At 39.8% G+C, this 143,616-nt stretch overlaps 5 protein-coding genes across 10 annotated transcripts; 2 read left to right on the forward strand and 3 right to left on the reverse strand.

The window, feature by feature from the left end:
* Positions 1–23,984: 23,984 nt before the first annotated feature.
* On the reverse strand, positions 23,985–32,858 carry CLEC12B (C-type lectin domain family 12 member B). The gene is made up of 6 exons (XM_015061795.3): positions 32,679–32,858; positions 30,736–30,834; positions 28,470–28,688; positions 27,806–27,960; positions 27,514–27,629; positions 23,985–24,437 (listed from the first exon to the last, which is right to left on the reverse strand). The coding sequence occupies exons 1-6, from the start codon at positions 32,767–32,769 to the stop codon at positions 24,287–24,289; spliced, it is 831 nt and encodes a 276-aa protein (XP_014917281.1). The 5' UTR covers positions 32,770–32,858; the 3' UTR covers positions 23,985–24,286.
* Positions 32,859–43,782: 10,924 nt separating this feature from the next.
* Positions 43,783–52,720, forward strand: CLEC1B (C-type lectin domain family 1 member B). The gene is made up of 6 exons (XM_015061699.3): positions 43,783–44,155; positions 44,761–44,859; positions 46,135–46,254; positions 46,416–46,567; positions 49,494–49,600; positions 51,645–52,720. Exons 1-6 carry the CDS (start codon positions 43,969–43,971, stop codon positions 51,787–51,789), a joined length of 810 nt encoding a protein of 269 aa, XP_014917185.1. The 5' UTR covers positions 43,783–43,968; the 3' UTR covers positions 51,790–52,720.
* Positions 52,721–55,741: 3,021 nt separating this feature from the next.
* Positions 55,742–69,306, forward strand: CLEC9A (C-type lectin domain containing 9A). The gene is made up of 6 exons (XM_027052760.2): positions 55,742–55,909; positions 57,852–57,932; positions 64,374–64,520; positions 66,830–66,981; positions 68,384–68,505; positions 69,167–69,306. Exons 1-6 carry the CDS (start codon positions 55,819–55,821, stop codon positions 69,285–69,287), a joined length of 714 nt encoding a protein of 237 aa, XP_026908561.2. The 5' UTR covers positions 55,742–55,818; the 3' UTR covers positions 69,288–69,306.
* A 335-nt stretch (positions 69,307–69,641) lies between these two features.
* Positions 69,642–97,622, reverse strand: CLEC1A (C-type lectin domain family 1 member A). 3 transcript variants are annotated; one of them, XR_001428657.3, is made up of 7 exons: positions 97,260–97,622; positions 85,885–85,983; positions 84,375–84,551; positions 79,900–80,051; positions 77,574–77,692; positions 75,836–76,517; positions 69,642–71,365 (listed from the first exon to the last, which is right to left on the reverse strand). XR_001428657.3 is itself a non-coding variant. In XM_027052740.2 (7 exons), the coding sequence occupies exons 3-7, from the start codon at positions 85,267–85,269 to the stop codon at positions 76,367–76,369; spliced, it is 630 nt and encodes a 209-aa protein (XP_026908541.1). In that variant the 5' UTR covers positions 85,270–85,433; positions 85,885–85,983; positions 86,286–86,423; the 3' UTR covers positions 75,836–76,366. The 3 variants fall into 3 exon arrangements, 2 of the variants coding, with proteins under 2 accessions (XP_014917184.1, XP_026908541.1); XM_027052740.2 differs by lacking the exons at positions 69,642–71,365; positions 97,260–97,622 and adding exons at positions 85,231–85,433; positions 86,286–86,423 and having other exon boundaries at positions 84,375–84,543; XM_015061698.3 differs by lacking the exon at positions 69,642–71,365 and having other exon boundaries at positions 74,554–76,517.
* Positions 97,623–108,653: 11,031 nt separating this feature from the next.
* Positions 108,654–120,111, reverse strand: CLEC7A (C-type lectin domain containing 7A). Of its 4 annotated transcripts, XM_015061796.3 has the most exons (6): positions 119,916–120,099; positions 118,011–118,109; positions 117,031–117,168; positions 115,309–115,460; positions 113,165–113,283; positions 108,654–109,543 (listed from the first exon to the last, which is right to left on the reverse strand). In XM_015061796.3, the coding sequence occupies exons 1-6, from the start codon at positions 120,016–120,018 to the stop codon at positions 109,408–109,410; spliced, it is 747 nt and encodes a 248-aa protein (XP_014917282.1). In that variant the 5' UTR covers positions 120,019–120,099; the 3' UTR covers positions 108,654–109,407. The 4 variants fall into 4 exon arrangements, with proteins under 4 accessions (XP_014917282.1, XP_014917285.1, XP_014917284.1 ...); XM_015061799.3 differs by lacking the exon at positions 113,165–113,283 and having other exon boundaries at positions 119,916–120,103; XM_015061798.3 differs by lacking the exon at positions 117,031–117,168 and having other exon boundaries at positions 119,916–120,101.
* Positions 120,112–143,616: the final 23,505 nt, after the last annotated feature.

Here is a 143,616-nt window from a genome sequence, read left to right on the forward strand (position 1 = left end):
AATTATAGGGGCACCTGGGTGGCTCAGTCGGTTGAATGTTCAACTTTAGCTCGGGTCACCATCTCAAGATCTGTGGGTTCGAACCCCGCATTAGGCTCTGTGTTGATAGCTGGGAGCCTAGAGCCTGCTTCAGATTCTGTATCTCCTTCTCTCTCTCTCTCTCTCTCTCTCCCCTTCTCCCACTCACGCTCTGTCTCTGTCTCTCAAAAATGAATATATGGAGAACAAACTGAAGGTTACGGGAGGGTTGTGGGAAGGGGGATGGGCTAAATGGGTAAGGGGCACTAAGGAATCTACTCCTGAAATCATTGTTGCACTATATGCTAATTTGGATGTAAATTAAAAAAAAAATAAAAAATTAAATTGAAAAAATGAATAAACATTAAAAAATTGTTTTTTGAAATTTTTTTTAACGTTTATTTATTTTTGAGACAGAGAGAGACAGAGCATGAACGGGGGAGGGTCAGAGAGAGGGAGACACAGAATCCGAAACAGGCTCCAGGCTCTGAGCTGTCAGCACAGAGCCCAACGCGGGGCTCCAGCTCACAGACCGCGAGATCATGATCTGAGCCGAAGTCGGCCGCTTAACCGACTGAACCACCCAGGTGCTCCAAAAAAATTGCTTTTTAATAAAAAAATTTTTTTAGGGTAAACCACAACTAATGAAGGAAGGGGATAGGAGAAATAATAAAAGCTAGATTTGCATGATAGTTTTGGTTTTTTTTAGACCTACAGATATTTTATATAAGCAATAAAAAGGCAATTCCTGTGTGCCTGCGTGGCTCAGGCGGTTAAGCATCTGACTCTTGATTTCAGCCCAGGTCATGATTTCACAGTTCGTGAGTTCGAGCCCCACATCAGGCTCTGCACTGACAGCAGGAGCCTGTTTGGGATTCTGTCTCTCTCTGTCTCTTTGCCCCTCTCCCACTTGCTCTCTATGTCTCTCTCAAAATAAATAAAAATAAACAAAAAATAAATAAATAAAAAACAATTCCTAAAGAAAAAAAAGCACCAACTAAAGTAAATAATCTTAAATATATACCAATTTTGCAGCATAAACACCAAGATAAGAATTGTTTTAAGTGATATTAAAATATAGTATTTGACTATACCTGCCTGGTGAGATATGTCATAAGGAAAAAATGAGAGAATTGTGAATTTACTGAATATATGCCAGTGAGAGGTAAGATACTGACAACAGGCCAGATATAATCTGATTTGTCTGGCAAATTGGCATAGTTGAATTTTCTGGGTATTTTAGGGGAATAAGGACTTGAAAGGTAGGTTAAATTATAGATAAATGAAAGATGTATTTTCACACATACACATTTGATTTTTGTCCCAGTGAAAATTTGATTCTGCTGCATTTGCAAATGCAACCCTTCAGAATCATAGGAGACTAAGATATTATCACACGTGCTTTATTCTAGTCATGCTAGGACAATTTATTAGAAAATATATTCATAGAAATGATTCTACTACAAGACCTGTGATGGAACAAAACACTTTTCTTATCTTCAGGACTACTGAAGTGTCCTTCACAATAGTAATAATAATTAACCACAAAAATATAACATACTTATTACGATTTTGCTCACCAATTACAATGTGGTGGAATTTTTTTTCCCCATATCACCAAGCAATTGGACACCAGCTGGGTGTCCTACAGTTCAACTCAATTCTTTTCTTTTGTTTCTTTTCTTTTCTTTTTTTTTTTTTTAACTCAATTCTGACACTGCCCTGAAGTATCATCAGATCCCACAGGTTAGGGGCTCAGTCCCACAAGACTGCCTCTACTCCAGATGCTAATTGCAAGCCTGGACTGTTACCTGTGGTTCTGATTGATTTGCTATAAATCAAAGGGTGCCTCAATCCCCTTATTGGCTTCCAATAAACTTGTTGGAGGGGTTCACAGAACTCAGGATATCAGTTTATTTGCTAGATTACTGGTGTATTACAAAGAATATTAAAGAATACAAATCAACAGCCAGATGGAGACATGCACACGGCCAGGTCCCGACCAAATGAGCTTCTGTTCCTGTGGCATTTGGGGTTGGGGCCAGGCATAATGGCAGGTAGAAACTTTCTGATTTACCAACCCAGAAGCTCTCAAACTCCTTCCTTTTGGGTTTTTACAGAGACTTCACTGCATTGGCAGGCTTAATTAAATCATTGGCCATTGGTAGATTCAATCTCTTCTGCGGAAGTCCAGGGGTGGGGCTGAAAGTTCCAACCCTCATTTCGTGGTTGGTTTCCCTGGCAACCACCCCCTCCCCCCCAGGCCTGGGGATTTCCTCAAGACAACTCATTAACATAAACTCTCTCAAGCCTTCCTGGTTGAACGGAACTTGTTACAAATACCAAAATACCCCTTTTACCTTTAGGGCTCTGAAGTGGCTTGATTTCAGGAATTGAGGACCAGAGACCAAATGTTATAATAAAAGATGTGCCCATTGTATTTATCACTTAGGAAATTCCAAGGAGTTTAGGAGCTGTAAGCCAGAAACTGTAGATGGAAGACCAAAATACATATTTATTATAAACCACAGTATCACACTTAAAAATAATATTCATGAAAAATGTGCATTAACAAACTGAAGGTCTCTAAAGACACTTTCAGTTTTTAGTAATGACAGGCTATGTTAGCATAAAAATCTGAAAAATACTAAAAGCTAACTAAAAATTGTAAAATTCTTAAAAGTAACAGTAAAGGGACTTCAGTCACACTTAAGGTCACCATTGATCATAAACTGCCAATTAACTGGGCAATTTATAGTCCTGGAGCATTTTACAGTATAGATATCTAATGCCTCTTGGAAATGCTCTCATCTTTAACCTCCCCCATTGTGGTCATATTGCTTCTTGACTAGTTTTCTATCTCTTTGGACTCTCTCTCTCTCTCTTTCTTTCTCTCTCTCTCTCTGTCTCCAATGTTTTTCTTTGAAGTTCTATGTTAGACCTTCTTCTTTTTACATATGCCCTTTTCTTCATATGCCAAATATATTAACATTTATTTAAATGTGGATGAAGGCCACATCATTATCTCAAGTAGACCTCACTCCTAACCTCTAGAGCAAGCTTTTTATCTACCCAATTGAATAGTTTTCTCTGATTAATCAAAAAAAAAAAAAAAACAACAGACAAAATAAAGATAAATGTGTTATACAAACTCTTATATATCAGTGTAGAAATACGAGAAGCATTGTGCTTCCTACCTCAATACCCCCTCCTCTAGTAAAACCAAATAATTTCTATTTTAGGAACTTTATTCTATTCTAACTCTACTCTATTCTATTCTCCATGTTAGCTCATTCTAGGTCCTAATCCTCTTACCACCAATAATGCGGTTTTCCATATCTCTGCCATCCTAACTCCTATTTATTAGATTAATCTTTCTATAGAACATGAGAAAATTTCAAATCCCTAGTCAATGAGCTTTTTATTATGTTTTATAAGGACTTTAATTATATACCATGACATCAATACATAGAACTATGCCTAAGCATATTAAGTTATATAAATGTCCACGATCTGGACACATGACCCTCTTACTCTTTAATGTCTTTATACTATTTGCATAGCAAACCATTTGTCTGAGATAACTCACACCTCCTTAATTTTTTCAGTTATTCCCTATTTTCCCATGTACACTTCTCATGTAAAATGGTTTTGATGTTGAGGCATCTGACTGGCGCAGTTGGAAGAACATGTGACTCTAGGTCTTGGTGTTGTGAGTTTGAACCCTATGTTAGGTGTAGAGATTACTAAAAAAAATAAACTTAAAAATGTTAGTGTTTATGTCTTCCATCCCTTTGTCTCCTCTCCCAGAATATTCTGCATATCTTGCATATAAAGCCCTCAATCATATGGGAAAGAAACAAATCCCCAATGCTATTATGTACCACATGGCTTCATAATGTAACTTCCTATCATGCTTGTTTTTCTAAAACCCACCAAATAGATATCTTACCTCCAAGCCTTTGTCTGTGTTGCTCCTTGCAACATATTATATTTAATATTATATTGATATTTTCCTGATTAATTCCTAATCATCCTTCCACACCTAGCGAAGGTGATTTAATGTTATTGGAACATCTCGAAATCCTGTAGCCAATCAAAATAAACTTAAGTCACATTGTTACTGCTTAAGAGAAGAAACAGAGTGATGACCTTTGCAACAGCAACAGAAAGAAAAAAAAAAATGCTATATTTCACTTTTGGTTTCTAAATAAAAAAGATTTTTATATATTTTAATTTTACATATCTATCTTCCCTCTCTCCACTTCAGGCAAGCTGCTTGCTGATTATAAACAAATACCTAGATACAATTTTGGTTGCTAATACTTGAACTCTTAAGAAAGAGAAACATAGAACATGCATTTAAGTTCAGTCCAGGAAATGTCTGGTATATGTTTGCCTCACTCAGTCTAGCAGAATCCTTTAGAAATACTTGTGGTTTCTCAAAGGATGGTTAAGACACTTACTCAAGCTAGTATGAAATTTGGGGGGATTAGCACAGAGGACGCCTTTGATGACTCAGTCGTTTTCTCATAACAACTATCTTAATTTTGTCTATATATAGTTTAGAATAAGTAGAGAGGAGAACAAATACTTAAGGCTAGATTAAAAGGGATATGTACAGAATTTTTGGAAATGAATTTGTATTGCTTTCAAATACAGTAAGTGAACAAAATAATTTTCTTTGGGGTATTAAAACTACAAAGTTTTAATATAAGAGATTGGAAAGAACAATTTCTTTTCTTTTCTTTTTTTTTCTTTACTTTATTTTCTTTTTTACAGATTAGAAATGTTTATACTTAATGATGTAATGTGATTAATGTAATGGATCGGTGTGATATCTGTGGAAAGGAAAGGTAATCATTGTTTCTGCACATTAAATTATGACATGGACCTTGAGAGTTGATATGCCCCTGAGGTAGAACAGTGAAAGTGTATTACTGGCTTTGCCAACTGAAATCAGACTGCTTGTGATTGGTCTTATTGACAGGAAGAGCGAAAATGGCATTTGCCAGGTCAGTAGCTGCATTCCAAACACCAGGGGTGTATTGAATTCGCTGAAGCAATGAAACCACATCGGGTACAGCAACTGCAATTGGAATAATCATCCCCAGATGGTTACAAAACCCTCTGGTCATTCTCTAAGATCCATCTATCTTCTTCACGGGCCAAATAGGAAAAATGAGATGGGCATTACCACCCCTGCATTTTTTAAGTCCCTCATGGTGGGTAGTACTAATCTGTGCAATTCTTCCAGGAATGTCGTATTACTTTTGGTTTACTATTTCCTAGGTGCAGGCAGTTCTAGTAGCTTCCACCATAATAGCCCTCATTCCACAAGTCCGGGAACCTATCTATGTGAGGAGTTTGCCAGCTGCTGAGTATATCTATTCCAATTGTACATTCCAGAAAAAGAAAATAACCACAGGATGGGTTTGGAGACCCACCCAGTCCCCTGTGAGTGGGATCTGAGCTAAAACTCCATTGATCATCTGATCTGCATAAGCCCCTACTCTGACTGGTGGGTTACAGTGAGGTCTTGGGTCTCCTGGAATTAGTTCCGAGCCAGTGTCCAACAGACAGTCTTTGTAAGTTCTGATTATTTCCTTTTGCGCAGTGCAGTTACCCTAGTAAAAGGCTGTAGGTCTCATTGAGGAAGGTTGGGGAAAAGATTAACAGTATAAATTTTAGGCAATATACCGAAACCCTTCCTCATGGGGACCGGTCCTCCTCTTCATTCTGGGTCTGTAAACTGGCCTAAGTCTGGAAATCGATTGAAGAACCATGACTCTATATTTTAATGATCCAGGTAGACTTTGGTTCACTTGACCTAGAACTTTTCTGCTTACACTGATCGAGTGACGACTTAGTAGCCTTCCCATCTGTTTCACTTCTAGGAACACCTTAGTTAATTGTGCAAGGCCACAGGTCTATGTGAGTCAGAGTATTCTGATGGCTGCTTTGGCTGTGCTGCCCATCATGGTAACCACACTCAGCTTTCCTTTGCAGTTGAATGTTGCCATTCGGCCACTGCCACTTTGGATCCAATTAGCCTCCTTGCTTTTATTCCCAATTCAGTGACTGCAATTCCTACAGTAAGTCTAGTTTACAGAGAAGAGCGATCTCAGCATTCTTCAAGGATGCTAGGGACTCCCCTCACAAATTTATATCTCATGGTGAAGGGTATGTATGTCTTCCAGACACTCCCAGTGTGGGTGAGTAGATTTTAAATAACAAATCCACTCTAACATTCCAACCTCCTTCAGCTTTTCCTACATTAAACTAAAACAGCTCTAGTATTTCCAATGTTCTCACGACAGGCCACCTTTTGGTCCATATTTTAGTCAACCAACTAAACAAATTGTTAGAGTCTTTTCTAACTCTCCAAACTGCAATATTAAATGCAGAATCTCTGCTTAGTGACCTCATATTAACAAATTTGACCCAATCCAACTTCATGTTCCTTTCATCTAATGGGAAAATCCCACAGTCTTAGTATTCATTCCCACACATGCTTCCCAGATTTTCATCTGCATAAATTAGAAAACTCCAGTTGTTCTTTTGAAGTAGAGCTCACCTTCTCATGGATCATACTTTGTACCGTTAGGCACCTTCTGGGACTTGAGTCCTGTTATAAGTTTAGAAGTAAGGAAGAGTGAAAGGGAGGTCCTGAGGATATTCAGAATTGTTGTGCTGAGCAGCTGTCTCAGGGAGTCTGTACAGTTTCCTCAGCATCGTAGGGTTAATCCTCTCAGAAGGGGATAGAGAGGCTACTCCCACTGGGGGTGAAAGGTTGCTCCCTCTGGGGATGGGGAGATCTCTTCCAGTGGTAAATAAGATCCATCAGAATTTAGAGGCTCAATATCCCCAGCTTCACCAGGATATTCCCACATGTCCCCATTCCAACTTTCAGGACTCCATTCATCCTCACTCAACGCTCTCTCTTTAACAGTAGATACTCTTTGAAGCTGGGACTTCAATCTCTGTAGTAATTCAATAATCATAGGATGAGATTCTAGGTTGGATTTTCAACAATCTCGACCCTGTGTCTGGAGAATATAAGGGTGTCCTGCACGGCATACATTAAGTTTTGAGATCATTGATGCACCAGTTGAGTTGGAAGTTCAAATCCCTGAGCTCATCCTTTTCTTTCTCAACTTTGTCCAGTACAAACAACCAACCAGTTTTGTTACATTTGTTAGTTTGATTAGAAAACAAAACAAAACAAAACAAAACAAAACATGAAAGTCTCATAGTCACCCAGCTTCCTCTTTTTTTTTTTTAAGTGGTTGATGATGAGTATCCAGTGGTGATGTTTTTGTATATCCATTGCCACATCACACCGTGGACTATCAATGCCCCCTTTACAACTGGAAATAGTCATTAGTGTCTTTAAATCTAATCAAATCAAGAGCCAATTTCAGAAACTCCAGAACTAATTCAGAAACTTTCTCCTCAACATTCTGTTTCTCTTAACCAGTTTTAGTACCAAGACCTATATTATTCAGGGTTCTCTAGAAGAACAGAACCAATAGGATATAGGTACAAGAAATTGATTCATATGACTATGGAGGCTAAAAAATTGTCAAGATATGCAGTTGGCAAGCTAGAGACCCAGGACAGCCAATGTTGTAAGTTTCGGTCCAAAGGTAGAAAATGGCTGGTGTTCCAGCTCGGCAATCAAGCAGGAGAAGTTCCCTTTTACTCAGTCTTTACAAAAAAAAAAAAAAATTCTAGTCTTCAACTGATTGGATGAGGTCCACTCACTTTAGGGCAGGCGATCTATTTTACTCAGGCTACCAATTAAATTATTAACCTTATCCAGAAACACCCTCACAGACACACCCAGAATAATGTTTAACTAAATGTCTGGGTGCCCCCATGGTCCTCAAGTTAACACATAAAATTAGCTATCACAACTCAGTATGGAAAATATCATTATTGCTGTTACAATTGTTAATGTGGGTTATTTACTTAGAAGGTCACCTCCTTTCTCAAAAGTTTTAGAGTCTTTAAAGACTCATGAGTCACATGAAGAATATTGGATTAACAGAAAACACTCTCAATCAACAATTATCACATGTTTCTATGTCTCAGTAGGTAGAATCCACAGATCTGGGAACCAATGGTGGAAATAGGATTGACCCTGTTTACCACTGCTACCATCGGTTTGGGGAATTTGTGTTTGCATAATCTCAACTTTAAGATATGCAGGTCTGAAAGCACTGGTTTCCGCAGCGGGAGTATTTTCATCAGGCAAACTATCAGAATCTCATTAAAGCATAAACTATGGCTGCTAGTCTGGGGTTTTTATGCCAAGAGCCCAGCAGGAAAAGCAATGAGTCACAATCCTGACAAAGTTAATTAAGTCTGATTACCAGGAGAATGTAGGGCTGTTGTTGCATAAGAGGGAAGGTGAAGCATATGTTTGTCATCAAGGTGACCCACTAGGATATCTCTTGCAAGTTCCCTGCTAAACTTTGACAGTTAATAGGTAAGTTCAGTAGAAGTGATCTGAGAAGAACTTGGCAGCCAGAGTCTTAGATACCTTAGCAATGAGTATCATGGTCACCCCACTAGGTAAAACACCTAGACTAGTTGAGAGCACGGTCAAGGGTGAGCGGCGTCTAGAATGGGTAGTGAGGTAAGAAGGTAGTAAATGTTAGTTGCAATGACAGGGTGAAGAGTTTGTCTCACTAGTAAGTTTCACCAAGAAAAGAGACTGACTAGAATGCTGGAGGAGCTAGTCATGGAACACTTTTATACTAGCCAAGCAGATCCAAACAGTGCAAGAGTAGGTTGCAGTAGATGTTCTAGTGTGTTGCCCGAATACCCCCTTCAGGACTGAGGTATTTACTCCCCAAGCTCCTGGGAGTGTTGGCAAATGAATTCTCTCAATTGAGTCTCTTACTGGGAATTGCTCTCTGCCAAAGAAAGTTACCGTCTCAGGACAGCCCAAATCAAATGACTGGTTAAGCTGGGGGAGGGGGGGTATGCAGACCCAGCCCTTTTATTTCAAGAAGTGCAACTCGGAACGACCAGCCAAGTCCCAGAATTCCCCCATGGGATCAGCTGGGACCTCTGTTGCAACTACATTGTGTGGATGCACAATTTCTTCCTTTACCCAGCGTGGTTCCCCTTACCCTCAGTGTTCTCATTCTCAAAAGCACTTAGCATTAAAGCTTCTACCCAGAAATCTCAGAATTTCAGAGTCTATTTCCTAACGAATCCTACTTATTAAAAAAAACAAACAAACGAACTAAAGTGATTGTTTTGTTGATCCATTGAATGCTGTTTTTAGGGGAATAAAAACATTCTGTCACGTCATGACTCTAGCTGTTTCCACTTTACTTAATTCTTACTATACTCACTCTTTTTTTTATTTTTTATTTAAAAAAATTTTTTTTATTTTTATTTTTTTTATTTAAAAAAAATTTTTTTTTCAACGTTTATTTATTTTTGGGACAGAGAGAGACAGAGCATGAACGGGGGAGGGGCAGAGAGAGAGGGAGACACAGAATCCGAAACAGGCTCCAGGCTCCGAGCCGTCAGCACAGAGCCCGACGCGGGGCTGGAACTCACGGACCACGAGATCGTGACCTGGCTGAAGTCGGACGCTTAACCGACTGCGCCACCCAGGCGCCCCTAAAAAAAATTTTTTTTAACGTTTATTTATTTTTGAGACAGAGAGAGACAGAGCATGAACGGGGGAGGTTCAGAGAGAGGGAGACACAGAATCCGAAACAGGCTCCAGGCTCCGAGCCGTCAGCACAGAGCCTGACTCGGGGCTCAAACTCACGGACCGTGAAATTGTGACCTGAGCCAAAGTCGGCCGCTCAACCGACTGAGCCACCCAGGCGCCCCATCACTCTTTTAGTTATTCAGTGTCCATCCATTCAATAAATGAGCCTGTTCTAACTGCAGAAATGATTATGCCTGAGATTACACAATTAGCAATGGACTTCTGGGTGTTGGTCTGGCAAATATGGAGCTTAGAAATGATCACTGCCATCCACACAACAAGAAAAAAAGCCAAATAAATTAAAAATTAACAGCTCTTCTTTAATCCATGAGGGAACTGAGGTCACAGGTCACTACACAGTACATTGAAGAGATAGAAAAATGGATACAGAGAATCTAAGCTTCCGGGAGCACAGGCCCAGGAATGGAAAATCCACGAGAACTGGTCCAGGGTAGGAAACCCCAAATGTAATCGACAAATTTCTGGGAAGAGGATTAAAGGAAGGCTCCTCAAAGAGAATGACAGTTCATCTGAACAACATCAGGGAATTGAGTAGCTTCCACCAATCAAACATTTCTCAAAAAGCAGTTTCTCCGTTAGGTAGTTCCTTCACCAAATGCACGATGTTTAAAAACATTTCCCATCCCTTCTAAATTCTTTGCCAGGCAGTTTGGATGTCTCTATTTCTTTAGGGGTGATTACCGGTATTTTACCAGGTGGAGGGGGTCTCTCTTATACTGCACTTCCTGGGCACAGGGAAGGCTGATGTGTACAAAGTGAGGCTGTCCTCCTTACTTCCATCAATGCATCTTTTCTTATTTCCATGCTCCTTCCTATAATCTCTCACCCCGGAATCTACAGCACTCGTGAAGACGTTTTTATGTGCGGATGGTCATCAAATTGGTGTTGCTGTTAAGGGACAAAGAGCCTCCTATTCTGCCATCCTGCTGATGTCTCTTCATCAGTTAAATTATTTTTTTTGTTTATTTATTTTTGAGACAGAGAGAGACAGAGCATGAATGGGGGAGGGTCAGAGAGAGAGCTCTGGAGACACAATCTGAAACAGGCTCCAGGCTCTGAGCTGTCAGCACAGAGCCTGACGCGGGCTCGAACTCACGGACCGTGAGCTCATGACCTGAGCTGAAGTCGGATGCTCAACTGACTGAGCCACCCAGGCGCCCCCATCAGTTAAATTATTAAGGAAAGATTTTTTCCTAAAATAATTTAAGTTCACAGGTCTTGTGGTTTAAGCACCAGTCATAGATTAACCAGAACTGACGTGAAGCTGAAACTAAACATTACTTGCTGTTTTGTTTCTCTTTCTTTGGTTCCTTATCTCAAAAGCAATATGTTTTGGTTATGTGTTATGTCTGCTAAGTGCCAAAGGGGTTTAAAATGAAATATCCATGAGTTCTGAGACTATCTTCTTTTTTTTTTTTTCTTTTTTTAAAAATACAAGTATATGGGGCACCTGGGTGGCTCAGTCGGTTAAGCGTCCGACTTCGGCTCAGGTCATGATCTCACGGTCTGTGAGTTCGAGCCCCGCGTCGGGCTCTGTGCTGACCGCTCAGAGCCTGGAGCCTGTTTCAAATTCTGTGTCTCCCTCTCTCTCTACCCTCCCCCGTTCATGCTCTGTCTCTCTCTGTCTCAAAAATAAATAAACGTTAAAAAAAATTTAAAAAAAAAATAAATAAATAAATAAAAATACAAGTATATAATGAAATTAGTGATTGAATCACAAACTATCGCGGTGCTATTTTATAAATGTACTAGTAGCTCTGGTGAGGGATACATTTTTGAAGGCTCACTTTTCAGCTGGTGAACATTGATCCTATTCCCTAAATAGGATCTAAATGCTAACCCTTCCTCTGGCTGAATCAGGATATAATGAAAACATACATGATGATATTTTTGTAGCTTTTGGATACTTCCGAGTTTTCATAGGTCTGAGGGTTTGTTCAGGAGGCCTTCATGGCCATTTCTTGCTCCCCTGTTCATTTCCTGTCACCTCTGCAATGTCCCCCACCTTGCAGTGTGTGACTGCCCTTCTCTGCTAATTCTGCCCAGTGCTTCTCACTGGCTCGAGTGCTCCGTGGGTCCCAGAGAAGTGTGAGACACCATTTAGGGCAGGATCAACCTCTACAGCTAAAACTTCCCTAAGAAATAAAGTGTTGCGATTTATTTTTAAAGTTTATTATTGCTGGCTGCTAATACACCTGGCCCGAGAAGACTGAAGACGGGAGATGTATCTTGTGTTTTGAAAAGCAGATTTCCAACAATCGGAAGTTTACCCAGGAGACAAATTTTGCCCCCAACCTCAATCAACTCTTCAGTGCACGCCCAAGAACTCATGCCAGCAGCTAGAAATGAGTAGATACATTCATCAGAATTGGAAATTTAATATAAAGGAAACCCCAGCCAGGACCCCAGCCAGGCAGTCCAGCATTCTCCAGCACTGCCTTCCTGGGGAATAGGCACACTTTTTGTAGCGTAGGGCTTGGAATTAAGTAGATGCCTTCTTCCCAAGCCTCTTGTGACCAGGCTTCTCCTGACCCTTGCCCTGTTACAGGCTAAGCCGAACTGTGCTGCAATTGCATGTGCATTAGGCACCCCTTTAGTAGCCCTGGGGCAGCCTAGACCTCTTAGACTGTGGAGCTAAGGCCCACCCCCAAACAACTAGATAGCTTCCGGCGTGCTTGAGGCCCCTCCCACTCACCCCACCTCGATATCGCTCCAGGCAGCTACTACAAATTGGTGACAGTCCCAATTTGGACTTGCTGCCTGATGGAGTTTCTGGGCTTCTCCAGCAACTAGGGCTCCCAGATCTCTCTCTCTCTCTCTCTCTCTCTCTCTCTCTCTCTCTCTGTGCGTGTGTGTGTGTGTGTGTAAGATGAAATAAAATGGAGTCACTTATGTCAAGGGGTTTTGAAACTGACCTGGGAGGCCATTAAGGATGTGGGCTTCATGCACGTCCTCCCTGTTCTCCTCAAGTGGAACCACGAACTTCTGAACTGGGCCAAACCGCAAATATTCCAAGGACTCTGCACAACAATCTGCCACTTGCTACAACTTTTGCTTGGCGAAAGCCCTAGCCACCTTTTAGTCAAGATTAGTTTTCTGCTGCCAGAGTCCATCAAAATTCTTTGTGACCAAAATTCTTTGTGAACAGCGGCGCCTGGACTGCTCAGTCAGTGAAGCAACAGACTCTTGATTTTGGCTCAGTTCATGAAGTCACAGTTGTGAGATCAAGCCCCATGTCGGGCTCTGAACTGGGCATGGAACCTGCTTAAGATACTATCTCTTGCTCTCCCTCTGCCTCGCCCCCACTCACACTCTTGGGCATGCTCTCTCTCTCTCTCTCTCTCTCTCTCTCTTTTTAATAACTTTTTTAATGTTTATGTATTTTTGAGAAGGAGAGAGCATGAGCAGGGGAGGGGCAGAGAGAGAGGGAGACACAGAATTCGAAGCAGGCACAAGACTCCAAGCTGTCAGCACAGAGCCTGACATGGGGTTCAAATTTACCAACTGCGAGATCATGACCTGAGCCGAAGTCACACATTTAACTGACTGAGCCTCCCAGGTGCCCCTCTTTCTCTCTCTCTCTCAAAAAAAAAAAAAAAAAAAGAATTATTTGAGCAATGTATATAAGCATTCTTGTTTTGTATTTAAACATCTTTGGCTTTTGGGGCGCCTGGGTGGCTCAGTCAGTTGAGCATCCAACTTCAGCTCAGGTCAATGATCTCACAGTTCCTGGGTTCGAGCCCCACATCGGGCTCTGTGCTGACAGCTCAGAGCCTGGAGCCTGTTTCGGATTCTGTGTCTCCCTCTGTCTCTGCCTCTTCCCCACTCACACTCTATCTCCCTGTCTCAAAAATAAATAAACATTAAAAAAAATATAAACATCTTTGACTTTCACCCCCTAGTAGACACTATGTGGGTTGCTACCCAAACTCATGTACCCTGAATTGCAGCTTATGATCCCAGATAAACACTTTTGCTTAATTATTGCCTTTCTGACCATTTTAGGTTGACAGGTGATTATACCAGCCACTCCACCTGGCCCTTCTTGGGCAAAAGAGTTGGGTAAAGTGGAACTCTGTCTTCAGGGGGAACATTCTCCATTGGGTAGATTGGGGCTTGGAGTAGGTATGCACCTCATCCCCCAAGAGCCTTCTGTGACCCAGTCTCTCCTGACCATTGTCTTATTCCAGGTCCCTGGCCACACTGAACTGCACGGCAGAGTAGGCATAGGGGAGAAATGGCACCCCTTCAGTAGGCCTTGGGAAGCAAGGGCCCCTCTAGACCTATGGAGGTAGAGCCCAATCACAACCACCTGCATAGCCTCTGGGGTGGAGGGGACCTACCCCCTGAAAGTCATTCTCAGCTGGCAGCTGCAAAGTGGCAATAGTTTGTCCCTATCTGAACTTGCTGCCTGATAGGCTCTTGCGATTCTCTAGCAAGCAGGGCTTTCGGGAGTTCTTTACTGGAGAATACCGCAGCCAACCCCCAACCTCTACTCCAGCAGGCAGTCCGACTTCCTCCAGCTCTGCCTTCAGTGGTGCATGCCCAGCTGTGCATGTAGGACAGGGCTTGGAATAAGGCAGATGCCTTGTTCTCTCAAGATCATGCCTCTCCTGCTCCTTGCCCTCCCCAGCGTCCCTGGCGAAAGAAAAGGAGGCGGAGGAGAGGAAGCACAAAGAGAGAGAGCTAGAGAGAGAAATCAGGCCCTTCTAAAACAGAAATATTTTAAAGGGACATAGGCTTCTTGGGAACTTCCAGCCTCACAAAACATTCTTCTTTAGGGGACAAAAAAACTTATACACAGAACTGGGCAGGGCGGAGGGGGGGGGGAAGCAAATTACACAAATTCTATTTTCAACTATTTGTGGGTGTGCATGTGTGAATGGTATTTTCTGAGTCAATTGTGTCATATGTATGTGCCATATATATATATATATTCTAATTGTGTATGTTCGTGTATGAATATTATATATATATGTATGTGTGTGTGTATATATATACATATATACATATACACATATACATACATATGCATATACATATATACATATATATGTATATATGTATATATACATATACATATGTATACGTATATATGTATATATGTATATATACATATACATATGTATACATATGTATACATACATATGTATACATATGTATATGTATATATACATATGTATATGTGTATACACACACACACACACACACACACACAATTAGAATTTAAAATACCTCCTAAAAAGTAGAATTCTTCTAGATTGGTAGACTGGGTAGAAAATACACTGTTCATGAAACTGTTTTGTCAAAGTAGTACAAATGTATACTCTTGATGCTTTCAAGTATAAACCTTATAAAGATCTATCATACATTTTTGAAGCATTTATCTACAGGCCACACTGTGATACAATTTTACTTCATAAAAAACATACAACTGCATTTCAAGAACACTCTATTTCAGGGTGCCTGGGTGACTGTCCGGTAAGCATCTGGTCATAACAGCTCAGGTAGTGAACTCAAGGTCATGAGATCAAGTCCCCCTTCGGGCTCCACACTGAGCATGGAGCCTGATTGGGACTTTCTCTCTCTCTGTCTCTCTCTCGTGCTCTCTCTCTGTCTCTCTCTCTTCCCGCCACTCATGCTTTCTCCTTCTCTGTCTCTCAAAATAAATAAATAAACATTAAGAACAGGATATCCTATTCCGTGCTGCTGGGTGAAAATCCGCAATGTTTAAAATATTTTTGGAGCACCTGGGTGGCTCAGTCAGCTAAGCCTCTGTCTCTTGATCTCGGCTCAGGTCATGATCTCATGAGCCCTGAGCCCCATGAGACAGAGCCCCGAGCCCGGCTCCGCGCTGACAGAGAGGTGCCTGCTTGGGATTTTCTCTCTCCTTCTCTCTACCCCTCTGCAGCTCGCTCTCTCTCTCTCAAATAAAGAGACAGTTTTAAGAAATCTTTTGACAGCTGTTTTAGACAAATAGTGAAAAAATGCCAGAGTTTACATTGATTAGGAAACCCAACTTCATTCATTCAGCAAACTTCTATTTTGTCCAGAATGTCCGGCAACAGTCATAGTACAAATAGTGCCTGGTGTTTGCTGGACGATTTTCTCAAAGCTTAATATTAACTTAATTAATCTTAACAACAAGCTTGTAAAAGAAAAAAAAAACTACTATCATGTCTATTTTGAGTATGAAAACAAATTAGCAAACAGATGTTAAGTAACTTCCCCAAGATCACAGGGCTAGTAAGCTGCTGAGCTGTGATTTGAACTGATGTCTGTTCTCTCAACCACTATGGTTTGTTGTCGTAAAATAGATTTACTATTTAGTCCTCTGAATAAGTAGAAGGTTCTGTGTACAGATTATATTTTATGAAAATAAGGGGAACACTAAGATTATTTTGGCCATGATGATAATCATTGGTACGACACTAGTTTACCTCTCTTCTTACAAAGTGCCTGAGACTGAGTTTCTAAAGTTCTGGTCCATTCGATTTCAAATTCTGGGAAAATGCAGAATGTGAAGTGTGCTTTCCTGGGAACATTTTTGGAGGTGAGGTTGGGGCTGTTAGAATACCTACAATCGAGACATCTACACATACCTCAGAAGACATTTTCTGTGATCTTTTTCGTTCATCTCATGATTAAGCATGTAACGTCTTGGCTATTCTGATGTGTAATTGTCTCCTAAGGCCTGCTTTCTCTTCTGGCACAGAAAACCAGAAGAAAAGCTATATTCATACTTTACTTGCCGTCAGAATTTCTAAAGTTAGAGCACAGATGTAAGATTCACAGTATGCTGGAATCTGCCAAATGAATTACAACCCCACTGGCATCTAAACGGGAATAGAAGACAGAAAGCTACGTATATGTTAACACTGTAATATAACTGTGTAATATAACCAAAAGGCTATAGAATGTAGTAAAATACTTGATATTGGTAATAATCCCTACATACCTTTGAAGGATGAGGTAGATTTGGACTAAATGTTGCTCCAATAGAATTTAGGAAAGAGTTTTGTTATTAGAGTTTTGTTATTATTTGTTATTTGTATGTTATTATTTGTTATTTGTATTAGTCAGGGGGCACCTGGGTTTCTCAGTCGGTTAAGCATCCGACTTTGGCTCAGGTCATGATCTCACAGTTCTTGAGTTCGAGCCCTGAATCAGACTTTCTGCTGTCAGCACAGAGCCCATTTTAGATCCTCTTGTCCCCCTCTACCTGACTCTCCCCCACTTGCACAGGCACTCTCTCTCTCTCGCTGTCTCTCAAAAAGAAACACTAAAAAAAATTGTTTATTGGTCAGGTCTCTTTAGTTATGGTTAATAGAAAGTTGAGTCCATTTAAATAACCTAGACAAACGAAGGCATCTGTTATCTCACAGAGGGGAAGGTGATTAGGGTGGTACAGAAAACTGAAGAAAGCTATCGATTTCAGGTCTCCGCAGATGAAATTGCACTGTGCTATTCTCTGCTTCTGTTTGAATCTGAGTTCTGCTCGCTTACTGTAGTTAACCTTCTCCAGGGAGGATTGTTACGGCAACAAGTAGCAAACCCAACTAAAAACCCCAACTTAAAAAAAAAATCTAGGGGTGCCTGGGTGGCTTGGTCGGTTGAGTGTCTGACTTCGGCTCAGGTCATGATCTCACAGTCCATGAGTTCGAGCCCCGCGTCGGGCTCTGTGCTGACAGCTCAGAGCCTGGAGCCTGTTTCAGATTCTGTGTCTCCCTCTCTCTGTGACCTTCCCCCGTTCATGCTCTGTCTCTCTCTGTCTCAAAAATAAATAAAAATGTTTAAAAATAAATAAATAAAAAATCTATTTCTCAACTTCCATTTATCAACTCATGAACTCAGAGTTTTTTTTTCGATATATGAAATTTATTGTCAAATTGGTTTCCATACAACACCCAGTGCTCATCCCAAAAGGTGCCCTCCTCAATACCCATCAATGAACTCAGATTTATCTCGCTTGGCTCACATGTCCACAACTTGGACCAACCACTTTTTGCCAAGAGATAAAGTTCAGATCTGGATCCGTAGAATAAAATCAATACTTGTCTGTTAGGTTGAATCTCTATTCAAACACATACGCTAAACTAAAAGATGAATTAATAATGCAGTAAACCACATTTATATGTAAATTTTAGGGTTTTTTTTTAAGGCTGAGGTAATATCCATATTTAAACAGCCAAAATTCTAAGGCACAGATATTAAAATTTGTCTATCACAATTCTTCCTTCAATAAAAAGAATTTTTAAAAATTTCTCTTATTTCTAAAAAAAATCTTTTATCTCACAGGCTGCGGTTGTTGCTACAGTTATTAGTTAGAAATGAACAAAATAAAACACTATGACATCTGCAAGTTATCAACCAAGTTTTTAAATTGTGTTCATGAATTGAAATATTTTTAAGTTCTATTCTCTGAATTAAAATCACAAAATATCATGGAAGAATTGAGTCAAAGATATGTGCTTATGTCTTCAAAGGAATTATTGGCCTCCTCTAAGTACCCACATGTTTTGTATTTATGGAGAATTATCTGATTTTGTGAGGGTAGATTATTTTGATTATTCCGCTATGAATTACTTGATTGAATGATGGAGCAAAGCACTTAAGGAATATTACTCCTGTAATGAAAACAATTATAAAAGACTTGAGAATCAAGGAGATAGACCAGAAATTCATAACTTGTCATCATTACCAAACGAATCCAATAAGAATTCAAATGCTCTTTCTATCATGCCAATTATAATTTGCCTTTGCCCAGTACTGTGAGTTTGAGGGCTCGGATTAAAAACAGCGCATAGTGTCTGTAAGTTTCCCCCTTGGCTGTTAGTTTAATAGTCCGGAGATGGCTGTTTTTGTTATAATCTTGGTTTATGCTGAAAGAAAATCCCACAACCCCTTCCTCTCTCCGATTATGAGAATCCCTTAAAAGTAGAAGAAACATCCGGAATGTCAGACAACAAAAAATTCAAATTCCTTAGCTGGTGCGTATCTGTCCCTCTCACTGATAGTCTGCTGCCTCCTGCTGGTGCAGCCTAGAAGCCTCTTCTGGTCTTTCATGACTTGAATTTCTCCACCTAAAAAAAAAAAAAAAAATATATATATATATATATATTTCAAATATATAAAAAATATTTAAAATATATAAATATATATTAAAAATATAAAAACATATATGTTTTTATATTTCAAATATATAAAAATATTTAAAATATATAAAAAATATATAATATATATAAATATTTTTAAAAATATATGTTTTTATATTTAAAATATATATATTTAAAATATATATAACATATATATAAAAACATACATATATATGTTTTTTAAAGTTTATTTAAGACAGCGAAAGAGAGCACAAGCAGGGGAGGGGTAGAGAGAGGGAGAGAGAGAAAATCCCAAGCAGCCTCCACACTGTCAGTGCAGAGCCTGACATGGGGCTCGAACCCACAAAAACTGCGAGATCATGACCTGAGCTGAAACCAAGAGTCGGGCGCTTAATTGAGCCGCCAGGTGTGCCTTTTTAAAAACAGATGTTTGGCCTCCCAGAAACTACTTATTTTGGCCCTTAAAATGGAGATTTACCTTGTCAGCTCACAGTGCTATTCAGGGACACTTTCCAGGTCCCAGGGGCCAGGCAGAGAGACTGCAAGATTACGTCCACCTGTGCCGTGGACTATTCTACCAACCAACCCTGTGCCCAAACCAGGACGTTAAACTTAATCCTCCCGTCCTCTCTCAGAATGGGTCCCCTGATTTCACAGATGGCCTTTTCCTCAGAGGATTTGAATATTTTTTATCGTTGTTATAATTAATTATTATCGTCGTCATCACAATTGGTTTCAGAGGCACCTACACGATTCTTTTAGGAATTTTAAGAAATTTTTGTCAGTCTAAACAGATCGGGGAAGCATGAAGATCAGCTACAGCGTATTTTATTATTTACACAGATTTGACTTCTGTCCATAAATAAAATTACAATTGAGTATACAAGTAGAACATGCATCCTAACCCAAAGAAGGTAATTAGAACATGAAGAAAACACAGAGTAGCTTTTGGGTAAATAGACCCAAAGCGACGTTACCACTCCTTCTTCAGTATTTCCACATATAGCACTCATTCGCTATTTCTAGTATTACACCTCTTGCCGTGTCTTACAGCTGGCTGAGCAACTGAGAGGACACACAGCACTCTCACCTCTAACTGTGAACCTGAACGTGAAGAGAAGTTTCTCTACCTCCATACTCTAGGCAGAGAATGGACGAAAATCACCTACAGAAACATCACATTTTTCTGGTCCTCAAGATAGCCAAAAATATCCGTTCATGTCAAATATTTTCCAGAATCGCTGGGGAGCTACATAATAGGCATCGAGGTAGAGGTGTTGCTTCAAGGCCGTTAGACCCCATGACTACGAAAACGGGAAGACGAACGTAGATTTTTCATACGGAACATTAGAAATGATCTGCGAGACCACTGAAAATGGCTTATTGGGGGTGCCTGGGTTGCACAGTCAGTTAAGCATCTGAAACTTTGATTCCAGTTCAGGTTTGTGGGCTGGAGCCCTGTGACAGGCTCTGTGCTGACGGTGCAGAGCCTGCTTGAGATTCTCTCTCTCCCTCTCTCTCCGCCCCTCCCCCACTCAGGTGCACGTGCACACACTCTCTCTCTTTCAAAAATAAATAAACTTAAAAAAAAATGGCTTAATGGGTGAACCAGTACGTTTCAAGCCCAGTATGCTCTACTTTTAATCTTAGTCTTTGTTGATTATTGAAAAACATGCTAAGATATATTTAGAGAAAACTGAGGGGAGATGCACTTTATTATCTTGATAATATTATATACCTTGAAGGAGAGGGGGAAAAAACATGTCAGCTCTTCAAGTTACTTGTTTGGCAAGACTAACATACCTGAGGAACAGAATTCCATTTGCTTCAGGATTGTCTTGTTAAATTTGACCACCTCTTCAGTCTCTGCTTCACAATGAATTCTCAGTTTTAAAAGTTAATTCTAGGGGCGCCTGGGTGGCGCAGTCGGTTAAGCGTCCGACTTCAGCCAGGTCACGATCTCGCGGTCTGTGAGTTCGAGCCCCACGTCGGGCTCTGGGCTGATGGCTCAGAGCCTGGAGCCTGTTTCCGATTCTGTGTCTCCCTCTCTCTCTGCCCCTCCCCCGTTCATGCTCTGTCTCTCTCTGTCCCAAAAATAAATAAACGTTGAAAAAAAAATTAAAAAAAAAAAGTTAATTCTATCCTCTTCCTGTCCAGTTTTACTACTATCATACCTGCCCTGAGGAAAAGAGTGTTAATAATGTGCTCTTTCATCTTTCTCCACACATAAGCAAACATAACAAGCATGATTCACTTAGGGTAATCAGTATACAGCCTCGAATATACCAACAACCCTAGCTTCCGATCACAGTCACCATGCCCACTGTCCCAAGGCCATGGACTCCTCACCAATGGGACTAGCTCACCTTCTCTCTTCATATATAATGGACGTCTGGCTATTTTACCAATATGGTAGCCCTACGCCAACAAAATGGTCGCTAGAATGATCTCAGTCCAGTGGTTTTCAACCCTAGCTGAAAATTAGAATCCTAAGAGTAGCTTAAATTCTTTTTTCCATAATCTAATCACACCCCCGATCAACTATATCAGAGTCCTAAGAGGTGGAATAATCTCAGGCATCAGTGTTTCTTCAAAGCTTCTCAGTATAATTTCAGTGCACAGCTAAACTGAGTATGTCCACCATGCCAGATAAAGCAAATGGCATATTACCTGTCTATCCTGACCACCCCAACCAGTCTTCTTATTAAAGAGTTGTGGGACGAGCTCACAAAAATGAAATAGCTGAGGTTTGTACTTACTTCTGTCCCAATTTTGACCTGTCCTGACCCAATTCGCCCTGCACGAACCAAACTAATTTTGCTAACACTGCAGAAAGAGCCATCCACTGAGGTGATGAATGTGTTAGCTGAACCTACTGTGGGGGGCCTGGGTGGCTCAGTTGGTTAAGTGTCCACCTTTGGCTTATGGTTCGTGAGTTTGAGTCCCACATTGGGTTCTCTGCTATCTGCCTTAGATCCTCTGTCGGTCTCTCTCTCTCTGCCTCTCCCTGGATCGCGCGCCCTCTCTCTCTCTCTCAAAAGTAAATACACATTAAAAATAATGTTCCAGCTTCTTGTGGAAATCATTTCACAATACATATATCAAATCGTTGTCTTATCCACCTGAAACTTTTACAATGTTATATGTCAATTATATCACAGTAAAGCTGGCAAAATGAAATTAAAAATAAATAAATAAGCAAAATGTTTTTAAAGACAGAAAAGAAAGAGTTTTCGCTTTGAGGATGGTTCCGCCACCTTTGCCTTTGAATATGCTTGCTCAGGGAAGCTAGTATTGAGGCCATTTATTCAAACATTGGCGAATATCCAGGCCGAGTTATAAGTATCTCCAGTGGCGTTTGTGAAACTTGCAGATTCCGCAGTCCTGCCCTCCAGTCATTCTAAGTCTTTAGACCTGAGGTGCAGCCCAGGAATCTGTCCTTTTAAGGGGACTGCCTGTATAAATCTTACACGAAGACAGCTTTGGAAACTACATAACTCTTCAATGAGGGAAGGACAGTTATCCAAAATAAATACAAACCATGGCCTTTCCCCAGGACTTTTGACAGTACGTGTGTGTGTGTGTGTGTGTGTGTGTGTGTGTGTGTGTGTTGTGTGATATCTCCCAGAAATTTTCAATAGTGGGGAGAGAGAGAGATTGACTCCTGGCATATGGCATGTCTCATAACATAAGCCAAGGTATCAGAAAGCAGCAAGGAATAAATTATTCCGACATAAGGGGTTGGAGGATCTTCCAGCAGACCTTTGGGTTTACTCATCCACTGCAAAGGCTGCCAGGGACGACATCATGATGGCAGGGAAGCGGGGAGATGTCTATGAGCAATACGATCTGGTGAAATTCCAGAGCCACTGTGAGGTCAGAAACAGAAACGTCCTCTTTCAGTGAGGGTGAAAGTCAGAGTGCACAGGAGATAAGAGTTAAAAGGTACAAGACACCAGGGAAGAAACTTGTAACCTCCTGATAGGAACAAAGTAACCAACAAAGATATTTTAACACTAATAGTAGATCTTTCGATGGTTAGAAATAGAGGAATAAAAGAAGAAATGATCTTTCCCAGGGGAATAAAGAAAAACTCAAATGTGTGGGAGTCAGGTGCAGAGGCGTTGACCTTTGAGGAATAATTTTGTCTTTGTGCAAATGACAGTGACTGAAAGCTACTAAAGAAATAAAAGAGTAAAGTTGCTTTTTTTAATCTGTGTTAGACTTGTGTTTCAGTCCTGTATGATAATTAGTAAAGCCTGCTCACTTGAACTATGATGAAATAATTATGTTTCCAAATTTGTGCTTACGTATATTTTGCTCATAATTTTCACTACATTTTCACATTAGACTTTGATTCCTTTGTTCTAGAGTTTCTGTTAGTGCCTATGTAAAATTTCAATCAGCTCTCAATTTTAAATCTTTAGAGATTAAAAGGCTACTGGATGTAGCGTGATGTTCTTTCAAAGGATTGTCAAAGTAGTCTGAAATGCACCTAGCTCAGAACTCTGATCATGTCAGTTTTTCCAGTGAATTCTAGATCTCTGGTTTGGCCAGATCAGTATTGTGGGTTAGTTTACCATTCTATCGAGCCTCTACGCAGCTGCACAATTATATGAGGAGCAAGTAAAAACCATCTCCTTCACCGAATAAGCAATTTTGTCCCAGAAAAACGTTCAAGCTAGATTTACGATGTTCGGCGACTACCGTGCAGGGACGCTGACCAGCTATGCCGCAGGAAAGTTCTGAAAAATAGAACACAATGGTTCTACTATCTTCACACAATTCTAATACCCAGATTACCCAAGCAATAACCTCAACATTACTGATCTAAAAAAATGATAGTATAAATACTAAATGATGTGCTACTCCACCTATATGACAAAGCTCGTACTAAGGGTACGAGCAAACAATTTGCCAAGATACTAAAATATTTTCAAATCAGTTGGTATAATGCTGCTGCCCTAGCCGCCAGCACCCCTATCCCAGAATCCCCCAGATCTCTGTCACAACGGGGCCTCCTGAATGTTGTTCCAGGGCTGCTGGCTGCTAAATATTCAAACGTCACCCCTGTGCACTTGTGCATGTGTGATGACAGAGCAGGAAAAGAGCCTTTTATTTGAGGGAGGAAATTCAGTGAAATGATGCTGAGATAGAATAACAGGGCCATACAGTGGTTATTCTCCCGAGGTCCCCAGCAGTCACCAGAACATCAGATCAGAAGCCATCAGACGATGAAGCAGAGGATGTTCCGTGAAGTTTATTTGCCTGATAGTTTATGTACACAGTCATCTTTTCATGTTTTTGGCTGTGGTCGGGTAGCCTTCTCTTTCTTCACATGAACGTAATCACAAGTCCCTTACGTCTTGGTGAGTTCGGAAGATGCGTATTAATCCAGATCTTCGATCTTCACTAATGTAGCTGTCTTCTCACAAATCCAAGAAATTTCAGCGCTGCAGCGGGAAAGATAAATCTTTCCTTTCTGAAAATAGGCACATCCTCTGGATCCATTGATCTGGGTGTATTCTCTAGGGCTGAATCTGGAAAGTCATCCATTTAAAATTAAAGACAAATTTCATATTTGAAATTTGATCACAATTCAGTGTTCTCAGTTACCGAAAGCCATCTATCTGAACTTTGAGAGACTTCTGGTTCCACAACATCTCAAAGTTCTTTTTTTTTTATTTAATTTTTGTTAATGTTAATTTATTTTTTTGGAGAGAGAAAGACAGAGTGTGAGTGGGGGAGGAGCAGAGAGAGAGGGAGACACAGAATCCGAAGCAGGCTCCAGACTCTGAGCTGTCAGCACAGAGCCCGATGCGGGGCTCGAACTCACAAACCGTGAGATCATGACCTGAGCCGAAGTCGGACGCTCAACCGACTGAGCCACCCGGGCGCCCCCACAACGTATCAAAGTTCTTCAAGCTGGCATATCTGAGTTTTTCATTTCAAGTTAATCATAATCCCAGGTAGAATTATTTAAGCAAGATACTTAAGTTCTGGGTTGAGAATTTGTAACCTCTCCATTAACGTGGTAGAAACTACCCAGCACATATGATATTAGAAGTACTAGGATTTCTTTACTTTGGAACTTTATGAAGGAAAACAGACAAGTGAAATCACGTTCTGGGTGGACATTTATTGCATTTTGTTATGCACAAATATAATTTTGTGTATATATAATTTTGTGTTATGTATATATGTATACACCCACGTGTGGAGGAGGAAGAAAGAACACGATAAGGGTTAAGGGAGAACATAAGTGACTACATAGATGTGGTTCTGATACCTGTCCCTATTTCCTCCGTAAGGAATTGGTGGTAACCCTTGAATAACGTCATTACAAATCATGCTCAGCCGGTCTCAACCTCCTGTGTGCCTTTTTACTCGCATGATCTGCATAAACTGCAGTGTTCTTTTCTGGCTTCAGGGCCGGGCTTACTAAATCTTCTTTTTGGCTTCTGCGCTTGCTGAGATTAGCCTCACTCAGGAGGAAACGGCTGTGTGATTCAGAAGCTCAGTCCCAGCACCTTACGTGATAACAGCCACAGTCTCAGGGCATCAGTGACGTCAGACTCTCCACCTTGCTGCAGGGACCATCTCCTCCATATTTTAACCGGGAGTGAGCGGAGGGGCCTGGGATAATGAAAAGTCCTTTGGGAGAAGGGACTCATCTTCGTAAAGCCCAAAATGGAAACAATGGCACTTCCCAGGGTACGGTGGCATGTTCTATAAACCCTCAGTCTAGCAGCAACACTCCGGATTAGTGTGTAATCATCTCATGCCCAATATGGCTCCATTTGCAAAGAAGTGACTCTCATCTTTGTGTTTTTATTACTTTGCACATGCTCGTCGCCGTGAGTATTTGGGTGAAACCAGACTAGTTGATTTAATATGACTGGTAGTGGTCATTAGTGAGCGCAAAATTGTCATGGTGTGTCCCACCCTGACAAAATGGTGGGAAATGGACAAAGATGACATATATCTGGGGACAAAAGTGCAGACCTGTCATTGTTTGTTATTCAGGGAATGTGGGGAGCCACCGCTGAAGCACAGTACCCTTGGTGGAAAATGAGTGATTATAACTCAGTTTAAGGAAACCTGGACGGGACGCCTGGGTGGCTCAGTCGGCTGAGCGTTGGTTGACTTCAGCTCAGGTCATGATCTCACGGTTCGTGGGTTCGAGCCCCGCATCAGTCTCTGTGCTGACCGCTTAGAGCCTGGAGCCTGTTTTGGATTCTGTGTCTGCCTCTCCCTCTGTCCCTCCCATGCCCATTCTCTGTCTCTCTCTGTCTCTCAAAAATAAATAAACATTAAAACTTTTTTTTAAAAAAGGAAATTTGGACAACATGCATTAAGGAGTGAAACGGGAGTGAGGTGAATGGGTGAATAACTTGATGGGAAGGGAGGTGGAGAAAAAACCCACCACACCCAGAAATGTGCCAAATGACCTTACATTTCACGTAATGTACAAATACCACATATTATATTAAAAGTACAGGGGCGCCTGGGCGGCTCAGTGGGGCGCCTGGGTGGCTCAGTGGGTTAAGCAGCTGACTTCGGCTCAGGTCATGATCTCGTGGTCCGTGAGTTCAAGCCCCGCGTCGGGCTCTGTGCTGACAGCTTAGAGCCTGGAGCCTGTTTCAGATTCTGTGTCTCCCTCTCTCTGACCCTCCCCCATTCATGCTCTGTCTCTCTCTGTCTCAAAAATAAACAAACGTTAAAAAAATTTTTTTAAAAAAGTACAAATACAACTGTATCGTCTTGATATAGTTGTGATGAGCTGTATTCCTCAAAATATTTGATTTGTAATCACTAAGAGAATTTTGTAAGACTGTGTTCCTTGACATATTTTTGACATCTATTTTTTCACAACTTTAAATAGTTGCAAAAACTGTAATTTTCAAAGTATCATGTATTCTATAGGTACACTAAATATTTCCTCAAAACCTTGAAGGTGAGGATTCAGCTCATTTTAAGTCATGAAAAACATTTGCCATATAATCTAATTGGTAAATTCCATCAAAAAAACTAATTATTAAACTGATTCGCCAATTTAGACATACTTGCTGTTAGAAAGTGGTTGACAATTGGAATTTAAATAAATGTGTTAATGTATGTCCATGATAAACACCACCCTCTGGACTGTAAGTGTTGGGCAGCCAGGGTAGCAGAGAGCCCAAGGTCATGATCACAACAGCACTCGGTCCTGATTTTGCCACTTAGGAGCTCAGTGACCTCAGGCAAGTTATTTAATCTCTCTATGGCAATTGTTTCATCCCTAAATAGGACTATAACAGTGCTTTTATCAGGGCTAATATTTATAAACTGCTTCAAACAAAGTGTATTATTTGTTTTTTAAATTAAAAAGAAGAAATTTCAACTAATAGAAAAGCTTCCGTGTTTTGCCATGAGTTTGTCACATACATGAAATTAGGTAGTCTTGCTCTCAATAGTTTTTCCTGAAGCTCTCTTTTCTTCGTACATTGTACTCTTTTTTTTTGTATCTAGATTTATAATTCTTACAGTTAACATTGATTTTCTTAGTGTTCCATTTCTTAGTATTCTTCGCTTGCTTTCCCCCCGCCCCCCATCACCCCGACAGTTGAAACTTACAAGGATGGAGACGGAATGGAGCCATCCTCCCATAGCCAGCTCTTTCCAGATGGATCCCATGATAAGCCCAACCAGAAGAAAGAAAACTTGGGTAATGGCTGTGACTTCAGAAAATCCTGAGAGAGACAACGGGGAAAATATCATGGGAGAGCCACATTCTGGTTTGCAGACGTTAAGATATTCATTCTCATTCAAAATGCCCGAATTCCCACTGTGTGAGTCAGAAATTCCATGTATTTACTTTCCATCATATGAATAATGTCTATAACCAGGGAAAGAAATTCAGCCAGACCTTTTCCTCCAAGCTATCTATCTTCACCAAGGTGGAATTCTGGTCCAGGCAGTTATTTCTACTGTTAATCCAGGTATTTTCCTCATTTGTTGCAAAATAATAGCAGCTGTTTTGGTACCATTGCCACATTTTAGGGCAAGGATTGCATTTGTGGTCTGAAAAAGAAATTACACCCATTAGCACAAATTAAATAATCCTGGCGTGACTGGGAAAGGATTTGGGAACTAAGTAATTGAACTTGACGATAGGGTCTGAGACCCAGCATTCTGAAAACATACCGCTTTAGGAGCCTGTGAAAATGAAATCACCCCCAATTATGGGCTGGGGCAACAGTGATCGAAATTCTCCTTCCAGGGCTCAGTCTTCTGGCCTCAGAGTTACCAGCTACACTTTTAACTTCTTATAACATCAGCATCACCTAAAAATGGTTCACACATTAAGAGGCTGAAGAATCCAGGTTGGGATCATTGCAAGATGCTCCCCAAATTCACCTCTGTGTTTTCAGAAATGTTAAATAAATTCCTATCTTCCCTTGTCCCCTGGAAATGTAGGGCGACATCATTAGGAGTCTTTGGATAACATAACTTGCTCATACTGCAAGGTGGCTCATGTGATCAGTGCCCACTGGGGCAACAGATTTGACCTGACGGTAGGTCCTGATTACCTGAAGTGCGAATGATCAGCTCTTGGCAGAGCTTGATGGCCATCTGTTCCTGCCGCTTCAATAGACTGGAGATCTGGGATTTGAGATGCTCCTCCTCGGTGGGAAAATTCCTGTAGTCGCTCAGCTGCTGGGAGAAGTTATCTTGCTGTTGGTGGATGGTTTTTTGCAGTTGACTTAATCTCTCTGAATCTGAGTTAATTTCATGAGATGTCTGCAAAACTCCAAGACATAATAGGATACATGTTCACATATCCTCTTATTCTCAGCCAGAGGTAATTCTTTTAACACAGCCATATTTCTTACATCATGTCGTATGTATTAGTGGCTCCCAATAATTGAAGCATCATGGACGAAGCACACACGATTGCCTTGCTATTCCAAATTGTTTGGAACTCATCCTTTATAATTGTATTGAGATTTTGCATCTGATTATACTTGTATTAAATGAATGAATTAATGATTATATATCTTTGTTATTTCATCTAGGGCAATGCCGTTTTGCCATTCGTCTAGTGTGTTTTTTTTTTTTCCTATTTGGAGTTGGTTCATGTAATTGGTGTTTTCATGGGAACAGAATCCTTTAAGGCAATAGGTATGGTGTGAAGACCACTTTTATCAGAATCATCCATATATTTGTTTTTTTTTTTTAAAAAAAGCAGATTTTAGAAGCACCTGGGTAGCTCAGTCAGCTGAGTGTCCAACTCTGGATTTCAGCTCAGATCATGATCTCATGGTTCCCGAGATCGGGCCCTGTGCAGGGCTCTGCAGTAAGAGTGTGGAGCCTGGGAGGCTGCTTGGGATTCTCTCTCTCCCTCTATCTCTGCCCCTCCCCTACTCTCTCTCTTGAAATAAGTAAATAAACATTTTCTTTTAATCTTTAACGTTTATTTTTGAGACAGAGAGAGACACAGAGCATGAACAGGGGAGGGGCAGAGAGAGAGGGAGACACAGAATCCGAAACAGGCTCCAGGCTCTGAGCTGTCAGCACAGAGCCCGATGCAGGGCTCGAACTCACGGACCGTGAGATCATGACCTGAGCCGAAGTCGGACCCTTAACCGACCAAGCCACCCAGGCGCCCCAGTAAATAAACATTTTTAATGCAGATTTTAATGCCACACTAGACTATTTCTGGCCCTGGATCCATAAAAAATCGGCCTCTTTAATTAGCACCTCAGGTGATTCATCGTCACGATAAATTTAAGAGACACTGCCCTTCAGGAAAAAAAAAACCCTTCACCCGTCTATAGTGAACCAATGAATATGCATCAGTGCATCTTCATTTTTAAAATATACATCATTGTAGAAGATCAACTGCTAATCCCTAATGACTGGCTACTGAATAGTTGTTACTGCTGCTAGAACATCATGTTTCTTTCTAAAAGAAAGAAGGCTAAAAAGAAAAAAGGCTAAAGCCACGTCATTAGCTCCTGGTTAAATGTTCAAGCCAGTATGTCTAAATTCTAATTACCCATGAAATCTTCCACATGCAAAAATGAAAGAAAGTAGCATGGAAGGTGCTAGCATCCTCCAGAAAACAAACTTTCTTGCCTGCAAGTCCCCTGAAAGGGAATACTGCTCTGTCCATCATATACTTAACGACACCCTACACAGCGTGTATTCTCGGGATGTTCTTCCACTTAATGTTAGTCCACAACTCCCTATCCTGTCCGACCCTGACGGTTCAAGGATGGGTCAGAACCAAGGGAATACTCTTTTTTGGGGGGCTATTGTGATTGGGACTGGAGCTTCCATTGTTACACAGAGGTGGTTCAACTTTCTATATACAGGGTAAGGTCCCCCAGGTAACTTCTCCTCTTTGTTTTTATCTCTTTTTCATTTCCAGCAGGCAGGCTGTTTCTACACTAGCAAGGTCTTGAGTGAGCAGATTAAGCCAGTCTTGTACTAAGTCTTTGGGGTGAATGAAACGGCACGCTTTTCCTTGAGTCCACCTCCGTTGGCTCTCTAGTGGTCACCACTGGGATAATAGGTAGATGTGCATCTATGCAGGAAAGAAGCTCCCCATCCCAACAAATAAAGAGAAAAACAAAAGCCGTGCTCATAATCCAGTCTAGTTTATTAAGAGGAAATGGATCAAATCCATTTCCCAAATCCTCATAATCATAAAGTCTGTCCTTCGGTTGTTGAGCTTAGAGACTTCGAAGAACGAAAGAGATGTGATCATATAATATTGTCAAACCTGAGTCTGCATAGTTTACAAATGTGTTTCCTAATCACCTTTCTTGGGTTCGATGAAAATATACTTACGCATAATCCCCAAGGTCACCAGCCCAATCAGCAGCATCAGACAAAGAGTTAACAGACTCAGGGCAGCCTGGCGCCAGATGGGGGAAGGAGCTGGACACCCTGAAGAAAGCCAACAGAGAAATTGTAGTTGCACATGAGTTTTTATTTCTCCCACTTAGGAAGCTTCCCCAGCTTCCTAAAATCTCCCTCTTATTTCTGTCTTTACTTTCTCAAAAATACCTAAAATGATGTGCAGTAAGATCTCTACCATCAGTGCTCCCCCACTTCTCTTCCCACCATTCTCTTTCCCTTTAAGAGTGTCTCCGAATTTTTAGGTTTGTGTTTTAGATCATTGAACACCCTTCTTTAAGATTACCAAATGCAGGGGCACCTGGGTGGCTCAGTCGGTTAAGCGTCCGACTTCGGCTCAGGTCACGATCTCACGGTCTGTGAGTTCCAGCCCCGCGTCGCACTCTGGGCTGACAGCTCAGAGCCTGGAGCCCGCTTCGGATTCTGTGTCTCCCTCTCTCTCTGCCCCTCCCCCGTTCATGCTCTGTCTCTCTCTGTCTCAAAAATAAATAAACATTAAAAAAAAAAAAAAGGTTACCAAATGCATGTATGAGATGTGGTGAAAAATGCTTCTCTGGATGATCTGGACAATAGGGGAGACTTCAAGTTTTTGAGGTCACAAAACCTCCCCAAGGCTAGGATTATTATGGACTTTATTTTTATCAATTACATTCTATTTAGCATCTGGTAGGTAATGAATGAACACTGAATGAAAGGCAAAATTAACATGTAGTCTAATCTATGATATTTCTTTATTCAGAATCTAACGGCATCTAGCCCAACATTTTCAGACCGATTAATGCAAATTTCCAGGTGCACTGTCACATACAGCACAACCACAACTCCTTTATCTCAAGGATTACAGCTATAACTTAAACAAACAAATAAACGAAAATGTATAACCAGTTTTATTAGACCCCATGACAAACCTATTCCCGTCCTCTTTGCATATCGCCCTAATACCACGCACAGGCACGCGTGCACACACACACACACACACACACACACACACTCACACACACTTAAAAACAAATCCAAAGAGGAGAAAGTAGTTCCTATATATCAGATGATTTGGGCAACAACCTGAACTGTCAACAGATTATTGAAAATTAAGAATATAGTCTGATATACTAACCTGGATTCCTGACCACAGAGATTTATATTTCTTCCAACAAGGGATAAGGGAATGAGCTGAAGACTAGAACTGAGTTTGGACTCCACATACTAGTTGTAGGAACTTGGCTAAACCATTTAGTTTTTTTCAGCCTCAGCTTTGCTAATATTATTCCATTTACTTCACAATTATATTTTGAGAAAAATATGATATAATGCATATAAAATACTATACAGATACTGTTATTATTGATTCAATTGTACGAATTATACTGGGAATTTCCACCTTCTAAAAACAGTTTTTTTAAACTTCTAAAACAGAAATGATCTCCTGTCTGTTTCTGACTCACTCATCTTCCCATTCCTCTCTTCAGTTATTTGTACTTTTGAAAAGAGAAATTTCCCCCACTTTCTCTATTTTAGAAGCCTCCCATCTGACTTCTAAAAGAATATTTGCCTGGCATCTCTCACAAGGTATCAATATCACGACTTCACTTTAAAAAAGAAATCCATTAATCCCCAGATTCGATTTCTCTCGTATCCAATATGTTTCACTATGGCACAGAGCCTCAAGAAATATAGTGATACCACACGTTTAAAGAGATCTTGGAAGGTACATGTTTTCTCCCCCAAATTGGGAACATCCATTCCACTTAACGCATCCCACAACTTTGTCTCCGTTTCGGAGATTCTGCAGCACACCTCTCCTTAGCATCAACCTCAAAGCATTTAACACCTGTGCATCCCCCAAGGTCAACATCTTGCTGTCTCTGAACTCCTACCTCTTTTCCTTAGGTTATTTCTGTCCCGGTTATTTCTTGCTCCAACAGAATCCTGAAATGTGAGTGTCGCGTAAGTCACTTCTTCAGACATTGTAGAAGAAAGCGCTACTATAAATTACTCAATTAATGTTGCAATGTCTTCAGGCTCAGGAACAGGGTGTTCTTCTCAAGGCTGGGAGCTTTTATAAACACACTCTACTGACCCAAGACACACCCCACCGCCGCTCTGTAAGGACAGAATGACAATCAGTTTTTTGTTTTTTGTTTTCGTTTTTGTTTGGTGTGTGTGTGTGTGTGTGTGTGTGTGTGTGTGTGTAGAAAGAGAAGTCAAGTACCTTTCTCTTTAGAAACCAGAATAAAAAAGATCTCAATCCATCTGTTCTTTCTGCACTGCTTCTTGTGAAGCAATAGGGGTACTTGGAAGCAGAGCCCGGATGGCGGTTTCCTGGGGGAATTCCCATGATCCTCAGGTAGAGGATCTGAATGTTTCAGTAAAGGGTCCGACTGTCGTGTTTACATGTGTCAAAGACCAGCTAAGCCTGTATGAAGACATTGGATCTGGTTTATACTCACTCATATCAGATAGACCCGTGCAAGACAGAAAAAGCTGTGTACGTAAAGACCAACCACATTTAGCTGCTGTTTTAAGAAATACGTGTGTGTGTGTGTGTGTGTGTGTGTGACAGAGAAAGACAGATTGTGGAAAGGGGAGAGTGGCAGTACTAGCAATGGAACATAAAGAAGAAATTGATAGCTGTTAAAACTGCGTACCCATGACAGGTCCCTCTGGTATGGCTAAATTCCAAACAGAATAATCCCTCTGGAGATAACAACTAATACGCAGGACAAGATTTAAAAAGCAACTACCAGAAGTTCCGGGATAGTGAAAGAAAGCAGGCAGATTCTGGGGACAAAAGGGCTGGCTCATGGTGTGGTGCTTTTGGTTTTGTTTTTAATTTGTTTATTCAGTCGGTTTTTAACCTGCGGGCAGCCAACAGTCGTTGTTGTGGGGCAGCTAAAACTCCTAGAGAATAGATGCCATCTTTCAGGTCTGAAAATTTTGAAGACTGGAGTTTGGGGCAACTGGAAGAACAAACAGTGCTGGGTAGTCACGGGGACCACTGCAAATGGGGAATCTCTAGAGAATCTTTACGCCTTGAAGCCTCTTTGAGCTACAAGTTATATACATCTCATCTTAAAAATAACTTGATAAAATAACCAAGCTCTATGTTCTCTTTCTTAGGACTCAAAATGCCCTGAAAAGGTGTTTCCAGTAAAACCGAAGTCAACCCACTGCACAAAGATTTCACTGTGATACTTTGTTTCAACAACATCCTATGAGCAAGAAAGTGGACGATTTTTTTAAATCTATTTATTTATTTTGAGATTGAGAGTGGGGGAGGGGCGGAGAGAGAGAGAATCCCAAGCAGACTCCGTGCTGTCAGCCCAGAGACCAACATGGGGTTCCATCTCACCAACTGTGAGATCATGACCTGAGCCAAAGTCAAGAATCAGACGCTTAACCAACCGAGCCACCCAGGGGCCCCAAAGCAGACAATTGATATAGCAAGTGTTCTGGCTATTATCTGGAAGAACATGAGAAAAAAAACAGCACCTCTCACCTACGGTTGGTCATTTAGTTCATCGGCATCAGACTCCAGGCACGACATTTACTTCTAATCCCATCATCGCTTCTTATAAAAATTCATTAATTTATATTTGAAAAAATAATTGTTGTGGAGAACCTGTGGAAGGCAGAATGACAGCCCTCCCCCAAAGATGTGCACCTTCCCCTCCCCAGAACCTCTGAATAGAGTAGTTAGCATGGCAACAGGGATCGCAGATGTGACCAAGGTGACAGAGTTTGAGATGAGGAAGTTATCCTGCGTTACCTGCCGGGCCCAATTTAAGCTCACGAGCCCTTCAAAGTGGAGAACCTTTCCTAGATTTGGGCAGAGAGAGACAACATTGCTAGCTGAAGGTGGAGGAGGAGGGCCAGGAACCAAGGAAGAGGCAAAGGAAAGGAAACGGGTGCTCCCACAGAGCACTCAGAAAGGAACACAGCCCCGCTGACAGCCTTGATTTACCCCCGTGAGATCCACGTCAGATAAATAACCCACCGAACTGAGAGACCTTAAAGTTGCGTTGTTTAAGCTGCTTTATTTGTAGAATTTGCTAAAGCAGCAAGAGAGAACTCACACAGGACCCCAAAAAAAGTTTTTTGGGGGTCTATATATGAGCAAGGGAACTAAGAAATCTCTTCTAAAATTTCCTTTGGGGTAAGAAGGAAAAGATTACATAACAGTACTGGTGGGGGGTGTTTTGGTGTAGGTTTTTGTTTTCAAATGGCTGAAGGACTTGATCCAGAACCTTCAAGGTCCACCTCTGTGTGAAGATTATCTTTGTCAAAGTTCTCCAGAATAAACTGCCCGTATTTCATGGGTGTGAATGAATATCCGATAGGTTGCAGAAAGACAATGTGAAGCTAATGATTCTTCAAAAACTTTTATGTCTGATCTCTAAACACACGAATGCACATATATTTCTTGTTCCCGTTCTTTGGTTTGTTGTTGTTGTTTTTTCAAAATGATGCAATGCTCAATCAAAAAAACAATTATCTCGAGGTTCTGAGTCATAATCAGTTAAACTCCCCTGTCAAAAATGTAGAAGTAAATAACAAATTTACGTTTCTGTTTACTATTCTATGTAACAGGCAAAGGCAGAGGCCATCGATACGAAGAAAAGTTAAATTAAACAGGTGATTACAAAAACGAAAACTCAGGATGTTTTTCTCTCTCTCCTTTGGTCTTTCTCTTTCACCACATTCTGCAAAGGCTGAATATTCATTTTCATTGCCCTGATTCTTTCATACCCTCAAGTTCCCTAAGAAAGCATTTAACCTCTTACAGTATTATATGAAATTATACTTGGGTTTTAAAACCGTGATGTGGAATCCCACTTGGTGGCTAATAATTTCTATAAGAAAAATGATCCGTGTGCCTGGGTGGCTCCGTTGGTTAAGCATCTGATTCGGTTTTGGCTCTGTCATGATCTCACAGTTCTTGAGATCCAGCCCCCTGTCAGGCTCCCTGGTGACAGCATAAACCCTGCTTGGGATTCTCTCTTTCCCTCTCTCTCTCTCTGCGCCTCCCCCTCCCCCCGCCTCCATTCTCTCTCTCTTTCTCAAAACAAATAAATAAACTTAAAAAAAAAAAAAAGAAAAAGGATTGGTTACACGTCTTACACATTTTCTGCTATTATGATGCTAAAAGGCTTTATTATCTATTATTACTTTATAATTGTATTAGTTTAGAAACCACTGTTTATACTTATCTCCCTCAAAACTTCCAGCATCTCTCTAGCTCATTTTGACAGATTACGCTATTATATACCACACCTTACTATAGTCATATGCAAAATTTCTCCTCATTTCCTTACCATTTTTTCAATAGTCTTGAATCTCTTAAATCTCGACTCTTGTCATGATTAGCACTGATTCCAATATCTATGTAGATGATAATTCCAATATACTGGACTCTCAGTTCCCGGAATAACCTCGGTAATCGACTACACCACCTGGCATCCCCCCACCGTGATCATACTTGAAAACTATGCTCTCCAATATTGTATTTACTAGTCTCACGTGACTATTTAAATTTAAATTAATGAAAGCAAAAACTCAGGGGGGCAGCTCGGTGGCTCAGTCAGTCGAGCATCTGACTTCGGCTTGGCTCATGATCTCATGGTTTGTGGGTTCGAGCCCCACATCAGGCTTTGCACTGACAGTGCGGAGCCTGCTGTGGATTACCTTACTCCCTCTCTCTCTCTGCCTTTCTCCTGCTCTCCTTCTCACTCTCTGAAAAATAAACATGAAGAAAAAAATTTTTAATGAAAACTCGTTTCCTCAGTCATACTCCTTACACATCAGCAAATATACAACACTTCCATTATGACAGAAAATCCTACTGGGCAGCACTCGGCTACTCTTGACAATTTCATTGCCAATATAAGCACCTCCTCTAATTCTTCTGTTGTAGAAATTCTCTTCTCTAACCTCCACCTCTTATCTTTCCAGCCCTCTCTCTGTGGCGATTCTATAGCCTTCAGTGCTTTGATGCCCACGAGGATATCAAGTTTGGTGACCATACCACCTCTTTTTTGTCATGAATCGCTCATGTCTCTTTTCCCATTTTCTGACTTGGGCCATTTGTGAGGGTCAATTATAATAATCATTTCCTCACGTACAACTACAAATTCATTGCTTATTCCTTCATTGATCACACACATCTGGAAGATGCAGCCTGGTCAAATTCAACTCTACCTACTCTCCCCCTTGCATACAAAGCTGACTGTGACGGTATCAACTGGGTTTATTTTATATTTTTAAATTATAACTTCTTAGCGTGGTTGCTAACCAATCTATTCTGTGAATTTCCTAGAAGATTATTCCCAGTTCCTCATTTCTCAGTTCTCAAATTTCTTCTCTCTTTCTTCAAATTCAATTGATGACCTATTTCTTTTTATCCTGAGAAAATATAAACATCAAAAGTACATTTCCTCTGTTCCACTGACCAAATATACTGAAAGAAGAAAGAAAGACAGAAGGAAAGAAAGAAGAAAGAGAAAGAGAGAGGAAGGAAGGAAGGAAGGAAGGAAGGAAGGAAGGAAGGAAGGAAAGAAGGAAAGAAGGAAGGAAAGAAAGTCGTATCTGTATGTCAAACAATATCATTTTCAACCACTATCCATTTGTACAACCATTTGTACAAATTGTACAAACTCTTATCCATGGTCAATCTCCATCTATACATACTTGAATCCATTCCATCTTAGTATTCAAAGATTTTTAACTTGTTTCATCTCTCCTGGTTCACTCACCTTAATTTACACGTAGGATATACTATCCCCCATTTTAAAAATAAGCAAAAAAGGTTTCATTCACCCTTCCACACACAAATATACACACAATAACCCCCTTTCTCGAATTCTTTTAACAACAAAGGAGTTCAAAAAGCTCTGTATACCTTCTATCTCTTCCTACTTTTCCTGAATCCACTTTAATCAGGCTTTTCCCCTCACTTTATCTGCAAAAGCATTCCTAAATCACCATCAACCTCCACATTAACCCATCTAGTGACTCTTTCCCCAGTTTCATTTTGCTCGGCCTATCAGCAGTGTTTGATATAATTGGTTGTTCCCTTTAACTTAAAATTCTTCTCCAAAATACTCTGTTCTAGGGGCGCCTGGGTGGCTCAGTTGGTTAAGCGTTCGACTTCAGCTCAGGTCACGATCTCGCGGTCTGTGAGTTCGAGCCCCGCGTCGGGCTCTGGGCTGATGGCTCAGAGCCTGGAGCCTGCTTCCGATTCTGTGTTTCCCTCTCTCTCTGCCCCTCCCCCGTTCATGCTCTGTCTCTCTCTGTCTCAAAAATAAATAAGCGTTAAAAAAAAATTCAAAATACTCTGTTCTACAGGACACCATTATCTTGTTTTTCTTTCTACTTCACTACCTAATACTCCCTCAGATTTGCTGGTTCCTCCTTATCTGACTTCAAAATACTGCTGTGGCCCAAAGTTCAGTTCCTGGCCCTCTGTCCTGTTTGTGCTCATCCGGGGATATTGACAGCCATACATAGGTGATCTCCAAACCTATGTCTTCAGGCCAGGGTTTGATCACCAGGTCCGTACAAGTCCAGACACCAGGTCCGACTTGGAATATTTATTTAGATATGCTATAGGAGTTTCAAACTTAACACCTCAAAAAAATAAACAGTGCTTTCCCAGCTGTGTCACTGTATGCTTCTCCATTTCAGTAAATGAAAACTTCACTTAGCCCAAAACTCAGAATCAACTTTGACTTCTCGTGTTGCTGTCACATGAATTAAATCCCCCAGACTGTACTGTTCATTGTGGGAAATAAGGGGAGGCACGTATTAAATATGGAAGTATTGTTGATTTGGGATACATTAAAAGAAATAGAGTTTACACAATCAGATACTCTAACTCCACTCTTCAATGATCATTCCATTCCCACATATTATGTGCCCATTTCAGAGAACACTTTTAAAGAGGGGTCTTAATTGGATAGTATTTAGAGAATGGGCAAAATGGAAATTCATTCAACACTATTTACAAAAAGGGAAAGAGAAAAGTCAAGATTAAATCCGCAGGCATCAAAGACCTAAAGATAAAAGCAGAGAGAAAAAGAAAATGGCCACTAGGAGGAGCTGGAGGATAAATACATGATAGAATTTATTTTGAAATGTATATTCAACCAATCCGGATAATCAAATATCCTGCTTCCAATAAAGGGCTATGCTGACAGATTGATTGCCTTAACTCTCAGAGCAGCATTTACTTGTCCAGTGAAATGAACACAAGGGCCTGTCCCAAGCTCCGCCCCTAAAGATCTATTACACTATTTTTTACATTGCACCTACGATCTGAAATTATCTTGCTTTTTTCTTTCTTTTGCCTCTTTGCTATTTGTGTTCATCGCCCTCCACTAGATTATAAGATCCATAAGAGCACAACTGTTGTATGTTTTGCTCACCACGTTATCCCGGAAAATAGAATACTATACACATACAGAGATCAATAAATATATATTTAAATAATTTATTAGTTACCCCTTCAAGATACGTTTAGTAGTGATTTTAATAGGATACCTTGGGGCGCCTGGGTGGCGCAGTCGGTTAAGCGTCCGACTTCAGCCAGGTCACGATCTCGCGGTCCGGGAGTTCGAGCCCCGCGTCTGGCTCTGGGCTGATGGCTCAGAGCCTGGAGCCTGTTTCCGATTCTGTGTCTCCCTCTCTCTCTGCCCCTCCCCCGTTCATGCTCTGTCTCTCTCTGTCCCCCAAAAAATAAATAAACGTTGAAAAAAAATTTAAAAAAAAGGATACCTTATATCCCAATATATTGTGACACGAACCCTCAGTTCGAATATGCTTGATCACTTTGCTTTCTTGGATCACGCCATACTCACTCATACTTCCATAGCTTTTAGATGTTTGCCCTGCCCGACAAAAGTATTCCTTTCCTTTCTCTTTGCCTTTGCTTCAAATCTTAACTCAAGAGGCTTACGGATTCCATTTGATTCTTATTTACCTTTACAGATACTTTGTGGGCATGTGCGTGATAAACTTCTCAGTGTGATGGTTGATATTTGACACGTTTCCCTTTATTTTCTCTACTGTCTAACAAAAGGCTTTGCCACAGCTGTTGTCTGATAGCTATGCACTGTGTAGTTCATTAATTTTTAATAAAGCACTGCACTTTTCAGTCCACATATTTAAGCTTGCTGAAAATGAAAGAAAATATTAATAATTTTTTTTTCATGACAGGAAATCCTAGCCTTTTCCAAAGATAAACAGTATTTGGTGTATTTGTAGAAAGCTAGTAAGTCAGAGGTGAACCAACAATCTTCATGCGGAAGACTTAAAGGGAACAGGATATCACCAATAAATGTACTAGGGGTTAGTGAAAAGGTGACGTGCCTTAAGAAGTCTGTAAAAAAGATACCACCAGCTGCAAAATTTTCCCTTCCTTTATTTGTTTTCAGTTTAAAGACATCATTATTGCATTCATAATAGTCAACGTGATTTTCCTTTGGTCTTCCTCTCATACGTATCCACTAGCCCTCATTATATATTAAACAATTTTATCCACAATGTGATGAATTGGACTGATTTCCTATCGAATCTATACCTTGTCATTGTGATTCTAGTGTCTTTTACTCATTCTTCAGCTATAAACTGAAATAGAGTCTGGACAATACTTAAATGTGGAAGACTTTATAACTTGGGAAAGAACTTGGGAACCAGGAAAAGATACTTGGGAACCAGGAAACGATACTGCTTTTTACAAGAAGTGTGAACACAGAAAATTCCCCACGTTCCTTAACTTTCTCTTTCTACACATGCAATATCAGGATGAAAATACCCTTTCATTCACTTACCAAATACCTATTGGATGGTAACTCTATGTCAGTCACTATTTTAGAGCCAAAGAATACATTCTTTGGGGATACATGACAAAAATGCCTCCCTGTGTGTGTGAGTGTGTGTGGGGGGGGTGGGGGGTGGTCAGAGAATGATAAGTGTAATGGAAAAAAAGTGAAACAAGAAAGAGGGAAAGGAATGTGGGCTGGTGTATATTGGAGTTAGGAAAGTTGTTCTACATACTAATGAACAAAGGTTAGATAGCTAAAACCTAAGACTGCTCCACAAAGACTAGGACAATGACTTTCCCCGTGGATATTCACTGCCAATTTCAGTGTCCAAGACAGTTTAGAAATTTGCTTTAAAATAAAAAAAGGTAACCTATGGAAAAGTGCCTCTTAATCTCCAAAATAGTAAACAAATAAAAAAAATGTATTCGTAATTCAAACTTATCCCAACATTCGCAGTAGAGGACTTTTTTAGTTTTACTCTACTAAGACAAGAAAAGAGGGACAATAAAATATAAAAACAGAAATAACGTGTCAATGACAGGTCTTGTAGGGTGATGAGCAAAGGGGCACCTGGCTGCATCAGTGGGTAGAGCATGCAACTTTTAATCTCAGGGTCCTGAGTTTGAGCCTCACGTTGGGGATAAAGTTTACTCAAAAATGAGAGCGCGCACGCACGATCTTGCAAAGTCTTTGGATTTTGGAAAAAGAAAAAGAAAAGTGTGTTATCTCTATCTCTTTTTCCTGCAGTTCTCTGTTTAATTTGCTGAGTAACTCAGCTTGTATTTATAGGCTATGTAGAGGAAGAAAATAGAATTAAGACTAATGTTATCAAGGGCTCCTTTGACCCTGAGAAACTCTGTACTTACCCAGCATGTTTACACCCTCCAAGCCACGTTAGGGTAATACAAATAAAGGCAAATATATTTTTATGCAACATAGATCTGGACCTAAGACCCTCAGCTTTTGGCTAGCATTATCAACGATCAAAAAAAGAAAAAAAGTTGTATTACAATCATTAAAAGGAAAACAAAAACCAAAGAAAGTCCAGAGGCTGAGCTATAGGAAAGGAATGTCACCTGAGGTTTACATTTCAGCTTTCCTATTTCTGGTGTTAAATGTACAGTTTTAAGCATTCGTGAATCAGGAAGTAAGCCCAACATATTCTTGGCAATTTCCAAGAAGAATAAACGCGATATTTTTATATCTCAACCAATTACGAAAGACCTAGAGAATGTAGAAACCACAAAAAAACAAGCTGATTGTAATGTTTCATATTTCCTGAAAATTTCTGCTAATTGAACAAGAAAACGTTTACAATAATTACAAAGGCTTTCGAATGCCTACGAACCTTACATTTACATATTTGATTTAATTTAACTGTAAATTTTCAGAAGTTACTTATTGGGCTACTAAGACCAGAGCAAAGATTTGCAAAAAAAGTGTCATTTGAACTCACTCTCCTCCGTTCTTTTCTCTCTGTCACTATGTCACAATTATTTTTCAGCGTCTCTGTATATTTTGGGGGGGGTGGAGAAAGCTGATGTAAGGCAGTGACAGAAACAACACAGAACAGAGGAGTGAAGGTGGAGGGAAAGCCTCAGGAATGGTGTGTGAATAAAGGCAGCCGAAGAAGAGAAGGAGGGTCTGAGTAATTCCTGGGCAATGCCTCCCATGTTGTTTTGTTTATTCTTTACCTCACTTTTAAAATTAGGTGAGGTGTGTAAGGAAAGAAATTTTAAAATGAAAGATTATTTTAAGTGAATTTGACAAAGAATTCAGAGGGAAGGAGATAACAGAAAGGGAAAAAGAAATAGGTACAAGATGTCCCCAAGGGAAAATTAGTAAACAAAATACCTGCCATGAGATCTTATGTAATTACTGTATTGAAAAGTAAAGTCTGACACTCAGCTAACTAGAGAAAAAATAAAAATAAGATTATTTATAAGATTAATGCCTAGAAGTTACTTAGAAGAAGGGAAGTTTTTCTGGCCATGAAGTTTTAACTGTACATGTATTATTATTATATATATAAATAATTATTATTTATATTATATTTGTATATAATTATTTATATTATATTTAGATATAAGTATTATTTATATTATATTTATATATAAGTATTATTTATATTATATGTATGTTTATATAGTATATTTATATTATTATTATTTATATATATACTTATATATGTCTGCTATAAAACTATATAAAAGCTACCCTAGGGGCACCTGGATGGCACAGTCGGTTAAGCGTCCGACTTCAGCCAGGTCACGATCTCGCGGTCCGTGAGTTCGATCCCCGCGTCAGGCTCTGGGCTGACGGCTCAGAGCCTGGAGCCTGTTTCCGATTCTGTGTCTCCCTCTCTCTCTGCCCCTCCCCTGTTCATGCTCTGTCTCTCTCTGTCCCAAAATAAATTAAATAAAAAAAAAAAAAAAAAGCTACCCTAATGACAAAATAGCGTCCTCACTAATATTCTTACATTAGCACAGCAACTAGCTCTCTCTGGCTGTTCTTACAACTCCTTTCAGTGTGAGCCACAATAACAACCTGAAAACCCATTTTATACAGTTAAATGCGTGGAAACACATATCATACTCCAATGTGCAGGGCACTAGGAACCTGTCCCTTCCACAAACAGCTCTTCATCGAAGCACCACCATACCTGTAATTACACAATTTCGCTTCATGATGATTTGCCCCTTGCTGGAAATTCATTTTAAAGTGAAAACCTTTGAAAGACAGTGCCTACATCCCCGACTCGGCTTTATTTCACTTTATTTGGTGGGTTTTCTCTGATGCCTAAACCCAAGCAGTATGAAGCCTGCTTCCTGCAGAGTCCTCAAAGTTTTGAAAAATATAATTTGTGGAAGATGCACGCATTTGGATGAAGTGTAGGCTATAGTTAGAAATGCTGCCCTCTAACACAAGACCCTGAAACGTCTCATAGAGCTCATATTAGATCAAGTTGTGTTAGACTTTCTCCTCACCGTGGAAGAGACTATGTATCTGCTCGTGTTTTGCCCAGGAAATTTTCATCAGAAAACGGTTCATTTCAACAACATGATTTAGGCTCCACTAAGGCGAAGATGAGGCATGAACTTTTGTTCTTTGAAAGGATACACGTAAGGAGATGTTCCTTCATTCAGGGCTGAAGATAAAGAAAACAGGAAGCAAATGCCATATCTCCTCCTTCATGGCAAGTTATTATTTGTATGTTTTTACGTTCAAGGTCCTTGTATCTCTGAACAGCTAGGAAAGGGCTTCCTGGAAGAAAAAATATCCAAAAAAAAAAAAAAACCCAAACCCAAACCCAACCAAAACAAAACAACCATGTCCCCCAACTCCTATGGCTCCTCCTTACCAGAGAGAGGAGGATCATCGACTCGCCAACACTGAAATCGTTAAGAGTGGACATTACAAGTTTGCAAAGTCATTGGACCCTAAGCTCACTCGTAGTCCAAGGGAAACCATGCAGGATGAAGACGGATATGTCACTTTAAATATTAAAGGTCGAAAACCGGCTCTCACCTCAGGTAAGAGTGCCCGGAGCCAGCAACTAGGAAATTAATTGTTGAAATCGGTCAGTCGGAGTTTCCCTTCACTGCTAGGGGTAGCACGTATAGTTTCATTTTCCTGATGACCTTCCTTCTCTTCAGAATTTGACTAATACCTACATAGGCTCAGACAGACTTATTTAGAATATCAGCTATAGAGGATAAAAGCAGGGAACGTTACCCTAAGGTTTATACAGTTTCTTGCTGGGAGGAATCAAAATCAAGCGGATAAGGGGAAAGAATGTTTTCTAACCTTCATTTTCGAAGATGTCAGCCAATGGGTATGATTCTCCAGCTGTGGCTTATAAAAGCCATCATTTAGGGGGGGTGGGTACAAAACACAACGAAGACCAAGAAACAAAACCCTTAATCGTCGTTTTTGACTCAGAATCGAAATCCATTGGAAAAAGATGGATGTGTGGCATGGGGAGTGGGTTATGCTCGCTATTGATGATCACCAAAAGAACACTAGCAAGATTTGGCAATGAATCTATTTATATCACTCAGATAACCTTGAGAGAGCAAGGGCAGAGGTGACACTGCCACATAGCCCGCCCCCTAACATCTTTATTGTGTGCCCACAGTTGACTCTGCTTTGTCACCTTTGTGGCGTGTGATGGCTTTGATTCTGCTGACCTTGTGCGTGGGGTTAGTTATTGGGCTGGTGGCTTTGTGGATGATGTGTAAGTATTGACTCATTGGGAAAGAGTTGACCGGGCGAAAGCAACACCTGAGGGTCCGGGTGGATGCCCCTGAACCAAGTTGTCACTGTGGGTCTACTTGTTACTGTTGCAGTCATCTTCTACTGGCTGCCAAGAAATTCTCAATGAAGGAGACCTCCGACTTTTTCCTTCTGTTTACGATCACTTTGCTGATTTATTAATTACAATCCTTTTCAAGAATTTTAAACTGGTCTTGGAGATCCTGCTCGGTTTAGATCCCCACGATCTTTTCAAGTTTTTTTTCTCCCTGTCTCGCATATCCCACGCCCCGACCAACATGGGGCTTTCTCAGTTTCCTCGCCTGAGAGTTTGCTCCCTCTAGTCCCTCTTCCTAAAAGCCCTCCTTCCCATTGTGTTTAATGAATGTGTTTATTTTCAGTCAGAAACAATTTGTGTCCCACACACAAAAAATTATCATTTTTTTCTTTTTATAAGTCTAAAAGCCCTTCTTTTTATAAATCTAAAAGCCCATGATGTAGCTGTTGCTGGTTTGTGTACCTGTTTATTTTTCATAAGATATTGTAGAATCTTTCATTTGTCATCTTTTTTTTTTTTTTGGAAAATGTGAGTAGTAGTGTTAAAAATATTTTGAAATGTTTTATTTATTTTTGAGAAAGAGAGACAATGCGTGGGGGAGGAGCAGAGAGAGAGGGGGACAGAGGATCTGAAGCAAGCTCTCTACTGACAGCAGAGTCCCACGCAAGGGGCTCGAACTCACAGACCATGAGATCATGACCGGAGCCAAAGCCTGAAGCTCAACCCATGGAGCCCCTCAGGCGCCCCTCCTGTGCCATCTTTTATTCACCCGAATATCACAATATTTTGAGCACAACCAGAAATCAATAATGTATTTTTTAAATCAAAAGAGATTTTGGTATGACGTGAAAAACAAAGTAACGTGCCATCCACCTTTGAAATCTGCTTAGCAACCTGCATTCAAGGAAATCTCAAAACATGCACCTCATTTGATCAGGGCATTTTCTTACTTTGCGATGGTCTCCTTCATATAACTCAACTTCTTTTGGATGACCACCAGGTGTCAGTTTTGCGCAGTTCTTAATTTGTTCTGGGTCCCCTTCCCCCCCTTGTCCCCAGAGCCTTTGCAGTCCTCGCTTATTCATGTGTATCCAGTAACCACTCAGTTTGACAATTCTACTGAAAGTAGAGTTCATTGAAAGGTCTCTGCACCACTGTTATTATCCTGATGACAAATTATTACCCCATGTTTACCTCCAGCTGCCACAGAGCGAAACTACCTACAAGTGGAGAACAAAAATTTCTCAGGCACTCTGCACCGGTTGGCACAGCAGTTCTGCCAGTATTTAATAAAACAATCCGAACAAAAGAGCGGCGCCAGTAAGTATGGTTTTGTAACCTCTTCCTCTCCCCCCGCCCCGCCCCCCGGAGTATTTCTGTGATGTTATACGTAGAGAATCTGGAGATCTGCAAGAAACATTGAATATAGGGAAAAAGGAAAAGTAGAAAGTAAAGATTCCTATGCTGGGTTTCTCCTTAAGGCCATAAATGCAGCCCATGTGACCGAAACTGGAGATACTACGGCGATAGTTGCTATGGATTTTTCAGGCACAACTTGACGTGGGAAGAGAGTAAGCAGTACTGTGTTAACGTGAACGCCGCTTTGCTGAAGATCACCAGCCAGAAAGTCCTGGTAAGGAGATTCTTCTGTCAAATATTTTGGAGCCATGCGGAGCAAAATTGTAAGTGAAGCATTTGATTTTATGCACACAACGCGCGCACGCACACACACACACACACACACACACGTTTCTCAAGTCTTACAGTTTGTACTAATCTGAGAACTTTATCAAGCCCAGTGGAAATGACCACAGCTGAGAGTAAAAAGTGTGCAAATGAACTAATGAGACTTCGAATTCTGGTCTTACTCCTGAGACAAGTCATTTAAGCTTTCTCAGCTTTCTTAACTCCATTGACTAACTCACAAAAGAATCTGAAAGTATAAAGAAACTCAGCAGCTCAAATCACTGTAAAATATAAATAACAATGTTGTCTCAGTACTACATGGCTCCCCGGGTCCTGCTAAGTTGTTGAACAGTTGAACTTGAACAAACCATGATACAAACTCCACCTTTCCATAGGCTCTTCGGTAGGGTGGGGAACAATCTCATTTGCGAAACACACAGGATTTCAGTTGAAATTTTTCTGCAAAACGCGTTGCCTCTTCCACATTTTCCTCTTTGACAGCTTCTAACAAAGGCTCTATTTTTTTTTTAATGGTTATTTATTTTTGACAGAGAGAGACAGGGCATGAGTGGGGGAGGGGCAGAGAGAAGGAGACACAGAATCCGAAGCAGGCTCCAGGCTCTGAGCTGTCAGCACAGAGCCCGACGCGGGGCTGGAACTCACAGACTGCGAGATCATGACCTGAGCCGAAGTTGGACGCTCAACCGATTGAGCCACCCAGACGCCCCAAAGGCTCTATTTTCAAGCGAACTATGTTCACATCCACTCATGCACTCTCTCTTTATTATTTAGTGTAGCTTTTCTCTTCTTCGTGAATCCTGGAAGCAAACCAGAACCATGCCTTAGAGTCTCCCTTCCACCAAATAATAGGTTTTTTTTTAATTTTTTAAAGTAATACGTTTATTAAAACATTTTTTAATTTTTTAAAAATATTTTGAGAGAGATAGAGAGATTGAAAGAGAGAGAGCTAGCAGGGGAGGGGCAGTGAGAGACGGAGAGAGAGCATCACAAGCAGGCTCCGCTGTCAGTGCAGAGCCTGATGCGGGGCTCGAACACATGATCATGACCTGAGTTAAAACCAACAATCAGGCGCTTCACTGGCTGAGTCACCCAGGCGCCCCTGAAACGTTTTTTTAAAGGCATAAAGTATTTATGGTATTCATCCTACACCTTCTATTATGGTAACTATCATATTCTGTATATTAACCATGAACGCAAGTATAAGTTCGAATACAAGATCAGGATTTGGGTTGTGTGCAGAGATCAAACCAAATGCAAGTGCTCAAGCCAGTCATAGTCTACAAAACTGCTATAGTCGATCAGTAAAACTGACTTCTTTCCTGCGCTGGAGTCCACAGAAGTGGACCAGACATGAGGAGAACATTCCACTGACACGCATGCTCCTTTGTGTGTGCTGCTTCATCTACTAACTCGTGTTGTGGACTGAAACTCAGAGACGGCATTCGGATAAATACATTAATTTTCTTTCCAATCTGGCAAAAGAAGAGAGTGCCCGAAAACCTCGACTTCAACAGCCAGAGATTAATGGGAGACATGGAAACATGTCTTGAATCTTGCTACCCTAAGCTGATGCCAGATTGGAGACTTACGAATGAAAGAGGAAGCAATGTCATTTTTGAGAAACAAAGAATAGTTGAACGGCAGGTGGACTATACTTTGTACAGTGAAGTATACAATGTGGGTGTATTTTAACGAAAAGAACAGGGGGTTAACAGAAAGGTGAGTTATGGCTGAAGCTTTAAAAAATAAGCGGTTACAGGTGACTTTCAGACACTGTCTCTTATGGAATGCCAGTCTGTGTCTCACATCTGTCAAGAAGCTCAAGTCACTTTTTATTTATCAAGAATGCATTCTCACCTGTTTTTTCTGAGAGGTATGAGCGTATGCGAACATTTGACTCCTTTTAATTTTGTTACCCATAGATTGATTGATTGATTGATCCATCAATTCCACAAATATGCACTGAAACTAGTCCAGAATCTGAACCTACGCAGTTAACAAAACTTCCAGAAGTCCTAACCTTGGGGAGCTTATATTCTAATTGGGGCAATAGGCAATGACCCATAACGTATAGTGGGTAGTGTTCATTCCTAGGCAGAGAAAGGTAAATTAGAGGGCGCCTGGATGGATCAGTTGGTTAAACATCTGGTTTCGGCTCAGTTCATGGGTTCGAGCCCCGTGTTAGGTTCTGCACTGACAGCTCGAAGCCTGCTTCAGATTCTCTGTCTCCCTCTCTCTGCCCCTCCCTTGCTTGTGAGCTCTCTCAAAATAAATAAATAAATAAATATTAAAAAAAAAAGAAAAAGGCAAATTAGATAAAGCAGATGCTGTTTGTAATCCCTTTGAGAAAGACCTCATATAACTCAATCAACTGAAACAAATTAATACTTCCATATGTAAATTTTGTAGGCTACTACAAAAGTAAGCTAAGCGATGAAACCAAAGCCAAGTAGAGGTTAAACCTAGGGAATAATAGTTTCGCCAGCAATATATTTCTTTTTTATGTTTCTTCTCCAGTTGTTTGCCATTATCTTATTTAAGAGCCATATTTGGTACTCTATTTGAAGTGGTAATAATAGACTCTAGTCTTCTGTCAGTGAAAGATAAACACAGAGGAGGTTAGAATATCTGCTTTTTGTGAACATTTTTTCCCTGTATTCTACAAGCAATTTTTCATTCTGGAACAAGCGAACTTGGCACAATTCTAAACACCAAATATAATTAATATTCATATTGACGTGTAATCTAATTTATTGTTGTTGTTCAGGGTCTTATCGAGAAGCTTTGTCTTTACGTCATTACAAGACCTGTGAAAGCGTGCTGACCGTTCTATTTATTTGTGTTTGCAATAGGAATACATGAAGTCTAGGACTGGATTCATTCGTTGGGTTGGACTGTCCCGCAAGAACACTAATGAGGTCTGGAGGTGGGAAGATGGTTCGGTGCCCTCCAAAGATGTGTAAGTCACTGGACTTTTGGAATACAACTAGCAAATTTTATTCCTGAGAACCTTTACTCTCTTGATGGCAAGTTACTTAAAAGTTGGGAGGTGGCTTGGGGCGCCTGGGTGGCTCAATCGCTTGAGCGTCGGACTTGGGCTCAGGTCACGATCTCGCGGTCTGCGAGTTCGAGCCCCGCATCGGGCTCTGTGCTGACAGCTCAGAGCCTGGAGCCTGCTTCGGATTCCGTGACTCTGTCTCTCTCTTCCCCTGCCCCACTTGTGCTCTCTCTCTGTCTCTCTCTTTCAAAAATAAACAAACATTAAAAAAATGAAAAAAGAAAGTTGGGAGGTGGCTCTGTACCCTTCTGTGTGCTACATAAGCAGTAGCTGAGTCACTGACACCTGAGTCCTAATAAGTGACCACGGGTAATAAGACAGTTCTACCTTCCTTACTCTCCCATGCCTCTGCTCTTTATCTGTGTCACAACCAACCTCTACTTCCAATATTTTTCCCCATTCATTTCTACCCTCAAATTTACCGTTGTGATATTTGCATGTGTGTGTGTGCACGTGTGAATGTATTTAACGTGATCTGATTCTCTTCACATATTTTTCGAACAAAATTATCATTCTTGTTGTTTTGTGGTTGGAAGTGATTACTTTGAGGATTCTTTGGACTTTTCAGCATCATTTTACCTACTCTTTCACGCCAGGGTTCTCCAAGAATCAGGCACATCGTTTACAAGGTGGTTCCAATGTTCATATCATAAGGCTCCATCCTTCTACAGATGAGCCAGGCAAAGGAGCCAATTGCATTAATAGTTAACATGGCTTTCCAGTTTCCAGCCTCAAGATTTTTGCTCATTTTGTATGTCAAAACTCTGTCTTTCCGGTTAAAATGTAAACCATATAACTAAAACTTGTACAATCTGATTGTTACTAAAATTTGCAATTAATTGATTCAACAGATCCTAAGTATTTACTATGGGGATGAACAAAGGATACTGCAGGTACAAGCAAATTTCTTCATAGGTCTTGAGCTTTAGCTCCTGTCATTTTCTGCCTCATTCCCAATACTCTAGGCAAACGGGTGAACCCTCTGTTCTTTCAACAAGCTCAACTTGTTTTGTTATCTCAGGGCTTTTGGATTTACTGTTTTCTTCTGGAGTGTTCCACCTCCGGAACTCCATGGTGGACTCCCCCTTGTGACTCACATGTCTGTTTAAGCCTCACTTCCTCAATGAGGTCAACTTCAATTACTGAAACTAAACTAGCCCCACATCCACTCGAGTCCGTTATCACATCGTTTCATTTCTTCGTAACTCTTACCACTCTCTGAAATGTTTTATTTGTTGGCTTCTTACCAATATCCTCTTATATTTAATGTAAGTTCCCTGATAGAAAGGACCATGTCCTTGTTGACTCTATCATCGGCACATAAAACAGCTTTGGCCCATGGTAGGTATCTTACAAAGGTTTGGCAAACCAATTAGATGTATACATTCTTTGTTCTCTTGTCATGAGCAGTGTGGCAGGGAATAAAGACAAGGTAAGGCAATCACGGTAGAATGTGCTTAGCCTGATATCTGCTAGCTTGTAACACAAATCCTCATTTAAAAAAATGTCTGATCAACTTACTTTTCCTTGAGCTCCTTCCCATTTTGTGCAGCTACTTGTCCTATGGGGTTCTTCTAACTCCTCTCTGTTTATCTAAATCCTATCCTCCCTTCAAGACAGAGCTAAAGCGTGCTCTTCTATGAAAAGATGAAAAGATAAAGCCTTCTCCATAGTTTTAGATCCCATCCATATCCGTCTCTTTCTCTGGACTCTAATGGTGCCTACTGCTCACTTACTACTTAATCGATGCTGTTTGAAATTGCTATGGAGCTCCTCAGCTGTGCATACTTTATACTCCCGAGCAGAGTGAAAATTTCTCAATGATCTGAATGTGTGTTTCCTTTTTTTTTCCACTTTGTGCCACAAAATACTTGCACGCAGGGTTTGATCGTTGATTGTTGACATCGTTTTTCACAGGAACTCATTCTCCCTTTTCCATTCACAGGTTTGAGCTTTCTGGAAATGGAGGAGACAATATGAATTGTGCCTATTTTTATAATGGGAAAATTTACCCCACCTTCTGTAATGACAAACATTACTTAATGTGTGAGAGGAAGGCAGGCATGACAAAGGTGGACACACTCCTGTAATGCAAAGAGATGGGAAGGATGTCACAGACAGGTGCTTGATTGTACAGTGACAGATCTGGATGAACGACTTCCTGGACATAAAATTGTTTATTTTTTCCCTTCATCCCCCTTGGAGTCATCTTTACATTATCTTTTCTACCAACCCCGCTTCATTCCTCCTTTATCTATGCCTTCATACTAAGGGATAACTTAATCCCTTCTTTATACATCCGGAAGCCAGTCTGTGAGTTGATCATTTGTTCTCAGTTGTTCTGTTTCCATGGGTTTTCTTTCTTCTTGTCTTCTCCTCATAATTATGTCAACACAGTATGATTCACTGCATCTTCAGACGCAAACAAAAAAACACTTTAAATTGGAATGAGAACGGCTAGGCTTTCATCAACCGAAGCTGTGCAAAATATCTACGTTTGAAAGACAACATAAGGTAGTGGAAAGAAAACTGAACTTGGACTCCATAGAACAATGTAGATGATGACTTAACTAAAGTACAACCATGGACCAAATAGTAGTGTGGCCCCTTTAACGTTCATTTTCTGATACTTCAAATAGAATAGCACCCATTATCTCACGCTCGCACAACCTAAGAAAAGGTCAGGGTACTAACTATATCGATAACTCCATGAAGGCAAACACCATGACTTTCCTATACGCCCAGCATTAAACACGGCTCCTTGTGGCTCACGGGAAGCAAAAAAACAGTCACTTGTCATCGCGTGAAAAGCACCACAATCTGTAAAACATCACAGAATTACAATTTGGATTCTGAGTCTGCTTTGGTCAGACTCAACCTCTGTAATTTTCTGTGCAAGGAAAATAAAAGTTTCTGGGCAAGAAGCCTGATGGGGTTTAAAAATAAGAAAATGCTTCCTTAACAAGGCCCATAGGCAAGTAGACAAAATGGCAAGTAAAAATGTTTTATCTCTTCCTGACAGTTCTATGCTTGGTTTTTGCCGAATAACTCCTGAAGTATTTATAGATACGTGGGGAGGCACCATTTCACGGGATAACAGGCAAACATTGCATTTCTTCCCCACAGCTTCCTTGAAGCCACTCTTTCTTCTCACATTGGTGGTAATAAAATTTGTGAATGGGATTCTCAAACATCTCAACTGAGAGGTTTGGTAAACCATGCAGATGTGCAAACACAAATACTCAAGGTTCTCAGTTGGAAGGCTGAGAAGACGCTGAGTCCTGTGCTTTTAAGAAGCACTCCGGCTCGATTCTGCTACAAGTAGTTTTTAATACATTGTGAGAAAAACTACATTAGAACTCCCTCCCTGTGTGGCTTTTGGTAAGTTACTCTCAGTTTCCTCATATGTGAAATGGTTTTAATATTATTACTTTACTCACAGGTAATGGGATCATCTGATATGATATATACAACATTGAGCAGAGTACCAAACATGTAATAAATACTCAACAAATAGGTATTATTTTATACCTTCGTGCTCTACTACCCAAAGACCCTTGGATCTTTATCTTGTCTTAGACTATCGATAAACAAGCAGATTTTGGAGAGACAGGAAAAATAACACAAATACCTCAGGTTTCGCTTCTACTTCAAGTGTCTTGAAATTATGGTCTTGGGGGCAGAGTATCATTATGTTACTGTTTTATATGTTGATTTAGAGAAATGGAATAGGAATTAATATTTGAGAAAATCATCCAGAAATCAACCATATCTCTGGACTTTAGTGTTTTATCACCCGCAAATGAAAAAAAAACAAAAAACAAAAAACAAACATATATTTATACATCACTATGGCACAAGTAAATTTCAAAGAATAATATGATATCTTAGGTCCTGGAAAAAATGCAATTAAAAAATGTAAACCAATCAAACTGTGCCTACAAAGATTCTTTTTTCTGGTCCTCAAATCAAAATAATCTTATACATGAAATCAGAATAGCACAGATTTTAATAGCACAGGCTCTGTGATCAGAGCACCTAATTTCAAATACTGACTTCCACTTACTACCCAAATGAAACTTGGTAAATAGTTTGATTTCTCTGTGCTTCAATTTACAACGAAGTTACACTGTGCTAATGACAGTGCCTGATTCATAGAGCTGTTCTGAGAATCAAAATAATTCACATAAAAGCCTTTTGAAACACTACTTGGAAAGTCATGAATAATCAGCAAAAGGTGGTATGATTAAAAACATCAAAAGCGATACAAGTAACCTATTAATTCTTTATTGGGAGAGCCCAATGTTTCCCCTAAAGAAATTTATCAGAGCGTATACTGTGTTACAGAAAACTAGATCTTTCTAAGCTTGATATTTAGTCCTGATAAAATGTGAGCGCACCTGGAAATTAATGACAACTCATTGAACTTCCTGTTCCTGTGCTCCTGACATTAGTCTTAATGCATGTTTGGTATGCTTATGGCTTCTTCCTCTTCTTCTCTTCAAGATAGAAATCACTACATTAAAAAGGCTACAGAGTTAAGTGACGTTGTTTTTCAGATCAGAATCTCAAGTCACATGAAAACCATTAGAAATATTCAGAGAATTTGCTGGATAGTCTCCCTTTACCTCTTGAGATCCTCTCGGCCCCACCCTGTGTCTTGGGAGGCAGAACTCAAATAACCAGCATTATTTGGGGAAACTTGCCCCTGGCTTCCAGTTAATTTAGCTATTGGGAGGTCCTAGCAGTGATCAAAGGTTGAAATGAGACAGTGGTCAAGGTATCCAGTCCCTGGGTCTTCCCTACCATGACATGGTTTGGCAAAGGAAAGGCTGTAAGTTCGGTATCTTAGGCCATGACCCCTATCAAACAAGTCATAGAGTTCAAACACCCTCCCCTTAACTCCTCAGGCCTAGGGGTGATAACAGTATCCCAATGCATATCTCACCACCTTTTTTGGGTCCATTAATCCTTCCCCCAACAGTGCCCTTATTCAATGCCCTTAGATTACTCTCTGAATATGCCATTTGTTTTCTTCTGTTACAGAGACCAATGATTGATGCAGGGAGACACTGAAACAAAAGGGAGTATTGCAGTTTTGCAGATTGTTGAGATTTGCAAACTATGCATTACTAAGACATGACCTTTGGCCATAAGGACAAATGGCCAATATGTGAATGGTGATTAAAGTCTCAAGATTCTTAATACCAATGCTATAGTCACAGGATGTGACAGAAATGGCCACCTATCCACTAAATAACTCATGCTTCCCATTTAGAGTAACATTGTCATAAAAATTTCCCTGGCCAGGCAAAAATCACATTTATCGGGCCCAGCCTTTTAGATCCAAACACAAGCATTACATTAGTGGATGTGGATGTGCTACATGTAGGTTATGGCTTTTTGAGCAGATGTGGATTTGCCATCTTCTCTTTCCCTTTCCAAGGGACTCCGGTGTCTCACAAGATAGAAGGAGCCTGGGTCCACCTTGGAAGAAATTGACCCACTAACCAGGGTTACTCAAGCTAAATTGTTATGTGAGCAAGAAATAACCTTTAGTGTGCTTTCTGAAACTCACTTATCACTACATTACCCTAACTACTACAGCAGGTAAATTGATTTTAGAGATGAAATCCCTCCCTAGCTTTTTTGTTTTAAGGATACACAGTGATCCACAGCTCCTTACATCCTGGTTTGTCCCAGGTGAGCGAACCCTGGCTCTTTGCTCCCTAGGTCATCCAAATGCTTCCTACACCAAATACAAGGGTGCTGTTTGGACTTCTATTCTTTTCATCTTGACAATAACCTAGTGCTGTCACCTTCAACATCTGCTGTGCTTTCCAAACCAGAGCAATAATCTATTCTACCATCGGCCATTTCAAGTTCAGGTTCTTTCTCATTTCCTTCTTTAACAAGTTCTACTTTGGCTTCAGCTTCACAAACTTCTACTTTCTAGATGAAGATGCATCGATTCTATTCCTTAAACCCAAACGTAGTTTCCCACCGGTGTGAGAAGTAGTCGATTTCAATTCGTTTCACCAGCCTGCTCCTGCCACAAGAGGAGATATTTTGCCTCGCCTTCTCCTGGAGACTGCCTTACCTGTCGAAGCATCTCAGACATGCAGGAAGAAGGGACATACAACTCACTCCAGTGGGATAATCCAACACCAAGCCCTTACCAGAAACATCTGTCTTCCACCAAATGTTCAGGTAACCAGTTCTGATTATTTAGTCCAAGACTTTGCAGTTTACATTTTGTTTCCTGGCCTACGATTAGCCCAAGGTGACTTTTCTAATGAGATTACTCACGTATGCATCTGATAATGTGCATGATACGCTAACGTTAAAAATGAAGTGATATGGGAGAGTAAGTAAAGGTGCGAAACGAAAAGAGCAATGGCTACGACAAATACGTAACCTATGACAAAAAAGTAACCCTTTTCCCTCTCTCTTGCTGGACAGACAACGAATTCCCAAATTTGGAAGATACATGAAAGAAATCATATATTTTTTTATTAGTTTGGTTCCTGCATAAAATACCCTGAAAATCACCTGACAAATACTAGGAAATAAAGAGAAAACATGGGTTGAAAACCTGGCAAAATCTTACCAGTCTGGAGGGGTCTGCTCCAGTGATCAGTGCTGGTATTATTATTTAACATTTGTATTAGCTTCTTATTATTTTGATAATAGATTAACATGGACCGAGGGGTTTAATACAAGACAAATTTGTTATCTTACAGTTCTGAAGGTCAGAAGTCCAAAATTGGTTTCATTGGGCAAGGCGTTGGCAAGGGTGCGTTCCTTTAAGGGGCTCTGGGGGAGAATACATCTCATTGTGTCTTCTAGTTTCTAGAGCGGCATTTCTTGCTTTTCTTGGCTCATGGCCTTTTCCTTCATTTTCAAAGCCAGTAGCGTTATGTTTTCAAGTGTCTTTCCGCTTCCATTGTCATATAGCACCCCGACTCCCGACCTCCCACTCATAAAGGCCCAGATTAAACAGGATAAAGTCCCCATCCCAAGATCCTTCACTTAATTTAAAGTCTCCTTTACCACAAAAGGTAATATTTACAGGTTCCAGGGAGTAGGACATGGGCATTTGGGGCAGTGGCATTATTCAGCTTACCACATAATCCAAACAAAGATAACTTTTAATTCTTTCTGGCTAGTGTTAAGAATATAGCAAATCATACATTCTGCATTTTCCCTTCCTGAATAGATGCAAAATTACCTGGAAAACAAAATGTCCCTCATCCAAAATTGTATATTTAAAAAAAAATATCTGTGGGGGTGCCTGGGTGGCTCAGTTAGTTAAGTGTCTGACTCTTCATTTCAGCTCAGGTCATGATCTCCCGGTCCATGAGTTTGAGCCCCGTGCCAGGCTCTGTGCTGATGGCCCAGACCCTGGAGCCTGCTTGGGATTCTGTGTCTCCTTCTCTCTCCGCCCCTTCGTGATTCATGCTCCGTTTCTGTCTCTCTCTCTCTCTCAAAAATAAATACACATTAAAAATAATTATTTTTTTATTAAAAAATTTTTTTCACATTTATTTATATTTGAGAGAGAGAGAGAGAGAGAGAGCACAAGCCAGGGAGGGGCAGAGAGAGAGAAGGAGACACAGAGTCTGAACAGGCTCCAGGCTCTGAGCTGTGAGCACAGAGCCCGACGTGGGGCTCGAACTCACAAATCGTGAGATCATGACCTGAGCTGAAGTCAGACGCTTAACCGACTGAGCCACCCAGGCGCCGCCCCCCCGCCCCAATTTTTTTTTAATAAAAGAAATATCTTTGAACCAATCTTGTTCAAGTGGCACTGGAGAGAGATGAGGATGTTTGCTTTCAAAAATGAAGGCTTACTACCCGGTTTGCTCTAAAAGATTGCTGGAAGAGAAAACTAGAAAACTAGGTAGTAAGATTGTGGCATCATATACCATTAAGAGAACTATGTTGTTTAACCTATTGGATTTGGCATTTTTCCAAATCTAACTTGCATTTCCAAAAGTTCAGAGTGCTTTTTTCCTGTTACCACAGTCCCCAGGGCTTCAAGGATTCTCTAGTAGGAATGCAAATTCTTTCTTTCACTCAGTCTGCTCTTAGCCCATGTCTTTCGTCTACTTTCTCTAACTCAGTATCATTGGCCCTATTCCTTGCTCAGGAACATGGTGTCTTCTGGTGGTGATTTCATGTATTTTCTGCGTGGGCTCAGTAACAACCTCTGTTTTCCTGAGCATCAAGTGTAAGTACAAAAGGGTATCTTCTAAATAATCTCTCTGTATACATACTACATATACTTTACATATAATTATACATTATAAAAATACATATGTACATATACGCTGCATGTAGCTTTATAGACAATTCTATATATCATTATAAATAAATGTCATAGTTTATAAATAGATAAACCAATCAATGAGAAACCTGTAAATGCATATAAGTGATGTAAAATAATGGCTTACTAATTTAAGTTATGGGGCATTTATGTAACTCTCTAAGCACTGGGATGCTACTGATAACTTTTAACGCTCATCTGCACGAGTTAATTGTTTAACTCAATTCTAATGCCATCGTCTCTTTGGGGAAAATAATGCAAATAATGACTTATATTATGATTCAATTTGTGATTCTTATTAGTATGCCAAAGGATGCAATTTGAAAGATTTCAGTATAATGCTCTTTCTTTTCTAAATATGCATGTATTCTAAATTTGACTTTATGCAGATTATTTTAGTAAGAGCTTTTCACTTTATATGAGGCAAAGTACAAGATAGTAAGCTTAATGCAATCTGAACACTTTATTTGGGCCATAATTAATCACATTTCTTTAGTCCAAATTTTAAGACATGTTTTCGTATCTGGCTAGTGAAATTTTTATAAAATATAATAATTACAGAGCTGCAGATTACAAAAAACAAACAAAAAAAAAACAACCAACAACTTGGATTATCACTCATGCTAGCACTAGGAAGTATATATAGAAAGACAGAGATAAAGTTTATTGTCCAGATAATTCCTCCTTTTCATATGCTCTGGAAAAACATTTCTCTATCTAGCAGACATTAGCTGGTGAGAATTATGAGTTCTAGAATGAAGAAGAGACGGGTTCAGATTTGCTTCCACAAAGTACAAGAAACTTGATCTTGTTCATGTTAGCCATGAATTTATTTTCCTGATTGTTCTTAGAAAATTGTTTTAAGAATTACTAGCAATTCAATAAGTAATTGTTGCCTTGCCTATCACCTCAAAAGAAATTTCACAACAAATGTTAGCACTGCGAAAGCCTTCCTTATCTCACCGTCTACTCTCTCTGGGTATTACATAAAAATGTTATTTAAATCAAGCGCAAGTCTATTTTTTTTTAGGAAACTCACACTTAAATGTATATTTCTCAAACAGACACACTGGAAATAGATTGAGGAGTTGAAAGAGAACTAACAGATAAGTAAATTAACCTCGAATAATTCAGTTTCTTCTGTAAAACCTGGGCACTTTGAATGGAAGATTGTCTAGCTCCATTCTGACGACAGTACAAGAATTCATGCACAGAGTGACACTGGAAGGATACAAAAGTAACTAAAAACAGGGTCAGGAACGTAAGATAGACGGTGACAACATCAGTGATTGCTGTTTGTTGTTTTTTTAATGCCGTAATCCCATGGATGTAGTCTGTATGAAACAATTTTTTTTAACTCCCAAAACAAAAAATATGGGAAGAAAATACTTCCATGAGGATAAAGGAAAGCTAGCTAGAAAATAAAATATTTAAAACTTTCAGTAATTTTTGGAAAATGCTTACAAATACAAGCTTTGGCTTTTTTTTTGCATTAATAGCTACAAATACCTACTTTTAAAACTTATAAATAGCACTATACAAATGTAAAATATCTTTACTAGTGGCTTTTCTTCATGTATAGTGGCTTTTAGTTTTTTGCTACCAATATGGCCATTGGCCAAGATCATCTTTTACACTCTCAAAACATTCTTAGGGCTTTTATTAAGTAAAAGCCAGTTACAGAAACAAGAGTTGTGCTAAACAAGAAGTGGTTTGTTGACTTCAGACTTTCTTAACTTATCGCTGTCCTTCTAGTTATAGATTATTTTATAGCCAGTATATTTTGAGTTGTAAAAATCATGTTTAATGTCTAACAATTATCTCACCTTAATCATGTTCCACTTAATAAAGAATGTTAAATATTCTCTCCGTGAAAATTTTCACTGTAAGAAAAAGGCCAATATTAATGTTTAAATTATTATATAATATATAATTTAATATACATATTAGAAACAGGGACATGTTTCTGACAAAGAGTAATGAATGAAATCTATACCCTGTTTAAAAATTTTTTTTTTCAACGTTTATTTATTTTTGGGACAGAGAGAGACAGAGCATGAACGGGGGAGGCGCAGAGAGAGAGGGAGACACAGAATCGGAAGCAGGCTGCAGGCTCTGAGCCATCAGCCCAGAGCCTGACGCGGGGCTCGAACTCACGGACCGCGAGATCGTGACCTGGCTGAAGTCGGACGCTTAACCGACTGCGCCACCCAGGCGCCCTTATATCCTGTTTAAATATGAAAGTAATGCATGGGTTAATTACAAATTTTTCTTGTATACCATTAAAAATGCATCCATATTTATCTGACAGTAAAATGACTCATAAAATTAATCATGTACGTTGATATAAAAGGATACACTGCAGTAATTTAAAGAGGTCTTCTAGAACTGTTGCTGTTAATATGGAGATATGGTTACACAATAGTTCCCATGAAATAAGCAGACTTAAAAGTCACTTATGGAAAAATACAGTTTTATAAAAATTATATGTAACATAGATGGGGTTTTACATGCATATGTGGAAAAAAGTTTTAGTAGATATAAACTAAATGCTAACAACCATTTGAATGGTGGGTTTAAATGTAAGGAAAAGCAGTTTCTTGCTTTCTTCCTACTATTTTGTATTTTCTATTTTTTTCTACCAAATGATTTATGCTAATTTCTATTTTGAAAGCTCTGTAGTGCAAAATATTTTCTAAAACATCAAATTTTTTCATTTGTTTTTACTCTTCTTTTTCATTTTCTTAATTCATCCATTAAGTATATCATACAACATCGTATAATTATAAGATACTTTTATTTGGGGGGCTTTAAAAACATTTGTCTTATATTCCCCCAAATAAATATATTGTTTAATCTTTATTCCTCACTTGTTGCAAATTGATTACAAGCCCAACACTGTATTTGCTTCCCATTTGGGGGGGAACAAAAGAGAAGTCTCATTTCCCTTTCTCCAGTTTTATTACAGTTTTATACAGTACAACCTTTTCAGATGGTAATAAACACAGCAGCAATAACCTAAAGAATATGGTTAATCTAGAAAGAGTTCATCGAAATTTAAACTAGAATAATACTTCAAATTCCTAAAAAAATATTATTTTTCAATCTCTAAACATGCCAAATTATAGATAGAATAAAATAAATAACATCACTGTCCTACTCCCCACTCTGGTTATATCTAGCCTTTTGCTAAGAAGGAACATAATCCAAGCCACTAGCAGCCTAGGTTACTTGAACCACCAATGGACAAGGTATAAACCTTCCATTGCATATCTCCCTAGCTCTTGAGCAAAATATAGAAAAGAGGGTAAGAGTCTTAGACCATATTGAGAAAGATTAGCATATGTGTAATAATAGACCCCAAAGTAGAAGAGATAGTTCGATAAAAGTGGTATTATTTTAAGACCTATTGGATGAATGTTTTCGCAAACTGATCAAAAACATTAAGCCGCGGGTTTCAAGACATTCTATAAAAACCAAATGGCACAAAGAAAAGCAATATCCATGTGAAGAAAACTATTTAATAGACTAGGAATAGATGGGTACTTTATAATATGATTTTTAAAAAGAATCGACCTAAAAAGCGAGTCAGACTTAGAAGGAAAGAACGGCAACAAAAAATAATATAAAAGTAATGTGAAAATGGGAGAAAGGCAGGCCCTGCCGAATATTGAAATAAAATTATAAATCTAAAATAATGAAGGCTGTGTGGTTCATTCCGCCGAGAAGCAGGCGGATCGAATGTAACTAAAATAATAGAAATATATTATTCCTATTATTCTATCCCTTCAGCTACAGATGGCAAGTAAAAGAGGATGGGGAGGACAGGCACGTGGGAGGCTCAATCGGTTAAGCATCTGACTTCGGCCAAGATCATTATTTCATGGTTTATGAGTTCGGGGACCCACAAGGAACTCCGTACTGATGGTGCAGAGCCTGCTTGGGATCCTCTCTTTCTCTCTCTCTCTCTCTTAGTCCCTCCCCCACTTATGCATGCGGCACTCTCTCTCTCTCAAAATAAATAAACTTAAAAAAAAAACCAAGACAATGGGGAGGGGTTTCATTCAGTAAAGGATATGAGACCACACACAATGTAGCCATCTGGGGGAGAAACGCTGAAGTCATACCTTATAAATTCCAACGAAATAAATTCCAGCTACCAAATATGGAAAAATGAACTATACTTATAAAAGTATAATCTGAAGTGCAATTTTTTTACTGAAAATGACTCAAGAAACAAAACACATGAACATAGGGGAATAGAAGGGGAAAATACGATAAAAACAGAGAGGGAGGCAAACCACAAGAGACCCTCAAATACAGGGGACAAATGAGAATTGCTGAGGGGGTGTTGGGTGGGGGGATGGGCTAAATGGGCGCTGGGCATTAAGGAGGGCACTTGTTGGGATAGGCACTGACTACCAAAGGTAGATGATGAATCGCCAGATTCAACTCCGGACGCCGTTGTTACCGTATATGTTAACTACCTTGGATTTAAACAAAATCAAAAATTTTAAAAAGCCTCTGACGTACGTGGGGCAAACTACCACACGCAAAGTCAGACACACTGGGACAGTGTAACTGCAGCTCGTATCAGGGAAAAGCTCAGTTTACCAAAGTACAAATGCACTAACAGAACCCGTTACACGAGATTGATTTGCCGAAGAAGAGTCACACGACCCAAAATGCCAGAGCTGACAAATGTACAGTGTACCATAAGAAAAGGGTACAATTTAACGACCACATTAAAGTAAGGATATGTATTACAATGAAGGATCTGGACAGGCCAGGTACGAACAGGTGTCTCGTCCTCCCTCTGTGACTATCCTTCCGGAACACAGTTCTTCTGTTCAGTCAGGAACCACCAATGTATACACAGAATATTTTGGTACCAGGGCACCCCAAATAGAGACTTGCTTGGGAATTTTTATATTTTGCTGACTGCATAGGCATACTTCTGTAAGGTAACCGGCTTCAACAGCAGACCCTGCTCAGGACCTCCTCGTAACCAGGGGCAAATCATCGGTCATATGGCATCAGTAAAGAATGCCGACAAGCTAGTATAATCTGGCCCCAACATCCTCAGACTGATGATTGCAAAGCGACACTATTAATCAGTATGTCTCATACCTCGTCCAGAGGTCGGTACCAGGCAGAAACTTTACAGACACTGTCAGGCTGATCCCAGGCCTGTTTGAATGAATTCTCAGCACAATAAGCACCTCATATAAAACAGTCAAGGAAAGAGTAGAAACTCAATGAGAAAAATTATAATTATGTATGTAATTATTATATATTATATATAATTATACACTTCATAGAAAAGGAAATACAAATGACATTTATATGTACGAGAAAATGTTTCGACACCAGTGTAAAAAGGGAAATGCAAAGTCAAATGATATTGAGATACCATGTGCAACAGCATATATGGAGGGTAATTTGGAAATATGTAATACAACTTAAATGTACATAAACTTTGACCAAGCAACTTATCTTAAAAATATGCTTGCATAGGTGTGAAATTATGTATGACTAAGGTTCTTTATTACAGTATTTATTTCTGGAATGCCAAAAGATTACAGTCTAAAAGTCAATAGAAAATGTCTAACATAAATCATGATATATCCAGACAATGGAATTCGATACAGTTATAATGAAAGGATGAGAAAGCTATTTACATACTGATATGGAATTAGGTCCAAAATGTACTTTATAATTACCTTTTTTTAAAGTTTACTTATTTATTTTGAGACAGAGACAGCATGATTGAAGGAGTGGCAGAGAGAGAGAGAGAGAGAGAGAGAGAGAGAGAGAGAGAGAGAATCCCAAGCAGGCTTTTTACTGCCAACACAGAGCCCGATGCGAGGCTCAGTCTCATGAACCAGGAGATCATGACCTGAGCTGAAACCAATAGTCAGACACTCAACTGACTGAGCCACCCAGGTGCCCCCCAAATATATTTTAAGTGGTAAAATAAAAGGTGAAAAACCATATAAACAGATTGCTACCGTCCATACAAAGGGAAGAGAGGGCATTTTATATGCATTTGCTTGTAAAATTCAAGCAAATATATATGGAAGAGAAAAAAGAAATTGGTAAAGCTGACTGCTCTTGGGGAGTGAAGTCAGGTGCATGAGGAGACTGGGTGATAAAGTGGCTTTTTGCTCTGTCTCCTTTGAAGTTTTTGATTCTTGAACAGTGTAAATTGTAAACAAAAACTTAATGCGAATTAAAGTCCCAAAGATCATCAGTAATTTGCAGCTGTACTTAGTCTGTATGGAAAAACTACTTCGCAATAATTTGTTAGTATTTTTTATTAAGAATGATTGTTATTGTTTGAAGTGTTCCAGGTGTCCACTATTGCAATGAAGCAGCAAGAAAAACTCATCCATCAGGAGAGAACAATGTGGAATTTCACACGATGGCAGAAAAACCATAACCTTCAGATGAAATACTGTCAAACCTTGATGCAAAACTCCTTCGTTTCAGGTAATTGATATCAAATCAGTTTCCACTGTGCAGATACAAGTGCAGGCACCAATCCCTTAAAAGAAACAGTGACATACATTTTACTCTCTGCAGAACTACAGTCAGAGCTTTAAATTAGGAGGGACGTAATTTTGATCCACACTTCAGTTCAATCTTATTTATATATTTCCATAGAACGTGGAAAATACTGAGGTCCCACGAAATGCAGATTTAAAAAGCATATAGTCAAATTTCAAAGGGAAATGTGTAGGATTAGATCAGATTTTTTTTTTAAGCAGCATTTGATGTTTTACCCAATCACTCCAATTTGTAAGTGCATCTTTTTTTTTTAATTTTTTTTTTTAACGTTTATTTATTTTGAGACAGAGAGAGACAGAGCATGAACGGGGGAGGGGCAGAGAGAGAGGGAGACACAGAATCGGAAGCAGGCTCCAGGCTCTGAGCCATTAGCCCAGAGCCCGACGCGGGGCTCGAACTCACAGTCCGTGAGATCATGACCTGAGCTGAAGTCGGACGCTTAACCGACTGAGCCACCCAGGAGCCCCTGTAAGTGCATCTTTAATTATAGTTCTAAATTCTTCAATATATTTGGTTGAGACATTGCTTTAGATTCAAATTTAGATATCCCTTTGGGCAGAAAAATCATGTTAGAAATCAGAGTCTTTACCACAAAAATTATAACAATGCAGGGTTCAGCTCTTTTTAAATATTCTATGAAGTTATTTCAGTTTTATCTTTTACATCTCTTACAAGCATTTCTTTTCAAGTAGGCTCCACACCTAACATGAGGCTTGAACTCACAACCCTGAAATCAAGAGTCACACTCTACCGACTGAGCCAGCCAAGCTGCTCCCCTCTTACAAGCATTTAAACCTAAAACAGCCTATTTCTATTTGTTTTGTAGTTTGTCAAATATTCTATGGTTACCTAATTGGCATTAATTATCCTTGGAGTGAATACCGTTTAAAGAATCACCAATGAGAGAGATCAAAAACCTACTATAGCTCCTTCTGACTAAAATGTAGTCAAATAAATGTTTACAGACTCACTGTGTGCCCCACAGTGTTTTTAAATACATCAAGCTTTTGCAAGCATGAGTTGGGCCCACATCTGAGCCACCAACCTTGAGACAATGACAATATCCATTTTGGAGACCTACAAATCTAACATGTCCTCCAACCTTTCAACTGCCATTGTCAATGCCACTCAGGCTATAACTTTAACAATAGACAAGACACTGATCAGCACAGATTCTAAATGAAGGATAATGAAAAGCTTTAAATAACTCAACATTGGATCCATGGAAACTGATAATGAACTATTTGTGACTCTCAGTAGAAGTCCTCTGTCTAGAAACTAGAGTTCTGGAAATGCCAGTGTCTTTCCCTCTATAAAACTGTGCAAGAAACGGTCAAATTCCTGCTTTTCGGTTCCCCTTTTATACTCTTGAGCACACTTTTTTTGTGAATACATTCGTTAAGACAGGGTTCATAAAGCCGATTAAACAATATGGCTTACTTGTTAGTTATATCCAAGTTCTGAAATAAGCTTATTGGTCACTTATGCTTTTCTTCAATTTTCCTCACTCACGTTTTTCTAAAATCATTCCTCAAAGTAGAATGAACTGTTTGTTCTCTCCCTTACATACGAAACACGTTCATGTTTAACTCTCAGAATTTAAACATCAACTTGAAACTTATTACTCAGCTTGCCTAATGGTCCAGTATATTTCCAATTAGATTGGACCAGTGAGGTTAACAGACATGAAACAATAAGCAAACAAATGAAGGCATAAATGATGTCAACCTAAAGAAGGGAAATATTTATAAAAATAGATCAGCTCACTTATTATAGAAGAGGAACAATTTGGGGAAAGACATCCAAAACTAATTTTAAGTTTAAAAAAAAAAGTTTACTTATCTATTTTGAGAGGGAAGGAGAGATAGAGAGAGAGAGAGAGAGAGAGAGAGAGAGAACCCCAAGCAGGCTCAGCACTGTCAGCTTGAAGCTTGATGTGGGGCTCAAACCCACAAACGTGAGATCACGACCTGAGCCGAAACCAAGAGTTGGTCGCTTAACCAGCTGAGCCAGCCAGGCCCCCCAAAGTTAATTTTATCTTAAACTAGTTCTTACAGAACTATTGCAGTTGGAAATAATTATATAAATCTCACTACGGTAAGTACTGCCTCATACGAACCACTTGGTTAAAAGTGCTCAGTTTCATTGGGGGTGAGACAAGGGGTTCCTTTGGGGAGATGTGCTACTGATATTTTTCTGATAAATTTAACCAAGTATGTTTATATTCAAAGCCCATAACTGCAGCCCTTGTCCAAACAACTGGATTCAGAATGGTGGAAGTTGCTACCATGTCTTTGAAAACTGGAAAATCTGGCACACCAGTAAAGAGGACTGTTTGAAGGAGGGCTCTAATCTTCTACAAATAGACAGCAAAGAGGAAATGGTAAACACTATCTCGTGGTTTCCTATCATTCTGAAAATACCCTGATACGTTAAAAGAAAGGACTGAGTCTAATAAGACAGGACTCCTTAATATTCTACAAGAGTAGTATATTTGTTGTACGTAACAAAGGTTTCAAAGAGACGAAGTGGGAATTGCCAAAGTTTGTTTTCCCTTTAATTAGACAAACAAGGGGCGCCTGGGTGGCACAGTCGTTAAGCGTCCGACTTCAGCCAGGTCACCATCTCGCGGTCCCTGAGTTTGAGCCCCGCGTCAGGCTCTGGGCTGATGGCTCAGAGCCTGGAGCCTGTTTCCGATTCTGTGTCTCCCTCTCTCTGCCCCTCCCCCGTTCATGCTCTGTCTCTCTCTGTCCCAAAAATAAACGTTGAAAAAAAAAATTTAATTAGACAAACAAAACAAAAGCAGGAAGCTATCCAGAAATCAACGAGAATATGTTAGCTGTATGTCCTTTGTTAATCAAAAAGGCAAGGCGGTAAAGGAAATACTATTTCATGACTTGTTGATCCACTCCAAGATGTACGTATATTACAATTGTGTATGGTTCAGAGTCATCATTTTCAATGCTGTAGGGAAGTATAACAACCAATCACAACTCTGTAATTACCAAGGAAAAGCGGAAGTATAAAAAGGGAAGTGACGTCATGAAATGGAGAGGTCTATGAAAATAAGCATTTGCTAAATGAAACGTTTAGTCTGGTTTACTACCATCTTAACAAGCAGTGTTTCCCTGAAGTCATTTTACATATTTATGGAAATATGTATGAAGTAGAATACAGAGTTAACACATTTCTGACCTTATTAACAATGTATGCTTGCTATACTCAATAATTAGCTAACGTTCAATTTTCCAAGAATAATGAGAGAACAATTTAACAATATGTTAAGGACACGCAGGAAACCGAGACAACTTGAACTCACTACAATTATAGGCTTCCACTATTTTTTCTGTGCAAATTTGGTAACAAAAGCTAGTCATGTTTTTTTATAACAGAACACCCCTACAGTTAAGTTGCCTCTGGAATCTTCTAAATTATTTCTCGTATTGAAGTATACTGGGAAAGAATGATCTATGCGGTCTATGATGTCAAGGATATTTCTACTCTTCCTGATTAGTATCACACCTTGTTTTGACATGTATTAACTGTCAAACTCGGAAACTGTTAAGATTATTTTATTGCCAGATGCTTATTTTCCTTATAGTCCTTAAGACCCCATCTATCGTACGACAGTAAAAACAAATCTACGAAATGTATCCCTTCTTTTAAAACCATCTCTGTCTTATTCTTTCTCAATTTCCATCGAGGCAAAATGTCACACTTTATATTTCATCATAGTTTGTTGCTGTTTTCCCCCTAGTTCACTGTTGAGGTCTTGTTGCTTCTAGGACTTTATCACTGGCAGCCTGAGGAAGATCAAAAGTGGCTATGATTACTGGGTGGGACTGTCTCAGGATGGTCTCAGCAGATCGTGGCTTTGGCAAGATGGCTCCGCTCCTCCCCCTGACCTGTAAGTGTCTGAGGGAATTGTTACAAGAAAAATTAGAAACCTGAGGGAATTCAGACGTTCCTTTTATTTTATACCTCAGAGTTTTTCCAGAAGACAGAACCAGCAATGATAGCTTCACAGGCTTTTTATTGGAACCAAAGCTGAGGTCATTGAAGGGTAGCTTCGTGGCTTCCAAGTTTTCGTCCTTCTCAGTCCTGCTGCCATCACCCGTAGCACATTCACATCAAAATTGGAGACACTGCATGAACAACATTTATCAGTATCATGACATTTCCTGTGGACCGTTTAATGGCTAGAGTACTAAGGGAAAGACATTATGGTGATTATTAAGCGATTTCCATATTAAGGTTTTTAGATAGAACTAGGGAGATTGGTGAACAGGATTAGGTGCCTTAGTATTTTGAGAGTTAAGAGTCGGGAGAGAAATCCTAAGTTAGAGCCAACTTTTGTGTCTCTATTTCTTTTAATGTGAGGCTTTTTGCTATTATAGTAGCATATTTTTATTGAGGGAAAACAGCTCTGTTACTGAAGAAAGAGGGTGCCATAGGAGGATACTATATTAAAACAAAACAAAGAGCTACCCACCTCTCGTTAGGTACCCACAAGACCATCACAGTCAGCCCCATGCCTAAAGTCAGATTCACTGACTTTGCCTCCCCAGGTCACCAGTAAAGACACTCCAATCAACTAACCAGCTTTGCGGATATCTCAAGGACAAGTCCCTGTCTTCCGCTAACTGCAGCATTTGGAAATATTTTATCTGTGAGAAGTATGCATTATGATCCTCTACCTGAACAAAATTGCACTTGAAGAGATCTATTGCAAGAGTGTGCTGATCAGGCCATTGGAAAACCTGCCACAAAATTCCAAGGGGCAAGTGAAGAATGCCTATGTGTGGGCTATGAAACTACCTACCTGGGACTCAAAACCTATCTCTGCATTTACACTTGGCAATTTCCTTCAATGCTTTCCAGACCTTCATTTGACATTGTGTAAATTGCCAAGAATAAAAGTGACTTCGAGCTACTGAGGATAAAATCCCGAAACGCTGAGAACAAACTGAAGAAAAAACATGTTCTTGTGCTTTTGTTTCCCCCCCTAATCTAGAGTGACTATAAATTCCACACAAAAATCTATAAGCCCTTGGTGGGGGATGATGCCTTTCTAGCTGGCTAATTTTTTTATATATATAAATAAATAAATGTAGGCTTTTAAAATCTCTGCCTGCCAGATCTTTCTTTGCATGTTTTCTAGGCTTCCAGGCATTCCACTATTGAATCTGCAGGAGAGTAGGACAGAGATATGGATTTTCATATTAGAAAGAAGACAGACAGCTATCTGCTGCCTGTAAGACAATAACCTTTTAGGATTGCAGAATTCTACTGGACACTTGCATTCCAAGCACTTTATATAAGTAGAAGGAGTAGTTAGGCCGTCAGTACCAGTGCATCTCCAGTAAAGGACAGCTGTGAACTTCCTTCTTTCCTCTCTCTGACTGTCTCTAGTACTCACAAATCAAAGGACTCAGGCTGGGACTCTCAAGGTTAACACTCCAGCATTTTTTTTTTTATTTTTAAAATTTCAATTCCGGTGTAGTTAACATACACTGTAGTATTAATTTCCGGGGTACAATGTCGTGATTCACCAATTCCATACGTCACCCTGTGTTCATCATGATAAGTGCATTCCTTAATCCGCATCATCTATTTAACGCCCCCCCCCCCCCACTTCCCCTCTGGTAACCATCAGTCTCCTGTCAGTAGTTAAGAGTCTGTTTCTTGGCTTGTCTCTTTTTTTCCCCCTTTGCTCACTTGCTTTGTTTCTTAAATTCCATATATAAGTGAAATTATATAGTATTTGTCTTGCTCTGACTTTCTTATTTCACTTAGCATTATACTCTCTAGCTCCATCCATGTCATTGCAAATGACAAGATTTCATTCCTTTTAATGGCTGAATAATATTCCATTGTGTGTGCGTGTGTGTGTGTGTGTACCACATCTTTATCCATTCATTAATCGATGGACACTTGGGCTGCTTCCATATCTCATCTATTATAAATAACGCTGCTATAAGCATAGGGGTGCATGTAACCCTTTGAATTAGTGTTTTGTATTTTGGGGGTAAATACCTAGTAGCATGATTACTGGATCATAGGCTAGTTCTATTTTTAACTTTTTGAGGAACCTCCATACTGTTTTCCAAAGTGGCTGCACCAGTGTGCATTCCCACCAACAGTGCAAGAAGGTTCCTTTTGTTCCATATCCTTGCCAACATTTATTGTTTCTTGTGCTTTTGATTTAAGCCATTCTGATAGGTGTAAGATGACATCTCATGGCAGTTTTGATTTGCATTTCCATGATGACGAGTGATGTTGAGCATCTTTTCATGTCTGCTGGCCATCTGGATGTCTTTTTTGGAGAAGTAACATTCCACTGTAACTGCATCTCTCTGTGCCTCAATTTCTTCATTGTAAAGTAGTAATAGGACTTATTTCAAAATATTATTTGAGAATTAAATTATTAATGTATGTTAATTGCTGAAACTATTGCCTTTCCTAGAGTTTGACACTATATCAGTGCTCATTATTATTATCTGGAGTAAATTACTAGTCATCTGTAGGCATCAACTTTATTAATGTAGTCTAGATAAACATGACCCTTTTTCCTGTGCGGGTTACAGGAATATCGAGAAGCTAAAGTTTATATATAAATGTCAGGAACTGTCTAGACAAAATATCTGTTTTAAAGTTAATGACTCTCTTCAAATAAATCTATAGACAATCTGAATCCTAGGTCTGCAGGCTCCTTGTACATAGATCAGCTTGTTGCCAAGACACAAGATATGAAAGTATCTTGTAATCTACAGGAAAGAAAAATTCGCCAATTATTACTACATTACTTCTGTTTACCATCCTTAGTAAAACTGGCTACACAGTAAATTCTCATCAAATACCTGCTAAATCCAATATAATTTTATTTAATTTTTCATTTTTCACAAGGACTAGCTGAGCTACATTAGATTCTCATCTCTCTTTACAATAAAGATACCAGCTTAAATAAAGTGAAACAAGATAAATCCACTGAGGCTAGTGGAAATAACTTAAATGAACCTAGAAGTCTATTGTAAAAGGTGACCTCTGAAGGATAAGGTCCTTTAAGGATGGGAAGAGCATGTTTTCATGTTTTGTTTTGTTTTGACTTTTTTAATGTTTATTTATTTTTTGGGTGGGGGGAGGGACAGAGAGAGAGGGAGACAAGAAGCAAGCTCCAGGCTCTAAGCCTCTCCAGGGAGAGGGAAGCAAGCTCCAGGCTCTAAGCTGTCATCACAGAGACGACGTGGGGCTTGAACTCACAAACTGTGAGATCATATCTGAGCCGAAGTTGGACTGAGCCACGCAGGCGCCCCTATTTTGTTTTTTTTAATTTACCCTTGACCTGGAGTTTAAACGGTGGGCTTTTCAATAACAGGGATTTTTCTCTAATTTTCTGCTGAACCCGGAAAAGGAAAATAGCACAGAAAACACAGTATAAGTTGAGTCCTGTGTTTGGTTTTCACAGCTGACAGCTGGCGGTTGAATATAATAACCTGGAATAAACGAGAAACGATAACAATTTGACTGTCTCAAGATTCTTCAGAGTATTGTCATGGAACTATGTTTACGGAAAGGATAGGAAGCATTTAATAACTCTGTTAAGAAAAAGTACAATGAAGCCAAAGGCAAACATCCTTCAGCTGATGTCATTCCATCAATATGTGATGCATAATTTACAAGCCAGAATCTTATCTACAGTGCAGCTGGCATAGGACCCTACAAATTTCCTCAGTGGCAATACTGCTTTGCACATAGATAGTACGGGTGGAAATTTTTTTTTTCTTGCAGATTGCTTTTGGCCCAGAATATCAAGGTCTTTTTCCAGGCACTGGTAAGGGATTGGGCCTTGGCACAGAGATAACGAGTTTTATATGTTGGTCTCACCAATACTCAATTGGATATCTTTCATCCATCTCATTGAAATCCAAGTTAGCTTTAAGAAAAAGGAGGAAAGGAAACATAAAACCCTGTCCTATAAATGTAAAGAAGCTTTGTTACAAGCTATGGTTAAAGTACATTAAGCGTATAAAAAGGAAAACATGAGAATGGTAATGTTGATAGAATAGTAATATTACCAGATCCTAAAAACTTATTCATACAACGCACCTTGTAAAAAAGTTATGTACACTGTAAATAAAATCACAATGGCTTTTGCATTCTGTGAAAATGACAAGAATCCCTTTACAAAGTAGTTGATTGAGGAGGGCACCTGTTGGGATGAACACTGGGTGTCGTGGGGAAACCAGTGTGACAATAAATTTCGTATTAAAAATAAATAAATAAATAAATAAATAACAAATATTAAGGCCAAACCCAAGGCAATCTACTAGAGTCTTCTACTTATTTCATAAGCGCTTATGTCTCCAATGTAAAAGCTCCCCTTACACTTCTCACTCTTCCTGCTATTACAGGGCTCATGATCTGTTTCCTGTTGATAAGTTTGAAAAGTGGTTCAATATCCTCAGGAAAAGAAAGAACTCATTGTGTACCCTAGGGAACTCAGATCTACCAGGAAAGGCTATGTTCCTCATTTGACTTTTCCTGAAATTTCTTCAGAATTAACTAACCACACAAAAGCCTGGAAGAGAAAAAGTTTTCACGAGCCAAAAATTAATTCACGCGGTGCTTTTTCTGATTATCCATGGAAACATGTCTTAGCAAATCATATTTCCAAGTGCACGTCATGATTATTTCCTATTCTTTTTTTTTTTTTTTTTTTTTTTTTGAGAAAAAGAGAGAAAGAGGATTCCAAACAGGCTCCACTCTCAGCGGGAAGCCCGATGCGGGGCTCGATCTCATGAACCATGAGATAGTGACCTGAGCTGAAATCGAGAGTCTGATGCTTAACCAACTAAGCCACCCAAGAGCCCCTATTTCCTATTCTTAAATATTTTTTAAAATGGGGAGAAAATGTTGTGCCCTACTATATTTCTGTTCTTTTGAAATATCTGCTCATATTGTAATCAGTGTCGCAAGTTTTGTGATACAGATGATGGGACTGAGGGCAAATATGGAGAGAAATAGGGTTAAGAATAGCAAGAATGTCAAATAAATGCTATTTTTTTCCCTCTTCACTATCTAAAGTGACACTTTCCCTTAGGTTGCAGATTTGAAGGGAGAACACTTTTCAACACCCACTTTCCAGGCGGCTAGTCTCTTTAAAGTAATGGCATTTAAAGAGACACTTGTCATTCAACCCTGAACTAGACTGCAGTTATGTAGGATGCCAGGGGTCAAAACGATGTGTCCCATGTCCCTGTTTTACAACTTAGTCCACAAAATAATTTGACTTTCTCATATTAACCACGTTTTCTTCCTGTGGTCACAAAACTTAAATAACACTTAATTGCTTAACTAAAGTCCTAAACCACATTTCTTGTTATGTGCCTATTTTATTAATCGCATTCATTAAATATCTGCACTCATCATAAAAAACATTTGGCAATATCCACATCTTCCTAATGTAAGTGCCTCTCGATAATTTACTAAAGAATACAGATATCCAAAAAGGGTTGCTTATGCTTTTTTGTAGTCCCTTATGTAAAAAAAAAATAGGGGTGCCTGGATGGCTCAGTTAGTTGAGCATCCGACTCTTGGTTTCTGCTCAGGTCATGATCTCATGGTTCATGGGATCCAGCCCTGCTGAGAGCACAAAGCCTGCTTGGGATCCTCTCTCTTCCTCTCTCTCTGCATCACTCCCGCTCACAGTGTCCCTGTCAAAATAGATAAATAAGCTTTAAAAGAAAATGCTAAATCCTTTTTTTATGTGTTGTTAATGTCGTTTACATTTCATATTGCAATTTAGATTGTAAAACTAATTTCATATTTACCCCATTTCAGCTAACAACAGCACCACGAGAGAATTACAAACATTTCCACTTCATACGTAATGAAATAAACTTCATGAGGTAAAGTGATTTGCCCAATAATGAATCAGTATAGGGGATCTAAAACATCTCATTTTATGGCCACAAGTGCAGTTATTTTTGCACAACACAATAAATCAAGACAAAATTTGTTCAACGCTGAAGGCATTTCCTGACGAATCGACAGAAAATTGAAAAGAAAATTAACTCATAAGTAAGAAATCCACAAGTAGTGATTGCTAAGTAATGCAGTCTTGTGAAAATGAATACAGAAATATTCTCTTTATCATGATTGCTAACTTAATATCATTTTACCATGAGATAGATGCTTACTGAAAATAAAACTAAAACACCCCAGTTTCCACTGCTGACAAATAAAGATTTATAATAGATGATCCTTTCTAGCATTAAACCCTTAAAATTGATTTTTCCATAAACCAACAGTCAGTGGTTGTGATGGTGTTATTTACCATGACCCCTGTTATGATTGTGCATATTGTCTTCCTGAGAAAGGAATGCTTACACAACAAACCAGTGATGTGTGCAAATGTCACAGTCTCTCTTCCCCTTTCCAGGACCTGACTGGATAACTCAACCTATTAAAATTTCCCTGACTTATCTTTAGCCATGTGTTGATGACCAGCTTGCCTCAAAAGATTTCATCTCAGGAAAGTGCTAAAATCACCTTCTTGAAATCAGTGTGCCTCTCAAAGACTTATCTTCTTCCAGTGATCAAATAATCAGTACTCTTGTACAGTCCCTACAAACTCTCTGTAAGGCACAAACAACCAAAACACAGGTTGCTATCATAGTTTGAAGAACATCTCCACGCTGAAAATTTCCCCAAATCACAAATCTAGTCTCAAATCACATACATTTCACATTATTTACATTTTTATTATTATTAAATCTTCAGTACCTGAAAGGCATAAGCATGGATCAAATGGAAGAAAATCGGAACTGATTAAAGACTCACATGATTAGCTTCACATAAAGAGACTGACATTTGCTCTGGTCTTCAATCTCTCTGAAGGGAGGATCGGGGCAGTAACTGGGATACAAAACTGAGCTGAGAATATTTCTTTCTTGGAAGAAATTCCTCAGGAAAGGAGATAATTGTTGGAGTCTTAAGTGAACATGGGGAGGTATGTTCATAAGAAGTTAAGATTCTAATAAAGAGAGTTATCCCAGTGGGAAGCAAGCCCTAGACATGGCAGATGGGGGCTTTATTGAGAGAGTAGGAAGGGAAAAGTACGGACTGAAGCAAACAGAAACAGAAAGAATTAGTTCTGTATTTAAGAACGTTGTATAGAAAATGACTGCTAATTTCTCATGGTCTACTTGACCTTTGGAGTAAAGAATGTTACACACCTTTATTTCCTCTACTTCAGTAAGTTTCTCACTTCTCCAAATATTAAGGAAGACATGGAAAAAGGCAGATGATATTAGATGATGAGAAGGAAGAACGCTGGAAAGCATCTCTAGGTCAAGAAGGTAGATTACAACTTTACGAAAGTCTGCGACTGGTGGGTGGTATGCAGATAGGACTTCTTTGTGGCTGATAAACATTTGCATGAACCCAAGCTCAGAAATGCTGGCGATCTTGAGCAGGAAACAGGCAAGTGCTTCTTGTACCTGTCAGAGAAACTGCCTTTCCTCCTTTTTTCCCATTTCCCAATGTCTCAAATATCCTTTGCAATGACCTTGCTTGGCTCAAATCATTTTGCTGCTTTGTTGTACAAACATGGCTCCAATAGGAGAAAAAAAGGAACTGAAACCAAATTATTACAGGTGCCCATAAAGAAATTGACTTTTGTTCTGATCTTCAATTTCCCTGAAGGGAGCTTGACATCACCTTTATGGCGGAAGAGTCAATCACCTCCACGTAATGGCTCAGAGAGGCTAATGGAGGCTCTCAAGCTTCACTGCTGCAGCCCTTCTTTCACACGCACACCGCCTCAACTCTTTGCAGTCCTTTGAGAAAGCCTTCCCATTGAGGATGGTCACACAGTCCCTGCTTCTTAGGCTGGTGAAATCTATTATAATCTCAAACCTTGAAGAAAGAAAAAAAAAAAAGGTTAATTGAATCATAGTTTACTTCTAAAGTGAAATGTTAAATACCCAGAGAGTACATAGGGAGTATTCTTCGCTTGACAAAATTGTAGAATAGACACGCAGAATGAATTTACTGTGAAGAACGGGGTCACCAAGCTCTTACTTTCAGCCCCTCAATTTCCATACTCATTCTTAGAAGCATCCGTTCATCTAAAGCAACAAAAGCTGTTTCTAATTAAAACTAGGATGCATGCTACAATCCATCAAATTTATCATATGATTTTACCACCATCTGAGAAATCATCTGCGACTCAGTTTAATTAACTGTAAAATTAAAAAAAAAATGATTACACTGATTACGTCCTACTTCCTGGGAGAAGATATCCTGTACAATATAAAGAGAAGAAAGGTATCTGTCCGAACGTGGCTTTAAGCTGTAATATATTTGGGGATAGGTATTACATTTACCTGTTTCAAAAGATACCATGACAATCCTATCTAAGTGCTCACATAAGTAAAAGTAATTTTTGATAATATTACTCTTACAATGTCCGCAAATCTAGTCTCAGAAACTGTACTTTTAAAGATGTGCTCCCCTGGGTGTTGTATAGAAACCCATTTGACAATAAATTTCATATTAAAAAAGTAAATTAATTTAATTAAATGATAAATAAAATTAAATAAATAAATAAATATGCGCTCCCTATTACACTACCCAGAAAGCCAAGAAATCTGAGGTCTTATATTGTCTCCGGGTATTGATAACTCCAAGGGACTTCAGGCCCTGAGATAAACACTCTGAAAGCATTCAGACGGGGAACTGCCCTCACTGTTTCACTAACAGTTTGTAGGTCTCCTTCACTGGTTTATAAGCCATTGAAAAGCAAGCACTATGTTTTTTTTTTGAATGTCTTGGTCCATCCTCTTACAAACTCCGCACCCAGTGCAAAGCAGATGTTCGACTAATGCTGATTGAACCCAATTGTTGGACTCTGTGATGCAAGCAAACCCTCTCTATTAAATGCTTTTCCCACAAAATGTTCTGAAGGCTTACAGTTCAGAGGAATACGGGGTTCCATCGGTCCATAGCCACGCCTGTCTGCTGCCATTGCGGGATAGCCCTGTCCAATAAGAGTAGAAAAACTCAGAGTAGCTCTGAGGCATGGCAAACTCCTGTGAAAGGCACACAAGAAAATCTTTAGCTTTAGAGATGTTACACCCTATACACACAGAGATGTGTAGGGCCAGCCAACACTTTTAATACAAGAACAACACATGAGTCCTGCCCCACATAGGTGATAGTGCCCTTGAGAGAAAAAGTGTCTGCGGGGAGGTCAATTTGGCCAAGTTAAAGAATTGATCTTGTCTTAATAATTATGGAATATATACTGATATTCTGAAACCCTGAATCGCATCAACCAAGATTTATAAATGACCCATTATTTGCAAGTCACAAATACTAAGGTTTATATAAAAAAATGAGAGGCAGATTTACAAAGAGATGGGGAGTAATTCTGGGAAATGGAAGAATATGGAAGGACAAGTGTAAACATGGGAAAAATAACCTTTCTACGGGGACTGACCCAGAAGGAGAAAAGACTAATGAATATAATTTAATGCAAAAAGATGTAAGAGAAAATTTGGAAGGATGATTTATGTCTCAGACAAGGAAGGGCAGAGAAATTTTTCATATGTGTGTGTCTATTTATGTTTTTGTATAGTATTTATATATACATATATACTCATGTATATAATTTCTTCCCTAATATCTATATTGAAATTTTTTTATTTTTTTAACATTTATTATTGAGAAACAGAGAGACAGAGCATGAGCATGGGAAGGGACAGAGAGGGAGACACAGAATCTGAAGCAGGCTCCAGGCTCCGAGCTGTCAGCACAGAGCCCGATGTGGGGCTCAAACTCACAAACCGCAAGATCATGACCTGAGCCGAAGTCAGACGCTCAACCAACTGAGCCACCCAGGCGCCCCTATACTGAAATGTTTTTAAGTTATTCACTTCCTTCTATCTAGTCTCACTCTTGATAACATAGAAATTATATAAATTTGTGATAATTATCCATTTTTATGTCCTTCTTTTCCACCATATTATGAGTTCCTTAAGGACACACACATTTTTTTATGTCTTCAACCCTTCAGTTAGTTAATGGCACATGTTTGTTCAAGAAAAGATTACTGGCAGTGTATGTGAAACTATCACTAAGTAATAGTCATCGAGTAGGCCTATCGAAAGAAGTGTAGTTGAAATACTTCCAACTGAAGGGTAGATCCCTCAAATTAAAAGTTTTGAATATAAATCACATGGAAATGATTTAAATATATACAAGGATATGAAGCATGAGAGAAAATCACTGTATAACTTTCACGATATTCCCTACCATGATATATAACGCAGTTCAATTATATACCTGAGTCCTCAGTATGTACGAGAGGTGGGGGAAACAAAGAGAATAAGAAAAATTAGATGGGCTTATGGTAGGACACATTGTCTTAGTCAAATAAAGTTACCTCCCTTTCTGCTTAAATTGAGCTGTCAAGAAAGGATACAAATATTATTTTAGTGGATAAGAGACAGTGCAGAGTTCTATTCATCACAGATTTCAGAAAGTAGGTAGGAATTTGGATGTAACCAGAGGGATGTTAAGAGTTTGCATAGTGAGGTGGCCTTTTATTTCAATTAAATAATCCTTTGTGGATAAACTACTTACTCTGGGCTGAGACCTGCCCTAAAACAATGATAAATACATAATGGTCACACTGCTTGAGGGACTAAATCCAAAGGCAATGATAAGTATTTTTTTAAGGTGGCGACAATTACGTGATTTTTAGAGTTTATTTTAACCGCATATACTTAATATATGTCCATTTATAATTTCACTTTCACATTTGCCTTGACCAGTCTATGTTAGGTTATAAACTTCTGGAAAGCAAGGTATTTATCTGCAAACTCTAGTAGTGATTTACTTAATGAAATATTTTTAATGAAAGCCCTTGTCCCTTTATAACGGAAGGACAGGAAGGACTATTTTCATCTTTCTGACCCTGCCTCCGTATTGTGCCCTTCCCGCCCACATCCAAAGAGGTGAGGCACGAAAACAGTTTTTAATTTGATTCCTGACTGGTGGAGATTTCGAAGCGCCTCCTCTCGTGGTTCTAAGGCATGGGTTTCTGTGGAGAACAGAAAATGCCTTCTTCCATAACCCAGGGAATCACTCGACACAACAGGAGTAAGACTTAGGCCTTGATGGCAGTAAGTGTGAGACTCTGTGAGCATTGACTCCTTAGATTCTTCTTATACGGTGCTTTGAAAGACCTCCTTCTGCGAACAATTCACACACCGACTAAGCCTCAGGATCTTACCAGCACTTCCTGCGTGCTTATCTTCAGCATGGTGGCGTTCTCTGCAATGCAGAAATATTCACAGCCTTGCCAACTCTTGCTGTCGCTACAGAATCGGTAGCATTTGTCCCCATGCCATTTCCATTTTTCTGGACAAGGGCTGCATCTGTGTTCTTGGAAAGAAACCAATTTTGATACGTTATTTTTCTATCCAGGTCTACCTTCTTTCCTTTCCTGAAGTTATATAGTACGTGATGACTCAAGAGACAATTGATGCCCTTCCTCTTATTTAGTTGCCCGGGTGATGATAACTACAAATGTTTACCGAACACCCTCTATGTGCCACGAGTTGTCACTGGTACTGAATATACGGTGGAATTTGAAAATATCCAGTGAAAATTGAAACAGGGGCGTCTGGGTGGCTCAGTCGCTTAAGCATCCAACTTCGTCTCAGGTCATGATCTCCCGGGGCCGTGAGTTCGAGCCCCGCGTTGGGCTCCGTGCTGACAGTTCAGAGCCTGGAGCCTGCCTCTGATTCTGTCTCCCTCTCTCTCTGCCCCTCCCCTGCTTGTGCTCTCTCTGTCTCTCTCTCCGTCTCCCTCTCTCGCTCTCAAAAATAAATAAACGTTAAAAAAAAAAAAACTAAAAAAGAAAAAAAAAATGAAAACAGACACTACGTGCTTTCATGGAGTTTGGAACTTAGCAATGAATGATTGGAACTTCCTTGCTTCTTGCCATATGTAACAGAGAATATTCAGTTTCATAAAGAGCTTTTAATTATGCATGGTATTTAAGAAACAACTGAAGCTTCCATACTTTTCTTCCTCAAAATTCTCTTGAATAATTGTAAAAAAAAAAAATTTTTTTTATATAGAAAGAGCATGTGCATATGCACGTGTTCAAGCAGGAAAGGGGCAGAGGGAGGGAGACAATTCCAGTCGGGTCCCATGCCCTGCACAGAGCCCCACGAGGGGCTCAGCTCATGACCACGAGATCATGACCATGAGATCATGACCTGAGCTGAAATCAAGAGTCCAATGCTTAACCGACTGAGCCAACCAGGCACCCAAAGGCTTTTTTTTAAAAATGCAATATATACCAATAAGATATGGACTCTTTTCTCATTCTAAAAAAAGTCAATAAAATTTAAGAAAAAAAAAGCGTAAGTACTAAGCAAAGTATGAATTCAAAGGGTAAATCTCCATGTGTCAGAAATTAAGATGGGCCCCACAGTCGGAAAAGCTAAGTGCACAGGTCAAGGGTGAGAAGGACTATGTGGGTAGAGGTTATAAGTGTAGGAACTACTCCCTGAAAGCCATGGTTTCAATACTGGTGAGGGTACATGGCCTTGGGCTTTTGAGAACAGATATTTGTAACCACAATCCTTATGGAGGTATGAGAACTCAATCATTCCATAAAAATGTATCTATTTTAAAAACAACCCAGTGTCAAAATGTTAACATGTTACAATGTAAATGGTCAATATGCTAATGGATATGATGTTATTGTTCGCATTTTTTTGTGTGTGTATATGTGAAATATTTCTTAAGGTAAAACAAAGTTTTAAATAAATAAATAATTTGGGAGATTTTTCATAAGTTAGTTGATATTTCTGGCCCAGACTTTATAGCAAACTACTTACTCAGCTCTCCACTTGGATATCCATATGATACTTCAAATTCAACAGGCCCAAAACAGTGTTCTTTTGGTTTCTAACCTTCCCCCTCATAACTACAGAATTCTGCCCCATCTCACTTGATCACGTCTCCCCTAATTGCATTGTCCAAAATCTCTGGAGGTATCCTTGACTCCTTTATTTCTCTCACCTCCCATTTTATTCCATCCTTCATTCATCTCCACTAATAACATCCTAGTTTGAGGAACCATCATCGCTCTCCTGGATGATTGCAAAAGCCATTTCTGATGTCATTTCTCTGTTTTCACTCTTCCTTCCTCCAGTCTATTTTCAACATATTTGCAGAGTGAGCCTTTAAAACTCATGTCAGATATATATTTCCTCGGCCGGAGATGCTGCAGTGGATCCTTATTTTGCCCAAAATAGAAGCCAAATCCCTTACCATGTCACCAAACGCCATAAATAATCACTATTAGTTCTCCGCTCCCTCACTCTGCCCTAGGCACACAGGCTCCTTATCATTCCCTGAACAGGCAGTTGTATTCACTTGAGGGCTCCTGCACTTCCTGTTCCGGTTCTTTCCAGAACCTCCTTCGCTGGTGCTTTCCCCATATTATCTACATGGCTAATTCCCCCAACTCTTCAAATCTTTGCTCCGACACCCTCACCTTAATTAGGAATTCATGGTCTCCCTACTTTAATTAGCAACCCACCATCCCTAAATCCCTGATGCCTCATGCCTTATCTACTTTATTTTCCATAGGATTGATTACCTTCTTATAGATTATGTTTAGTTTGACCAACCCTTTCCTGTGTGCCTGAAACCTGAGCTTTCCCAAAATGTGGGACTTTCAGTACTAAAGCTGGAAAAGTTTCCAGCACACTGGGACAAGTTGATCATCTTATTTTATGTTTTTAAGTCTATTTGTTACCACCACCCCAATAGAGCAAGAGGTCTACGAGGGCAGAAATCTGTGTATACGTTGCATGGCATGCATCAGTCAGTGCTCAATAAATCTTAGCTGAATGGGAGAGTGGATGGATGGATGGATAATGGGAAAGGAATGGAGAGCATCAGAATAAAACTGAGAACGAACATCAAACCAAAGCTATATGGACATTTTCATGGCAATAAGGGATATCGTTAACAGATGGCATGTAGATTTTATATTTAAGGGAGGCATGGTTTACTTGTATATCCAGCTTTCTGTTTGTTTTTATACAGCTAGTGGTAAATCCCAGAGACCACCGGTTTCAGAGAAACTTGGATTACCTTTCGAAGGCACAGCGCCCACCATAGAAGACAACATACAGCGGGTTGTCGGAAGCACAAGAAGAAAAAATCAAGACTCTATGAGGTGGTTAGATGCATTGATCATCTTGACTTTGAGTATGATTGCATAATGTATGTGTACCTCGAACCGTAACATTATCTACTTCAAATACATACAACTACATTTGTCAACTATTCCTCAGGAAAGTTAACAAAGAAAAACAAAAGAAAGAAAATCGTGACCAGTGAGGCCATGAGTCATGCGGAAAAGAGTCGCCTAGAGAAATGGAAGCGTGCACGTGGGTGCCATTTACTGGCTAACCACGCAGTCTGGCTGTCTGGTTAGCGTGGGAAGTGATACCCGTATGGAGGAGGAAGACTTCAACCCAATTTAAAGTCCCTGAAAGAAAAATAAAAAGTAGACTCGAAATGTGGGTTGCTTCCTGTGCTCACACAATGAGCAGAACAGAAGAGAAGACTAACTGGAATAGAGTTAGGCATGATGAAACCCAAAAAAGACAGGAGAAAAAGGCCTGGGAATGAGATGAGGCTTCCGGTCTTGTGGTCATCAAAGCGTGGCTCATCTATCACTGGCATTGTCATCATCACCACAATGCAGATTTCTGGTACCCAGGCAAGGCAGAGTGGATTTAAATGACTGTGATTTGATTCAGCGTATCAGCATTTTTAAAAATTTTTTTACTGTTTATTTATTATTGAGAGACAGAGAGAGACAGAGCATGAGCATGGGAGGGGCAGAGAGAAGGGGAGACACAGAATCTGAAGCGGGCTCCAGGCTCCGAGCCGTCAGCACAGAGCCTGACACGGGGCTCGAACTCACAAACCATGAGATCATGACCTGAGCCGAAGTCAGACGCTTAACCGACTGAGCCACCCAGGTGCCCCCATACCGTTTATCAGCATTTTTAACCTGATGCCAGTGTGGTTCTTAAAATGGGAGAACTATAGTTACGAGCTCATTAACTTCTCAGTGAGAAAAGATTTGTAAACTCATTACGAAATGTATACTACTCTCAGCTCTTTATGTGCCAAGGTAAATTAAGAAATAACTCTGTATTTTATTTACGTGCACTATTATCTTGGCTATTCAACGTTAATTGTTTTTATTGTTTAAAATGTCTGAATTTGAGGGGCGCCTGGGTGGCTCGGTCGGTTAAGCGTCCGACTTCGGCTCAGGTCATGATCTCACGGTCCGTGAGTTCGATCCCCGCGTCGGGCTCTGTGCTGACAGCTCAGAGCCTGGAGCCCGTTTCAGATTCTGTGTCTCCCTCTCTCTCTCTGCCCCTCCCCTGTTCATGCTCTGTCTCTCTCTGTCTCAAAAATAAATAAACGTTAAAAAAAATTTTTTTTAAATGTCTGAATTTGAAGAATCTTTTTAATATTATAACACAGAGGTACCTGAACTAAATGATCCAGTAACTGGGGATGGGAGGCGCCCAAATTCTTTATTATGTTTGCCAGACAACAAACTGAATATTATGTGACTCCCAGGTACACGGTTGGGAAAGTCAGCTCTACCATGACAGATATCCTGAGGGCGGAGGGAGCTTAGTGAACAGGACTCACCTCCAGTTTTGTTATACAGCTCACGACACAGTTTTTCAGCCACGCGCTGCAGAATTTCTGCAAGCTTCCTGTTCTTTGTCTGGAGAGACTGCAGCTGTCGGGAGAGATTCGCCAATCTTTCTTCCTTGTTAGAAATGCTGTCTTGCTGAGTGTTGGAAAGCTGGTAGAACTGGAAAACTAACCCGAGTTACCAAGTCAGACTGGACAGCTGGTTTCTTCATTTCTACTTCCCCTTTTTACATATGGGGAAGAAAAAACATTGTGCTGTTTAAGATCTCATGCTTTGAGCTTTCCTATCGCGTGCATTCAAGTTTGAACTGCAGTACACAATAAATTGCATTGTCTCAAGCAGTTTAATTTCTCAAACTCCGTCTTTTGATCTGACAATGTAGAATCATAATAACGGTTTCTAACTTCAGGACTAAAATCTTCACCCATATTCATTACTCAATAAATATTTTGTGCATACGCTTATAGCACTGCTTAACCTGAAACCACAAATCCACTCATCTAATGATTAGTATGTTGACTATGGACAATCAGCATATATTATTATCTCATTCAGTCATTAAAGTAGTCCTATTATCATTTCCATAGTTTTATGGATTCCCACTGGGCTCAGTGAGAACAAGCAACATCCTTAATATCTCTTGTCTAGAAAATTTCAACCTACCCTTAGGCTTAAGCTCCAGATTTCAGATTTCTAAATCTAAGTAGAAAAGTCCTTCATGAATCATGAAAGTTGCTTCATATCCTTAAAAGTCATGGCGGTCATGAAACAAATTATATCAAAATGAATTAAAAATTTGGAGGCCATGATAGAGAAATATATATTTTTTTAATTTTAAAAACTTACGATGTCTTGAATCACCTTCTTCAACTGCTCAGGAAACATTTACTATAGGGTCTCAATCTCACGAAGCAAATTCACCCACTTCACTTTTTTAGTTTTTGAACTTGTCCGTCCTGGTTTGAAATTTCAAGACTTTTCCACACGCATGTTTCCTTGTTTGGTTTTCACAAGATTTTGCAAAATGATTCTATAACTTCCTGGGCTGTCTGAAAAATACTGTGGTCATTAAAGACCTAGTCTGTCCTCCTCATATTGAGGGGGTAGACATCAATGAAATCTCTTCCCTCTGTATTAGCCTGCTGAGTCATGCATACTAAGAGCAAAAACCACTGCCTCTACTCTTTTGTAGGATAAAAGAGGGTTAAACCATGCATGCATTAAAAATTGCTGATTTTAAATATCGGCATGGAAACGGACAAAACCCTGCTCGATCTCACATGGAATGTAAAAGTCTAGCTGGCAAGCGATTGCTGCATCTTAATGCTTCTTTCACTACTCATCATTTACATGGGTGCTTTAGAATAAGGTACACTGAAGTACCCATGGGGTTAGGGTTAGGGTTAGAATTAAAGTAAAAAAAAAATTCATAAAAGTATTTCTCATCCCAGACAACCCTTAGAACCAAGATCCTCCCCCCAAGTCAGAGCGCAGACTTACACACAAGCCCCAGGGCCAACAGGCCAAGCAGCAGCACCAAACACAGAGTCAGCAAGGTCAGGGCCACTGGTCGCCAAACTGAAGAGGGAGGCCGGTGCCCTGCAGGGAACAAAGGAAAAGGCAGGATTTCGCTTTTTGTTCCTCGGGATCTCTGCCACCAGCGGGCAAGTGAGAAGAGCCGGTTCTGGGAAGGAACCCCTTCTGCAGGAAAAGAGTAACCAGGGGCTAGATAACATGCCCTCCATCCTCAGGAATGCTGTTAAAAGGCTCACTGCCAAGCCTCACTTACACAGCGGGAATCCTTCACCGGCCCCACTGGGTTCCGCCGCCCTGCCCCCGGTCTACTTTGCGCTGCAATGAGCAAAGCATTGCCAGTATCTTTGTAAGTTGGTTTGTGTAACCTTCTTTTTGCCAAAATCCGAGTTATGAAAGACATGGAACTGCCTCAGCGAGGAACTGTTGTTCACACCAGCCGAGGAGAGGTGAAATTAGCGTGCCCTTACTTTCGCGACGCATCGCCCCCCCCCCCTCCCCGTTCCGCATCGTGTTTCTTCTGAAAAGCAAATTGCGTATGACCAATGAGAAGTGATCATTTTACTGTTTGCTTTTGGGGATTTCTTTGTTGAAAGCCGCTTTCCTGTAAGGATTGTGTTCGTTCACTTCATTTGTATCTCCGTCAAAATGGACCGTCAAGAAACGTGATCATCAGGGGCTCAAGGATGGATCTAAGCTATCTCAATTTAGAACAGTTAAATAATAAATGCTGCACCCCCACAGTCGTGCTTTGTGGTAATCGCAGAGGAGCTACTGAGTCGACAGGGAACCCGTCACCTGCTGAGGCTAGCTCTGGATCGGAATGACCTGTGTGGTATCCTACAAGGAAGTCGCTGCCCCCACCCCCGAACGTGTGGCATCTAGCATGGTGATTAAAATGAACAAAGAGGGGCGCCTGGGTGGCGCAGTCGGTTAAGCGTCCGACTTCAGCCAGGTCACGATCTCGCGGTCCGTGAGTTCGAGCCCCGCGTCATGCTCTGGGCTGATGGCTCGGAGCCTGGAGCCTGCTTCAGATTCTGTGTCTCCCTCTCTCTCTGCCCCTCGCCTGTTCATGCTCTGTCTCTCTCTGTCCCAAAAATAAATAAACGTTAAGAAAAAAATAATAAAAAATTTAAAAAACTAAAAAATTAAAAATTAAAAAAATTAAATTGGATTATGTTATTTCCCCACCTAAAAGCTTCCAATAGCTTTTTTGCACTTAAAATAAAATTATACAAGAGTCTTGTTCCTCCGGACCCTACCTAGTTCTTTCATTCTTTTCTGAACTAGTCTCCCCTCATTCAAAGATTCTACACACAGTGGCCTCTGTTTAACCTTGAAACAAACTTGTCCTTTGTGTTAACCTGTGTTAGCTCTGCCTCTGCTCCTGCATAATTAATTGGCAGGCTACTCCCTGCTCCTCAACTTTCCATTTAAATGATGCACCCTTGGAAGAGGTCCAGGAGCTCATTTCTTTTTTAAGTTTAGGTATTTATTTTGAGAGAGACGGAGGGTAAGCAGGGGAGGGGCAGAGAGAGAGAGATAATCCCAAGCAGGCTCTGCAAGGTCAGCACAGAGCCTGAGGGGGGGCTTACACTCCCCAACAGGGAGATCATGACCTAAGCCAAAATCAAGAGCCAGACGCTTAGTCGATTGAGCCACCCAGGCACCCTAAACATTGTTGATTTTTAAAAATCTATTGCGTTTTCAGCCATATTTCTGACAGCAGAAGGTGGACTCAGCTAAATTCATCTTCTGGCCATACTGGTTTCTATTCACTGACTTGTGTGAGATTCTGAATCACGAACAGATATTGGAGAGATGTGCTTTCTTCCCCATTTCCTTTGATTAACTGGCCTATGTGATTTGGCCTAAATTTTCCTGGAAATTGTTGGACTGTCAAGGCATTGACTTAAGAGTATCTCAAATCAACAGAACATAAAAGAACGAGATCAGAAGCCAGAATATAGCTGATGCTCAACATCCTCTCCAAACCCTAAGTCTTTTTAAAGTTCCTTATGGCCAAAAAAACCTTAAATAGGTGGATATTTCTGGATTCCAGAGGTACTAGCCCATATGTGCACCCACCACCATGATGGCTTTATTTTTCTCTATATATCTTAATACTATCAAATATATTATATATCTTACTCGTTTCTGTCGGTTTATATCTGTCTTACCCCAATAGAAAGTAAGCTCCTTTTTGAAGAAGATTATTGTCTATTTAGTCACTAGAAAAACATCAGTTCTAGCACCTAGAACATCAGGTGAAATCAGCTCAATTAATGTGGAAGGAAGGAAGGAAGGAAGGAAGGAAGGAAGGAAGGAAGGTGCAGATTATATATAAATATCTATCATATACCTATCTACTCCTGCTGAAACCTATTTATATTAATACACTCTGAAAGGCATAAACTATTTCTTAAATGCTGTTCCTTTTTTATGACTAATATTTCCCTGGTCCAAATTATAAATAATAAGAAGGTAAACAGAAAGAAAAACTATAGAAATCAACCAAACTATCCCTTAAGAAACCTGCTCTTCCTTGTATAATATCGGGGCCCAAGAGAGGTGTTGATCTTCTACCGAAAGAATAAAAAAGAAGAATCTTAAACCTTTACTGTAAAGCGAGGGCATGGACTTAACAAATTAGAATATTATTTAATAATAATTATATCCATGTAAAAAATAAATACATCATCTTTCCTAAGATTGTCTCTAGGACAGAAGACAAAAGCAGGAGTCTATATCTTTTGCTAAGGAACAAAGTTATAAAAATTCCCTTCTAAAGAATCATCTTTCCCTGGTCATTTGGAAATTTTTCTACTCTGACTCTCCTCTCTCTCCCTCCTTTTCTCTCTTCCTCCCTCCTTCCCTCTCTCTCCCTGCCTCCCTCTCTCAGTACTCACAATCTCTTCCTGTTTATCTCAAGACCCAGAAAAGCACAACCCTAGGGAGTTTCTACAGGAGGTGTGCTCATTTCCCAGGAAACCGGGCTTCCATAATGGAAAGCCCTTGGAGTTGAAAGTTTCACTTCTTTTTTTTTTCTTTCTTTCTTTCTTTTTTTTTTTTTTGATGTTATATTTCCCTCTATTTTTCTAAGTTTAATATCCCTGAGTTTTATTCCAAGTGTCTTGATCATAAAATGAGGTCTGTCTCTAGGGGCCACCTCCACCCTGAAATAAGAAAAAAAAAAAAACTGCCTGGCAGGTGCTTCAGTTTGGCTTGGCTTTATCGTGGTTCTATTTTTTGGAAGAGAACCCCTGTGCTGTCCCCTGAGGCATGTTTAGAAAAAGGTGTGGACAGGGCAAGGAATGGTATAAACATCCTTAGGAATAATGAGATATATAGAGAAAAAAAAACACCCCTTTCCTGAATCTTTTTACTATAACTATATTATAAAAGGCTACAGAGCTGAGGTCAAGTTTGGAAGGCAAATTCCTTTGTAATTATAAGAAACGTTGTAGATGGAGAGAGTTGGCATCCTTGACCGGTTAGTTACTCTTTCTTCATCAGGCGTCAGAAAGGGGGAGTTTCCCTTGAAAGAAAGGCTCCATTCCCAGGGCCTATAAGAAATGACACCTGTATTACCAGATGTAGTTTTTTAGTATGCCTCTGAAAGAGAAAGCATACTAAAAGCTGGAAAAGACACAGAGAATCTAAATAATTTGCACAAAGCCACATGGCAAACTAGGGCCAGAGACAGGATTACAGTATCATGCTTAACAGCACACTTTGTAGACTTCTCCTTTACCAGGACTCGCAGGCATAATGGAGGCGAATTAGACCGGTGGCAAGGTGCATCATCTTTCAGAAATTACTTTTAACGTTTTTTAATCATGAGATATTGCCGCTTAGATATCTGACTTTCAAATTTCCAGTGTTGTCTTTTTAGCAACTTCTTTTTGTTTCCTTACTCCTCCCACAGGGCACAGAATAAATCTCCTCTGGGAGAATATTTGAGGGGCCGTGAGTTGAGAATATTTTTCAGTGTTCATGAAAACGCAGATTTTCATTATCTTACGATTTTATTTCAAATCCTATTCAATATTTTCATTCTCTCTAAAAGTAAATGGATGTTATTCTTCCTATCATTTCAAAATAATATGCATCTAAAAATGTATAACCTATTTGCAGAATATCATTGAGTTTTTAACTCACTGCAATTAGAAAGTCGATTACACATATGTTTTTGAGTAAAATTTAGGTGAGTCAATTTTATATTTTAATTAAGAAGTTTCACTTATGAAACGCAATTCAAAAATAACATCGTTACTCATAAAGATTGCTAACACTCCTTGAGTTACTAAGATAAATGCCTTATGCATTATCTCGTATCTTACAACCCCCTGTGAGTAGATACTCCTCATGATCCCCATTTTACAGGCAGGTCACTGAGTCCTAGAGGGGCGAGTCACCTTACCCAAGGACACAGAGCTTTTGATAATGACAACTACTGAGTGTATTATGTGGTCATATTTCATTTGACTCATCCAAAAACTACCCAAGAGGGCACTATTTTTAACCTTCCTTTGGATTTTTAAAAACTGCAGTATATAGGAGTTGCTTAATTTGCTTAAGTTTGCACAGCTAGTAAGTGAAGGAGCAAATGAAATTTGGCTGAAATTTTAAAATCATTTTCCTAGCCTCCCAACAGATCCCACATCAATATTTGTCCTTATATGGCAGTTCCGTATGGAATTATGGAAAGACTCTAGTGTTTTACCGCTTACTACTTTTCATTTCTTTATTGTGAAACACCTCAGAAATAGCCACCTTAAATCATACCTCTGCCACCAAATGCAAGTTTAAGTTCTTCCTAAAGGAAAAACAAGTCTTCTTGGTATAAAAGACCCTGCGTAGCAGGATCCCATACAACGTTTTAGCTTCATCTGCCAAAGGTCCCTCCTCATATGCCCCTTTTCTTTGAAGACTACGTCTCAGCCCATTAATCTACCTTGTCATTGCGTTTGACTCTGCGGGTGATTCCCCCAATGATCTTATCCTGATCTAAATTCCCATCCAAAAGTAATACTTGATCTTTTCCTTCTGAGTTCTTGCCTTTCTTAATTTTACCCACTAATACACTGCCCCAGACTAGCTCTTACCTATCTGCTTTTGTTCCTGCCCACGTCTTCCTCACTACTAGTGCCCATCTTGCTCTGCCAAGAGCAAACGTCAACTCGTTCAAGGATATTCGCAAGAGTAAACACAGTCAGGAACTTGTTCATCCCTATCTGCTCTTGCGGCCTTCTACACATCCTCAATAGCGTTACCTGCCATTTTCTTGTAATTGATTCCCATTACTCCTTCCACTTCCCCAAGCACCTAAAAATCGGCTCTCCTCATCGATGTATGGAAAACAAACGGTTGCCAGAAGGAAGGCAGGTGACAGGGTGGACAAAATGAGTGAAAGAGAGTGGGAAGTACAGGCGTCTAGTTATGGAATGACTAAGTCAAGGAACGGAAGGGACAGCATGGGAAACACAGTCAGTGCGATTGCAATAGCATCGTGTGCAATGGAGGGCAGCTACACTTGTGGGGAGCAGAGCGTGAACTTGTCAAATCACTAAGTTGCACAGCTGAAACCGATGAAACATTTTGGGTCGACGATACTTCGCTTAAATAATAATAATAATAGCCTTCCATGCCTACCATCTTGCTTGATGTTAAATAGGTATGCCTTAAAGATTTGTTGGATCAGTGAGATGTGATTTATGCCATGGCATGTAAGTGACACTTTAGTTGAGGAAGGGAAGCTAAAAAGCTAGAAAAATTTGAGAATATTGTAATGAACGTAAGCAGCGGTAAAATAGAACATAAATGTATCATTAAAGTGTTTTTATGTTTTTTTCTTAAACCCTAATATGTCTTCAGGTTCTTTTGATAGGTTTATAGTCTTCTGTTGGAACGTTGGCCTATCAGAGGAAGCATGATGAAAACACACAGGAGGGTAAATGCTGGGATTCTTCTTCTAGGGATGGAATACGTTCATGCAAATAAAATGCCTCACTGGACTCTTAAAAATAATAATAATAATAATAAATAATTTTCAAATGCACTTGCGCAAACTCATAATACCTCAGATCTGACACTTGATCTTTTCTCTTTACAGCTAACTCCTCAAAAAGAGAGAAATATTTAAAAAGGAAAATGACAAATTGTTTATTTTCCTATTTAACTAGGTTCCTTCCAAAGTCCTGGTATTAAAAATTACCAATAATCTATTTTTCTTCTTATTGCTAAAACAATAAATTGTTTTTAGCCTTCCTTTTGCTTGCATTTTCTGCAATATTTATTATTTAAAAATTTTTTTTCATGTTTATTTATTTCTGAGACAGAGAGAGAGACAGAAAGAGCATGAGTGGGGGAGGGGCAGAGAGAGGGGGGTACACAGAATCCGAAGCAGGCTCCAGGCTCCGAGCCATCAGCACAGAGCCCCACGCGGGGCTCGAACTCACAAACCATGAGGTCATGACCTGAGCCAAAGTTGGTCGCTCAACCCACTGAGCCACCCAGGCGCCCCTATTATTTATTATTTTTAAAATTCACCATTGACTTTTCCATTTCTCTTGAAGTTATTGTTTTTTGGCTTCCTTAATGTCTCTCTCTCTCCTGGTCCACCTCTACCACTGTTTACCATTCATTATCAGTAGCTTTTATTGGAACATCTCATCCATCCTGTCCCTGATTCTCTCCTCGGAACTCTATTCCTTTGGGTTTTTTTTGTCTTTTCATTTTCCATTCTCCTTCTCAGTGACCTTGCTCATCCTCAGAAAGTTTAATTCTAACCAAGATGTCAACAATTCTCACATACATATGTAGCTCAAAATCCTTACTTGCAACCCACTTGCAACACATCCAAGTGTCTGGGCAACTCCAACTGCCCGGAGTTTCTACCCCAATTGTTGGCAACACCATCTACAGAACATTGGTGGAACCTAATCAACCTGTGCTCTTTCTTTCCTTGTCTTTCCACTTGTAACCAGTCACCAACTCTTTAAACTCTATCTCCTCAGCGTCTGATTCCCCCTTCTCATTCTCACACTACTTCAGTGTAGGTTCTTCCAATCTCACACTTAGCTAATGCTAACTACCTAGGTATTAGCTCGTGCAGGTTCGTACTCCTGCAATGCATCTACCTCCTTGCAGCCTAGATGGTTTTCTAAAAACACAAAACTGATTACATTAGTCCCTGTTTAAATCCTTCTGTGAGCTTATTGTACTGAATTGGAATGAAAATACCTCAATATGACATAATAGGCCCTTTTAACCTTTCCATACTAGCTCTTGTCAGCTTCCCCTCTCTCCAACTCTACCCATCAGCCAGAACGCAGTGCTTACAGATCTCTGAAAACACAAAGTTACTTATGCCCTCCGTGGCTTTTCTGTCATGTGTCTGTCTGCCTATCATGCCCCTAACGCCTTAAACCCTCCCAGCTTTGTTTTCATATGATGTCGAACTTTCTTTCTTCCTTCCTTCCTCTTTCTTTCTTTCTTTCTTTCTTTCTTTCTTTCTTTCTTTTTCTTTCTTTCTTTCTTTCCTTCTTTCTTTCCTCAAGTTAGTTAACATACAGCTCAGTCTTGGCTTCAGAAACTGAACCCAGTGATTCATCTCTCATATATGACACCCAGTGCTCATCCCAACAAGTGCCCTCCTTAATGCCCATCACCCATTTAGCCCATCCTCCCACCTGTCTCCCCTCCAGCAATCCTCAGTTTGTTCTCTGTGTTTAAAGAGTGTCTTATGGTGTGCCTCCCTCTCTCTTTTTATCTTATTTGTCCTCCCCTTCCCCTATGTTCATCTGTTGGCTTTCTCACATTCCACATATGAGTGAAATACCTCTGTCTTTCTCTGAGTGATTTATTTTGCTTAACGTAATACCCTTCAGTTCCATCCTTGTTGTTGCAAATGGCAAGACTCCGTTTTTTTCGTTGCCAAGTAGTATTCCATTGTGTATATAAACCACAGCTTCTTTATCCATTCAACAGTTGATGGACATTTGGGATCTTTTCATAATTTGGCTTTTGGTCGATAGCCAATATCAACAAATTGGTTGATAGTGGTTGATAGAGCTGCTATAAATATTGAGGTGCATGTTCTCCTTCAAGTCAGCATTATTGCATCCTTCACAATTGCATCAAAGACCATAAAATACTTAGGAATAAACCTAACCAAAGAGGTAAAAGATCTGTATACTGAAAACTATAGAAAGCTTATGATAGAAATTGAAGAAGACACAAAACTTTAAGTTTCCTCATAAACAGGGATCATATTATATTTGCTATTACTTTGCAATATCATATTTGGCATACCTTGCAATATGCCTGGCATAACATAACCTTGAACATAAGTTTTTAGAAAGAAGGTATGAGGACATTGTCTTTCACTTTTACTTTTTATCTTCTGAATTGTTTAGCATTTTTTAAGATGAACATAACTTTTATACTGAAAAAATGAAAATCGAGGAAATAAACGAGTGGACATAATTTATTTTTATTGATTTTAGAGAAAAAAAATTAATTTTCCAATCATAAGAATTTAAATCTTCTGCATTGCCAAAATATTCCCGGAGTGAGTTTTGCTCTGGTATTTTTCCCCTTCTCCTCCTCCTCCTCCTCCTTCTTCTCCTTTTTTTAATGTTTGTTTATTTTTGAGAGAAAGAGAAACAGAGCATGAGCTGGGGAGGGGCAGAGAGAGAGGGAGTCACAGAATCCAAAGCAGGCTCCAGGCTCTGAGCTGTCAGCACAGAGCCCAACGCAGGTTCGAATTCACAAGCCGTGAGATCATGACCTGAGCCGAAGTCAGATGTTTAACCAACTGAGCCACCCACATGCCCTTCCTTTGCTCTGTTATTTTTAATAGTAAAATTATATCAGATCATTTTCCTAAGAAATAATTAAACTTCAACAGTGACATCCCTTTAAATATTTGCATCAGCACAAGGTAAAAACGAAGTATCATACATGAAGGGCAAGATAACTATTTTCAGAGGTTTGCCTTCAAGACACTTCTTTGTAACCTTTACTCCTACTGTTTCAGTTTCCCCTTCTAAGGGAAAGGTTGCCAGATGTTTCACTAAGTGTTTTATCCTGCCCCACCTACCTCTCCACCCCCTAGCTCCGCAGAACTTATTTGTACACCCTGTTCCTGATTATGCTGATCACTAATCTTTGTGAGTTCCTGGCTCTAGTTAAAGATGAAAACTGAAGTTATACACAAGCCACTTAACACCACAGCCATGAAAGCTGATTCTTCACAGATTTGTTGGAGGAAAACATATCGGATCGTGCGGCTCATAATCTGTGGCTACAGAAACTGACATCCCAAAGTTGTCACTTTGCTTCACATCAAGGAGGCTAGAAGTCCCCAGTATCTTCTTACAAGTTAGTAGATAGTGTAGTAGAAAGAAAACAATAAGATAAAGTCACATTAGTGAGTCTCAGGTGGTGATCATTCAATGAACAGAAACTGAGTGGAAAGGTTTAATAGAGGAAAGGAAGAAAACCTCAAAGTTATTTGATAAAGGAGAAGTGGAAGGCAACAGTGAAAAAGTATGTGTCCAGATTTATAGAAGTGAAGAAAACCTGAGTGTGGCCAAACGAGAAGGACATACTACGATCCCGTCACTGATTAAGAATCTCTCTGATGCAGGGCCGCCTGGATGGCTCAGTTGGTTAAGCTTCCGACTTCGGCTCAGGTCATGATCTCGCCGTCCGTAAGTTCGAGCCCCGCGTGGGGCTCTGTGCTGACAGCTCAGAGCCTGAAGCCTGTTTCAGATTCTGTGCCTCCCTCTCTCTCTGACCCTCCCCGTTCATGCTCTGTCTCTCTCTGTCTCAAAAAAAAAAAAAAAAAAAAAGAATCTCTCTGATGCAGACTAACACAAAAATGTTAAACAGAACACTTAGGAATTCTCAAGGAATGGCATACTGAAAAGAAACACACAGTTATGTCTGTGGTATGCCAAGGACTTTACATAACTTCTCAACCTTAAACCCCAGCCACTCTATAAAATAGAAGTTTCATATACACAAGTGCTTAAAATATTTTGAGGCACACAACACTCACTGTATACGTGTTTACTGTCGCTAACATTTTATAAATGAAGGAATTGAGGCCCCAGAATACTTAAGTAACTTGTCCAATACCCCAGTCTGTAAGCAGCACAGCTGATATTGGAACCTGGCTCTGGGGCACCCGGGTGGCTCCGTCAGTTAAGCGTCCCACTTCGGCCCAGGTCATGATTCTGCCACTTTGTGGGTTTGAGCCCCACATCGGGCTCTGTGTTGACAGCTCGGAGCCTGGAGTCTGCTTCAGATTCTGTATCTCTCTCTCTCTCTCTCTCTCTCTGCCTTTCCCCTGCTTGCACTCTGTCCCTCTGTCTCCTATAAATAAATATTAAAACAAAAAACAAAAAAAGAACCTGTTTCTGTGTTACGCTGTGAGGTCTTTCCACTAGAACTCGTCACATTTCGCCTTACATTGACTGAGTTGCCCAGGATATAAGATCCTTCTCTCTGTATATGAATTCTATGGACTGAAAAAAAATATTTTTATTGCTATGTCAGAAAGTGAGTTATTGGAAATAGAAGCATAAGGTAGAAACTTAACTAAGGTAGAAATGTAACTAAGATTAAATATTTTTATAATTCACTTCAACCATCTCAGTAATATTCTGGTAGTAAGTAGAACAAAAGGGAACGGAATGGGATGTTATTGTATCTGAGGCCACTATTTAGATCATCGAATCACCGAATTAAGCTAAGGGGACCTTAGAAAGCATTTACTTTAATCCCACCTCATCTCACAGATGATAAAAACCAACACCTGATGTTGACATGACTCTCCAGAGGCCTCACAACTTCAAGATGCAGAATTATGACAAAATACCCAGATTGCTGTGTCTGCTGGGAAAACTCCTTCTAAAGCCACAAGTCCCAAACCAGCGAATTCCCAGATCGGATCGCAGATGGTAAATAGAACAGCATTGGATTTGGCCTTCATGGGAAGCCGGGAAAGAGAAGGAATGCTGCTTTAATTCTACATACAATCTCACCTTTGTATACTTATACCTACTTGGTAAACACAATACACCCTTAACTGCAAACCACTGTGCTCACGATAGAATCTTAGAAAAATAAACATCTTTGTTCGTACTGAGCTTAGTTTTTCAGACGTTCATATACGAGGCACGCAGGTTGTGGAAAGTGCACAGTGACAGGTAATTATCAATCATGGAAACGCTTTCTCTTTCCCTCATGTGGCACATTCCCCAGAGAGAGAGCTCATCCCATGCATCGCCCAAGGGTCTTGCCAATTTGCACTCCGGGAGGCAGAGTACCTTTGCGTCCAGCCTCTGGCTGCTGGCTTGGAGACGAGGCTCGAGAATGCACACTCACGACGGTGTCCCCATCGTCATCCAGCATGTCCCTTGTGCTGCTGTACTTGGCCTGCATCTGGATTCCTGCCACGATGAGGCTGGGCCGCAGTTTGATTGCACCCAAGCCGCGTGGCTTCTGTGAGCACCACAGGAACTACTGCACTGAAAGTCATTCCTGATGTTCTTCTATCCCAGCGAGTAGCAGGGGAAGCCTCTGGCTCCAGTTCCTGCCTGGAGAGGCCCAGCCCCTCTCCTGGGAACTTGTACACGGAATGCCAAATTGCTCAGGCAGAGGGGAAATAGCATGTGTTTTTCATTTGGGCGGTCTCCGTCTGAACAATTTTCGAAGGGTTGCACTTCTCGGATCCCTTTTGTTCATTTATTTATAATTCCTGTGTAAGTACAGTGCAAAAAAAAAGGGAGGGGGGCAAGACCTTATAATCACACACAGATTCTTTCAGACTCTGCAGAGTAATAATCGGCCGAAGAGATACGTATCACCTGTTTCTTATCTACCATACACTCACTGAGTCACTTAGATGAAGGTTAACTTCTGTGCCTTTATGAAAAGAGAACAGACCACAGGGCCTCCCTCTTCCGCGAGGGCATATTGTGTAGTATGAAATGTCATATACGTGGGATGTCAGCACGGAAACTATTTCGAGAACATCTCATTGATTGTGCTTTTCCATTTTACAGAAAAGGGAGATTGAAGTCCAGTGAGCTGAAGGAAGTGGTTGTTGTAAAGTCACATAGCTAGTTAGGGACAGTATTAGCTTTACAAGTGTTCCCCTATTGGACTTCTCCAGAAACAAAGGAACTGGCGGGTGCCATTTCCCTCCCCCGACCCTCAACATAAACAGCAACCACCTGCAGGAACCAGTGCCGTGCTGATTCACTACCTAACTTGCTAATACACACCACCAGCACCCCCCCCATCTTCCCATGCTGCTTCAGAAGATCTGCCCTTTCCAATTACGCTTGCCTCAGTCTTGGCACTGCAGGTCCCCTCCCCCCAGAAGACCAGTGCAAACCTTGCCAATGCCCAGTCCTCCGCCCCACAGGTTTTGCAGGGTCCCGGGCCAGTTTTGGCAGTCAGAGTGGTGGCAGTGGGTCCCACAGAGGGCTGGCAGGCACCTTATTGAAACTGTGTGCCCTGCCCATACATGCTTTGCAGATCTGGCTTTGTAAAGGTGGTGGTGGTGGCAGGTCTCATTTTGCAAGCAGACCAGCATGCGCCTGACTAAAACTGTGGATCCTACCCTGGCCAGTCCCATGTCTGTGGCAGTGGCATGCCTGTTTCAAAAAACTCTTGGGCATAGCCCATTCAAATTGGGGCCCCGAGGCCGGCAGTGTGCAAGCAGCCCCAATAGGGGCCAGCATCACTCCAAAGTGACTCCTGCCCTGGGATGAGAGGAAGATAAACACACATGCCAGTTAGAGGGCTGCCCCAGCAGTGGGCTGGGGGCACACTGCGGGTTAGATTGTAGGCCCCACTCACCAAAGAAAACTTCTTAGGGGACACTACAGAGAAAGTGCCCTGCAATTTGCTACTACTGCATCTCTGGCAAATGCCTGGTCAGACTCAGCTCGAACCCAAGGTGGCCCCAGACTGGTCCACTAACACCACAGAGACAAAACACTGCCCCAAACATGGAAAGAAAACCACTGCAGATGACTGGACTGAAAGAAAAGCAGTCAAGACTCAACAGCAAAGCCCACACAGCACACATAGGAGATACCCCTGAAGCACCAGGTTCAAGAGAAGGAGATGTAGCTGGCTTCCCGAAACAGACAGAGAGAATTAGACAAAGTGAGGAGGCAGGAATATGTCCCAAATGAAAGAACAGGACAAAACTACAACAAGAGATCTAAGCAAAATGGATGTAAGTAATATGCCTTAGAGAGAATTTAAGTAATAATCATAACTTCACCCATAGGACTTGAGAAAAATGTGGAGGGTATCAGTGAGCCCCTTAAATAGTTTAAAAATAACATATCAGAGATGAAGAGCATTAATAAATGAAATTAAAAATAAACTAGATGGAATAAATAGCAGCCTAGAGGAAGCAGAAGAACAAATTAGAGACCTGGAGGACAGAATAATGCAGAGCTGTTGAGCTAAGCAGGTGACAGAGGAAGGAAAACATGCAAAATGAGAATAGACTTAGGGAACTCAGCAACTCCATCAAGTGTAATAACATTTCCATTGTAGGGATCCCAGAAGAAGAAGAGAGAGAAAGTTTTACAGAAAATTTATTTGTAAAAATAATAGCTGAAAACTTCCCTAATCTGGGGAAGGAAACATATCAAGATGCAGGAGGCAGAGACCCCATCAAAACCAACCCAAGGTGGTCCACACCAAGATACATATATACATACATAGCAATTAAAACGGCAAAGAGTAGTGAAAAAGAATTTTAGGAGCAGAAAAAGGGGAAGCCTATGAGGCCATCAGAGGATTTTTCATCAGAAACTTTGCAGACCAGATGGGAGTGGCATGATATATTCAAAGTGCTGAAAGAAAAAAAATCGGCAGCCAAGAATACTCTATCCGGCAAGGATATTATTCAGAATATAAGGAGAGATAAAGAGTTTCCCACACAAACAAAGGCTAAAGGAGTTCATGATCACTAAACCTACCCTACAGGAAATGTTAAAGCAGAGTCTTTGAATAGAAAGGAAAGGCCATAAGTAACAGTTAGAAAATAGGAAGCACAGACAGTAAAAAGAAGTATATCTGTAAAATGCAGTCAAGGGAGTCACAAAATAAAGATATAAAGTATGACACTATATACCTAAAACGTGGGGAGGAAAGGAGTAAAGAATGGGTTCAAACTTAAGTGACCATCAACTTAACATAGACTGCCATATACAGAAGATGTTATATACAAGCCTAATGATAAGCACAAATAAAAAACCAGTAATAGATAAGCAAAAAATAAAGAGAAAGGAATCTGAGTATACCACTAAAGAAAATGAGCCAACTGTGAGAAGAGAGCAAGAGGATAAAGAATCAGAGAGCTACAAAAATAACCACAAAACAAGTAACAAAATGGCAATAAATATATACGTATCAAGAATTAATGGGGCACCTGGGTGGCTCAGTTTGTTAAGCATCCGACTTCAGCTTAGGTCATCATCTCATGGTTCATGAGTTTGAACCCCACATCAGGCTCTGTGCTGACAGCTCAGAGCCTGGAGCCTGCTTTGGATTCTATGTCTCACTCTGTCTGTGCCACTCCCATGCTCTCACTCTGTCTCTCTATCAAAAATAAATAAGCATTTAAAAATTAAAAAAAAAAAAAAAGAATTATGTTGAATGTAAATGAACCAAACATTCCAATCAAGAGACATAGGGTGATAGAATGGATTAAATAAAAAAAAAAAAAAAAAGGACCCATCTATATGCTGCCTACAAGACACTCATTTCAGACCTAAAGACAACATGCAGATTGAAAGTGAGAGGATGGGGGAATATTTACCATGGTAGTGTATCATGGAAGAAAGCCAAGGTAGCAATATTTATATCAGACAAAATAGACTTTAAAACAGAGGCTTTAACAAGAAACAAAGAAGGACACTATGTGATTGTTAAAGGGACAATCCAACAGGAAGACATAACAATTGTAAATAGTTTTGCATACAAAAGAGGAGCACCCAAAGACATAAAATGGTTAATAATCAGGGCTCCTGGGGGACTCAGTCAGTTAAGAATCTGACTCTTGATTTCCACTCAGATCATGAGATGAAGTCCCGTGTCAGGCTCCACACTGGGTGTGGAACTTGCTTGAGATTCTCTCTCCCTCTTTTTCTGCTCCTCTCCCACTCATGCTCTCTCTCTCTCTCTCTCAAAAAAAAAAAAATACAAGTTAATAAATATTAATAATGCTAAATAAATAAATAAATAAAACAGTTAACAAGCAGAACTAATCGATAGCAATACAATAATTGTAGGGGACTTTAAGACCCCCCCCCGCTTACATTAATAGATCATCTAAACAGAAAATCAACTAGGAAACAGTGGCTCTGAATGGCACACTGGGCCATATGGATTTAACAGATATATGAGAACATTCCATCCTAAAACAACAGAATACACATTCTTGACAAATGCACATAGAGCCTTCTCCAGAATAGATCACATATTAGACAATAACACAAGTCTCAGCAAATTCCAAGTGATCAAAGTCATACTATGTATCTTTTCTGACCAGAATGTAATGAAACTAGAAATCAATCAAAGAAAAATATGGAAAAACCACATATACATGGCGGTTAAATAACATACTACTAAACAATGAAGGGGTCAACAGCAAAAAAGGAAATTAAAAATTACATGCAGAGGGGGTGCCTAGGTGGCTTAGTTGGTTAAGTGCCTACTTTGGCTCAGGTCACGATCTCGTGGTTCATGAGTTCAAGCTCTGTGTCAGGCTCCGTGCTGACAGCTGGGAGCCTAGAGCCTGTTTTAGATTCTGTGTCTCCCTCTCTGTCCCCCTGCTACTCCCTCACTCATGCTCTGTGTGTGTGTCTCTCTCTTTCTCAAAAATACAATAAAATTTAAAAAATAATTACATGGAGCAAAATGAAATGAAAACACAAACAGTCTAAAATCTTTGGGATGCAGCAAAATCGGTCCTAAGAGGAAAGTTTAGAGCAATACAGGCCTACATCAAGAAGCAAGAAAAATCTCAAATAAACAACCTAACACAAACTTATACCTGAAGGAACTAGAGAAAGGAGACTACACAAAACCCAAAACCAGCAGAAAGAAAGAAACAATAAAGATTAGAGCAGAAATGAATGATACAGTAACTAAAAACAAAACAAAACAATAGAACAGATCAATGAAAGCAGGAGCTGATTCTTTGAAAAGATCAATATAATTGATACTCCTCTAGAGAGAGGACTCAAACAAAATCCGAAATCAAAGAAGATGGGGGCACGTGGGTGGCTCAGTTGGTTAAGCCTCCATCTTCAGCTCAGGTCATGATCTCACAGTTCAAGCATTTTGATAGATGTAGAAAAACATTTGATAAAGTACAACATCCATTCATGATAAAAACCCTCAACAAAGTAGGTTGAGAGGGAACATACCTCAACCTAATAAAGGCCTTATGTGAAAAAGCCACAACACACATCACACTCAATGGTGAAAAAGGGAATTTTTCCCCTAAGGTCAGGAATAAAACAAGGATGTTCATGCTCACCACTTTTATTCAACATATTACTGCAAGCCTAGCCATAGCAATCACACAACAAAAAGAAATAAAAGGCATCCAAATTGGTGAGGAAGAAATAAAACGTTTACTATTTGCACATTATATATATATATATACATATATATATATATATGTATGTATAGTGCCTAAAACATATATATATAGTGCCTAAAACATATATATATATATATATATATATATATGACCCTAAATACTCCAGCAAAAATTACTAGAAATGATAAATGAATTCAGTCATTGCAGGATACAAAATCAATGTACAAATATCTGTTGCGTCTCTATACACTAAATGAAGTAGCAGAAAGAGAAATTAAGAAAACAATTGCATTTACAATTTCACCAAAAATAATAAAATCCCTAGGAATAAACTTAACCAGAGGTGAAAGACCTGTACTCTGAAAATTATAAAACCCTGATGAAAGAAATAAAACACATTAACAAATGGAAAGACATTCCATGCTCATGGATTAGAAGAACAAATATCATTAAAATGTCTATACTACCCAAAGAAATTTATAGATTTAATTCAATTCCTATCAAAATGCCAACAGTTTTTTTCATAGAACTAGAACAAACGTTCCTAAAATTTTTATGGAGCCCAAAAGACTCAATTAGCCAATGCAAACTTGAAAAAGAAGAAAAAACTAGAGGTATCACAATTTTAGACTTCAAGATATATTACAAAGCTATAGAGATCAAAACAATATGGTACTGACACAAAAATAGACACATAGATCAGTGGAACAGAATAGAAAGCTCAGAAAATAACATGTAATTATGTGGTCAATTAATCTTTGACAAAGGAGGCAAGAAAAAGCAATGGGGAAAAGACAGTTTCTTCAACAAATGGTTTTGGAAAAATTGTACAGCTACATGAAAAAGAACAAACCTGGACCACTTTCTTAAACTTTACAAAAAAAAAAAATAATCTCAGAATAGTTTAAAGACCTAAATGTGAAACTTGAAACAGTAAAAATCCTAGAAGAGATCATAGGCAGAAATTTCTCTGACATTGGCCATAACAATGTTTTTCTAGATATGTCTCTTGAGGCAAAGGAAACAAAAGCAAAATTAAACTACTGGGACTATATCAAATTAAAAGGCTTCTGTCCAGCAAAGGAAACAACCAACAAAACTAAAAGACAGCCTACTGAATGGGAGAAGATATTTGCAAATGACATATCCAACAAAGGGTTAGTATCCAAAATATGGAAAGAAATTATACAACTCAACACCCAAAAACCAATTAAAAAATGGGCAGAAGACATGAAGAGACATTTCTCCAAGGAAAACATACAGATGACCAAGAGACACATGAAAAGATGCTCAACATCATTCATCATTAGGGAAATGCAAATCAAAACCACACTGAGATAACACTTCATACCTGTCAGAATAACTAAAATAAAAAACTCAAGAAACAACAAGTGTGGTTGAGGATGTGGACAAAAAGGAACCCTTGTCCACTGTTGGGGAATGAATTGGTGCAGTCACTGTGAGAGAGTCTGGAGGTTCCTCAAAAAATTAAAAACAGAACTAATCTAGGATCCAGTAATCACACTACTGGGTATTTACGCAAAGAATATGAAAACACTAAATTGAAGGGACATATACACACCTATGTTTTTTGCAGCATTATTTACAAAGCCAAATTATGGAAGCTGTCAAATTTAGAATAAATTTAGATAAATGGAAAAGAATATATATATATATAATATATATATATATATACACATACACATATATACACATACACACACACACACACATACACACACACACACAATGGAATATTATTCAAGCATAAAAAAGGAATGAAATCTTGCCATTTACAACAACATGGATGGATCTAGAGGTATAATGCTAAGTGAGATAAGCCAGTCAGAGAAAGGCAAATACCATATGATTTTACTCACATGTGGAATTTAAGAAACACAACAAACGAACAAAGGGGGAAGAAAAAGACAAACCATAAGACTCTTAACTACAGAGAACAAATGGTTACCAGACAGGAGGTGGGTAGGGGGATGGGTGATAGGTGAAGGGGATTAACAGTAAATTTATCTGATAAGCACTGAGTAATGTATAGAATTGACGAATCACCGTATTGTACACCTGAAATTAATGTAACACTGTATGTTACCACACTGAATTGTTTTAAGCGTTTTTCGGTGGGTAACTAGGTGGCTCAGTCAGTCAAGCATTCAACTCTTGATTTTGGCTCAGGTCATGATCTCATGGTTTGTAGGATCGAGCCCCATGTGGGCTCTGTCAGTGCAGAACCTGTTTGGGATTCTCTTTCTCCCTTTCTGCTCCTTCCTTGCTCATGTGCATGCTCTCTCTCTCTTTCTCTCCCAAAATAATTAAACATTAAAAAAAGTGTTCTTCTGTTGCCAATTCAATCATCTTTTTTTCTTACAGTATATGAACTCAGTTTAACATTTTATAGCATATTTGGTACACCATGATCATGAACAATCACACATTTAGCTGGAAGTCAGGACTTTTGCAATTATTGCTAACTACATGTGATTTTTTATGTGACTCCAGGAAGCCGGGTAATAATTTTTGCCTAAATTTCCTAACCTGAGAAGACTGTTTTAGATAATGTCCAAAAATCCTTTCTGAACCAACACAATATAATTATATTATTCTACCAATACTTTTCTATATTTTAGTTGATATCTTGGCTAAATCAAGCATACTAAATATAAAGAAGTGGAGAAGATGCTTGGGTGGGGTCGGGCAGGCCCTATGAGGGCAGGATTAGGAAACACACATTCTAGTTATTCATTCATCAAGTTATTCTAGATAAAACGAACGTAAAGACATTTTCTCTTGCATTATGCCTTGTAAAAAGTAGTAAAGCCAAAATTATTTGGTCATTTGCATTGGATTGATGTATTAGAAAATGGTACAGGAGCTAAGGCAGTAAAAAAGTTTGAAGTGAGGGGCATGTGGGTGGCTCAGTAGGTTAAACATCCAACTCTTGATTTTGGCTCAGCTCATGATCTCACAGTTCATGGGATTGAGCCCTGCATTAGACACTGCTGACAGTGAAGATCCTACTTGGGATTCTCTCTCTCTCTCTCTCTCTCTCCCCCCCCCCCTCTGCCCCTTCCTCGCTCATGCTCTCTCTCTCTCAAAATAAATAAATGGATAAACTTTTTAAATAATTTAATTTAATTTAATTTAATTTAAATAAAACTTGAAAGGAGAGGTAAGTGAAGCACACAGTAGAAAGAAGCAGGAAGATCAAATATTAGAAACTGCAACAGCTGGGGCCTGAAAAAAATAAAGTTAGAAGGTGTTAATAATTATGATTTTCCTGAAATATCAATTAAAACTCTTCTCCATTCACTGATTCAAGTAGATTCTTGATACTTTTCGCCACAAAACCTACATTACCATTTCTCCTACCTGTCCTTGAACATTTACTTTTTTTTCAACAATGACAAAAATATCTTTTGAACACCTACTTTAATTCAGGTGCTAGTCTCAGATTCTAGTTTTGTAAAACAAAACGCTCTGCCCTTTGGAGCCTATGTTCTAGGAGGAAGGCAGAGGATATACAAGAAAGACAGTAAGCAAATAATAGAGCATATTAGACTAGGACAAGACTTATGAAAATATGTTGGAAGGTAAGGGAGATTGAGAATATACAAAAAGGAGGGTTGATAATTTTATTTATTTATTTATCTATCTATCTATTTATTTATTTATTTATATACTTATTTATTTGAGAGAGAGAGGGAGAGAGAATCCCTAGCAGGCTCTGCCCTGTCAGCGCAGAGCCCGATGTGGGGCTCGATCTCACAAACCACGAGATCATGACCTGACCTGAGATCAAGAGTCAGATGCTTAACCCAACAGAGTCACCCAGGCTCCCGGAGGGTTGGTAATTTTAAATTAGGCAGTTGACGTCAGCCTCATTAAGAAAGTGATATTTGTGCAGAGCCTTGAAAGAAGTGAAAGAGTGCATCCTGCAGATTATCTAGGGTAAGAATCATTCAGGTTAAGGGAACAGAAAGCTCGAAGCATGCCAGTTATTATGAAACAAGAGAGAAACCAGTGTCCTAGATGGAATAAATGAAGAGGGGAAAAGTAGATTAGGTCAAAGAAGTAAAGCGGCCCACGGTAATTGTCTCACAGACCATTGAAAAGGTCTTTTCTTTTTTGTTTTGATTTACCTATATTTATTTTTACTCTGAGATACGTGGGAAGTGAGGTGAATTTTAGCAGAGGCTTGACATGATTTGTTTTCAGTTTAGAAGAATCACTCTGCCATGTTGGCAAAAGACCTTAGAAGGGCAAGGGTGGACACTGGGAGATTACTCCGAAAATTACTGCAGTGCCTCAGGCCAGAGAAGATGGTGGTCGTCGAACAGGAAAGTGTTTCCTCTAGTATGATCATTACCCACCTTGAATTTACCCTTTGGAACTAAGTTCAGTTAGCAGCCATCCTCCCTTTTCTGTCTCTTGCAACAGGTTCATGTTTTCTGTTCATTCCAACGTCCGTGTCCACGTAAACTGTGGTATAACCATGTACTGACGAGTCAGGTATAGTATGCTTTGGAAAGCCTAGAGCTATCTTACTGTATGCCAAAGTTGTGTCACAGTCACACTTTTATCTTTAAATCACAGCTTATCATTGCCTAACCTGTCTGCTGTAAGTACAGCTGGACATTCAGCACCCAGAATTATTTTTCTTGATGATTATGATTTCCTCAAATCATTCACTCTGTCCTTGGGACTCAGGAGGCTCGGATCAAGCCAAAAGCAAAACTAAAATACAAAATCTTCAAAATCTCACCTTCTGCCTTAATTTAACTCTTAACCTGAATTAATTTTGCCCTTGCCACATTTCTTTTGGTATGTGTGACAATACACAAGCTTGCCTATTAAAGGGCACAAGGAGGGGCGGCTCAGGTCATGATCTCGCGGTTGGTGAGTTCGAACCCCGCGTCGGGCTCTGTGCTGATGGCTCAGAGCCTGGAGCCTGCTTTGGATTCTGTGTCTCCCTCTCTCTCTGCCCCTCCCCTGTTCACACTCTGTCTCTGTCTCAAAAATAAATATTGAAAAAAAATTAAAAATAAAATAAAATAAAAGGCATGAGGAAATTTCACCAAAAATCTCTCGCGTCTTCTCTTAGATTTTTAAATACTTGAGAACCCAAATTTATTCTTCAATCTAAAATGACTCTACTACCTTCTCCCCAGTGCCAGAATCATTATCATTTTCCAATGGGGAGAGGGCGTATTGCGATAGTGTTTATTACACACAGCATTTGGAGGCCAGAAGTTTCTTTAACATTTTTGATTACAGTTATTCACATAGCATACAATTACACATTTTAAAGTGAAAAATCCAGTAACTTGGCATGATTTCTGTTTGCTTGTTAATAACCACGGGAAGGTTGTAACTCCCTCTCCGCTAATAAAAGGAAGACCCTTTTGGGAATAAAAATAGCACCAACAGGAAAATGTAAGAGAAAAAAAAAAGAGACAAATCCTCATATGAGGAAACATGTTCCAATAATACCTTTTTACAGGCATTATTGAGAAAGTGCTAAAAACTTCCAAATGTTAATCATCAAAAATTGTACGACACGTTTTGCCTTCCAGAATGTTAACACCACAGCAATGGGATTGTTTTTTTCTATATTCATTACCAGATCCTTTTTGATTGATAGCATTTAAAAAGGAGAAAGCTTTCTTGTAAGAGCAGTTCCCATACAACTTCACATTATACAAAATCTTATTAGTCAGAAATGTGGCAGATGTACTCTCTGAGCTATTTATATGAAAAAATAAATAAATAAGACTGAGTTGCTGCTTTTTCATGCTTTTTTTAAACAATTTTTTTGTTACATTTTTATTTACTTTTGAGAGAGGAGACAGAGCACAAGTGGGGGAGGAGCAGAAAGAGAAGGAGACACAGAATTCAAAGCAGGCTCCAGGCTCTGAGCTGTTAGCACAGAGCCCAATGTGGGGCTCGAACCCATGAGCTGTGAGCTCATGACCTGAGTGGAAGTCCGATGCTTAACCGACTGAGCCACCCACGTGCCCCAGGGACAGAGAAAAATTTTTAAAGGATTTTTTTAAATGTTTATTTATTTTTGAGAGAGAGAGAGAGACATAGCGCGAGTAGGAGAGGCGCCGATAGAAAGGGAGACACAGGATCCGAAGCAGGCTTCAGGCTCTGAGCTGTCAGCACAGAGGCTGACATGGGGCTTGAACCCACCAACTGTGAGATCATGACCTGAGCTGCAGTTGGTCGCTCAACCGACTGATCCACCCAGGTGCCCCTCATGATGCTTTTGATCATAACCGTGACCATATTGATGAACAAGATGATGGAATAGCTCTGATTGTAGTGAAGACGTTCTTTCTCATTTCTTCATTCAGCTGTTCAGAAATACATTTTGCCTTCCACCTGTGTCTGGTAAACTGCTAGAAGTGGAGGAAAGCATCATGGGAACACACCACATGTACTCCAGGGGCACTTTTTAAGGACAAAAAAAATGAGTCTGGTCGGCCCAGAAATAAAGAGCCTTTTGAAACACCACGGATATGTGGCTAACTCCAGGTTAATACTAAGTCAATGGTAGAATGGAGCTAGAAGTTCAGCTGTCCCTACTCCACATGTAGGGCTCTGTTAACTAGAACATAAGGCTGGTCTGCCAAAACAGTTGAAAAGTACAGCATCACAGACTCTCCATACCGTTTCTCAGCTAAGACTGAAGTTGGCTAAGCTCTCTTGATTATTTTTAGCATTTATTCTGACCTCCAGTATCTTTCTTTCCTGTGTTGTTTTTTGCCCTTCTGGCTGTTACATACTTCTCTCTGTTCTTTACATCAACAGCCTCGTCATTTTATTGACAACTTCTTCTCACAAATACTGTATGAAGGCAAACTACAAAGTTGGTCATAAATTATTGATAGGTGAATCCACACGCAATCGTGAGATGAGTTTTCTTGAATTTCTGTGCTTCTGATCTGAAACCTGTTAAAATACAAGGAGGTGATGAGAAAGAACATAAGAAATACTGTCTACTGTCTATAGAACGCTGAAAGAAATTGGCAAGGATCTTGTAAAAAGAGTTTCTGAAGTGTCCATGTTATTGGAAAAGGAAATTTGAATTTAGATTGCATTAGTTTTCAAATGGTAACAGGATAGGCTTCATTACTAATGCATAAAATGACTCAAAAATTTTTTTAAGAAAAACACTGTTACATAAAATGAAATAAAGCTCCTGACAAATAAGAAAAATCACTCAGTATTCCACAGAAAGTTCTTTGTTGATCTTTCAACCTCTCACCTAGAAATATATTTATCAAATGAAACAACAGGCTAGAGAAATTATCTTTGGGTGTATTTAGTGAACAGACCAATCAGAGGAGCTATTATTGAGAAATACTTAGCACTAATGAAGAATCATAGATATCGAGCCCATTTAAAGGCAGGGAATACAGCATTATGTATTTTAATTCATTCTGAAGACAGAGTTGTATTACAATACCATGATAGACAATTATGATAATTATCATGGTAAGTGGGTGTATGGCCCTGTTCTCTTTGCTGAAATAGAAGAGTTCTCCTGAAAGGGCGGCGTTTATCAGTCAAGCTTGAAGGGCATCACTGAGCCTCACCATAACAGCTACAGACTGGTACTCTTCATCTTGTGTATCTATCTCTTCTTGGCCCTGAGGCTGGAGGATTGAGAGAATTCTTTTGTAGAAATGACTAGGCTAAAGCAGGAAACAGCCTTGATTTAGGCCTCGTGGAAGAAAGCCAGGAATTATAAATAGTGACAGACTAGATTTGAGAAAGAGCCAAACAAATCATAGAACTGAGAAATTCACGACACAAAATTAAAAAATTAATGGAGGTTTTTAACACCAGATTAGCCATAGATGGGGAAAAAAAAACTCTCAATCTCAATCTCTCTCTCTCTCTCTCTCTCTCTCTCTCACACACACACACACACACACACAAACATTTAAAATAAACCAAACAATTAATATTAGACTTTGATGAGTGAAGGATATTTGTTGTAATCTTTAGAACAACTACTAATAAATTAGCGAAAGAGTAAATTCTAAATTATTATAAGAAAAAATGGGGTAGGGTATGCCTGGCTGGCTTAGTGGTTGAGCCTCTGACTTTGGCCCTGACTTTGGGTCCATGGTCATGATCTCACCGTGCATGAGTTTAAACCCTACATCGGGCTTGCTTGTGTCAGCACAGAGCTGTTTTGGATCCTCTGGCCCCCTCCTCTCACTGACCTCCCCTGCTCATGGTCTCTCTCTCTCTCTCTCTCTCTCTCTCTCTCGCTCTCTCAAAAACAAATAAACATTTTTTAAAAATCAAAGAAAAATGGAGTAATAAAAATATTAAACAATTTAAAAAGAGGAGAGAAAGAAAAGAAAAAATTCATAGGATGGACCATACACATGTACAGTATAAAAATTCTAAATTTAAATGTGCCTAATAATACAGCTTCGGCGCGTCAACTAAAATGGTTACAGAACGGTAAGTAGAATCACAATGGGAGACTTTAATATACTTCTCTCTGTAGGGAAAGAAGATAAAAGATAAAAACCAGAGAATTGCAATCACACAGAGTATGTTCTCTGACCATAATGGAATTAAGCTGCAACCCAAAGCAAAGGGATAATTATAGAAACACACAGGTATTTATAAATTAAGAAATGCATTTATAAGTCTACGGACCTATGGACCTATGGACTCGGCATGGAAATTAGAAAGTATTTGAACTAAATGACAATAAAATACATTAAATTATAGCCTTAAATGCACATATTTGAGAAAAAGAAAGAGGAATGTCATAAGTCAAGCCTTCATATGAGAAATTAGAGACAGAAGAGAAATTCAACACAAAGAAACTGAATGGAAAGAAGTGGTAAAGATGAGAACTGAAATTAATAAAAGAAATTTTTTTAGGGGCGCCTGGGTGGCTCAGTCGGTTAAGCGGTCTACTTCGGCTCAGGTCATGATCTCGTGGTTTGTGGGTTCGAGCCCCGTGTCGGGCTCTGTGCTGACAGCTCAGAGCCTGGAGCCTGCTTCAGATTCTGTGTCTCCCTCTCTCTGACCCTCCCCCGTTCATGCTCTGTCTCTGTCTGTCTCAAAAATAAATAAACATTAAAAAAATTTTTTTTTTAATTTTTAAAAAGAAATTTTTTTAAAGGCACAGAGGAATCAACAAAGCCGAAATTTCTTTCTTTGAAAAGAGAAATTGAATTGCAAAAGACACCTGAAAATAATGGGAAAACGAACAGGCTCGCTCTCTCTCTCTCTCTTATACACACACTCACACACACACACACACACACTAATCATAGAAACTGAAAAGGAAAATATAATTCCATATTCTTCAGATATGACAAAGAAACTAACTGACAATTACAGTGAAGAAGACCTCAGCACTTTGTGATAGTTAATTTTTTGCGTTAACTTGACTGGCCACACCCAAATTAACATTATTTCTAATTATATCTGTGGAAGTGGTTCTGGGTGAAATTAGCGTTTGAATCCGTGGATACATGAAAACAGATCGCAGACCCCAATATGGGTGGGCATCATCCAATCCACTGAGGGCTGAAATAGAACAAAGAAGCCTACAGAAGAAGAGTTTGCCTTTTCTTGCCTCACCGTGTGAACTGAGACATCTCAGGGTAGCTCGTCTCTACCCGAGTACTAGGTTTTATACCATCAGCTCCCCTTGTTAGCAGCCTTCCATACCTGAACGGAATTTATGACCACAGGCTCTCCTGGGTCTCCCGCTTGCAGGTGGCAGACTGTGGGACTTGTTGGTCTCCCTAATCACATGAGCCAATTCCTGATAGTAAATCTCCATGGATAAATTATTCCTCAATGTCACGTGTATCAGTCAGGGTTCTTCAGAACCAACAGGTAATCTACATAGATCTTTTTCTAAAGAATTCTGGCTGATACACACACAACAAGGAAGAACTTATAACTAAGCAAATGCAAACTATGTGTCAAAGAACTCTGTAAAATGTAAAATGCGTTGCTTTTACAATTAAGGATAACAGCACGTGGCACACGTGTTTACTAGGCACGGGACACTGTGCTAAGTGATGTTACTTTCATCTCCTTTCTTTACCTTAAAAGCCCACCAGGTAGGTACTATTTTCATTCTCATTTATAGATGAGGAGAAAGGGGCTCAGGTGGGTTAAGCAACTTACCGAATTTCACACAGTGAGCGGACCAAGCGTTGGCTCAAGCTGAGAGCCAACTCCAAAGCCCATGCTCGTAGCCAGAGTTTTATACTAACAGTGACAGCTCCCCCTAACTGGACAGCTGCCGACATGTGCAAATGCCCTCCTCATAAGAAAGCTGAGGCACGTTTGTGTTAGTAACACTAGATGACCACTCAACTCTTTTTGACTGTAAAGTCCTCCTCTACTGTCTTCTTTTCTTTTTTTTTTCTTTTTCCTGATTCACTGGTTGTCTCTCGCTATCATTTTTCTTTCTATCTCTCTTTCTTATCAATGGCCCACAAATCAGATTCTTAACTGGTTGGCATGCTCTTAGCTTTCTGAGAAAGGGCATGAAGCTTTGTCTTTCCAGTTACTTACAAGTCAGAAGAGAATCTCGAGCCGTCCTCCCAGAGCCATGGTCCTTCAGTTTGATGGCGAGAAAGCCCTATCCAAAATGAATTATCGGGTTGAGAAGACGCTTGCTTCATTATGAATTCCTGTAGGAAAACATAAACACAAACGCATGTCCAAGAGTGGTAGAGAGAATGAAAAGACAGAGATGATAGACAAAATAGATGGGGAAAAACTCTTACAGACGTTGAAATAGAGACAGCAGATTGAATCGCTTTGATAAAGAATGCATGCACAGGCTGGCACCAACCTAGAGAAAAGTGCCAACCATTGAATGCCATTGGGTGTTTCCAGAAGCATATTTCACTCCTTCAGAGTCATTATTGTTCAATTTTCCAATGAAGAACAGATCCGTAACGTCAAAATCGTACAGCCTCCTTCCAACTTGCCCAACAAAATCCAAAGATGACAGAACCCTTCTGCAATTTTCATGGATGACAAGCCACTATCTTCTCCTCAGATTGACTATATGAACTGATATGATTTTTGTCAAGAAATGCTCTGCAAGTTAGATTTAAAAAAAAACCTATAAAAATAATTTAGTTCCATGGCGTGTTTTATGAATAAGTAATTTGAGGTTTTTTTTTTAAATTTTTTTTAACGTTTATTTATTTTTGAGACAGAGAGAGACAGAGCATGAACGGGGGAGGGTCAGAGAGAGGGAGACACAGAATCCGAAGCAGGCTCCAGGCTCTGAGCTGTCAGCACAGAGCCCGACGCGGGGCTCGAACTCACGGACCGCGAGATCATGACCTGAGCCAAAGTCGGCCACTTAACCGACTGAGCCACCCAGGCGCCCCAGTAATTTGAGTTTTAATGACAACATTTGAATTGTTGACAAATGAGAGAAACATCTATGAGCCCGACCAACTTCCAGTGTCCTTCTCCTTCCTTGCCATAATCTACTTCCATTAATTTTCATGTGAACTACAACCGTTAGGTGATGTGGGACAGAGACACAAAAATTGAGAGGAAGTGAAAGCAAAGGTAGAAGTTCTAGATTGTTTAGATGTATGGAGTGTTTCCTGAGTATTAATTCCTACTCATAGCCCAACTGAGTCCTACCCTTCATTCATGATGCATTTTAAGTCCCACTTTTTCTGTAAAACTTTACCTACACTGGCATGTCTCTGAATTCCTATGTCATCTATTGCCAATACGAGATATTTAGCTTTTAGCAGCTGTTGAGTTGTTACTTTCTTCTTACAAACTATGTAAGCATTGAACTTGTCAAGTTTCCTTTTTAAACCTCTTTGCCTTTCCCAGGATATTTCAAGGAGTAAATGATTTATAAATGTGTATTATTATTACTGCTATTTTTCCTTGATAATAATGCTGACAAGGGAGGGAATTTTCTATTTTACTCCACCAACTTGAAGAATTGAAACCCAAACCCACAAAAATGAGGAGTGGTCTGATTATTACAGTCAGGCAAACTTGGAGTGTGTTTGAACAGATTTGTTTTAAAGTGAAACGTATTTACTTTTAGAATTAATTAATTTTAAAAAGCACATAGGAGCGCTTGGGTGGCTCAGTTGGTTGTCTGTCTGACTCTTGATTTTGTCTCCGGTCATGATCCCAGGGTTGTGGGATCGAGCCCGTGTTGGGCTGAGCATGGAGTCTGTTTAAGATTTTCTCTCTCGGGGCACCTGGGTGGCTCAGTTGTTTGAGCGTCCGACTTCAGCTCGGGTCATGATCACACGGTTCGTGGGTTTGAACCCCGCAACGGGCTTTGTGCTGGCAGCTTAGAGCCTTGAGTCTGCTTCGGATTCTGTGTCTCCCTCTCTCTCTTCCCCTCCCCTGCTCATGCTCTGACTCTCTCTCAAAAATAAATAAACATTAAAAAAACTTTTTTTAAAAGATTTTCTCTCTCCCTCTGTCCCTGTCCCATGCTTGTTCTCTCTCTCTCTCTCTCTCTCTATATATATATATGTATAAAATAATAAATAAACATACTATATATTTTACCCATTTAATACATGCTATTATTATAGTTATGGAGGATATGAAAAGTGACTTTCTTTTAGGGAAAATTATCATTATCTGGAATCTACCTTTATTTTTCTGCTCAGTAGAGACCACAGATAATTACAACTGAAGTCTACACTTACCAGTTCTTTTTCACTGTCTATCTTCAGGAGATTAGAGTGCAGTTGAGAGCATTGTTTTTTACTGCTATTCCAGGAAGCTAATGATGTCCTAAATAGATAACAGTTGTTCTCATGTATGATCCAGTTAGGAGGACAAGAGTTGGAAAAAACTCCTGGAAATAAAAAGTAAATACAATGACATTCATATCATACCAATTTACTCTTTCAGTGCAAGCGACCATTCATCCCGTGGACACTTAATAATCAATGAATTGCCAGTGATATATTTCATTTTCAGTTCAAACTATAGGGCTATGAGTTTTGCAAGTTTGTTTATTTATTTTGAAAGACAGAGACAGAGAGGCAGAGAGAGAGAGAGCGAGAGAGAGAGAATCCCAAGCAGGCTTCGCACTGTCAGCACAGGGCCTGATGAGAGGTTCTATCTTATAAACCGTGAGATCATGACCTGAGTTGAGATCAAGAGTTGGATGCTTAACTGAGCCACCCAATCACCTCAATAGGGATACAATTTTTATATAAGAGACCATAATAAAATCCTCCATTCATTTAAACTTTAAATATAAATTGAATAATTATAAACAGTGTTTTAAACAGTCAGTCCTCCTTTCCCTTTTGATTTGTATTCTATTCTTTCAAATTCAGTCCAGACCCCCCTTTCTTCATGATAATTCTTAAAACAAATCAACTTAAATCAATCTTTGAGATATACAGTAATTTCACGTTAACTTCTTTTAGAGGTGTGAGATCCAATTAACAATACAGCTTTCCAAAGCAGAAAAGTATAAAAGCAATGATTCATATTATAGAATATCTCTGTTTTGTATCATTAGCTATGTGATGCAAATAGTCAGAAGATATGGGTCCAGAAATGGAAAATTGAAGTCAAAATATTGTCACAGTCAACTATGATGCAATTAGAAATAATGGTAAAGTGCATATCAAACTGTAATAAAATTAATGAAATTGTATGATTAAAGAAAAACAAATATAACCAGAGTTTTCAAGAACATATCTCTTAGGTCTATCTTTTTGGCATGTGCTCAATTTAGCCTCTTCATTCTTAGCACATTTTCCCTTCTTTCCTTTTTCTCTGCCTTTCTTCCTGACATCCTATTTCCTATTCTAATGACATTCCTTTAAAATGTCAATTCTGGGGGCGCCGGGGTGGCTCAGTCGGTTAAGCGTCCAACTTTGGCTCAGGTCATGATCTCGCGGTCCGTGAGTTCAAGCCCCGCGTTGGGCTCTGTGCTGACAGCTCAGAGCCTGGAGCCTGTTTCAGATTCTGTGTCTCCCTCTCTCTCTGACCCTCCCCCGTTCATGCTCTGTCTCTCTCTGTCTCAAAAATAAATAAACATTAAAAAAAAATTAAAAAAAATTTTTTAAATGTCAATTCTGAAAGAGGAGAGAACACATTTCTTTCCTTTGCATCAAGTTATACCATCATCTATAGATCGAAATACATAGAAAGTGATCAATTAGTTACTGATTTCAAAAAAAATCCAACTTAGCAACGTCTGGCCAAAAGCATGGGATATTTATATCACTTTATTATATATATGATAGGGGCATACTATTGTGAGATAATACTGATATGTGCTTTCCCTGAATGCACAATCCCTGCATGTAAAAGTGCTCTCTATACCCACCCTACTCCAGGTCTTAGCACCAATAATTGACCTTTCTGGATTAAGGATTCCACTCATCTTTTAACTCTGCCCTTGCCTGTGGTTGTGAGAGCCTTGGTAGGAGCCACACTGTCTTCTAAAGATGATTGTGTGGGTTGACTGTAGTTCTCTCTATTTCTTGATGGAAAGTTGTCATTCTTCAATGGGTTGCTCTCTGAATTGGGTCTCCAAATAGCTTCATATACCAACAACAATTATAGTGACAGAAAAAAAAAGTCATTCTACTATATTTGAAATTATAATTCCCAAACCCATATTTTTGTTGGAACACAAAGGGATATATTCTTGATTCATGATAAATAGAGAACACATTGCTGATTGAGAGATCAAGATAGATAGATAATAGATAATAGATAGATAGTGATGATAGATGATAGATAAATAAATAGATGATAGATAGATAGATAGATAGATAATAGAATAGATGATAGATAGATTAAATAGATGGAAAGAAAAAAAATAACTTCCATGAAGGCGTAGTAAAAACGAGAAAAAAATCAAACAAGTAAAGAAAGAGTATGGAAGAGAAAGCAAGAGGCAAATGAAATAGAGTCAATTGGAGCATGACAGATTTGAAATAGTAATTAATCTATCCTTTTTCTGTTATTTAAAAATGAGAGCTCCTTGAAAAAACCCCAAAGGCACAATAATATGTTATTGACAATAGAATTTGTGAGATATAAAATCTAAAAGAACTCATTCACCCATCACAGAATGTCTGTTTAGTAAGTGCCTCAGGTAATTCCTGATATTATTCAAGGGAACTTAGATTAAAGATCAGGTATTAAACAATTTCCTTAAATCATAAGATTCATAAAAATAGTTATAGTCTCTTTTTAAAATTTTTTTAATGTTTATTTATTTTTGAGAGAGAGACAGCACGTGGTAATATACAGATTACGTTAGATTATGCATGTCAAGCTCTTAAAAGTGTGTCTGGCACAGTATACATGCTTATCAAATGTCTGTTGTTGTTGTCGTCGTTGTTGTTAATTTCTCCCCCACCCAAATACTTACCCGTGGTACCCAGGACTACAGCTGTCACCAGTATTACCAAGCATAGGATTCCCAAGGTCACGGCAATGGGACGCCAATAAGGAGACGTAGCACAGGTTCCTAGGAAGCCAGAAGGAACAGAAATTAAATGAAGAAGTAGGGTGAATCACACAGCACTTCAGTTTTACAGTTCATCAAAATCTGGCACATTCTGATGTGAACCATTATACGCAAATAATCTAGTCATCTAGGATTATCTGAATTTTCTCTCTCCTTTATCATACCTCTTCAGATGCCAGAACTGTAATTTCAGCACATGCCCTGACATCTGTACACTCCTAATTTTAGTTTCACATTGACGTCTATAGGTCCTGACACTATCAGGATTTTTGAAATCCCACTCATTTTCTTTTAATTTTTTTTAATGTTTATTTATTTTTGAGAGAGAGACAGAGCATGAGCATGGGAGGGTCAGAGAGAGGAGGAGACACAGAATCCGAACCAGGCTCCAGGCTCTGAGCTGTCAGCACAGAGCTGGACGCGGGGCTCGAACCCACCAATGGTGAGATCTTCACCTGAGCCAAAGTTGGACGCTTAACTGACTGAGCCCCCGCCAGACGCCCCTGAAATCCCACTCATTTTTATAAAAAACAGCTTAATGTGGGGAAATAGCATGGGTCCCTTAGGGCAACCTTCTCTTTTCAGTTATTCATTGAATAACCTTGGGTGAATTACTGCCTCTGCTTATTCATTTCTCTTTGTGAAAAATTGGGTAATAATACCTCAGAGGATCATTGTGGGAACTAAATGGGCTAGCACATAAAAGCATCTCGTCCAGAGACTACTAGGTCATTATACATAACTCACTGTTTGTCAACAAATACGTAGAAACTTGTACCTGACACCCTACCTCTTACATCATCCAGTTTGCCACTCCTCTTAAACCAGTTGAGCAAGAAAAGAATTGCATAAGTGGTAAAGGGCAAATGAGCAAGGTGAATGACCAGAAAGCAGAGGAGTGCAAATGCTCATGTCAAAACTTGTGACAAAAATCTTCTCTTGATAACAGGAAACTTATTTTATGTTAATACACTGCAACAAAGACTATAGCTCTGCCTTTGACTGAGAATAAGCAGTCTAAGTGTTTCAGAGAATTGTATAATAGGAGAACCATAGAGGACACTAAATGGTTCATTCTGTGAAGAGAGATTTTTCAATGTCTTTCACCATTTTCACTCTTTTTATATTACGTTTAACACTCATATCCTGTTCATAGGATCTTTTCATCTAACACACATTTCATCTAACACACATTTTCATCTAACACACATTTTCTAACGCTAGTATACAAAGACCCCCCACTTTTGATAAAAAAAAAATCCACATCAATTTCTTGTCACAAAAAACCACATCAGATTCATGATTCCAAACCCTATGACTTCCAACTTGCCTTTACCACTAAATCACATATTTGGATTTTTTTCTTGTCTATCTTCCATCTTTTTATTCTTCTCTTTCTTATCTTCAATATTCTGATGTTGTTGACATATACTTCTCGAAGTTTCCATGACCTCCATTCTACAATTTACACCTTTCTGCCAATCAAGCAACAAGACACTCCCACTAAAATTTCTTCATCTTTGCATTCATCACACTTATGTACAGTTCCTTAGTGCCGAAGTGTCTATTTCTACAGAACGGAGAAATTGTAGGTATTTTCTGTCATCATAATAATTATTTTAAATACTAATAATTAGTCACCTAATATTTGCCATGAGGAAAGTCTTAGTACACTTTCAAATATCCTCAGTGATGTCTGAGAACCTTTTAAAAGGTTTTCCTCCTACAAATCACAAATCTTTCAAATTTTCCCCACGTGTTTTAGTTGATGACAACAAGAATGTTGAAGGCAGAAAGAAAAAATACCTTTCTCTAAGACCGCATGTCTCCCAGTGACGCCTTGAGAGCCAAAGTCTAAACGAGTATAACCATCTTCATCCAAATTTTCTACCTCAGAACGGTATTCCATTGTTCTACTGAGTCTCTGAATTGACACAGCATTTGAGGGCTCCTTCCTCTTTTCTTAAGACAACTGCCTGCGAACAAAAGAGGATGTATGAGTCAAATCATGTGGGATAGGCACTTACTGAGTTTTAACAAGTTGAGCTTGAATAGTCCAATCAGATAGTCAAAGGCAGGGAATGAAAACCATGCTGTGTTGAGTTCCCATTTGTACCTTTAGTTTCTGTTTCTTGATGACTCTTAAGAAAATGACATCGCAACACAATAGATAAATCTTTGTTTCAGGTCAAATATAAGAAAAACGAAATGCAAATTCATACATTCATTCATTTATTCATGTGTTTGCTCATTCATTAAACATTTATCAAATGTGCAACTTTTCAACTGGCAGGAGCTGGGGATACAAGGATAGAGGATTAATGTGAAGAAGCTCATTGCCTGGGGCACCTGAGTGGCTCAACTCGTTGAGCATCTGCTCTCGATTTTGGCTCAGGGCATGATCCCTGGGCTGTGGGATTGAGCCCCACATGGGGCTCCGTGCTGAGAGAGTGGAGCCTCCTTGGGATTCTTTCTCCCTGGATTCCACGTCTCTTTCTCTCCATCCACCCCTCCCCCACTCATGTTCGAGAACAATCTCTCTCTAAAATTAATTAATTAATTAATTAATTAAATTTAATTTAAAAAGCATAGTGCCCTTCATATGAAGAAGAAGAAGAAGAAGAAGAAGAAGAAGAAGAAGAAGAAAAAGAAGAAAAAGAACCAGCTCACTGCCTAATAGAGGAAACCTGCAGATAGGTATATAAAGGATGCCATAGGAGCAATTGTTGTAACAACAGAGAGGAGAAAAAAATAATCTCTTCAGGATTCGCTAGGGATTGATAATTCGAAGTGGTAATTATTTATTGAACAATTACTATGAACTAGGCACTACCCATTGCCCATGTTTTGTCAATCTCAATGTTCCAACAAGTCCGGATGGGATGCTTTTCTTTTTTCTTTTTTTTTTTTTTTTACTTTCAAATGAAGAAAATGACATATAGAAATGTTAGCCCTTTGCTCAGTTTTAAGAAGCTAATAAAAATATTGAAGCAGTGTCAAACCAAAGTCTACTCTTGCTGCCTAACTCATGATCTTTTTAAACACTTATATTCCAAGGACATAGTCCCCCCTTATCTGTGGTTTTGTTTTCCATGGTTTCAGTCACCCCCAGTCAACTGTGGTCAGGAAGCAGATGATTCTCCTGATGTATCATCAGAAGGTCAATAGTAGCTTAACCCTGCGTCACAAGGCCTCTATTATAGGTATGTATGTATAGGGGGAAAGAACGGTATATACAGGGTTCAGTACTATGAAACCAAGATGCCTTGGTTTCAGGCATCCACTGGGGATCTTGGAACATATATATCCCCCAGGATACGAAGAAACCACTGTAATGGCTTATGGAGAATTCTGGGACTGAGATATTATGCAAAATACCCAAATTAATGAGATAGGGAAAACACTTATCATTACTGGACACTAGACAGTTACCCAATCCACTTACAAGACTTTGAGGCAAGCAGAATAAAGGAGACATCTAACTACGTCAAAGAGAAATGAAGCCGGACGCTCATTAAGGCAGTGAGGACAGATTTCATTCAGTAACACTGTTACAATAGAAAAGAGGGACCAGCATGAAGGAACTCAACTTCCCCAAAACAAAAGACTGAAGACTTTTTAAAGGTGTGCTAACAGAAAGACTGTTAATCTGTGTTAATCCGGATGTTAATCTGTGTTAATCCGGATGTTAATCCGAGTGAAGATTTGTTTCTTAGTGCTTATCTAGAAGAGAAATAAACTTCTCCTATCTCTATGACAGGTGGCAGTGGCACATGTTAAAGCAAGGTGGTGCCCCCACTGAAGCTAGACCCTTATCCTCCCACAGAGACTGGGAGAGTGAGACTTATCTCCCTAACTCCCTGAATGTCTGCCTTTCAAAGAGATGGCTCTCAGGTTCTTGAAGAAATAGTTTCGGGTAGTAGATTTCCTTTCCAAGGCTCAGAGAAAAACTCTTTGTAGACACATTGCAAAGTAGTAGTGTGGATCCCAATCTCAATGTCCATCAGTGTTCCAGGTCTTATCATGCAGCCTTTGGACAACAGGGGGTTTTTCACAGAATGAGTATCTGGAAGAAAGGTCAGCTGACTAAACAGAACAGTAATGAGGGGAGCACCTTCCAGGCAATAACAAAAACTAGCTTTCTGCTGTGGACTCAGGCCCCTCATTGGGAGAACTTTGTGTAATAACTTTTATTTTCTAGAAGTTCCTTCCTCTATTTAATCACAATCCTACAAAAACGGTTGGGCTTTCTAAGCTGTCAAAGTGATTTTTCCATAAATGGAAACTTTAGTCGTCTCTTTTTGTCTGGGATTAAAACAACTGAACAGTAATTACACAAATCATTGACATACTAGAAAAAAGGAAAAAAAAACTCAGTATTTCAAGGAACAGGAGGGGGTTAGGAGAAGAATCTATGTATTCAGAGAAAAACACCCCTGGTTACACATTAAAGTAAGCAACAGGCGAAAACCCAAACCATCCTTAAAAATGAAACACAGTTTATAAACTCGAAATACAATTAGTTGAGGGGGTTGCCTGTGTGGCTCATTCGGTTGAGCGTCCTGCTCTTGATTTCGGCTCAGGTCACGATCCCCCAGTTTGTGAGTTCCAGCCCTGCATCGGGCTCTGGTCTGACAGCACAGAGCCGACTTGGGATTCTCTCTCTCCCTCTCTCTCTGCCATTCCCATTCCCCCTCATGCACACCATCTCTCACTTTCTCTCTCAAAAGAAAGAAACTTTAAAAAGTAAACAAATACGAACAAAAATACAATTAGTTGAATCAAGAGTCCGATTAATGAATTAGTTAATTGCTTAAGGCACTGCATTCAGAATACCTGAATTAGCCTGGTTGTATTTTCATTTCTCTGTATATTTATTTAGCTGTTGTGAACAGTAGTGTTCACTCCCAGAATTGAAGCTCAAAAAATAGAGGTAGCTGGGTAGCTCAGTCTATTAAGCATCTGACTTTTGACATCTCAGAGCCTGCTTAGGATTCTCTCTCTGTCCTCTCTGTCCCTTCCCCACTTGTGTGGGCACACCCATGCACATGCATTCTCTGTCCCTCAAAAATAAATACACTTAAAAAAAAGAAAGCTCGAAAAATAAGACCCTTCCTAATCAAATACCTGTTTTGCTGGGTTTACTAGAATGAGTGTCAGGCCAGCAAAAGGAAACAGGAAAGCCCCAAGCATGTGTTCAGTGTGACTTTTTGGAAAACTTATAGAAAGAAATGCATATGAACAGATAAACAGGTAAATAGACGACTAACTGAATCAAATAGAAAACCAGATTATTTAAAACAAACTAAGCATTCATTTAAAACCATTGGAAAAAATAAATAAATAAATCGTCAGGAGATAGCAACTCTCCCAAGTGCCTTCCCCATTTCACAAATTTCCAAAAAAACTTTGAAAATTTCATCTCTAATTTGAATGCTAGCTTGGGTCTCCTCCTTCCTCTTCCCCCCCCCCTTTCTCCCCCCCTCCCTTCTATCCATTAAGCAGGTAAACATCTACTGAACGTTTACGTATTCTCTTTTGTACGTATTCTCTTTTGCATCCATGCCTGGATACAAAGAGGCATGAGGCCCCTTCCCAACTGGCTTCACATTGTATTTGGAGAATAAAGGGAGAAAAATCACTTTCGTTGTTCAAGCACCTCTGGTCTGGGCGGACCACAAAAACTCCTTTGCTTTATTCCCAGCACTCTTTCCAGTTTTAATTTCAGGCTTACTACAAATGAGGTAGTTGACATAGGATCCTTTCTTAGAGGGCATAATTTTTTTAAATTAAACCAAAGCTTCTCTTTAAAATGAGCAAATCCTTCATGGTTAAAATGTGCCTTTCACCACTTTTTCCCAGTCCACCTTCTCTTTTCTGATTCTGTTCAGGCTCCTGCTACCTTATTGCTCCCATAGCTTCATGGTTTCAATTTGCTACATTGTTCACATTCGACATGGAACGTCTACTACCCCTCCTACTTTGCCCCTCTTTTCTTCCATTTTTAATGTTTATTTTGAGAGACAGAGACAGAGCAGGAGCAGGGGAGGGGCCGAGAGAGAATGAGACACAGAATTCGAAGCAGGCTCCAGGCTCTGAGCTGTCAGCACAGAGCCTCAAGCGGGGCTCGAACCCACAAGCTGTGAGATCATGACCTGAGCCGAAGTTGGACGCTTAACTGACTGAGTCACCTTCTTTTCTTCCATTTTAATAGGGAGAAGTATACATAATGTGCATATATATCACTCTGCTATGGTACTTGTATTTGAAATTTCCCAGTCTTGGGGCGCCTGGGTGGCGCAGTCGGTTGAGCGTCCGACTTCAGCCAGGTCACGATCTCGCGGTCGGGGAGTTCGAGCCCCGCGTCAGGCTCTGGGCTGATGGCTCAGAGCCTGGAGCCTGTTTCCGATTCTGTGTCTCCCTCTCTCTCTGTCCCTCCCCCGTTCATGCTCTGTCTCTCTCTGTCCCAAAAATAAATAAACGTTGAAAAAAAAAATTTTTTTTTTGAAATTTCCCAGTCTCCCCAAGGAAAAAATGCATTTCTGTGTCACTTTCTAATTGTGAGATGTTTATAACAGTTTTACTCGCTATCCTTGTGTCCTTGAGCAATGCTGTACCCAGCATATTTAACACCCAGACTGTTATTTTTTCCTTTGCTTTATTTTGTTTACTTTCCTTTCCTCTTTACAACAATATAGTTTTCAGTAATAATCATGAAATGGAACGAATGATAATAATGGTCAGAAAACAAATGCAGGTAGTGGATATATTTCATTGGAAGTTGTAAATAAAATAATGCCAATCGAAATTAAAATATGTGTTTAAATAGGTCTATGAAAATAAAAATAAATATTGTACAAACTACTCAATTACATCGATAAAATCCTTTCCATTATATTAATGCCTTTTTTTTTTTTTTGGAAAAGGAGAGGAATTTATACCTATATATAGGTATGTCACTGTAATAAATAATGTTATAATTTCTCTTTGGCTCCCTTATCTTCTCCAAATTTGTCAATGACATTGTCAAAATTAATCATTATTACATGTTCGTGTTAAGTGGACTGTATACCCAGACATAATCAACTCATTTTTGTTCAAGATTGACTTAAGACCATCTTTTTTTGTTCATTTTAATCTTGAAAAATTTCTTTCACCGGAAGCAACAGGTATATAAATAGGAAAAAGACTTACACATAGGATGTGTGTGGCAAAGATTTATAAAAATCCTGTTTCACAATTATTTGAGAAAATGTAGTATTGTCCGTGTCTTTGTTTTTTCAGGATCAGTTTTAGAAACTTTCAAATTTCTCTGCAGGTTGAACAATTGTATAAGTACAAATAATAATTGCAAACTGTCACATAGAAGGACAATAGAAGTAGTTCAAATTCTGTTTTTTGTGTTTTGGGTTTTTTTTTTTTTTTTGACCTTATAATCACTGGGCAATGCAATTGATGTCGATTTCAAATCTATAGTTTAAATCCAAAAACATTCCATAATGAGTAACTGCAAGCAATGTAAACCAAGAGGTACTCTGAGTGAACTTGAGCAATTCCAAACCATTCCAGATTGGTCTACAACAGCATGTGTCAGTGTTAACGAGGAATCCTGTGAATTAACTTCCACGTAGAATACATTTACTGAAGGAAAAGGTATAAACCTGCAAATCTGAAGTGCATATAGATATAAATATAGATATATATACACAGATATAGTTGATCCTCATTATTCGTGGATTCCAGAATTGCAAATGTGCCTAACATATTATTGTAATTCCAAGTCAATAATTATGGCTCTTTCATGATGATTCACTGGCATGAGCAGAACAGTGAAAAATCTGATCCACCCTGTTGAGGAGGAAGACTTCCTCGGCCCTATGGTCCTTCTAGACTTAGAATCAAACCGACATGAGACAGACTAAAAGGAGAAAATCTCATTTAACAGGTGTACCTACCGGACGTGAGACTCAGAAGACAAAAGCGGCAGCATATGAAGCTTATTTGAGCTAAGGAGAGGGGGAGGGGTCTGAAGGTACAAAGGGGAGGAAGGCCATTGGCAGGAAGGTGAAAGGGGATGTTTGGAAAAAGAAGGCTGCCCTATTATGCCTATAAGCTCCTTCTGGAAAGAGGAGTCTGTTAATTCTTCTCTTCCTGTTTCAGGATCTTCTTTCCAATGTAAATGTAGGCAGTTGTGGGGGAGGCATAGTTTTTCCTGCATCTGCTGGGTTTTGATTGCTTTTAACTGAAAATAATCTTTATGCCAAAGTGGCCCCTGTGGGAGCAGCCTGCCCGAGAAGCCCCTACCTCCAACATGCCTGATACCAAATGAATTTGAACAAAGCAACACTGCCTTTTCGTTCTGGCTCTCATGCCGTAGAAGAGTGTCCTTTTTACAATCCATTTAGTGCTTTTTCTTTTTTTTTTCTTTTTGCACTTTTTGTTGGTTACTCCACGGTTTGCAATGTCCTCAAACATAGCACTGAAGTTCTGTCTAGTGTCCCTAAGCTCAAGAAGGCTGTGATGCGCCTTATGTGTATTAGATAAGCTTTACTCAAGCATGAGTTATAGTGTTGCGGACTAGGAGTTCAATGTTAATGTATCAACATTATATGTTTGCTGAGGTGTCTTTTAACAGAAACATATATAAAACAAAGTTCTGTATTCTTCTGTTGACAAGAAAATGTTGTGACCAGATGCTTCCAGGAGCCTAACCCTGTATTTCCTCTTGAAGCAATAGTCAGTGTTCTCTGTGACTTCATAGAACATAACTACTGATGGGATTTTGGGGTGATGGTGGGGTTCAGAGCTGACGGCCAAGAAAAAAAATCGTGAAGACGTCGTTGGTGCAAAAAGGTGATTTTATTAAAGCACAGGGATATGACCCGTGGACAGAAAGAGCTCCACGGGGGTTGTGACAGGTAACTGATTATATACCCTCAGGTTGGAAAGGGTTTAGGGACAGTTAAGTCTCTAAAGAATTTTGGAAGCCAGATTTCCAGGACTTTGAGGGGCTAGGTGTTGTTAAAAACCGCCTTTTGTTACCATTTAGTAAAACCTCAATCATGAGACTCTTCAGATGCATAACCGGGGGCCATAAGCATGGCTTAAGATTGCCAGCATGTATCTTGGGGGAGTTGAGATACAGGAAGTTTCAAAGGAATTTTTATATTTTAAAGTACACTTACAAGATCCCGGAGGGTGAGGACAATGTTAAGCCAAGATTCCCTTTTGCCCCTAGAAAAGCAGCTGAGCTCCTAGAGGGAGATCACTTTACCTGTTTGAAGGATTTATCAATGGGCTGTAGGCAATAAGGGAATTTAATTTTTCATTTGCCTTAGTTTCCCACATCGCCATGGCAAGCACTTAAACCCCTTTCCTTTGTTCTTGGGTAGTCAGGAGTGTGTGAGGAATATCACACACATTGAATGGGGGTTGGGGGGGGAAGGGGGCAGGGGAGTGCTAGTTTGTACTTTGCCTTCAGCTTGCATTATGCTCCCTCATCAACTACCATGAATACTAAAAATTGACTGCGTACGTAAGTAGCTAAACAGAGTTTTAAAGCTAAACAATAATCACGAAAATTGTTCAAAACTTTGGGCAGCAAAAGATATTTTCAGGGATTTGATCATTGGCATTGTTTAGTGTCGCTAGTGATAATAAAAAGCAGACTGACTTTTTTTTTTTAAGTTTTTTTTCTTTTGAGAGAGAGACAGAGCGTGAGCAGGGAGGGGCAGAGAGAGAAGAAGACACAGCATGGGAAGAAGGCTCCAGGCTCTGAGCTGTCAGCAGGGAGACTGACGCGGCTCGAACTCGCAGACCGCGAGATCAAGACCTGAGCCGAAGTCGGACGCTTAACCAGCTGAGCCACCCAGGCGCCCTCAGACTGACTTTTAATAATTTTTTTTTTATTTCTCTGCAGATGATCCACTACCCCCATATTGCCTGCTTGGCTCTCTCTCCCCGCCCCGTGAGGATTTAGATAATCAGACGCTAGACTGTCTTCCTAATTTTATTTCCTAACCATCTCCCCTTCACTGTTCACGGTCTTGAACACTGACCTCTTTTATCACCCAAACACACCAATTTGTTCCTGTCTTAGAGACTCTGCATTTACGCTGTGGCCAACTGCTTGGCCTTCAGAACTTTGAATGCAGGATTTTTCTTGATAATCGGTTCTCAGTTCAAACACCATTCTCTCTGGGCAGTCTTCCCTGATTGCTGAATCTGAAGCCGAATACAACCAGGGTGCTTTCCCAGCATTCTGAATCACATCATAGAGTTTTGTTTGTTTTCTTCCAAGCACTTCACACTATTTGAATATCACTCGTCTGTTTTTAATTAGACTCATCCCGTGCACAGGTTTTACAAACTCCAGGAGTCAAGAATCTTGTTTGTCTTGTTCACTGATATGTCCCAAGAACCTACCCCAGCTTCTGATTCACTGTACATTAGCAATGTATTGGGTCAATGTATTTAATTAATGTATTAAATAATTAAAAACCTTTAAAAGTAATAATATATGTGATATATATGATATATAGATATAGATGATATATCTATATAGATATATATATATCTATAGATAGATAGATATAGATGATATATAATATATCACATATATTATAGCCTAAAATTATCCAGTTCTATTGTCTGGTTCAGTTTATAAACGCCCAAAAGACAAGAATTCTGTCTTTATAGGTATTCTGTATCCATTGTCTGGTATAGTGCCTAACTGGGGGGAAAAAAGAGAAAACAGGCAATTATACACCTTATGAAAGAACCAGACTATTGGTAATTCTAATTTCTAGTCCCTAATCACAACCGAATTGTCTTTAAGTTTCCTTTGGAGAGCAGAGGCAAGCAAAGGGTAGAGGGTGTCAGTTTCAAACGGGAAGTGGTTTTGGTATGTTTATGTACCTGTTTTAGGTCACCTGTGGCACTGTCCCTCTTTCTTCCAGCCGTAGCGACTCTTCTTTCTCCATTGCGTTACTTTTGTTGCTCTACGTTTTGGCCGAACATGAGCGTGTTGGCTGTATTTTCTTTCTCTCCTGTATCCTTAAATTTAGCACCATCTTTAACAGGAAGAAAGATGCAGCAAAATGTGATACAGGACAGGTGAAACGAGAAAATCTCTAGACTGCCCTGGTACTGAAACAACCAGAGCGTCTCTAAATCTGCTTGTTTTATATGTAGTTATTTCATACATAATTTCACTTAGAAGAAAAGCAATTGAACCAACAAAATAGCGGGAAGCTGTTCGCCTGGTATATCCCATTCATTTTGTTAACGAGAGGAAACAGCCCAAGACAGGGCAATTGAATTGCACAGGGCGAAAACAATCTCTAAGTTATCAGCAGGACTTCTAGATTCAAAGTTCATGTTCTATGTGATGGATGCATCGTGTTGCCTGGCTGCTCCTGATTCCGTTACTGATTGACTGAATAATTATTTACATATATTGTTTAATTTTTTTCTGTGTTTGTTTGTTGTGATTATTTACATGTATTGTTTAATTTTTTTTTCCCTGTGTTTGTTTCCTCACCAGTACAATGATGATGGGCTTTACTCTCTCTTGGGAACCTTGGATGGTGAATAAGAGAAGTCCAGGATAATGAAAACAAGAAAACAGATTCGCTGGGTTGTGTGACCTGAGGGAATTCAGTGTAAAATTAATCAAAAACATTGGCAAAATCAGACAGGAGTGAACGAGGCGATGGTGCCATCTGGTGCTTTTATTAGGAATTTCAAGACAAGTTAGAGGAAGTTAATCCATTTTAATCCACTTCTGACTATAAAACTGAAGGCTCATAATAAAAATCCTTAAAGGCATCCATAGTATTATCACATATGTTTCTTTAATTTTTAACTTTTAATTTCTGCCACCGTAAGTTCCCAGAAGACAGGAATCTTGTCTTAACTACTTATTCCCAATGCCTAGAGTACTACTTGCTCACATTAAGTAAGTAAATAAAATTGTACCCACGTAGCTATTTTAAATTTAATTTTTGACTTTCTTCTTCCACACTAGACTATAAACACCATGAGAACAGGCTCTGTGTATATTCACTACTGTTTACCCCTTTAGTATTAAAGAAAGAAGGCACTCGAGAGAGAGTTGTTCAACAAATGAATGATCACACACACACACAAAAGTAAGTGAGAAAAATATTTAATCCCCATCTCTCTGTAAAAGTAAATTAGAATAGTGTGGAGAAAGCAGAATATCCTGATAGTATTATTTTGGTGCTAAGTTACTGAAGTATGTAATCACCTATTTTAAAATCGCACATTAGGCACCCTACATTATTTCCTATATACATTTCCAAAATGTAATACACATGCTTACTATGATGGTCATAATATTCAGAAAAAAGTGCTCATTTAATTTTTTTTTTAACGTTTGGAATTTATTGTAAACGAGTAAAAGACTTGGTGCTATCCAAGCATCTCAGAAAAGACCTTAGCAAAGGCTGGTTGCTTGACCTTTATGAACAATATTGAGGTATATTTTTGCCGTCAGTCTTATATTGTGCTTTATCGAACTTAAATAATTAATACGATTATTGGATTGTTTCTTCTCTAATGGTAGAATGATAAATTATCTGTCAGCTGTGCTCTGGCTGGAGTAAAAAGTTAGAACTGAGACATGTAACTGTTTACTAATATATAACATGGACCATTAAGTTTAAACGTGTTCCAACCAAGGGCTAATTGAATAATTTTCAAAGCCACTTGGATTTTCCTATGGTCCAGGTACAAGCCAAATGGCTAACAGTCTTACCTAGAATTCTGAGTTTCCAACTGCTCAAATGCTTAGAACCACTTCTGTCTCATTTTTAAAATTTGCTCTCAGAAAACCAGTGGCCCATCCATTTTCTGGTCCATGGCATCCTTGACAGGTTAATACTATGGGGTGCACACTGTGGGGTGATCATGAATGAGGCAGAGGTTGGGAGTAAACGGAGGTGCGAAAAAGGTGCCCTTGGAGACACTAAGGTATGAAGATTGGATACTTAAAATTTCCTCATTTTACTTGCTAAGGTTGAATATCTTGAAACTTGAATGATAAATTCAGGGCAGCGTGCTCATGGTTTCAAACCAGCACAGCCTAATTCTGTGAAATACTCTAAGGTAATCCAATATTTGAAATAATATCCACTTATATACCATCTATTCCCAAACTGACCCAATTGCCTTGCAGAGAGCCCTAATTAACTCAGAAAATCTCTACAAAGTAGAAATGAAGAAATGCTGAACGATAATTTTGCTGTGGTTAAGGAAACAAGTGCCAAGTCAGGGTGCATTCCACAGCACAGTATTTCGACAGCAGCAACAAATTCTAAGCAGTGTTTGCAAACACAATTCAACCTCGGTTAAGAAGGTCTTTAAGTTACTTGGTCAATTTGTTGCAACGGGTTGAGAATCTACTATGAAACACAGAAACTCTTTTTTTTAATTTTTTTTTTTTTTACATTTTATTTATTTTGAGAGAGAGAGGGAGACAGAGCACAAGTGGGGGAGAGGCAGAGAGGGAGGGAGACACAGAATCCAAAGCAGGCTTCAGGCTCCGAGTTGTGAGCACAGAGCCCAACGCGGGGCTCGAACTCACAAACCGTGAGATCATGACTTGAGCCGAAGTGGGACGCTTAACTGACTGAGCCATCCAGGTGCCCCTGAAACACAGAAACTCTTGTGGGGCTTTGTAAAGACAGGAAGAAAATGATAACATAAATAGTATTAATAACTAACATTTCTTGAACTCTTGCCAAATCTTGGCACTATATAAAGTATTATATAAACGTTATTCCATTAAATTCTCTGTGACCTATTAGATGTGAAACGAAGATCTATGAGCTACTAGTATTATTCATATCTTTCAATTAAGAAAATTGAGGTAATAAGATACCCAGTGAAGAATTTCAATTAAGGAAATCAAAATAATAAGATATTAAGTAACGTATCTTTTTTTTAATTTTTTTTTTATTTAAAAAAAATTTTTTTAACGTTTATTTTTGAGACAGAGAGAGACAGAGCATGAACGGGGGAGAGTCACAGAGAGAGGGAGACACAGAATCTGAAACAGGCTCCAGGCTCTGAGCTGTCAGCACAGAGCCAGACGCGGGGCTCGAACCCACGGACTGCGAGATCATGACCTGAGCCGAAGTCGGACGCTTAACCGACTGAACCACCCAGGCACCTCTTAAGTAATGTATCTTAAACAACAGGTATAATAATAGACTGGGATTTGAACTCAGGTAGTCCAAATTCAGAGTCCTTGTTACCATCTTTAATGAGAAACAAACATAGCATAAACCATAAGTTATTTACATCAGGGATCAGCAAACTTTTTCCTGCAAAGAATGAGAGTAGGGGTGTCTGGGTGGCTCTTAAGTGTCTGACTTTGGCTCAGGTCATGGTCTCACAGCTTGTGAGTTTGAGCCCCCCAAGCGGGCTCTGTGCTGACAGCTCGGAGCCTGGAGCCTGCTTGGGAATTCTGTGTCTCCCTCTCTCTGCCTCTCCCCGACTTGTGTCCTCTCTCTCTCTCTCTCTCTCTCTCTCAAGAATGAATAAACATTAAAAAAAAAAAGAGAATGAGAGTAAATATTTGAGACTTTGTGGATCATTTACAGTCTCTGCCGCATACTTTGTTAAATAACCCTTTAAGAATGTAAAATCCAGCCTTTGCTTTCAGGGTATATGTAAATAGGCTGTAGACCAAAAGCTCTAGGGGTTTAACAATAACTTTATTGCTGAAAGTAATTTAAGGAAATAACAAGGATAAGAACAAGAAACAATACCTAAACTAAGAGAGAGAGAGGGAGATCCCCAAGATTGATCAGATTAGGTCAATTGCCTCTGAGTCTAAGGTTTAGGAAGACAAGTCACCAATGTCTGTAAGAACTGGGGACAGAAATAGACAAGTGTGACTGGACAGTGACTCATAGGCACCGTCATCTTGGCTAACAAAGACAGTGCTGTCATCAGCTTTGAAATAGAAACTATACCAACCCAGAAGCAAAAAGCTCATCTTCCAGGCTTGGACGAGAATTTTTTTTTCCTAGGGATTCTTTTAGCTCAACCCATCTTTGTTCAGGGCTAGCAGTAGGTCCGACAGAAAGAAAAACTTAAGTACATAATTATAAAATCCTTCTCTTGGACTTTTGCTGAAGACCGAGATGGATTTACCTTTGAACCAGAAACAAACAAGAAGCTGGCAAATACATAAAGCAGCAGTTTTCAAAACCTTGTTTATCAAACAACCAACCACCCTGATCCTTGGGAGATGGAAAAAACAAATAAGGTGAGCTCTGTGACTGCCCCAGCCTGTCCTGTTTACAATTTGCAGGCCACACACAGGGAAAGGGAACTAGGAGGGGACCGGAAAACACTTGAATTGAGAAAGACAAAGGCAGCAGGAGTTCAGAGAAGTGTGCAAAAGAGATGAGAACCTCACAGGGAGAAAACCCCAGCTATCTGCTCACAGAGGGTCCTCCCTGGGCAGTCAGCAGGGGACAAATCAGAGGCTGTGAGGGAACTACCGGAGAAGTGGGGTAAGAGCCATCCAAGAAGGACAAGGAAACAACACCCAAGGTTCACTCAGGGCAGGCAATAATGCCCCTTTTCAAGAGCAAGCCTGGAAAAGAGCACAGTTCAGAGACTGTTGGGAAGAATACTCAGAAAATCTTCCCTTCCTTTTGGAGAATAGTTAACGCCAGCCTGAGAACTTCCTTGGTACGGCCTGACAATCATAAAACAACCAGGAACATCACACTGTTTCTATCTAACTCAAATGCATCTCACAATAAAATGCAGGGATGTTCACAGGCACACAAAAATATGTAGCATCGGCTTAGGTGACATTAACGATGTCTGGCTTTCAATCAAAGATTAACAGTCATGCCGGGAGTCAGAAATACATGACCCTCATGGGAGATGAGGTCACGAGGAGAAAAATAAGTAAAACCAACTCAGAGGTTAGAATGAAAAGATGCAGACACAAAACAGTTAATATGTTCTTAATACATTCATATATTTTAAAAGCTGCGTAAAGACATGGGAGACATTTTTTTAAAAACAATACCAGGGGTGCCTGGCTGGCTCAGGCAGGAGAGCCTGTGGTTCTTGATCTTGGGGTTGTGAGTTCAAGTCCCGGGTTGGGTGTAGAGGTTCCTTAAAAATAAACTCTTTAAAGACTCTTAAAAACTGAGAAGAAACTGAGGGTTGATGGGGGGTGGGAGGGAGGGGAAGGTGGGTGATGGGCATTGAAGAGGGCATCTTTTGGGATGAGCACTGGGTGTTGTATGGAAACCAATTTGACAATAAATTTCATATAATAAAAAAAATAAAATAAACTCTTTAAAATGACAACAACACAGCACACTTCTAGAAATGAAAACTATGAAGTGTGCGATGAAAACCACACTGAAAGATTCTAATGACAGAAACTCAGCAGAAGAGATTAGTGGACTTGAAGATACGACAATAGAAACTATCAAACATGAAACATGAAGAGGAAATAACTTTATTTTTTAAAATTTATTTATTTCGGAAAGGTGAAGCAGAAAAAAAACCATTTGAAGAAATAATAGCTAGGTAGCTTAAATTTTGCCAAGCTTGGTCAAAAAGCAGAAAGAATTCCTGACAGGCAGACCTTCTCCATAGGAAATGATAAAGGAAATCCTTCAGCGCAAATTAAAATATCACATGATGATAATGTGAATCTAGAAAAAAAGAAAGAGCATCAGAAATAGGAAGTATATGGGTAAGTATGCAGATTTTTAAGTATTTAAATGACTTGAAAAGATAATTTACTCTTTAAGCAAAAAGAATAACTATGTGGGACACCTGGGTGGCTCTGTCGGTTAAGCATCTGACTCTTTTTTTTTTTAATTTTTTTTTTAACGTTTATTTATTTTTGAGACAGAGAGAGACAGAGCATGAACAGGGGAGGGGCAGAGAGAGAGGGAGACACAGAATCTGAAACAGGCTCCAGGTTCTGAGCTGTCAGCACAGAGCCCGACGCGGGGCTCGAACTCACAGACTGTGAGATCATGACCTGAGCCGAAGTCAGACACTCAACCGACCAAGCCACCCAGGCGCCCCAAGCATCTGACTCTTGATTTTGGCTCAGGTCATGAACTCACAGTGTTCGTGAGATCGAGCCCCACATCGGACTTGTGCTGGTAGTGTGGAGCCTGCTTGGGATTCTCTCCTTCCTGTCTCTCTGCCCCTCCCCTCACTAAGACTCTCTCTCTCTCAAAACAAATAAATAAACTTAACAAAATAACTATGTATTTTGGTGTTTACAATATATATGTGTAAATAAAATGTATGGTAACGTTAGCATGATGTCTGGGAGAAGAGAAATGAAAGTATATAGCAGTAACTTTCTTTTCCTTTACATGAAGTTGTATAATATCACTTCAAGGTAGACTACAATAAGTTATGATGTGTATTATAAATCCTGCAAGAACTATAAAAGTAACAAAATCAAGAGAAATAGCTGATAAGCCAACAGGGAAGATAAAATGAGATAGTTAATTAACACAAAAGGAGGCAGGAAAAGAAAGAAGGGAACAAAGGTAATTTGAGACAAATCGAAAACAAACATCAAAAATATTTATATCCAATTATATCAAAATCACATTAAATGTAAACGGTTTAAATGCCCAAAAGACCGAAATTGTCAAATCATATAAAATAGCAAGACTCAACTAAATGTTACATAAAAGAAACACATTCTAAGTAGAAAAAATATATATGCTAAATGTGAAAGGATTGAAAAGGATATATGTTAACATTACTCAGAGACAACCAGGAGTGACTATATGGTTATATTAATTTCAGACAAATGGATACATAGCAAACATTATTAACAGAGATAAAAAAGTGCATTCCATACTAATGTAGGGTTGATTTTTCAAGAGGGAATAACAATCCACAATTTTTGTTTTAATTTATTTTTAAACGTTTATTTATTTCTGAGACAGAGAAAGAGCATGAACAGGGTAAGGGCAGAGAGAGAGAGGGACACAGAATCTGAAACAGGCTCCAGGCTCTGAGCTGTCAGCACAGAGCCCGACGCGGGGCTCAAACTCACGGACCGTGAGATCATGACCTGAGCCGAAGTCGGACACTTAACCGACCGAGCCACCCAGGCGCCCCAACAATCCACAATTTTTATGCCTCTATTATATGAAGCAGAAACTGATAGAACTATAAGAGACGCAGACAAAACTATAATCACCATCAGAATTTTAGATATTTCTCTTTCAATAATTGATAGCCTAATAGACTCCCCCAAAATCATCAAGGATATAGTAGGCTTGAACCAACTTATTGATCACTTTCATCTGATGTACATTTTTGGAACCTTCCATTTAACAACAGCAGAATACCGATTCTCCATGGGAGTGCCTGGCTGGCTCAGTTAGAGGAGCATGTGACTCATGCTCTTGGGGTCATGAGTTCAAGCCCCACTTTGGGTGTAGAGATTACTTAAATAAAATAAAAAAATATGCATTCTCCTTAAGTATTTGTGAAAAACTTAAGTCTCAATAAAATCAAAAGAGCAAGTCACAAAAAGTCTGTTCTCTGCTCACACTGGAATTAAATTGAAAACCTATAGCCCAATGATCTCTGCAAAATCCCCAAATAATCAGTTTCAGTTGCAAACTGAATAACACACTTCTACATCACCAATAGATCAAGGAAGAAGTTGTTGGGCAAGGTTACTGAAAAAAAAAGGAACTGCCAATTGGCCTGTGAGCTAACCCCCTGGGAGGCTCCTCACCCCTTCCTCTGTTTTCAGAATGTGGGTTCCTCCTGCCTTTCCCACTCCCAACGGTTGCTCCAAGGACAAAGGCTTGAGATAGTGATGTGGTGTTGAGAACACCTGCATAGCGTAGGTGACTGAACCCGGTGAAGGCGTCTACGTACATTTCGAAATAGGTGGGTGTGGGAATTCACTGTCTTTGGGCCACCCAAGTCACATTTCGAATCTAAGTTCCCTTTGCTTCTTAAACCTGCCACCTACCGATCTGGAAAGGCCTGCCTCTTTCCTTCATCCATATCTGCCCTCCCCTGTGAGTGTGGGGCTGGTTACACCCAGGAAACTGCCGGGAGGTTTGTGAACCAACCTCTGGCAAGCCAGCCAAGAGACTGAAGAAACTAGCCATGGGAAAGAGGGATCCTCAGGAGAAATCCCACCTTGGCCATTGACTTCTATGTGGGGAGGGGCGGTCCACACAAGCCTCTTAAGTTAGGAAAAGCGGATCCTTGAGGGAAATCCTGAGTTGGTTATTAACCTCTCTGTGGGGAGGAGTGGCCCACGTGTTAGATGCTTGTGGACCACCGCGTGACTCCAGGGACACCCCAAAAACACAGGTTGCTATAATGCACTTGGTGAAGCCGCACAGGCACACTGTGAGGGAGGAGGGAAGCACGTCGTTGCCGTGGTGGGCTGGCCTCTACTGTGGGCAATTCACTGGCCCCCAGGCCCAACCAGAGGCCGAAGCTCGGCTTAGAAGGTGAGAAGAGCTGAGGTTAGAGAGAGATGTGGGGGTGTCCACCAGTCTGCTAGTTTCAAGGCTGGCAGACAGGGCGGGAGAGCAGGGTAGTCCGTTGGAGACCCTAGGGTGCTGGGTGCAAAGCTAGGAGGGTGCAAGCTGCCACTGATGAAGATCCGGGCATTTGTGGCAATGCCTGATTAAGAGGTGGAATCCCTGGAGGGCACCTTGGTGGCTCAGTCCTTTAAGCCTCTGACTCTTGATTTCGGCTCAGGTCATGATCTCATGGTCCTGAGATGGAGCCCCTCATAGGCATCAGGCCCATGCAGCCTGCTTGGAATTCTCTCTCTCCCTCTCTGTCTCTCTCTGCCCCTCCCCGACTTGCACGCGCTCTCTCTGTCTCTGTCTCTCTCAAAATAAATAAATAAATAAATAAATAAATAAATAAATAATACATAATGGGGCGCCTGAGTGGCTCAGTCGGTTAAGCGTCTATCCTCGGCTCAGGTCATGATCTCAGTCTGTGAATTCAAGCCCAGCCGTTGGATTCTGACCTGACGGCTCAGAGCCTGAAGCCTGCTTCTGATTCTGCGTCTCTCTCTCTCTGTGCCCGTCCCCTGCTTGCTCCTTGTCTCTCTCTCAAAAAAGAAATAAACATTAAATAAATTAATAAATTAAGTAATTAATTTAAAAAATTAAAAAATTTAGAAAATAATACACCGTGCTGTAGACATGACCTTGCCCCAAATCTAGTCTACGGTCTCCAAAAGATCCCAAGTATCAGTGAAAACTTTAGCCGTGGCAGTGGGTACCTGATTCATGGCTGGAGTTTTGGAATGAAACCTGAATGGTTATAGAAAGTTCCAAAGGTTTGTGGAAGAGGAATGTTGAGAAAAGAATTTTACTTATAGTCAAGCTAAGATTGGAAAGGATTTATGTGAGGGTTTTTTTTTTTAAAGGAGAGTTTTGATATCAAAAGTACACTGTAATAAAATGAAAATTTAGTTTTCTCTCCATTATGAGGACAAAGTTTCCTTAGATTATTAGCTTGATCTTAATAATAAATTGTAAACAAAGGTTTTCCTTTATTTTTATTGTAATTTGCCTAGAAAATAAAGATTCTGTGTTTTGTCTTTACTAGGTTTTTTATTACTTAAGAAACTGAGTCTTCTCTATTAAAAGAGACAAGTTTTTTTTTTGTTTTTGTTTTTTTTACAACTATATGACTTTTTGTCTATGTTAAATTTCATGAGAAACACCGTCAAATAAGAAGTGATGCTAAACTTTCTTTAGGATATGTCTACATAACATTCCTAATATCTGATAATGTCCGGGCATAATGTTACCAATCACAATTGTAAAATGTATGTCATAGAAATAACCAAATTGCCTTGTCAATTTCACTATGCTATACTCCCATCAAATCTTGAGCCACGGCCATTTTTAAGTCTTTTGTCATTCGCAGATAGTTATTAGGTATTGCTTATTGTTTTACTCTGATGCTTTGGCCAAAAAAAAAAAAAATCCCTTAAAAGTGCTTTATCTTCAAGGAGATTTACGGAAAAGTCTTTGACGAGCACAGGTATCTGATAACTAAGGTAAATGTGCCTACGTGTAAGAGGGACAGTGATGACCCTTTCAAGTACTTCCCCAAGGTCACCGACATAGCCCCACCATATGTCATGGGATGGTAGCTGCGACCTGTCCCTGTTCTCCTTCCCCACATCAGTATAACGGGCCCATTACGTGGATGATGCAATGTTAATGTGGGGAGACTTGTCTCTGCCCCAGGGCGCCCTGCTGGCTTTGCTGGAACATCTGTAATGGAGAAGAACATGGGTAATGGATCTACAGAAAATCCAAGGCCTAGGCCCTACTGCAAGGTTTTGGGTGTTGCCTGGTTGGGTGAAACCCATGTTATCCCAAAAGCTGTGCTTTTTAGGGTACAAGCCTTTCTATGGATTATGGGATTCTGGGGGACTTTTGTTCTCCACCCGACACCGTGCCGCCATTCCTTATACTTCCTGGTACAGAAAGAGTGCATATGGGACTGGGGATCAGAGCAGCATGAAAGGCAGAAGTTCTAGTTGAACAAACGAAAGCTTTGGGCAGCTCTCAAACAGGGCTACCATTCGAGTTTCATGTGTGCATGACTCCAGAAAGGACAGGTTGAGCACTGTGGAAAAGACACGACAGAAGGGAAGAGGCCCCTAGGATCTTGGTCCCAGCTCTGGAGCCTCTCACACAGCAGCCAGTATAGCAGCCAGTGGGCTAAGTTCAAAGCAGTCTGTCTTAGTGATCACTCATGAGTCCTGGGCATTAACCTTTTGCTCTGACAGTTGGGCTGTTCTAGAGGGATTAACCCCTATGGCTTGGACAACGGGAAGCCAAGGGGCGCTGGTCATAAATAAGCCATTGCAAGGAGAGGATATGCAGATAGACATCTGGGTCCTTCTGCAAGAGCCTGAAGCAGTCCTCACTGCCTTCTACACACTGTCTCCTAGGTTCCAGCTCATAATGCCTAACCCTCCCTGGCAGTCAGAAAGTGAAGCTCTAGCTTAGTTACAAGCCCTATCTACTGACCTTTCAATAGATGACAGCTGATTGGGTGCGTAGAAACAGGGACCACCATAGTGCCTGGGGGGATAGCATATTGCCAAGGACGCTGGACTGCCCTTGAAGTACAGTGACTTGGTTAAATGCTGTAATAGTATGTCCTGTGTGCTCTAAGCAATGCCCAAGACAACTGCCAAAAGAATCTGGGACCATCCACTGAAGTTCCCAGCCAGTAATGGATTGGCAAATTGATTATATTGGCCCCTTTTCTCTGAGTGAGGGTTCTAAATATGCCATGGTTTGTGTGGACCCTGCGTCTGACCTAACCCAAACTTTCCCGTGTCACTGTGCAAACCAGGCTACCACCATTAAGGTTTGAGAGAAGCTGAGTACCATAGACAGTGGTGAGGGGTCAGAAGTCAAAGGTCATGATGTATAAGACTGGGCAAAAGAACTGACATTGGGTGTCCCATCGCCTCTATAAACGGATAAGCAGCAAATTAAATTATTAAGAGGTAAAACCATCTTGACTGGATCGACGAAAGTACTATCCCAGGCTTTGATACATTTGAATGATCAACCTCAAGGGCCCGTTGCTCACATGCCAGACTGAGGACCCCTGCTGAGGCACAAATCCTCCCTGCTGGAGGTCTTGGGAAGCAGCCGTGACCTGACTCTCACTCAGGATCAATGTTCCATGCTGTTGAGAGCACAAAGCTCCTGATCGTTACTGGGGAAAAAAAAATGATCTACTGGAATTTGCAATGGGACATTCCCCAAAGATGGGTGGGTTAGTTTGCACCATCTGGGTGAGGGGAAACTATTCAATCTCCACTGAAATTCTGTTGTCTTGCTGCAAGATGGACCTGTTGAAATGAACTATACACGGAATGGAATGTGCACCATCGGAAGAGAGAAGATATGGGTCCTGTCCCCAGTCCTTCTCCTCAGGTCTGACAGCACTGCCTTCCCCAGTGAACATACATGATATGTACAACCAGGTCAAGCTCCTAAAACCGCCAACCTCCCTGTCCTCAAGGCCAGGTGGGCACATTCTGTTTTCCATTGGTTCAACGTTGGCTGCTGTCTTTGTTCCCGCATTGTTTTAGAGGATGTTATAACACATATAGAAGCCCTTGCTAAACTCACCCAACAAGACTCTAATGAGAAGAGCTATCTTCCAAAATAGAATGGCCTTAGACATTATTACTGCCTCTCACTGAGGCACCTACGCCATTATCCAAACAGAATGCTATGTGTCCATACCTAATAAATCTGCTAATGTATCATCTTTATTAAGTCACAAAACAACACAAGTAAATAACCTGAGTGGTCTCTCCCCCCAGCTCAGGGGACTTAATAAATCAATGGTTTGGATCATGAGTCTCTTGGTAGAAAAATGTGTCACTGATTTTTGAAAGCATTGTTTTGTTTTTAAGATTTTTTAAATGTTTTTATTTATTTTGAGATAGGGAGTGAGCGTGAGTGGGGCAGGGGAAGAGAGAGAAAGAGAGAATCCCAAGCAGGCTCCACACTGTCGATGCAGACCCTGAAGAGGGGCTCGATCTCACAGACCATGGGATCGTGACCTGAGCTGAAATCAAGAATCAGGTGCCTAACCGACTGAGCCACCCAAGCACCCTGGAATCATTGTCTTAATCTATGTTTTCTCTTACATGTGCCTGGATTATTGCTATAGCATCTGCCTCCAATGCAGCCAGCTGGCCACCAAAGGAGCTGCCTCCATACTGGTGAAACTCTTTGTTGGCTGCTCAGGGCACATTGTGGAAGAGGGGGGCACATGAGATTGTAAGAGCCAGTCATGAAGGGTGGAGTTTTGGGGAAGGTCATCAAAAAGACATGCCCTCCAATTGGCCCCATGAGCTGGATTGGCAATCAGAGTTTCCTCATTCCTTCCCCAGTCCTTCAAATGTGGGTTCTGCTTGGCTTTCCTGCTCCCAAGAGCTGCTCCAAGGACATAGCCTTGAGATAGTGATGTGGTGATGAAAACACCTACACTACGTACATGGTTGAGCCTAGTTAAGTCCCCTGCATAAATTTTTAACATTGGGAGGGTGGGTGGGAAATTAACCAGTCTTGCTGCCACCCGAGACAAGGGTTGTATGTAAGTTTCCTTTGCTTATCGAACCTGCCACCTATTGACCTAGAATGGCCTGCCTCTTTCTTTGGTCTCCCCTTGCCCTCTGACGGGTGTGGGGGCAACTTCAGATTTCATCCAGGAGGCTCCCAAGAAGGGTACCAGACAACAGAAATTAAAGGGAAATTAGGAAGCAATTTCCTTTTGAACTGAGAGAATGGGGGGGGGGGGATCAGAATTTGTTGCATACCAATAGAGCAGTGCTTAAGGGGAAATGCGTAGCACGACATGCCTATATTTAAAAAGAAAAAAAGATGAAGTGAGATTTCATCTTCAACTAGAAAAAGAAGGACAAATTGAAAATGTAATTAAGCACAAGAAAGGAAGAAAAATCAGTTGAAGTAGAAGTTAATAAAATATAAAACAAAAAAGTAATAGACTTTAAAAAAAAACAACCAAATTCAATGAAAAAAAAACATATTTTCAGCAAGAAGAAAAATGAACTTTTTCTTCTAAACCAAACTTATTCTAAAAAATGGACAAAAAATTAAGAATTTCAGGAATGAGATTGCATTAATATACATTCTAGAGATATTTAAAAAGGATAGCGTGGGTGGCTCAGTAGGTTAAGCATCCGATTCTTGACTCTATTTCGGCTCAGCTCATGACCTCACAGTTTGTGAGATCAAGCCCCTATCGGACTCGTGCTGATAGCACAAAGCCTGCTTGAGAGTCTCTCTTTCCCCCCTCTCTTTCTGCCCCTTCCCACTTGGGCACACATGTGCGCGGGCTCTCTCCCTCTCTCAAAGTAAATAAACATTAAAAAATAAAATAAAATGATAAGAAGAAAATATAAAGAAAAATGTTAGACCAAAAAATTAAACATTTAGATACAATGGACAAATTCCTTGAAAGACACTAACCAACAAACCACCTTCAAGAAAGAATCATTTGGATGGCATTACATCCATTAAAGAAACTGAATCTGGGGCGCCTGGGTGGCTCAGTCGGTTAGGCGGCCGACTTCGGCTCAGGTCATGATCTTGCGGTCCGTGAGTTCAAGCCCCGCGTCGGGTTCTCTGCTGACAGCTCCGAGCCTCGAGCCTGTTTCGGATTCTGTGTCTCCCTCCCTCTGACCCTCCCCCGCTCATGCTCTGTCTCTCTCTGTCTCAAAAATAAATAAACGTTAAAAAAATTAAAAAAAAAAAAGAAACTGAATCTATAGTTAAAAAACTATAAAAAAAAAAAAAAGAAAACCCATGCCCAGATGACCTCAGTGATGATAAACTGTACCAAACACGTAATGAACAAATAGTACCAATTCCACACAAAACCTTCCAGAAAA

The sequence above is a fragment of the Acinonyx jubatus genome, chromosome B4 (assembly GCF_027475565.1).
Source record: "Acinonyx jubatus isolate Ajub_Pintada_27869175 chromosome B4, VMU_Ajub_asm_v1.0, whole genome shotgun sequence".
NCBI lineage: Eukaryota > Metazoa > Chordata > Mammalia > Carnivora > Felidae > Acinonyx > Acinonyx jubatus.

What these genes read in the sequence shown, in the direction of transcription:
- CLEC12B (XM_015061795.3), bottom strand. Translation starts at nt 32,769, where the DNA reads ATGTCTGAAGAAGTGACTTACGCGACACTCACATTTCAGGATTCTGTT. An exon ending in GCTGATCATTCGCACTTCAG is followed by an intron (nt 27,961 to 28,469) that starts GTAATCAGGACC and finishes TTTCTTTTTCAG; the next exon opens with ACCACAAATGCAATCCTTGC. An exon ending in TAGATAGCTTGGAGGAAAAG is followed by an intron (nt 27,630 to 27,805) that starts GTCTGGCTGAAT and finishes TGTCTCTCTCAG; the next exon opens with GATTTTCTGAAGTCACAGCC.
- CLEC1B (XM_015061699.3), top strand. Translation starts at nt 43,969, where the DNA reads ATGGCTCCTCCTTACCAGAGAGAGGAGGATCATCGACTCGCCAACACT. An exon ending in AAAACCGGCTCTCACCTCAG is followed by an intron (nt 44,156 to 44,760) that starts GTAAGAGTGCCC and finishes GTGTGCCCACAG; the next exon opens with TTGACTCTGCTTTGTCACCT. An exon ending in TCACCAGCCAGAAAGTCCTG is followed by an intron (nt 46,568 to 49,493) that starts GTAAGGAGATTC and finishes TGTTTGCAATAG; the next exon opens with GAATACATGAAGTCTAGGAC.
- CLEC9A (XM_027052760.2), top strand. Translation starts at nt 55,819, where the DNA reads ATGCAGGAAGAAGGGACATACAACTCACTCCAGTGGGATAATCCAACA. An exon ending in GTCTTCCACCAAATGTTCAG is followed by an intron (nt 55,910 to 57,851) that starts GTAACCAGTTCT and finishes TTCCTTGCTCAG; the next exon opens with GAACATGGTGTCTTCTGGTG. An exon ending in TGTTTTCCTGAGCATCAAGT is followed by an intron (nt 57,933 to 64,373) that starts GTAAGTACAAAA and finishes TATTGTTTGAAG; the next exon opens with TGTTCCAGGTGTCCACTATT.
- CLEC1A (XM_015061698.3), bottom strand. Translation starts at nt 97,374, where the DNA reads ATGCAGGCCAAGTACAGCAGCACAAGGGACATGCTGGATGACGATGGG. An exon ending in TAAGCACGCAGGAAGTGCTG is followed by an intron (nt 77,693 to 79,899) that starts GTAAGATCCTGA and finishes TGCCTTTCACAG; the next exon opens with GAGTTTGCCATGCCTCAGAG. An exon ending in ACCCCGTATTCCTCTGAACT is followed by an intron (nt 76,518 to 77,573) that starts GTAAGCCTTCAG and finishes TCTTTCTTCAAG; the next exon opens with GTTTGAGATTATAATAGATT.
- CLEC7A (XM_015061796.3), bottom strand. Translation starts at nt 120,018, where the DNA reads ATGGAATACCGTTCTGAGGTAGAAAATTTGGATGAAGATGGTTATACT. An exon ending in ACATGCGGTCTTAGAGAAAG is followed by an intron (nt 118,110 to 119,915) that starts GTATTTTTTCTT and finishes CTGGCTTCCTAG; the next exon opens with GAACCTGTGCTACGTCTCCT. An exon ending in TAGACAGTGAAAAAGAACTG is followed by an intron (nt 113,284 to 115,308) that starts GTAAGTGTAGAC and finishes GTTTTCCTACAG; the next exon opens with GAATTCATAATGAAGCAAGC.